Source organism: Rhipicephalus microplus, chromosome 3 (assembly GCF_043290135.1).
Source record: "Rhipicephalus microplus isolate Deutch F79 chromosome 3, USDA_Rmic, whole genome shotgun sequence".
Taxonomy (NCBI): Eukaryota; Metazoa; Arthropoda; class Arachnida; order Ixodida; family Ixodidae; genus Rhipicephalus; species Rhipicephalus microplus.
In genome coordinates this window covers 110092144-110236322 of record NC_134702.1, presented here as the reverse complement: position 1 = coordinate 110236322, position 144179 = coordinate 110092144, and the positions used below count along the sequence as shown (strand labels likewise).

The window sequence follows — 144179 nt, the reverse complement described above, 5'->3', positions numbered from 1 at the left end:
GTTGTCGTTTTGGCTGTGAGTGCCGTAACTGCATCAAACAAAGTGCTGTGCGAGGCCACCTGAATGACTGGACAGGCATGCACACTGCCGCAGGCAGTGTACAGAGATGGCACGTCGATGCGTTCTGCCACGCAACCCTGTGGTCTGGACACTTTTGCTTACGCCTGTACGTTTGAGACACGTTGCAAGCTGTGCTAGGCTGGTGCTGCATTCAATAACGTCTTTATAAACTCGTGAGCTCATCATAGCAGTCTAAGCAGTGCAATTAGCACTTGCAGCTGAATTCTGCATGTTTTGTATTGGTTACAATCATAATTGATAATCTTTGTCGTGTTTTTCAAATCAAATTCATTTATTACTTGCTGGCATGCAAGTGAATTACCGCAACAAAATATAATTGACTGTGAACTCTGGCACCTTTCAGAAAGAAGATGCCGACTCGTAGCCAGATATCACTTGACCAATGTCTGTTCCCTTTTGTGGTAAGGTATGCATTAGTTGTCATGTGCCTACTGATGTTTCTTTTCATTTCTATCAATCTGGGGCCATCATGTGTCGTTGTGAGTGCTTTTTCATGCATGCAGCAGTGATAAGAAAACTGGAAACCAGTAGGATTTGTGTATAAGTTAGTCCATCATACTGTGTGACAATAAAGTACGCAAAGAAACTTTTGAGCACAGCTCATGCATATAAGGGTGAGCACTAGCATTAAGAACTCGGTGAAAATATTGCCAAACTATACTGCACAATGTTTCCTCCATCTCTTTATTATCGTGGATGTGTGCTAGGCTCAAGATAGTGTTGCATGATTAAAAGGCATTCAGCTGCGAAGTGAACATTGCAAGGGCTTTGATTGGCTTTCTCATGACTCTTATTTTTCTAATAAATATTGTCGGCGCAGTATAGAGCTCATAAGCAATTTGAATTGACTGTACCAGGTGGGGAAGCAGCAGGAAAGTAGGTAAATTATTCTCTGCAGTAGTGGCTTCTGTGCTGCTACCTCTGGCTTGGCGTTCTCAACTTTGTTGCACTTCGATTATGTTGTGATTAGATCATTACATATATTGTCTGTGTTGTTTCAACACCTGTGAACCTTCAAGGGATTCAATTTATTACCTCAACTGTTATTGAACATTCTTCTTTCAAGGACTTCGGCACATAGCAACAAGTGTTAAGCTGAGAGGTAGACCTACTTTGGGCACATTTTGAATAGGGCTCAATAGCATCAAGACATTTAAGACATTAGAACATTTTTAAAAATTTTAATGCAAAAAAACATTGGTATACTAAAGTCTTTTGCACTTAATTTGTGTATCAAGTGAAGGTTTTTGCCACTATGCAATGCATAGCAATTAATGTAGTCAGATTATTTCATATTTTCAAAAACCTAAATTCTCATATTTTTATCAATGGTATTCTGAAATTGTCTGCACCCACAAGACATAGATTGAATAAAATCCTTACAGGATATCTGTGTGGTAAAAAAATAAAATATTTCAACCAGATTTTGCTAAAAGTGGATGTGAATATAATTGTTGAGATATAATGGGCCTGCTGTATGGATACTGTGGGACCGTTTCCCAAAATCCATTGAAGACTTGATACAGCCTTGCAACTATGAATTCTGTACCTGAATCTCGCATACATTTGTGTCACAGTGTGTATGAAAGAAACCTAATAAAAATCCACCAAATGACCTAATCTATTTGCTTAGTAAAGCATAACTGAATGAAATTTAGCATGATTAAATGAAAGAGGAACAGCAAATGTTTATAAGCAAAGTGAAAGGGACATTAGTGTCGTGGTGCAAGCTTTTGTATGACGTTTTATTGCCAAGCAGTATAGGGATGGTGATAGCTGCACATAATCCTATGTGTGTCACAATATTGCCTATAAAAGAAGAAACATTTCTGATCAATAAATTATTTGCCTTTTCACTGCAGAGACATTGCTGCTAGTGTGCAACTATTAATCTGGCAATCAGGGTGGGACCTGTGTCACAGAGCCTGCTGGACAATACCCACAAGGATGTGGTGGCTTCATGCGAACATCGCATGTGCCATAACCACAAGGCCAGCTAGTAATCCAAAAGTTCGGCAAGTAGCGTTTTTGTTTCTCCGGCCAAGTCATGCTCCTGTCTGCAGATCAGATGAATTGAACTCTGAAGTTGAGAGCTTTCAATCCTATGTTGAGCGTTTGGAGCTTCAGGGCAAAAGTCATGACTGAATAGAAGAAGTTGTGCCTATTTTGATCAATAATTGGCACTAAAGCATACAAAATTCACAATAATTTGGTTCTGTCATTGCCAGGCAAAAAGCTCTTCATGAAAGTAAGAGAACTAGTTCAAATTCACTGCTGCTCGGTTTGTAGTAGAATTGAAGGACCCAACCGGGAAATGTCACTGTTGTGGTAGTTGTTGATCTGCATGGCAGAATGGCACCTTGAATTCAACTCGCGTTTGAAATCGTCTGCTTTTGACAAGAGATGTACCAGATTACAAACTGCTAAAATAAAAGTCGGAAACCTGGAAAAGCGCTTCAATGCAGTGAATATGAAAAGAAGCATTGCCGAAGGTGCTGTGCCCCCCCCCCCCCCCCTCAAAGGCACTGAAACGAGAAGTTCAAAGTGAATAAGGCCAAGAAACAAAATTTGTATAGCTGTCGCAAAGCCCAAGTGCCAGAAAATCGGTGCGACAAAAGGTACTCATGTAGTTATGCTCATCAACAAAACGTGTGACGAATAAGAATAAATGAAGGCTATTTAAAAAAAACCGCTAGAAGAACATGCGTACACTTCAAACATCTGTGCAGTCGCATCAGCAAAAAAAAAAAAAGATTATGGGGTGACTCTTACTGGGAAGTGCCACAATTCTTAATTTAGAGTAGACACGTGGCCACAGCAGCCATTATATGTGGAAGTATGCTTCAAAATAGTGAATCATTGGGCTAGCAAGTTTACATTTGGCCTAGAGGAGCAAAGGCTTTGGAATCAATGGATGACTAATTAGAAGACACTGAAATTGCAACCGATTTTATTTTGAAAGTCTCTCGGCGCAAAAACAAATGCGCAGGCACAGTCACACCTGATTTTCACTGAATCAACAACAAATTTCTGGTTAAAAAAATGTGTTAACAATGAACTATACCATGAAGGGGGCATGCTTAATCAGTTTTTCGATTTAACTGCGTTAAAGAAAGTTTATTTCCTTCATTGTCAGATTCACCGATGATGCACTAATGCATGCATCTTCAGCAATTTCAATCATTCATGCCTGTAATATTTCGTGTTCATATCTACCCTTGGACCTGCCCTTGACATTTGCCTTCTTGAAAAGTGTACTGCAATGCGCAGGAAGGTGTGCCCCATTGTTCAGGGCATTTACCGTAGTTGCGTGCTCTCCGAGTCTATCGTTAGGGCTTCGGCCTGCTTGGGCGATGTACGCTTTACCACAGCTGAATGGTATCTTATATACCACTTCCCTAGCACAGCTGACAAATGGCTTCTTATGCTTTTTTCGACATACTTTTTTCTCTGTTTTGTCATCTGCAAAAAGTACACGAACGGAAAAGGTTTCAGGGTGCCGTGAATACGAGGTCCATGCCCTGTTTTGAAGCTATTCTCTTAAGGTTGCGTGAAATCATGTAATTGTAGGGAATTACAACAAACTTGTTCAACTTGTTGGACCTCTGTCCTGTTGGCATGCTGGGTGAAGCCTCATTCTGCTTCTGAAGGGAGGTTGCTATGGCAACGAGCAATGTGGAAAGAAAACCCAAAGTTCGAAGGCACAAGATCTGGTGGTGTAAGCTGAAGTTGACCTTAAGAGAGCATGACTTGGTCAGAACTGAGTTGAGGCACGAAGAAGCAATCCCCCTTTTCACCAGTATAGCATGAAAAGAGTGAAATGGGAGGGTAGCTTTTTTTGACCACGGCTTATACTCCCAAGAAATGTGATCATCACATGTTTTTTGAATCGCATCTTTGTTGGAAAGGTCCATTGTGAAGGTTAATGATGGTGAATCCTGCCTAAAGCAGTACTCAACCAACAACAATATGATCCAGTGTTTGTTTTAGCATTGTTTTTCAATTGTGACGATCATATTTGCTGGGAGTATTAGTCACGCTCATAAAAAGCTATCCTCTCATATGACTCTTCCCATACTATACTGGTGAAAAAAGGGATCGCTTCTTCATGCCTCAACACAGCTCTGACCAAGTCTTGCTATCATTAGAACAGGCTTAGCTTTTAATGCCAAATTTTGCACCATCTAACTTCGAGTTTTGCTTCCACAGTGCTCGTTGCCATAGTATCCTCCCTTCTCAAGCAGATTGGGACTTCACTGAGCGTGCCAACATGACAAAGGTACAACAAGTTTGTTGTACTACCTTAAATTCACATGATTTAACGCAACCTTAATAGAATGTTCAAACAACAACGTAGACCTCGTCTTCTCAGCACCTTTAAAGCTTTTTCATTTATGCACTCTTGCAGGTGACAGAACAGAGAAAGAAGTCTGTTAAAAGAAACATAAGAAGACGTTTGTCCCCTGTGCTACGAAAGTGGTATGTAAGATACTACTCAGTTGTGGCAAAGCTTACATCGGCCAAACAGGCCAATTCCCCAACGATAGACTCAGGAGGGCACGTAACTACGATGAACGCTTGAAAAAATGGGGTGGACCTTCCTGTGCATTGCAGTACATGTGGCTGCAATCCACTTTTCGAGGAGGTGAATGTCAAGGGCAGGGCTAAGGGCATGCAGGTATGAGTGCAAAGTCTTACAGGTGGGAAAGATTGAAATTGCCGCAGATGCATTCATTAGTGCATCATCGGTGCATCTGACAATGAAGGAAAGAAACTACCTTGAATGCAGTTAAGTCTTAAAACAGATTAAGCATGCCCCATTCATGGTGTCGTAGATTATTAGCACGTTTTTTTTTACCCAGATATTTGTTGTTGGTTCAGTGAAAATCAGGTGTGACTGTGCCTGCACATTTGTTTTCGCGCTGAGATACTTTTGAAGATAAACTCGGTGGCAAGTTGAGCGTTTTCTAAGTAGTTTTTCTTTCCTTCCAAGTCTTCACTCTTCTCGGCCAATTATACCTGGAAGTGTGGGCAAAACAAAGCTGAACTCGGGTTGTTGTAAGGACCTATGCAGGAGAAAGAGTGGATGTGTTAGAGCGAAGCAGTCTGAATGAGGGATACAAAGAGCAACCTGCTGTTTTGTTCATTGATGTCAAAGAAAGTGAACAGGGGTTACTTTTGCTGCCTTAAAAAGGTTTATTGAAGTGAAGGGTTGCTTTGCAGTACATCAAGAACAGAGTAGATAAACTGCATGCAGAGCTTTCAAACACTTTTTTTGAACTGCTTAGTGCTGTCAGAAACTTCAAAACACAAAAGCTTGTGCCACGACAGCATTGTGATCGGTGTGGTTCACATGGATCTATAGTGTCGAATAGCCCTGCAGGGAATCAAGATGAATAGCTGCGTACGAGTTCACGTTTACATTTTCTTTTTCTTTACTGCTGTACTACCTAAAGATGTCCCCAATTTATCGTCAAATGGAAAAATGCCCTCCTCCTGAAGTGCCGAGCTACACGTTTTTGCAGCAGGAATAAGGAACCAAAGCTGCGTCTCCAAAAACTGTAGTGCACGGCTGCAGCAGTTATTAGGATGAGCAGATAAGTGTGCTTTTTTGTGAAAAATATTTTTTTATTATCTATGCATTGTTCTCTAAGTTTTTTATTGATGCTATGCCCACTTGATGTCTTGCCACAGGACAGCAGTATGGTGTTTACTACACATTTGCTGCATGGAACATAGGAGGCACCTTGCTTGATTTGCCATCCATGCCTGTTACCACCGCTTGTGTGAAACCACACCTAAGTAAGCCTGTTTATTGTAGAAAAACGTCAAGGGGGATATCGTGCCTTCTAGCAACTTTCGAGAGCTAATGTGCCACCTGATAAGCTCGAGGCACTGCACATGACCTGAATGGTTTGCAATACATGTCACCTTCTTACTGTTTTTTTCTTTTCGAATCAAGATTTCAGGGACATATGCATGAAGCGTCATATTGTTGCCTGCAGCCAAAATGTTGTGTACTACCTAAATGCCAAAACTTTGCATCTTATGCTCACATGAACTTTGAAAGCAGATTTTGTACATGACACCATTCCTCTTTTCACACATTTCCAATGGACTGACTGAAATGACACAGACATAGGCTTCCAGCTTTGCTGATGTTGTTTAGTGCTGACTTATCACTACAGGGCAAAACGAAGGGGGACACACACAGGCACGGCACTTGTGTGTGGGCTGAGTTCAAGGTGTCCTCCTTCCTCTTCTCCCATTTTACTTTATTAAGTGTGCACTGAATATCAACAAGGCCAGAAGTCAACCTATGCCAAATGCTTGTGTGATTTAAGCCGGCATATTGCAACAGAGAAATTGTGTCATTATGTATGAAATCTGCTTTCAAAAGTTTGTGTCAGTGTAAAATGCAGTATAGCTTTAACAGTCAGGTACTACATCATGTTTTGGCTGCAAGCTACCCTATGCTGCTCCTAACGGCGGTTACCGAAGCCGGGATTTCAAAAAAAAAAAATCAAAAAGGTGATGTGTGACTGAACTGTCGGGCCAGCTGTGGCACCTTACTTTCATGCTGTCGCACGTCAACCCAAGAGAGTGGTTAGCACCCACGATATCTCTATGGCTTATTCTGTATAAAACAAGCTTGCTAAGCAGCGCTGCTGTTTATGCAGTAGTGGGGGGAAGTAGCAGACATTAGTCAAGCATAGAGTCTACTATATCTCGCGCAACACCTTTGATACACACCATACCTCATACTAGTAGCAAGATCGGCATCGGGCAAACTGGGCATTGAATAATTGAGCAACTTAAGGAATATGCACAATGCGTAAATGATATTGGAGAAGGAGGACATCTCATTGCTCACCTGCACCATACTGCTGCAGCTACGCCTCATGATTTTATGAGACACTGATTTTTGGCAGAAGCAAGTGTAAATATGTTGCTTGCATTTAAGGTCGCCACATCAAGAAAATGGGAAACCTTTGTAATATTGATATCTCTATATTTTTATTGTAAACCTCTTACTTTTCAATTTGTGCATTCACTTCATTGTTAACTAACTATCTGTGTGTTGGTATGCAATATATTTTGCTGCATATGCAATGTTATGTAGCAATGTCATTTATAAGCCACCGATTGTTCATTCACATTAGGCAAGAACCATTGAAAAATCTGAATAATTGAGAGTCCAAAAGAAAGGACTCGCCAGAAAAAAAGCACCTTTATTGGCCCAGTGGCCAGAAAAAATGGTGTACATCTGCACCCAAGAACAATTAGAGGCGACTAAGTCTGCCTGTATTTTAGCTAGTGTTTGGCCATAAACTGTAGGTCATAGCACTGTTCAGGCACGTGCTAAATCTGCATCGCATCGCTGTGGGCGGCATTTCAGGGGAGTCATCATGAGCCACTGTTCACCCATCGTTGGCCGACTCAAACTCCTAAGCAGCATCAGATTGAAGTCTCCCGACTTTCTCAGTGTCGTCTGTGTATTGTAAATGCGGAATTCTCTTGTTAGTGCCAATGACACAAATGGAATTGATAGCGTTGGAGCCATTTTATCAGGCCTTGCAACAAACAAGAGAGCGCGATACAAAACACGCTTGGCCACAGAAATAATTGACAAGCAAACTGTCAAATTCCAAAAGGAACTAAGTCGCGTAAAGCTAGTTCACGCTGCAGCACTCGTGTTTCTTTGTTCGCTGCCTACGTGTGGCCAATTTGAGCGATAACCAAGCCGATTCTGAGTACAGCTTGGCTTCGCTTGCAGTTTGGTTGCAGTAATTCAATGAATACTCGGCCAAAAACAGCCATTACGTGCAGCCAAAACACGCATGGCCTTCGAAATCGACAATTGTAATTTCTGCACTGATTTTTATTCTGACACCATCTCCAGCCATAGCCAATGCAACCTTTTAGTGCTGGCAACCTAGTCAAACTATTGTAAAAACAACGCGGGCAGCTGGTCATGGCATTTGATGCCGCACTCGATCAGGCAGCCGGAGTCCGGAAAATCTGAACGGCGCACCGTGAGGCATCTCAATTCTCGGTCCCGAGTTTGCAATGCTTCAATGGGATAAGCAGTGGTGCCACAGAGATGTCCAAATGAATGGGCTTGTTCGAATTTTCAGTGTCTGAGAAAATGGCGTGCGACTGTACATGTTGCAAGAAGAACAAAGTTAATAGGGCCAGTGCTAGTCTCTTTTATTCTTTGGGGGGTCTGCCTGGCTTGCACTCAAGACTTCTCCATAAACAAAATGTGCTTTGTGACAGACAATTATAAATATATATATAGACAGAGTGTGTATGTGTGTATAAAAAGTATAAGAAACATTTTTTTATTTCTGGGATGGTTACATTACAGGCACACTTGCAATGCGCACCCACTGTGGTGGCAAATGTTACCTCCCTGATGTGCCAAATGCCAGTTATCTCAGTGTTTTGTGAGGCTAGATCAAGTTTTAGTTGACTCGCTTTGAGGGACTGTGCTGGTGCATAAGGCAGCAACCGATTAAACAGCAACATGACTGAGCATCAACATTTGAGTTCGCCTTTTAATACATGACCACCTGACCTAAAAGAAGTTTCAATGGTTCCTCGATTCTCTTACTGCACTTAGCACCAGCAGACTCCTTCCTGTACCCCAAAGTGAAATCTACCTGCAATGCACACAACCATGCTTCTTCAGAGAAACTTCTGCGCATGCTCTTTTAGGAATCTTTACAGCGAAGATTTGTTTGCAACTTTTTTACAAAAATTTGTAGCTTTGCTTGTGGTAATACCGACATTGAAACATAACTGTTCTAATGCATTGTATAATAAATACTAGTGCATTACTTACGATATTGTGTCGATTGAAAATGCCCACCTAAGTATCCTAAGAGACAAGCACCACACAGCGTGAAATCGCCTAGGACTGCATGCGCTGAAGCATCGGTCGGGAGACCTGCGGGTGGTGAAGAATGAATAAACAGTGAGGCCCTTGATCATATCCCCCGAGATAGAAAGTGGACAACTACTACCGTAAGCAGCCAAAACTACTGTGGGAGCAGCCCAGCAACAGAGTGAGAGGGGTGAGGTGGTATTCCTCACCGGGTGCCACTGGGGTATGGTGCGCACCCCACCAATGTTCTGTGTTGTCGGCAATACTCCCCTTAGTCATAGAACATCATGCGCTACCTGTTTGCATCAAATCAGAGATGTCGATTGGTGCTAATAACTCGGATGAGCACTCACCCTTACTTTAAAACCAAATTAAAATATTTTATAAGCAGTGCTCTTTAATAATAATTGGTCATAAAAGCCTCTGCATGCTGGGCTGTCGGACAACACAAGCATTTTGAGTTTCCAAATTTGGTGTCAAGGGTCGTTTAAAAACCTTTCGTAGTTAATCTACACGGATGAATTTTAAGAATGAAAAAGCTATTGCAAAACTGTGACAGTGCTCAATACTTCAAAAACTTTGGAATGACTAAGCAGCGTCTTGAATAAACCTGTTTTTGGAATACCTTTTCATATACAAAAGGCTTGTCAAAGTAAGTTCGAATTTTCAGGGAAAGAATACACAGACACACAGAAGTACACGCTGCAAGAAATATATGGCTACACGACCCATGTATTTGCTGGGAGTGTTAACACTGCTAGTAGCCATGATGGCATTATGGAACACTTTTCCTGCCTGCTGGAATGGTAAAGCATGTAATAATTTACGAGTTCGAAGCTGACTAATTATCTGCATACTACCTGAGGGCATCCAGTCTGACAGAATGAGACCGTCCCTATGAATGAATAGAATAAGGGGAACATTAAGGGCTTGTGCACCTGCATTAGGTACGTTAGCTAGAAACTAATGAATGAGTTAGTGAAGCATCGGACATATTCTAAGTTGGCCGGTTTTGTCTCTACCAAACGAAATCTATCTTTTCCTGCACCTTTCTCACAATTACACTATAATTACTTGAAATAACACCCCCTATAATTTTTGGTTTTCTTGTTATTATTAACATTTTGTTATTGTTAGAAAACGAGCTCTTAACATTCCCTATTTTTTCATTCATTCCATACAATGAAGAGATTTAATGATGATGAGCACTTTGCATGAAACAAAGGTCTAGCATGTTTCTTCTCACAGGCACTCAGGTTTCCCCTGCCAAATTAAGGCATAAATATTAGAAGGGCTTGAGGAAACAGTGAGTCCATTCACCTGTGTCTACCCTACTTTCAAATTCTGCGGCGTTATGGTAAGGCAATACTTCCAACTTCTTTCTTGTTGGGTGCTTTGGCAACAAGCTTGGATATTTTTGTGACAAACTTGTTTTTGTTTTCGAAACTAGCCTTTTACCTAACCCAATATCACTACAGTCATTTGAATTAGTGTCCATAGTCAGTAATGAAACAATTAAGAAAATTCTTTCAGTACAATCCCCCTTTCGAATGCCGGTTCTTTTAGAACTCTGCTGTGCCCCATTCTATGCAATTTCGGCTTACCAAGCACTTGACATGTTCTTCATGCAAAACAGATATAATTGTCCTTGACATCACCAAAATAAGACATGGTTGTGAAACATTACTTGTCAACTTTGATTGGACAGACCATGCGTGGTTAAAGAATATTTTTCTATTTGTTCAACAGCATCGACAATGAATGTTATAATATTGCTCAGTTTTGTTTATTGTTGTGCCTGTGCTAGTCCATTTCTATCTGATATCAGTCCTGTCTGGTTGCGCTACTCGCGGTGGCTTTTATGTCCAAACACGAAGTACCGTATAGTGCGGAATATAGGTCGAGATTTTTTCCAAAAAATTTCGCTAAAAAGTCACCCCTCGACCTATATACCGGCCCTTGGCATAAACAAAGTGATCGTCTGGCAACAGGGAGTGTCGCATGTTTTTTGGGCATCAGCATCGACATCGCCTCCATGGGCCGACGCCTCTGCCGACGCCATTTTTCTTTTCTTGTTCATTTCGTGTTCGTAGAGAGTGGCGACTTTTACTCTGCGACCAGCTATGAATACCGGGACGCGGCGCCAGTTCACCGCCGCGTTTAAAAGAAAAGTTATAGAATTCGCGGAAGTGAATGGCAACATGGCGGCACAGCGGCAGTTTGGAGTGTCCGAGAAAAGCGTCAGATACTGGCGCAACCAAAAATCCAAACTGTCAGTGTGTAACGCGAGGAAGACGTCGTTTCGCGGTCGCCGAGCTGTGCACCCGGAACTCGAGGACAAAGTGGCGGATTTCGTCCGCGAGTACCGTGCCAAATCCCTTCCCGTGAATGCGGAGCTCATTCGCTCAAAAGCCGTCGAGCTCGCCCGTGAAGCCGGCCTGTCAAAGAAAGACTTCAAGGGATCCATTTATTGGGTCCGTCGCTTTATGCGACGCAAAGGATTTGCGCTTCGACGGCGCACGTCGATATGCCAGAAGCTGCCGGAGATGTACGAGGACAAATTGATAGAGTTTCAACTCTATGTGAACAACCTCCGGCGGCAGCATGGCTACATGCTAGGCCAGATCGGCAACGCCGACGAAACGCCGGTGTGGTTTGACATGCCGTCGTCCACGACTGTTTGTGAACGCGGGGCAAAAGAGGTGAGGCTTTTGTCGACCGGTAGCGAGCATTCGCGCTTCACCGTTATGCTTTGCTGCACGGCCGACGGCAGAAAGTTGCCCCCCTTCATAATCTTCAAGCGGAAGACGATGCCGAAGGAGGCCTTCCCGCGGGATGTCGTCGTCCGCGTCAACGAGAAGGGGTATATGGACGAGGCCCTAATGCGCGAATGGATCCGCACAGTGTGGAACCGGCGGCCCGGAGCCCTCCTGCAGCGCCGGAACATGCTCGTGTTGGATGCATTTCGCGGGCATTTGACAGCATCGGTGAAGGAGAGCCTTCGCGACGGAAGGACGGATCTTGTCGTCATTCCGGGAGGAATGACATCAACACTTCAACCGTTGGACGTCGTCCTCAATAAACCTTTTAAAGACCGTGTGCGTGCGCTGTACACCGAATGGATGGCTGGCGACAACCCGCGGACCCCGACAGGCCGGCTGCGCAGGCCACCTCTCGCGACAGTTTGTGGTTGGGTCTCCGAGGCATGGAGGTCTCTGCCTGAAGAGATGGTGGTGCGCGCATTCAAGAAGTGCTGCATCAGCAACGCTCTCGACGGCACCGAGGACGACATGCTGTGGGAGGCGGCTAGTGACAAGCAGTCGTCGTCGTCGGAGAGCTCCGACAGCTCGGAGGACTGTGAGGACTGACTAAAGTGAAGCAGTGAACGATTCCGCGTTTTTCTTTTTTTTTTTTGCTGGTCAAGGTAAGGGGGTCGACCTATATTCCGCCTCGACCTATATTCCGCATTATACGGTATCCCAATCATGAACTCTTTTTTAAAGTGTTGCTTTCTTTCTATATCGCAGGAACGAGCGCTGTTTCGGCCTTACCTGATGAAGAAAAAACATATTGTCCCTGCACTACTCTATGTTGGACAGCTTGTTTTTCAAGCACAATCGCCATTTTCTGGGATAGCCTACCTTGTTGTGCCTCATGTAGAATACATTTGAAAAATCACACAGAGCATTATTCACAGAGCATGCATTATTCAACTTTTATATAAACAGCTGTATTTTGAAGCTCTTGACATGAATTAAAAAAAATTAGTGGTGATTATTTTGCTCTGCTGCTCTTTTTTTTAATCTGAAAAGTGCTTCTCTCTTGGTACTATCTTGATAAGTTTGATTGCAGTTTTCATTGACATTACCTTTGCCTAAGGAGTGGTGGAATAGTATTTAAACCACCACATATGTGTTGTATAAATGCTGACCCAATGTGTTTTCCTATAGAGTCATGGTTACTGAATACTCTACTGGTTTTGTGACTAGGCACAGATAGGTCATTGACCTGTACATACATGTTTAGTATATTGTGCCTTGCAAACCAGTGCAAGAAAGCTCAATGCAATATTTTGGTAAATGTAACAGGTTGGTTGGTGTTACATTCAGTGCAGTATTGGTTTTTCACCAGCCTTGACCTCTGTAATTGACACCATAAATAATACACTATAGTCATTAGTAATTGTACACAATGTTTTGCCTGACTTAATTGTCAATTGAATTACTGTTGTGTCTAACAAAAAAATAAGCCCTTCGGAAATGCTCTCCTTTTTTTGTTAAGTTGCATTCAATTAGCACGTTATAACTGGGTCATGACATGCCAAGCCTACCAGCGTTTTTCAGACCATCACAAATGTGGTCAAAAAATTCCGCATTTCTCAAAGAGCTTGTCCAGATTTCTTATTCTGGTTGCCAAAAGTTTTCGTGCCTACTGTAAGTCTTTAGTTCTGTGCGGACTGAGCTAGAGGGCACCAAAAAACACTATTTTCATAAAATGTTTTGTAATTCTCTCGATGAAATCGTATTGGTGGCAAGGTAATAAAGCAATGTAACTGTAAAAATAATGACTAATTTATGTATATCAAATCTTCGAAGGCTTCTCACACCAGCAAAACTGAAGAAGTTGCCAAATTCTGTTTTTTTTTTCTGGAAACATGGCAAGCTCAAAGAGCACAAATAGATTATGTGCAGCTGGCCTGTTTAACATGCTAAAAGTTTAAAATAATTTTAGGTGCTGAAGGTATGACAAATCGTCTGAGAAAAAAAAATTGCGATTTTCTCTTTTTTTAGGGGGAAAAGCTTTGTGTTAAGCGTCAAAAGTCGCCTTGGTACTTGGGCAAAAAATATGTGTATATCTCACTTGAAAGTGTCATGTATTAGCTGAACATAGATGCAGTTATTAGAGAGTATTATTTTTTAAACTAAGATATATTTTTTTATTTTAATGTTTCTTTTACAGTTTTTTGCCTACGTAACTCTGCAGCATGACGCACAAGCCCACTGATATAAATGTAGACGGCAGTCTTGGTGCCATATATAAAGCAACCGTAAAGGAAATAGAGTTATCTGTGTTCTACTGCCAACACAGGTGCACTACAAGGAATGTGGCTAGAGTGTGGTGACAGGTAGCATAGCTAAAGAAATATTTTTTGGGTGGGGTTGTGTGAAGGGAAAAAGTGATGTCAGCCACACTTTATGTACAATCGTGTGTGCATTTGTATCTGTACAGGTATATATGCTTATAAATAACTGAAACTGAAAAATATCTTAACATAAGGGGGGAGTCGAGCAGCTCTCTATCCTTTCCTAGTGATGACTCCGAGACGAGCTATCAAGCCGTTGAAAAGTATACAATATGCAATAACACTTCCCACAACACAAGTGAGAGAAGACAGTAGGCGATTTCTCTGAGTTGTTAATATAAAGCTCTTCATTTGTGTGTAGTCATATCACAGGGTTTGGGTCTCAAGGAGCAAGGTAGTCTCCTTAAAGCTGGAAAAAAAATGAATTTGTATTAAGACTCCATCATCAGTGTATTTCGTGAATGGTCCTTGCATACTGAATATGAATAAACGTTTTTATTAAGTGTGTAAAACACACCTTCTGCATTTGCAGAAGTTCATAGGAAAGTAGCATTTGTGACTGTAAATCTCTAACGCTGTATGGTTCATCTGAAGTCACCACATTCACTGTTATGCATTTCTGTTGGCAATATAATGTTTGCATTCTGCATCCTAGGCCAGGCGGCTTGAGTTGAGGATTGCCTTTGCGAATGCATCATGCTGCGTCAGTTGCAAAGGTAAAAAGCTGTAAGGAATACTTGATTTCAGAAAAATATTTCTGAAGGTAAGAAATAATACTGTCTAGTAACTGCATCTGTGTTTAGCTCATATATAACACTTTTAAATGAGCTATCGTGCATATTTTTGCCCAAAACCAAGGTAAGTTTTTCTGCTGTATACAGAGTTTTCCAAGAAAAAAAGTGAAATTTGCATTTTTTTCAGATAATCTGCTACACCTTGAGCATCTAAATACTTTAAATTTGTAGCATGTAAAACAGCCTGATTGCACATATTCTATGCGAGCCCTTCGAGCTAGCTAGGATCCTGGAAAAAATATGCTTCAATATATTCATGCATTTTGCTCGTGTGAAAAACCCTAAAGAATTGATATATATAAATAAGTCATTATTTTTGTAGTTGCATCAATTCATTGCCTTGCCATAAATACAACTTTATTGAGGACATTCCAAAAGCACTTTAAAAAAAATTGTTTTTTAACGCCCTCTAGCTCAGTTGGTGAAAAACTACTGACTCTTATAAATATGCAGGAAAGTTTTCGGCAATGGAAATAAATGAGCAGGACAAGTTTTGAACTTCAAGAAACACTTGGAAATTGTTTCAGCTATATTCGTGGCGGTCGGAAAAATGTTGGATAATCTGAAATGGCATGCCCCAACTACACGACACTATGCTAGTTGACGATAGTGACGATTAATTAGTGTGTAATGTAAGTTCTGGTGTTGTAATGCTGCATTTTTATATTTGTTGTGTGTCTGTCCTGGTTTGCCCCAGAGTCATTTTAAATGCAATGTGCTGGAAAAGCTGATGCTAAGACAATTTTGATTGTATTCATTAGAAATCATTAGCAGAACATACATCAGAAAATTAGACAGAAAAGCCGTCACCTTGTTCTGTCCAGTTTTCCAATGTTGTATGTTTTTTAGTACTTTTATTGCATTACCCAGTTCTGTGGAACATGCGTTTCTTCACATGTTCATGGATGCCTTCTTTGAGCTTTATCGATATGGTTGCCAATAGTCTGAAGCAACAAATTTATTATAATACACTCTTCAACCTCTCTTGTACTGTTGTGACTTGAAGCTGATTTGGGATAGTCTGGTGAAAATGGCTTTGATGTAACTTGAAAGCCGATCCAATAGTGCCTTCAAGTTTTTTATATGCGAAGCATTTCTTAGCGAACTTTGATGACTTTGAGCATATCTATCTATCTATCTATCTATCTATCTATCTATCTATCTATCTATCTATCTATCTATCTATCTATCTATCTATCTATCTATCTATCTATCTATCTATCTATCTATCTATCTATCTATCTGTCTGTCTGTCTGTCTGTCTGTCTGTCTGTCTGTCTGTCTGTCTGTCTGTCTATCTATCTATCTATCTATCTATCTATCTATCTATCTATCTATCTATCTATCTATCTATCTATCTGTCTCTCTGTCTATCTGTCTGTCTACCTGTCTGTCTGTCTGTCTGTCTGTCTGTCTGTCTGTCTGTCTGTCTGTCTGTCTGTCTGTCTGTCTGTCTGTCTGTCTGTCTGTCTGTCTGTCTACCTGTCTAGTTGCCTACTACTTTAGCTCTCCTGGCCGTTTCAACAGTGGTATCCATACCAAACTTGGTATGGCATAACGTGACTGTATGAAGAACATATTTGAGTAGTCATAACATGAAAATCGTGACATGAATGTCATGATTTACATTTCATGGTCCTGCAGCTCTTGCAGTGGTTTCGTTCACATGGCATGTTGCAAAACTGGTATGGTATGACATGATTGGTTGGCGAACACAAGCGACAGACCCTAACATAAAAATGATGACATGCGTACCATGTAACAACATGACTACATGCCACACTCGTGATGCGCTCGCGGCCGTTTCGCTAGCGTCACATATGCCAAATTTGGTATTACAGTACGTCAATGAATGACGAAGGTATGTGACTGGTGCAAACATGATAATCACGAGATGCGTGTCATGTAGCTACATGACTACATGCCACGCTCATTATGCACTGACGGCCGTTTCGCTATCTTTACTTATACGAAATTTGGGATTACGGGACGTGAAGGGATGACCAAGGTATGATACTGGTGCGAGCATGATAAACATGAAATACGTGCCATGTAACATGACTAAACGCTACGCTCATGATGCGCTCGCAGCTGTTTCTTTAGCTTCACATGTACAAAACTTGGTATTACGTGATGCGAACGGACGGTATAGGTAAGTGACACATCCAAACATAATAATCACGACATGCGGGTCATGTAACAACATGACTACATGCCACACTCATGATGCGCTCGCGGACGTTTCGCTAGCTTCACATATGCCAAAGTTGGTAGCACGTGACGCCAATGGATGGCGAAGCTATGTGACTGGTGCAAAAATAATAATCATGACATGCGTTTCATGTGAGAACATGACTACATGTCACAGTTAAGCCGCCAATATATTTTGACATGACGTGGCGCGCGCGCTCGCCGGCGTTCATTTGTCGCGTCACGCTGCCGTTGCCACACCAGGCGCCGGTCCTGCCATATACTCGCATGCGCGTGCCGCGTTGCGTTCCTTTGACGCATGCGCGTTTCAGTGCGTTCGGCATCCTTCCGTCATGAAAAGAGGGAGACGGAGTATTGTCTGGGTAACGCATCGGCATAGAGTAATGTTACTCTGTGGCATCGGCACGAAATGCAGCATGTCACATTTCGCGCTAGTTGCCGTCGGGCCGCGCCGACGGACGCTGGTCGCGCCTGGCGTCAGACTATAGACCTTTTCAAAAACGCCTCCCTGGGCGCCGCCATTGTCCTTTTTGGGTTGCACAAATCGGCGTGACCCCTCAAAAATGCACTGACAAGGCTGCGCCCTTAGCCTCGGTACTCCCACGTGCAGCCTATCATGGCGGTGTTTTTTTTTTCTTTCCTGTGAAAAGGTGTATAGAGTGCTCGCGTTTTGCTAACGTAGCGTCGCTGTGCCCTGCGTGCTCGCGCGTCGACGCTACATCGAAGTATATTGGGCCCTTCATGATGCGCTCAGGGCCGTTTTGTTAGCTCCACATATACCAAAGTCGGTGTTACGTGACGTCAATGGATGACGAAATATATGACTGGTGCAAGCATGATAATCCTGACACGCGTGTCATGTAAAAACATGACAAGATACCACGCTCATAGCGTGCTCACGGCCGTCTCGCTAGCTCCACATATGCTAGATTTAGTATCTCGTGACGTGAATAGTTGACGAAGGTAAACGACACATTCAAACATGATAGTCATGGCACGGAAGTCATGTACGGCAATATTTACTTCCACGCCGTAACTTTGTGCTGGTTTTAAAGTTACATATCAACATTTCTCATCCATGTTTCGCATATCATTGATTCCCGCGTTACGTGATATCTGTAACTTTTTTTTTATTTTCCTTAAGAAGAATATAGGCGCATCCACTTAATGCATATGAAGATTGCCCATTCGTTCTATATGTTAGATGTGTGCTACGAAAAAAAATGTCGAGAAATCTGTAAGGAATTTTTAGTCACTGGTATAGCATTTAATTCAAATAAGTGCCGTAAGTTCATCTCTTGTCACATTATAATTAAGTTCGACATATATGTTATTTGGCATAGTCATCTACAGCACTAGAGCTGCAGAAATGCACTTTTTACTAAATTAGGTAGTCTTCTAGGTAGTCTTCTAACCATCGCCCGTGATCCCGCTCATCTGTTCTGCGTCTATTTCTTGCTATACTCGGGTGAAAAACAAAACTTCAGAAGATTCGCATGTTCTTCGCCAGTCGTATTGTTTAAATCCTACAATATATCTGTTTAACACACCCGCAGGCCGCGGAATCAAATCTCGGCTGCGGCGACTGCATTTCATGTGAAGCGAAAATGCTGTAGGCCCATGGGCTGAGATTTGGGTGCACATTAAAGAACCCCGGGTGGCCGAAACTTTCGGAGCCCTCCACTACGGCGTCTCCCATATTCATACGGTGGTTTTGGGACGTAACCCCACATAATAATCAATAAAATCATCCTTCCGTTACACTAAAGTAATGCATCTGCATGCTGACGATCCGCTTTATCCCTTGTCGAACCGCTGTTTTGAAGGACATGCTTACTGTTCCACCATCGGCTATCTTTGCAGCCACTGCCCCGCCACGGTGGTCTAGTGGCTAAGGTACTCGGCTGCTGACCCGCAGGTCGCGGGATCAAATCCCGGCTGTGGCGGCTGCATTTTCGATAGAGGCGGAAATGTTGTAGGCTCGTGTACTCAGATTTGGGTGCACGTTAAAGAACCCCAGGTGGTCGAAATTTCCGGAGCCCTCCACGACGGCGTCTCTCATAATCATATGGTGGTTTTGGGACGTTAAACCCCACAAATCAATTATCTTTGCAGCCAAAAAAAGCTACAGCGCGTTGTGAATGACGACGAGAGAAGCGACCAGAAGTGAGCCAGCTAGGGAGTGTCATGCCACTGCTATTGCCGTCATTTGTTACGCAGGATTTGATGAAATGAAGGTAATGGTTGCGCCTAGACCTGCAAGTGGGTCACCCTGGAGACGGCAGACAACGGACACAGTGCCAGCAACGGTCGTGGACTTACGTGGGCCAACATCACGCGGCAACGACGGGCTCAGTGGCGTCTGGGTCGAGACACTCTTCAGAGAGTTGATATTTGTCTTGAAGCTGCACGGCTTTCGTTTCTACGCTTCAGGATCCCAAGAACGCGTACGTTCTTTCGATGTTCCATAACCGGACAGTGTATTTAACCGTTTTCTGGACGTGCTAAAGCGCCGCCATATTGGACTGATAACGTTGCAGTTTTGTATCCGTATCAAACAAACAAACAGTGCTAGGGTGAACTCGCACGCACTAGAAGGCTGGGGTCGGTGATCATGGTAATACAACATTGAACATTTCATGATCATTTCATATTGCCGAATAGAAAATGGCGAAGCAACCACTTATGAACTCAAGATTACGGCACCCATGAATTTAGATTGAAATGTTGTTGTAGGCTTACGCCGCAGGAGCGAAGGAAAGAGACGTAGGGTAAGCGAGCTTTCGCCTCACGTGGCACTGCCAAGCGCTGTCTTTCTTTATTTTTTTTTTCATTTGCGGGCGCGCGCTCGCCGCATTGCGCGTCGCCCAAACGAGGGCGCTGCAGGGCCTTCCCGTGTAGACTGGAAGTCGAAATGTTACATGCTTTTGTCAGTCCAAAGCGAGGCCAGGCGTAGATGAAAGGCTTTCTATGGAGGTTTCCAGATACGCCAACTTAAGTCAGTCCAAGCTGATCAACCGTCTCTGCGCGGCCGTTCCGAAGAAGAGTGGCGGGTTTTTGAGTGCGGTTAAGGTCGCAGAATGGTCCGTTGTAGACTGGTGTTAAAGGAGGTTTCAACACGTCGTGGCGCACAAGGACGTGTCTTTCTGTGGCGTGATCCGGATGGACAAATATTGTTTTGTTGTCGGAAGGTCGGGGTGGAGTGGGCCGGAGATTTCGCACGCAGTCCAGGAGGCGACGTAGAAATTCTGGCGGTTGTGCTGGTAGGTACGTTGATATGAATAGATCTCCGGAGAGTCTCAGAGAACTTCCATACACCAGCTCTGCGGCTGAACACTGTAGGGCCGCTCGGATGACAGCCCGTAAACCAAGAAGCACCATTGGCAACGCATCAACCCAGGTGGTCTTATTCAGGCGTATGGTCAGGGTGGTCTTTAGTTTCCGGAGAAGACATTCCACCATGTCGTTGGCGCACGGATGATACGCAGTGGTATGGCAATGACTGGCTCCGAGGATGCGATTTAGGCAAGTAAACAGCGTGGACTCAAATTGACGCCCACAATCTGTTGTCATGGTGCCAGGACATCCAAAACTCTCTTGTGCCTCACGTGATGATGACGATGATGATGTCTTTAAATATGGCTCATATCTACTGAGGAAGATCGGCCGAGAATTGATTAGGTGTAAATGTAGATCCTAAACTTGTGGCTCACACCCACCATGGGGGATTGGCCAAGAATCAGGTAGCTAAACAAAAATGGATATATATAATTAAATACTGGCCAAAGGAATATTAACAGAAATATTTAATAATGTAAATTATTCCTGACAAAAAATTTGGATGAATTAGTTCCTACTGAAAGAGCAGTAAATGATTGATATCAATGAAACTTTTTTAATAGTTTACATTGTTTAACTGAGAACCTTGTGAGATTGAGGTTATTGAGTAAATATCTTCGACTGTATAATGAACTCTTGCACGGTCTCGCAAACTTTCTCGTTGCTGTGCCCAAGGGCATGTGCTCGTAAAGATAGTAAATTTGACGTCGTCAAAGCTAATCCAAGGATTCGTAACGGAATTTCTAGTGATACCTTTCTTAATGATGAAATCTTTCTACAAGAGATCAAAGAGTGTTCCACAGTTTCCTATTCTCCGCAAAAAGATCAGAGCGGGGAGAGAGTCAAGCCTGTTCTAAACAAAAAAAAAATTAATGCAGAAATACGACAGCGTAATCGAGTGAATAAGACTTCCAGGTGTCGGTTATGGCATGAGAATGTTTTCCAGGGTGTAATTAAATGGTAGGAATCTGGAGAATTTTTTTAAAGATGGTGTAGAGAATTCTTGCATAATCATTTGTCTCCGAAAACTAAACGCTACTATAAAGGCTGTTGTAGGGGTAATATTGCTGGCTGGTCGGTCTAACGCTGCTTTCACTAGTGCATCAGCTGTTTCAATTAGAATTATGTTTCTATGCCCCAGCAACTATACTAATCGCACCTGAGTCAAGTGGTTCGGTACTAAGGAGTTCAACTCACTTAATGCTTTGGAATCACCGGATGCCGTGAGCGCACTGCAGACCGACAAGTAGTCCGTTATTATTGCGGTGGCAGTTTTGGAAGGGCCAGTACTACAGCTAAAAATTCAGCAATAAAGATAGGTGTGAAATCTGGAATTCAGAGGGAAAAGGACCACTCTAACACAGGGCAGAATATACCGATGCCACTCTTTTCATCTTTCTGGGCAGCGTCCATCGCAATGATAATCTGTACTTGCATTCCTAACAGGTAGTCCTGTAAAGTAGCTCTTAACACATTATTCGGCAGGTGTTTAACACTATCAGAAAAAATGTCATTAAAGTATATTTGGATAGAACTTGTCGAGCTACAAATTGGAAGAACCTCCCGAATTTGGGTGAACAGTGGGTCGAGAAGAGACTGCACATACTTAACTTGAGGTGCGTGAAATCTAGGCCAATGACAATAAAAAAATAAACCAGGTTGCGCAATAAAAACGGTTTTTTACGCCTTAAAGGAGATTAAAATACCCTAAATACGTTTTCACAGCCACTATTCTGAATCTGGTGAGGAGTGAGAGAATCCTAATTTCCATATACAAAACGTTATTCGCTACAAATTCAGGTAGCCCTAAGCACATGCGCAGTGGTATAACTGTCAGTTCAAGCGCCCGAATAAACACAAAGGATTTCTGTTTATTCGTGCGCTTGAACTGACAGTTATACCATGCATATCCAACTAGCCCAACTTTCCATTCTGCCACATGCGCAGTGCCTGCTTCTCCATGGAAGAACACGAGGACGCAACTTATAAGCAGGTACGCCGAAGTATAAGACACATCCAAATTCTAGAACTGGCCTTACATACATGCGGTATATTGATAATAACGTGGCTCTGCGCATTCCTGATCTCATGTTACTTATACTTCGTAATAAGCCGACTGCCCGAACACCCTTTGCCGCAATATATTCTGTGTGGTTTCGCCATACCGGAGAGCTATTGAATATTACTCCTGGATATTTAATGTTTTAAACTTCTGGAATTGTATCAGTTTTGCATGAGAGAGATATGTGTACTGGGTCTTTTATAGGAAATACTAATAATGCGCACTTGTTCACGTTTAGAGAAAAATGAATAACGTCGAGCCGGTGTTATATTTCAGATAAGTACATTTGGAGTTTTTGATAGAGAGCGTGAATGTCTTGAGCTGACAAAAAGAAAAAAAACGCGATATCATCAGCATATAGACATACGTTAACTTGCCACTGCTAAGCACCGTCTTTATTATTATTTTTTTTTTTCGTTTGCAGACACGTGCTCGTCGCTTTGCGTGCCGCTCAAACGAGGGCGCTACATTGTCATCATCTTCATCTTCATTAAACCCGCAAAAAACAGGCTTTCCCTCACAATAAATTTCCTTTCCTCATGGAGCTTAATTTTTCACATTTGCATTTGGGAAAGTAGGCAGTGTTATTAAAGGGGTGCCATCCGGAGAGTAGAGACTAACTTTAAGTAGGACTGACCATTGTGCGAGCTGTCATCAATACTTAATCAGCCTTCTTCGAAATGATATGGTGCATGAGCTCTTTCTCAGGCGGGAAGCTCGCGAAACATCAATTCATCTCGGAGGCTTTGCTCCCGGAGATATCAGCTGTCCAGGCCACTACCGAAACGGCGGAATGCTGCACAGAAAAATGAAATAGGCTTATATGACACAAGTCGATAAGTCCAGCGCTCGTGTTCGCATTCTCCCTGCGATTTCGTCTAATTTCATAGCACCGCTGCGTAACAACGAGCAGAAACTACTGCTTGCCATCACGTGTTCTCTCCCATGATCCTACTTCGTTGCGTCCGTCAGTCAGTCATTCGTGGTCGCCATTTCCTTCACTGCGCTTGACGGTACCTTCGTTAACGTGAGGGCTTCCGCGAAGCCGGAGAACCTCATTCTCCGTCAAGGGGGCAATAATCAACAGCGTATAACGTTGGGAAAAGAAAGACTGACGTCGTCATCACGTGCAGCATACAAAAAAAAACACACACACACACACTGAGTGCGGTATTGAAGCATAAAGCTGAAACTATAGGTCATAGGCAAACTATATAGACGCTTTCGGTGCCCGACAAGTACGCGCATTTGTGTATGGATATATTGAGTTTCTCTTTTCATCTATACCGTATTTGATCGAGCACATTCCTCACCTGCACCTAACTGCACCCTCAACTGTACAATCCACTTAAAATAAACACAATACTAAAAAAATCCACACAGTCTTCCTTGCAGCTTTTATTTTTGATAGCCATCAAGCAGTCATGCCCTTGTAACGCACATAAATTTGGAAGGAAACTGAATTCGTTAAATGTTTTGTACCGCATTAAACATTCATTGAACTAATTTCATTTGTTTAGTTCGATATGTGCGGATTTTACTAATATAACAACCGAAATCAAGCATAAGCTTTCTTTAGGGTCTCCATTTCGCTGCGTACAGTTTTGCATTCTAACTTGAAGTACGCTTAACAACATGCTCAGCGTAGTGTAATCACAGCTGACATTTTGCTACATAAAAAAAAACTGTTCAAATGGGCTGCCTTCATGGTAAAGGGCATGAATATGTTTATTTGTTTGTATTTTTATTCAGTTGAGCGTCGGTGGTGGCACGAAACGTCGAAGGCTGCAGCTGGCCGCATCCTTCGCGTGTCCGGCAGTGTGCGCGGCGTACACGGTCCACTGCGGGGCCTCCTTGGCACTTGCCCTAAAGGGCAACCAGGATGCCCTATTGACGCTTCTTCCAGACGTGTCCGACGTCTGCCGGGTGCTGGTGTCCTTGATGACGGCTGTCCACGGTGCCCTCAACGGCGCCAAGGTGTTCTCCCTGTTGCGCCACTCGGCAGCGGCCATGTCCAAGCGCCAGTATTCGTCCGTCGTCCCCTACATCAAGGCTTCCAGCTGGTCATCCGTGCGCCGCTCCGTGCTCACTTCGAGCGCGTTTGCTTTGCTCAGTTGGCTTGTGTTCGTGGGCCTCCGCATCTCGACGCTCCGCCACCGACGCCTCCGGGTCTATTGCCAGTCGTACTTGTACGGCTTTGGCCTCTCCGGTGGTGACGGGTGTGGCATGTTTTTGGGCCTTTTATTTAAGTTAAAATATTTTTGACTATTCTCTGAATGCTGCTGGGCATCTATAGCCGCTGTGTCTGTTACCAAGACGACCGACTACTTAAGCATGAGAGCTGTAGGGCGATACCTTGTCTGTTTTTTTTTTAAGGAACACTGAAAGCAAATAACAAGGTATGTCAAAGTCAAAGGCCCGTCCACGAGTATGTCTAAAATGCCAATATTTTGCTTCGCAGGGCTTTGAACATAACTTGCGTTAACAGGGAAACAATCTCGCGATATAGCTTGCTGCCGTTGTAGGCCCTCAGTACAGATTAATCTCTAGCACAGCAACTACCCATGTTACAAAAGAACATTTTCGCACATAACAATATGCTATAAATTATAGTTTGTGAATTTCAGTTTGATTTATGAAAAAAAAATATCTTTACGTTCTGCTCAAAACCGGAGTTCTACAAGCAATGTTCTGTATGATGCGGCATGTTTAAATGTTATCTTTTTGCCGTGATGTGCTCCGCTGTGGTTGCAGCGCGAACAGTCGGGCAGTAAAGGGCAACCATTGTGAATGTTACACACGCGCACCTTCTTGGGGGCGGGTGGCTTGAATTACGGTAACGATATGCGGACCGCTTAAATGCGATTAATATTCAAACTATGGATTTAACTTGGCACTGGGCAAGCACTGCAATGGTTCTGGTCTGCTATTTCAACACTACACATGTCGGATAAGTATTTGCCTTTAGTGTCACAAGACATTCTTAGATGAGTGTGTTGATTGGTACTGATGAATAAAAAGAAGGAATGTTGGAGGAAGGTCTTGCTTTTTTTAGGCGAAACTACATGTGAACACAACAGACCATTGAGCTCATGAAAGAAAAAAGATCAATTTTCACAGTCTTTCTGGAACGCGACAAGAAATAATTATACCAGTTGGAGTGAAAGTGATCGAAACAAGCACTCGCCATTAGTAGAAGCTGAACTCTTCCACTGTGACACATGAGGAATGCGTAGTTGAGGGCTCAGGAAACGTCGTTCTTCGCGCGTCTTTTGTTCGCTGCACTGAATGCATGTGGCGGAACATTTCACTTATTCTCCTGCTCTTTCGTTCTCTTCTCCAGAGGAGCTGTAGCGTACGTACTGCCAGCGCTGGATGCTCTGCTGTACGGCGTTATTCTCGCATTGCCTCGTTGGGGCATCGCCCTGCACGTCTCCTTGTGCCACTTTTTGGGCGCCATGGGCGAGCAACTGTCGGACAGCGTGAGAGAGGCTGCCGAACCGTAGGGCCGACTTCTGGGAGCCGCTGAAGTAGTATAGTTTTCGTATTCATTGTTTTCTTTAAAATTTGCTACCGAAAACCAAAAGTATAAGGTCTGAATGCTCCAGCATGTACATGACTATACTGAAGTCCACTGACCCTTGTACAATCTGTGCTCTGGCGAAGCAAGATAAGCTAAAAAAAAAACAGCGTGAGCACACACCTACCTAAACACAATTGTTAAGGTGAACGGTAAAACATTACATTAGCGATTACACAAGAAAAGCAATAACGTCAGTGTCAAAGTAAAAACTTATTGTATTATTCATCCAGCAGAAAGTTGCACTGATAACACAAACAACTATACGTACAAACTTTCTTTTTTTTTACAACTTTGTGGATGACGATTATTTATGGGATATACAGATAAGTGCGAAACTTTATTTAATGTTCTGACGTGCTTGACGCAGCGCGCACGCTGCCGCTTCTATGTTAGGACAGTGAGATTGTTACAGCTGTCATAAATGTTATCTGTTATGACCTAAAGGTTCAGGAATTTTATGCCTTTGAGAATATGTTTTGAAGATTACACCACTTAGCTTAATAAAGGCATAGTGTGAATACCTGTCAACCTTAGCCCAACGTGCTTCCAAAAAATGAAGGCCGCGTGAGTTGAGAAGTGTACGAAACTGTTTGCTGTTTTATTATACTTAATATTCCTATCAACATCTGGATCGTATCGCAGGTTTGGAGCTTCGCACTCAGGCCACCTTGATTGCTCAAATAGGACGTCTATTTAATGAATACTGTGATATATTTGTGAGTTACACAGGCACATGTGCCGATGAGAACTTCGAGGGCACACAAAAAATTGATCTTAAACGTATAGCCGGAAAAGAGAAAAAAGACCAACAGAAAATGACGGTTTCTCTACTGAAAGGACGTAAGGCTTACGAATAATTATCTTCGCTATTTGTGGAACGTCCACGCAGTGTATACGTTGCATTGCGATAGCTGACAATAACAGATATAAAATGTCTCTGTTTTGTGATAATTAGTTTATAAACTTTTTACTTGAACAATAATGTGTAATGAATTAAGCTCAGCAGATAGAAAAGTCTCTTTGAATAATGTAACGAAAGCAAATATTCTTATTCGAACGCACAGTGACCAGGTCCTTTTGTTGTTCATAGGGCATTACGCAAAAATGAAGGGTGGAGTGCGGCAGCGAGCCTTGTGTACCTGCACCAACGACAATCATTTTTGGCAGTACGACACGGCTGAAGTGTAAAAGTTGAAAAAAAAAAAAGCTGGATTACTTCAGTGTTAGGGATACTCGCTGCTGATTTCATTTGCTATTTGGTTTTCGCGCTCTGATTGTGCAAGTCATGTGAAATGTTCACGATTGTGTGCGACTGTGTTACTGACATTTTCAATGAGACCGCACAACCATTTAGACGGCTCAAATTGCGCTTCGCATTCTATATAAAGAAACATAAATTACTTTCACTTTGAAACAACACGTCAAATTGAACCAACACGCGATGCACAGTCAATATAGCGTTTCACAATTCAGCGAGGACCATGCAGGTCCGGGAGCTCCGGTTCCACCACGCGTCGCTGTGCCGCGCCATCGGTCGCTGTGACGACATTTACAGTTGGCTGCTCTTCTTCTGGTGAGCTCGCAATCGTTTCGAAACATTCGAACGCGATTCACGCGAAGCAGTGGGCATCTTGTCAACCAAGACTCCCTGGCTGCCGTATAATACTCCTCTCTGTACTGTTAATGAGCGTGACCCCCCAAATAATCACGGCCGAAACTCTGACGTCCGCTTTTGTACTTTCGTGCAGTACAGAAAGAAGGCGAAGCTTCTATCCGTTCAAAAAGGTATAGCGCACGTGTCAATGCTGGTTTTGGTCGTATGCTGACCATTTTGTTGACTGCCGCTGGTCCGTATATGCTCACGGTGGATATTCCACAAACACAACACGCCGGACACGCATGCAGATACACTAGAGCAGGGGTAGGGAACACGTTTCGCTTGCGTCTCGCGGCCGACACATGACTATCATTGCATTACATTTTGTTAACTTTTCGCTATATTTATGTTCATGAGCAACACAACCATGACTGGTTCAAAGCATTTTGTTCTTGAACTCCGTGTGGTCACCGTATATACTGAAGCTGTAGCGCACACACACGAGGACAAATCCGATAGAGACACAGGGACAAACACAATTTTTTTAGTGAGCAAGCTGTCCCACAACAGGACGTCGTCTACAATTGAGCTTTGCATTCGCAATGACTTCTACACCTTCTTGAACGCAAGAATCTTTCTCTTTCTCATGCACATTCCTCTATCGCATTTGTCATCGTGTGTGCGCGCGAAAGCTTCAGTGTACAAAAAAACTAACTATATAGCCCGCATTTTCGTTTTACTGCAGGTCACTATGTGTTGACACAACCGTGAAACATAGACTATATATTTCAGAAACGGCGTACACATTTTAGTGAACTTGAAAGTCAGAATCGAGATGTTGTTGCAATAGTGAAGTAAAACGGCTTTCACAAATTACCTGCGTATGAAATATGGGTAATGTTTTTTTTAAAGGCAACGTTTGCTCCAAATCTCCCCACCCCCTTCCCGTTCGTATACCAGTTTCGGTGCCCTGGCCCTTGTGGGACTAAATTGCGTGCATGTTTGCGGCCCACTGAACGAGTGAGTTCGCGACGCATACACAAAAGTATATATAGAAGGAATATGCTTTTTTCAAACGTGCATCGAGCACACACGGCTGTTTCGCTCGAAGTACGGTTGAGATGACTGCAGTATGTGTCGTAGCACATGAGCGAAGCCGCGGATGTGTTTCGTATTTATAGATAATTGCTCAGAACTGTCATTCAACAAATTAGCTTAAGGCACATTCAACTACGTAAACTTTTTTTTTTTGTAAACAGACAAATATTTCTTTACGTAGTACTCAGGCATAGACGATCGCCCTCCTATAGCATTCAGAATGGTCCCCCTTTTTTCTCAACACAGCATATAGTTTTAGCAGCGCTGAGGTCTCACTTTGGATGATCTACCACTGTGTCAAAGTGGACTCTGTAATGCTCTGAAACGTCTCGCCGACTCCTAAACATGACCGTGCCGCAACATCTATGTGGACCGAATGAATACCAGGCTTGCAAATAATGCTTTCCATAGCAATGTGTTCTGTTTACGAACCGGGAACACGCGCATTCTTTTTTCGATCGCTGTCCCATGGTCAGGCTCCAATTACAGCCGCCCGCTTGATCTAAACTGGCATCGTTTTCCGCTTTGTGTCGCAGGTGCGGAGACTTGGTGCTGTGCTTCATTTTCGGCGTTCCCTGGATCATGGCGCGCGCCGACACAGACGAACTAGCCGCGCACGCCGCTGCCATCATCGACGTCACCCTTGCCATCGTCCTTCTCGTGGCCCTGTTCGTAGCGGCCTCTGAACCCGGGCACCTGGCAAAGGAGTCGCTGACGCCGCACGTGCTGCGCCTGTCTTGCTGCGACTACAACGCTGGAAGAGCCTCTGCTACGCGCACGCACGCCGAGGAGGTGGCACTGAACCAGGAGTTGCTGATGCTGTCCACGGCCGTGCGGGGATCACGCGTCGATATGTCGGGCTGGGACTGCTTCGACGTGCACCGCGGTACCACCATCACCGTATTGTCGATGTTGGCTACATACGCGGTGGTAGTCTACCAGATGCTCCACCACATCAACTGAGGGCCTCCAGAGTTTTGAGCTAGAGCCCTTGCATTGGTTCGATATATACTCACAATATATATACGTGCATAACACTCACGATATATATATATATATATATATATATATATATATATATATATATATATATATATATATATATATATATATATATATATATATATATATATATATATATATATATATATATATAATAAGGGAGAGAAGTGTATACCTAAGGGCTCGTATTTCTGTGTTTTAACACAATATTAAAGAGATATTACAGACAGTAATGCCAAGGAATATATATATATATATATATATATATATATATATATATATATATATATATATATATATATATATATATGAATAAAAAGAAGACACACGTCGAAAAACGGAAAGGTTTCTTTACGTTTCGGCTGTGGGACCGGCCTTCGTCAGAATAACAGATGTAACAGTGGTGCAACAGTATATAAGCGCATACGTTTCGCTTGCAATAATCACGTGAGTACAAACATCATAAAAACAAGTACAACAATCAGACATGAAATCTATATGGGGGCCCCCGTATCACATCCTACTTATATGCAATCAAATAACAAGTCACGACCCATGCACAAGGATTACAGCTGGTACAAGCAATAACATCTGCAGTGGTCACTGGTGCAAGAAGCTGAGTTTCCCCGTACTCTCATTTAAACCGCCTGCGATTGTATTGAACTTAAAGATGAGAAATGACCCCGCCACGGTGGTCTAGTGGCTAAGGTACTCGGCTGATGACCCGCAGGTCGCGGGATCAAATCCCGGCTGTGGCGGCTTCATTTCCGATGGAGGCGGAAATGTTGTAGGCCCGTGTGCTCAGATTTGGGTGCACGTTAAAGAACCCCAGGGGGTCAAAATTTCCGGAGCCCTCCACTACGGCGTCTCTCATAATCAAACGGTGGTTTTGGGACGTTAAACCCCACAAATAAATCAAAGATGAGAAATGATTCGCGCACTTCCCTGTCATGATGCGTTCGGAAGCCAGACTCCAGAATCGTTGCTCTAATGTTGTCAAATGAGTGGCCCATTGCGTTAGCATGCTTTGATATTGGAAGGTGAAGAAGTGAAGAGATATGAGCCTTGTGATTGTTAAACCGATATCGGAAGGGTGTTTCGGTTTCGCCTAAGTACTGCATTCCACAGATCAAGCATTCCAGGAGGTAAAATACATTACGCGTGTCGCAGTTATAGTCACCATTTATTTTCACGCTGAAGTTAGATGCGGTGCTGTTTGCGATAAGTGAAGTGGTCATTATGCTGGCAGACTTTGCAACGAGGTTTGTTGCAATGACGGCAGCCAGTAGGTTTACCGCGTACGCTTTTTGACGACGTGAGTAGGTCACGCAGATTTTGCGCTCTTCTGTACGTCACACGCGGTAGTTCTGGGAAAATGGATTTAAGTCGCTCGCTTTGTAGAAGTATGTTATGGTGCTTTCTTAAAATGGCATTTACGTGTTGCGCAGGCGCGGAAAATGTTAGAACAAGGTTAGTGCAGGAGAAGACCGGCTGTTTATTCTTGGTGCTTAAAAGCGTTTTGCGGTCCTGGTTACTTGCCCTTTTTATGGCGTCATCTATATTCTTGGAAGGGTAGTTCTGTTTTGATAAAGCATTCCGAAGTTGCGCACAATTGGAATTAAAATCAGTTTCTTGGGAGCATATTCTTTTAAAACGAAGGGCCTGGCTATAGGGTATGCTGGTTTTAGAGTGCTTGACATGGTTGCTAATAAAATGAAGGTACTGTTGAGTATCAGTTGGCTGTCTGTAAACTTTAGTGGCAAGCTTGCCGTCACACAATGTCACTGTTACGTCAAGAAAGTTGATAGTTTGTCCTGAGTAGGTATGAGAGAATGAAATGGACCGATGAGCATTGTTGAAATCGTGAACGAACAATAAGAGATGAGGTTCACCGTGCTGCCAAATTATGAATATATCGTCAATGTACCTTTTGTAGTACAATGGTTTAGGTGAACGGCTTGTCAGAAATTCTTTTTCGAGTATGCTCATAAAAATATTGGCATAATTAGGGCCTACGGGTGTGCCCATTGTGGTGCCATTAACTTTTGAAGGTAATGAGTGCCGTCAAATTCAAAGTTGTTAGATTCCAAGACGAATTTTAAAAGGGTCATCAAAGTCGAGCTGTCAATTATTTTGTCACAGACAGACTCGTATGAGTGAAGTACTGCTTGTATTCCATCCGCGTGAGGAATGTTCGTATATAGGGACGCTACGTCAAGGGTAACCAGGAGTGAATCAGGGGGGACAGAGAGGTCAACGATGTCGGACAAGAAGTGGTTTGTGTCTTTGATGTACGATGGAAAAGAAGGCGGAATTCGGTTAATTACTGTATCTACAAATTGGGAGACCAGTTCCGTAACTGTACCAATGCCGGAAATGATAAGTCGACCCGGGTTTCCTGACTTATGTATTTTTGGCAGGAGGTAAAAGCGACCCGTGACTGGACTTAGTGGAACGAGGGTATGCAGAGCCGAATTGGGAATTTCTTGCTTTTCAATGAAGTTAGTTAGCGTGCGTATAAGGATAGATTTGAGCTGCTCAGTGGGGTCTTCGTCTAGCCGCCTGTAAAAAGTGCTGTTGGAAAGCTGTCTGGAAGCTTCGCTGTCATAATCGTGTTTGTTTAATAGTACCACAGCTCCCCCTTTATCAGCTCGTTTAATTATGATATCACCTCGACCTTTCAGTTGCTGCATTGCTGCGGTTTCGTTGATGGAAAGGTTTCTCTTAAACGGAACCTGTTTGCGGTAAATATGTAGCACATCGCGTGGAACGGCTGAGATATAGAGGTCTAGGCACTGATCTCGTTGAATAGGTGGGGTCCGGTGTTTGTAAGATGGCGAAATAGAGGTAGGGGTATTAGCAGGGCTTTTTCAAGGAAGTATTCTCTCAGTCTTAAATTTTTGGCAAAAGTGTTCAAATCCTTCATCAGCTTGAATTCACTAAAACCTCCTGTCACTGGGCAAAAATTGAGTCCTCGTGACAATAGGGGAATTTCATCAGCGGAAAGTTCATAGGAAGACAGGTTGACTACGTTACGTGATGATAGGGGGTCACCTAGAGGTCTGGAGTTAATTGATTTTGAAGAACTTCCAGCGGTATGCTTTATCGGGGGAGTATGAGGCGTAATAACTTTGTCCCTGACAAGCTTCTTTCTTTTAGCTGCATATACTTCATCTGATTTTTTTCTCTGTTATGCTGCCAGCAGCGCGCATTCATGGATGGCGAGTTTATGATGGGAAAGCAATTGGCTTTCTTGGTTACGAATGGCTTTGAGCGATGTTTCGTAATGGCGAATGACAATGCGCACCAAGTCAAAAGAAGCTCTCGAGAGCACCTCGATCCACGCGACAACCTCAGAACCAGACATGCTAGTTGTGGTGGGTTTAATGACAATGCGGAGGCCTCTAGGTACAATGCTAGCTTCTAAATAAGTTTTTGACGTAGAGATATGCGATTCGCACCGAATCCGCTTTTCTATCACTTTGCGAATTTTTAAGAATGTTCTAGATACAGAGTAGTTGGAAGAATTTTTACCAGGACGTGTAGATGGTAGTCACTGGGCCTTGCTTTTTAGAGGTTCATCGGTGCGATGAGTTCGCAGTAAGTAGCGGGAGGCTTGAGCAGTAGGGGCACCAGAAGTCGAAACACTGACAGTTTTGGACGTAGTAGGCATTGGCTGTTGTAGACATGGCGGGTTCGAAAGGGAATTGTCAGTCGTCGACTGTACTACTGCAGGGATCGTGTCGTTGGGCTGGCTAGAGGGTAGCCGGTTGTCCGATACTCGAGGCAAGTGATTGTTGCACGTCACGGGTGGTTTCGACAACCCTAGAATAAGCTGAACGTGGTCGTCCGAGGTTGACTTCGTAGTAGATTGCGAAGGTGAACGATGGACGCTCGGTAGTTGGCAAGCCGACGAACCGTTCTCCGAGAGGCAATTAGTTCGACAGGATTCAAGGACTGGTCCACTGGGTACAGATTCATCCTTTTTGCCTTCACTTGTCCACTCATGCGCGGAGGCACCGCGCGTCTAGCGACCACTAGTTGTAGGTAAGCTCGATGAGTATTTGTTTGCCTGAATAGAGCTGGAAGGGCTCCCGGAACCCAATAGATGATTTACAGAAGGACAGTTCAATGTGGGTCAGCTGGTCAGGTCAAGTGTCGAAGAGAGGTGGCCGGGAGCGGCGTCATTTGTTGTCACAGAGTTTTCCTTAGCTGGAGCGCGGAAATCAGTCGGTGCACAAGTACGCCAAGACGAGGCAGAGTCGCCGAACCTCGTCACGAAAAGTTGACGCAGGTGACTTGCTAGAATTGCCGTTCCCTCGAAACTGAGGTGTAAGCCATATCAGCCGCCAAGGCGCGTGTGGGGGGAAGCTCGTAGAAGCCGTGGTCGAGGAAATAAACGAGCCAAGAATGACGGCAGTAGTCTTGTAGGGGCCTGTTGAACTGGTCAGCCTCTTGGTTGAACCTTTCAACGAAAGACGGATTGTTGCAGAAACGACGTCTGTTAGTAGATCTCGGCAACACAAAGCTCACATATATCCTCCTGATTTCGGGATGTACTTTTGGGATGGCTTCTAACAATTTGCGAAGGCTCTGGAAGGCAGCGTGAGCCCGACTAAAGGCTTTTTCACATGCCTTGATTGCAGCGAAAAAAAATCGTTCCGTTCGCTCCAATCGCTCTGTTCGCAACTTCCACTAATGACGGTTTCGTTTCACATGGACCGCGAACGGTCCACGATTTTCGCTCTGCGACTGGGGTGGTGAGCATCGTTTCTTGCCACCGTTCATTGTGGAAGACAATAGAATTTTTCAAATATATTGATACGCAACCGCCGGCACAGCCTGTCTGGAAGAAAGAGAAAGACGACGTTGGTGGCTGGTTGTTGATGAACTGTCGCCATCTTGTTCGCCGAGCACAGTGCATCGTATTTAATTTATTAAATACGTTACCCGTAGCATTATTGGTGGAGGTGGACGACTCCCGTACCTCGATGGAGACGCGCAGCGGTCGCAACACCGGGGACTCTTCGGCTACTTCAACTGCCAGTGCCTCATCCCCACCGGTCTCTCGATCCGAGTCAACAACCTACGTCACCCTGCCACCCCTGCGGGATCCTGGAACTTTCTCCGCTGATGGCACCATCGACGTTGACTCCTGGCTGCACCGGTACGAGCGAGTCAGTGCTACCCACCGCTGGGATCCGACGCTCATGCTGGCCAATGTTGTGTTCTACCTCGACGGCACGCCGCGGACATGGTTCGAAACCAACGAAGCCGAAATCACAAGTTGGGATCTTTTCAAATCGAAGATCCGTGATCTTTTCGGCGATTCATCTGGTCGTCAGCTCGCTGCCAAGAAGACTCTCGCCACTCGCGCCCAGACGTCTACTGAATCGTACGTGTCATACATTCTTGACGTCTTGGCGCTTTGTAGCAAGGTCGATCAGCGCGTGTCAGAAGAAGAAAAAGTTAACCATGTCCTCAAAGGGATTGCTGACGATGCCTTCAACCTGCTGGTTTTTAATAACGTCACGACCATCGACACGATCCTGACAGAATGCCGCCGTCTAGAACAGGCTAAAGCCCGCCGCGTCACCCACGGCATCACGCGCCTGCCGAACACAGCGGCTACTTCCTCGTGTGATGATTCCGTCCGCCCAGTTCCCCGATGTGACAACCTCACCCGCGTCATTCGTCGTGAGGTCGAGGCAGCCCAACCAGTAGCTACTCCATTTCCAACGCCTGATCCTTCACCGACCACTATCTCACTGATACAAGCCGTCGTTCGTCAAGAATTATCGAACGTCGGCCTACACCCCATTCAACCAGTCTACTCTGCCGAGCCTTTTTATCGTCGTCCATCCGCTCCTCGATATGGTTCCAACTACTCTCGACAGCGCAATTTGTCCGAATGGCGTACACTGGACGACAAGCCCATATGCTTCAACTGCCGACGTGTTGGTCATATTGCTCGCCACTGCCACAATCACTGGGCTCCGCCGGCACGCTATGGGCCTCCTACCCAAGCCCCTTCTGACCACCAGTCGTCCTCAACATTTGATTTTGGTTCCCCTATGCCGACCACATCCTCTGATCCGGCCGCACCTCTGACGAGACCTCGCTACGCCCGCTCGCCATCCCCTGCTCGCCGTCAATCTCGTTCGCCCCCACAACGCCGTCCTGCCTCTCCGACCTATTCGTAGCGACCCCGACCGGAAAACTATGCAGTGCAGCTTCTGGAGGTGAAGCTGCATTGACGACGACCTCTGCAAGAAATCCTCGTGTGACATTACCGACCACCCGGAATCTGTTGAACGTTACTTTAGACAATGTACCTGTGCGCGCGTTGATCGATACTGGCGCGCATGTGTCCATAATGAGTGCTGCTCTTCGTCGCCGCCTAAAGAAAGTTGTCACACGCGCCTTCAACCGAGCCGTTCGAGTCGCCGACGGGGGAACTGCCGCGATATACGGCATGTGCTCCGCCCGTGTGACTATCGCTGATAGAAGTACTGCTGTTCTTTTCACCGTTATAGAAAACTGTCCTCATGAAGTAATTCTAGGCATGGATTTTCTCACCGCTCACTCGGCTCTTATAGATTGTTCAGCCGGCTGTCTTGACCTTGAAATGCCTCTACTTTCTGATCTGACCAACCCACCCCAAAGTCGCCTTTGCTGCATTGATTTCGCATGCCTTCCGCCTAACTGTGTCACACATATCGACCTCTTCTCTACACCACCTGTACCTGACGGTGAATACATGGTGGCACCAATTCATGCCGTGATGCTTACGCATAGCGTCGCAGTTCCGCACACCATTTAAACAATCGTTGAAAACCGCACATGCCTTCCTATTGTCAATTTAGCCCTCACAGCCCAAATTCTTCCACAAGGTATCTCCCTGGCCGAAATTACTGCTCTACAAGACCATACAGTTGAACCCTTCAGAGTGGATGATTGCTGCACCTCAGACAATGAACCAACTCTATCACGTTCATCGGGCGTCGACGTTGACCACATGGTACCATCAGACCTCGCTCCTGATCAAGCGGAAGCCCTCCGTCACGTCCTGGAGTCCTACAGTGACATTTTCGACTTCGCCAGCACGGCTTTAAGCCGAACGAGTGTGGTTACTCATCGCATCAATACTGGTGACGCGAGTCCCATTCACCGACGTCCATACCGTGTTTCCGCGTCCGAGCGCACCGTCATACAACGGGAAGTCGAAAAGATGCTTGCAAAAGACATAATCGAACCCTCTTGTAGCCCCTGGGCTTCTCCTGTCGTCCTGATCAGAAAGAAGGATGGAACATGGCGCTTTTGTGTAGATTATAGGCATCTCAACAAAATTACGAAGAAAGATGTTTATCCGTTGCCTAGAATCGACGATGCCTTAGACTGCCTTTACGGTGCTACGTATTTTTCCACTATCGACCTTCGATCTGGCTATTGGCAGATCGCTGTGGATGAGATGGACCGTGAGAAGACCGCATTCGTCACTCCTGACGGACTTTATCACTTCAAAGTTATGCCCTTTGGTCTCTGTAATGCGCCGGCCACATTTGAAAGAATTATGGACTCGTTGCTCCAAGGGTTTAAATGGTCAACCTGCTTATGTTATTTAGACGACGTTATCGTTTTCTCGCCCACATTCGACTCCCATCTCAAGCGTTTATCGGCGATTCTTGAAGTTTTTCGCCGAGACGGACTTCAACTGAACTCGTCGAAATGCCACTTTGCTCGTCGTCAAATAACCGTACTTGGCCACATCGTCGATGCCGCAGGAGTCCGCCCGGATCCCGAGAAAATTCGTGCCGTCACGGACTTTCCTGTTCCGAAGTCAACAAAGGACGTTCGCAGTTTTGTGGGCTTGTGCTCCTACTTTCGCCGGTTTGTTAAGGACTTCGCCATCATTGCACGCCCACTCACAAACCTCCTGAAAAAGGACACCCGGTTTTTCTGGGGCGCTGATCAAGCCTCATCTTTTTCACAGCTCACGACGCTCCTTACAACACCGCCGATTTTATCCCATTTCGATCCATCAGCTCCAACCGAGGTTCGCACTGACGCTAGTGGGCATGGCATCGCAGCAATGCTAATGCAACATCAACACGGACATGACCGTGTTATAGCATATGCGAGCCGCCTGCTATCTACAGCCGAGCGCAACTATTCAATCACGGAACGTGAGTGTCTCGCTCTCGTGTGGGCAGTCGCCAAGTTTCGCCCATACTTATACGGGCGTCCATTCCGGGTAGTTACCGACCATCACGCGCTCTGCTGGCTGGCCTCACTCAAGGATCCCACCGGACGCCTCGCTCGTTGGTCCCTACGGTTACAAGAATACACGTTCACCGTAACGTACAAAACAGGGCGGTCACACCAAGATGCTGATTGCTTATCACGCTACCCTGTGGAAGAGGCTGCCCATACTGACACCTTTCCAGACCTTCTGTCTGTGATGCAGCTACTCAACCTTGGCCACGAACAACGCCTGGATGCTTCCCTGCGAACCATCATTGGCAAGCTTGAGTCAAGGCCTCGCGACGCATCTCTACAAATGTTCCTGGTAAAAGACGGCATCCTGTATCGCCGTAACCTCGATCCATATGGCCATGACTTGCTCCCCGTCATACCAGCACATCTTCGTGCGACTGTTCTCAACCAACTTCATGACGCTCCTTTGGCGGGCCACTTGGGCGTCTCTCGCACATACGACCGTGTACGTCGTCGTTTCTTTTGGCCTGGTATTGCCCGCTCTGTTCGACGCTACGTCGCCGCTTGTGAACCCTGCCAGCGCCGCAAAAAGCCATCTTCGCTACCAGCTGGATTCCTTCAGCCGATCGACATTCCCATCGAACCTTTTTTTCGAGTTGGCCTCGACCTGCTTGGCCCATTCCCGATCTCCAGCTCAGGCAACAAAAGGATCGCTGTCGCCACTGACTATGCGACATGGTACGCTATCACACGAGCACTTCCGACGAGTTGCGCAACCGATGTGGCGGACTTTCTGGTATAGGATATTATTTTAGTACACGGAGCTCCACGCCAACTTCTCACTGACCGGGGCCGCACCTACCTATCAGCTGTCGTTGAAGAAATCCTGCGCTCTTGCTCCGCCAAGCACAAGTTTGCCACTTCGTACCATCCACAAACGAACGGTCTTACGGAGCGCCTCAACCGCACCATAACCGACATGCTTTCTAAATACGTAGCGGCCGACCACCAGGACTGGGACGTTCATTTGCCATTTGTGACGTTCGCATATAATTCGTCACGTCACGACACTGCCGGCTATTCACCATTCTATCTTCTATACGGCCGAGAACCCGCCCTACCATTTGACACCTTGCTGCCCTCGGTCACGGAGTATGCCGGCGAAGCCATCGCGCGAGCCGACCACGCACGCCAACTCGCCCGCAGCCGCCTGCAGGCTTCACAGGAGCACCAAAGACAGCTCTACGATTCCCGTCATCGAAACGTGCACTTTTCACCGGGTTCCCTTGTCCTCCTCTGGTTCCCCACTCGGCGTGTAGGGCTCTCTGAAAAACTGCTGTCACGCTACACTGGACCATACCGCGTCGTTCGCCAGGTGACTGACGTTACATACGAGATCGTTCCAGCCGATTCAACGTCATCATCGTCACCTTCAAGTGACATCGTGCACATAGCCCGACTCAAGCCCTATCACCCTCCTTCTACCGCATCCGAGTTGCTCAAGCACCGAGACGGTGCTTCTACCACCGGGGGGTTATGATACGCAACCGCGGGCACAGCCTGTCTGGAAGAAAGAGAAAGACGACGTTGGTGGCTGGTTGTTGATGAACTGTCGCCATCTTGTTCGCCGAGCACAGTGCATCGTATTTAATTTATTAAATACGTTACCCGTAACAATATGTATAATGTTACAATTTGTGTGTCATGATATTTTTACGGAAAAGAAGAGACGCCGTATCAATATTGCATGTAGCAATATCATTAGGTTTCCATAAACGGTAACGTAGAGCACTTCTATTCCGCCATTTAGGAACACTTTCCAATCTAACTACGCCAAAACAAACACGTCGACGCAATTTCGGCAGCTTGGCCGGCCCGACTTCATTTCAACGGGTCCCGAAGAAAAATCGCTCTCGCCGCTGCGATCAGAGCGAAAACTTCCAACATGTTGGTAGCTCGCCGCAGACCGCTGCAGCGGGAGCGAACTGCCCTTTTTTCGCTGCGAGCGAATTTGCAGACTGAAAATCGCTACTTTTTGTGTCATGTGAAATGGCCTTAAGAGATGCATTCGCATTCAAAACATGCGACTGAGAACATACAAGTTGGCGCTTGTTCTACTAAGACTACGAAGCACGGGGTAGAGGAGCAGCCTGCACGGCGACACGAATGGTGCTACTCTAGTTATTACTAGGGAGTTTAGCGCAAATCGCTACCTAGCGTGTGCATCTCTCGATAATGTCAGCACGCAGAAGTGGTGCGCACTTCTGCACGGTTCGCGTGAAGAATTCTTCTCGAATAGAAAATGCGATTGAAGTGTCGCTGAACAAAAAAACTTTCAACGCGTGCGCCACGGCCACACACTCGCGGTCACCCACCGAGAAGTATAGGTCACTCACCGAAAATTATATATATTATGAAGTCTTGTTAGTCTTGGTTGCGTCAGCGTTTATTTGAGGAAAAACTTCGCAAAAAGAATGGGCAGAGCCAGTACACAGACGATGACGATGATGATGACACAGAGTGGCAATGAGGACAAAAAGACACGCGGATGATTGTGACTGTGATCATGCAGAGATGAGAACGATCTAAGTAACAAACGCCCACACTAATTCCCCCCACTTGGAAGTGGACACCTTGGCCACCGTAAGTCAAAGTGACGGGGAACGTCGTGGGAAAGGTTTCATGCGACAAACGTGGACAATGTGCTGCGGTATCGGTGGTCTGTTGGGGCGACAAGTGGTGTCACACGATAATTGGCCGGCGAAGTCTGTTCTAAAACAATGTATGGCCCGATGAAGCGTAGTTGGAATTTGTCACAGAGATCAGGAGTGTGAATAGGTGTCAAAAGCAGCACCTCGTCACCAGGTTGGAAAGACACAACGCGATGGAATGCGTCATAGATGATCTTCCGCTCGGGCTGTCTCGCTTTAGTATTGATGTGAGCCTGATGGCGTGACTGGGCCAGGCGGAAAATGTATTCTTCGCTAGAAGACTGACATGAATTCCCAAAGCTGTTAAAGAAGGATACGTTGAGAAAGGTAGTCGGGGTGCGTCCATACACGAGGTAAAACGGCGAGTAGTAAATTGTTCGCTGAACAGCGGTGTTGTAAGCGAAAGTCAGGAATGGTAAAAGAATATCCCAGTTTTTGTGGTCGGGTTGGACGTAAACGGCTATCATGTCAACAAAGGTTTGGTTAAATCTTTCTGTTAGACCATGTGTCTGAGGGCGGTAGCTTGAAGCTGGCTTGTGAGTAGTTCCAGAAGCGCGCAGTACTTTATTTACAATGTGTGACAGGAACGCTTTGCCGCAGTCACTAAGCAGTGCACGAGGAGCCCCATGACGCAGGATTATGACGTGAAGAATAAAGTCTGCAACTTCCACAGCTGACCCTGTAATAACAGAGGAAGTCTCATAGTAGCGTGTCAGGTGGTCCATGGCGGTCACTATCTATCGTTTGCCAGCAGATGTGACGGGGAGAGGCCCGTAAAGGTCGACACCTACAACCTTGAATGGCACCGAAGGGCACGCAAATGGCTGTAGAGGTCCAGCAGGTGCAGACCTTGGGAGTTTACGACGATGGCATGGGTAGCAGGAACCGAAGTACCGTGCTACGCTAGAAAAAAGGCAAGGCCAGTAATAACGACATCGAAAGCGGTCAAGAGTTTTTTTAACCAAGATGACCAGCAGTCAAGTCATCGTGGAAGGCTTCGAGAACCTCAAGTCGAAGAGAGCGTGGCAGTACAGGAACCCAGCGCTGACTGTCAGGGTGGTAGACGTGGCGGTAGAGAACCCCATTGTCCAGCTTGAAGTGGAGGAGTCGACGGCAAAGTCGCGCGCTTGGTGGGTGAGAAACTCCTGAAAGGTGGTCCATCATGCGTCTGCAGTATGAATCGGACCGCTGGCGGGGGGGGGGAGTAAATGTTGGCTCGTCGTCCGGATAGGGTTGCCTTATTGATGCCAGCGTATGAACTTTGGTAGATGTGGTGGTTGAGTTCTCACCAATGCTGATATGGGTAGTTGGAAGCGGGCAACGAGATAAAGCGTCGGCGTATTGATGTTTTCTACCTGACTTGTAAGTTATGTCAAAGTTGTACTCCTGCAAGCGTAGTATACACCGGCCCAAGTGACCGGACAAGTTCTTCAGTGTAGAAAGCCAGCATAAGACATGGTGGTCCGTAACAATTGTGAAGTGACGGCCATCGAAATAAGAACGGAACTTCTGCACTGATCAAGCCACAGCCAAACACTCTTGCTCAGTTATCGTGTAGTTCTTTTCGGCAGGGGTGAGTACGCGACTGGCATATGCAACAACTTTCTCTAGGAAAGACTTGTCGCATTGTAGAAGAACGGCTCGTACACCAAGACTGCTAGCGTATGAAGGATAGTCAGTGCGGCCTCAAGTGGCAGAGCAGAGGTTCAGACGTCAAGGTCCACTTCAACAGGTCGAATGCCGTTTGACATTCTTGAGGCCACAGAAAGGAGATGTTGGAAGCAAGTAGCTGGTGTAATAGAGCAGCAATAGAAGCGAAGTTCTGGATAAACCGGCGAAAATAGGAGGCGAGGCCAAGGAAACAGCGAAGCTCCTTTGGTTTTTCGGGACGCGGAAAGTGAAGGACTGCATAAATCTTAATTATCAGGGTCGGGCTGGATGCCATCTTTGCTTACGACGTGTCCTAAGACCTTGATGGATTTGCTAGCGAAAGAGCGTTTCTTAGTGTTTATTTGGAGTCCGGCTTCAGTGAGGCACGTCAGAACTTGATCCAATCGTTCTAGGTGCTCAGAAAACGTTGACGACAAGACAATAATGTCGTCCAGGTAGCAAAGGCAACCTTTTCGTTTCAGGTCGCGCAGCACGGTATCTATCATGCGCTCAAAAGTCGTGGGTGTGTTACAGAGCCAGAAAGGCATGAAGTTGAATTCATATAGCCCGTCGCGGGTAGCGAACGCCGCTTTGACCTTATCGTCTTCATGCATGGGAATCTTAGTACGCAGAACGCAAGTCGATGCTTGAAAAGAATTCTGCGCCTTGTAGGGAATCAAGGGCGTCGTCAATGCGTGGCATAGGGTACATGTCCTTGCGTGTGAGCTTATTGAACGCCTGGTAGTCCACGCAAAAACGCACAGAGCCATCCTTTTTATGGACCAAAACAATAAGAGACGACCAAGGGCTAGATGAGGGACGGATGACTTCCCGTTTAAGCATGTCAGCAACGTTTTCTCCCATAATTTTTCCTTCAGCTAGAGACACGTGGTAGGGTCGGTGGTGTACAATAGATGTCCCAGCTGTTTGAATTCGATGTGCTGTAGTGTTTGTGCGGCCCAGCTTAGACGAGCAAATCTCGAAAGAATTAGCATGTTTCTGTAACAATTCGAGCAGCTACTGCCTGTGTGAATTTGTCAAGTTGCTGCTGATAGTGGTGGTAAAGGTGGAGGAAGAAACATGCTCACCGAGGAAAGGGTCTTTGGATGCGATGGCCTGAAGTGGCATGACAAATACAGGCTCGAAGTCGGCAACACGGGCCACAGTAGTGCCCTGTGCCAGTAAGATCTCCGGTGTAAAGTTTACAGTGGTGACAAGTGCAGAGCCATTGCAAAAACGAACGACGCCGGACGGAAGATCTATGCCTTTACGAACGCAAAGTGGTGACGGTGAGGCCAATACATCACTGTGATAGATGTTGAACGTAATGCTGACAATTTGCTCTTGTAGTGGTGGCAATTCGATGTCTTTCGCAGCGACCAGACGAAGTGGCTTCTGATTGTCGTCGTCAAGCATGTAGTCGGTGTCAGTGAGGTGAATGACGCGTTGTCCACAACAAATCGCCGCAGAAGCAGATGATAGAAAATCCCACCCTAAAATTAGTTGGTGAGAGCAGCGGGACAGGACGGCAAACTGGACATGATGGCGAATGCCGTCGATGAAAAGACGCACAGTACAAAACGCGGAAGGGCGAATGACGTTCCCCTGAGCAGCAACTAACGTGGCGCCATCGTAAAGCGTGATTACATTCTTTAAATGTTCACACAAATCAGCACGTAATACAGACAATGTCGCACCTGTGTCAACCAAAGCATTCACTCGCACTCCTTCCACTCCAATGTTACACGGGCCTGATTCAGTTCTAATTCCGAATGCAGTTTTTCCTCCACAAACTGCCTCATTTAGTTTTCCGAATGAATATCTGAGGAGAATGAGGCGGGCCGAAGTGGAGAAGTGGAACGGCGGAAGGGCGAAGGTGAGCGGCGTCTCGTGTTTCGGTTGTTCCGCGGTGCAGTGGTGGGTGGTAGTGGTTCATGTGGAAAAGGAAGAAGGCACCTAATTCGGTGCAGTCGAAGCTGGAGGAGATGGAGACCGGTGCGGGGGAGACGAATAACGCCAATCTTGATAAGACGCCCCAGTGTGCAAATCCCGTTCGCGCAAGTCGTTCCGACGCTAATCTTGCTGGCTCTTTCGGAAGAAACGAGATATGTGGCCACGATAGCCACAGTAGTAGCAGACAGGGCGGGACGAGTGCCACGGTGGGGAGTAGAAGGCGTTCGGGGCACCGGGAGATAGCGCGGTCAGGTGGGCCGAAGGGTCAGAGGGCACGGAATGATAGTTCACCAGAGGAGCGCAGCACGGAGGAAGGAAAGGTGAGGAGAGGGCATGCCCAGCCGGCGCAGGGCGTAAAAATGTGGCGGATATTGTGTCACGCGCGGCCATATTCACTAGGCACAATGGCGGCGTTTTGTTATTTTTGATGTAGTGTGGTGCGGTACCGTTCAGGCGGTCAAGCGGCGGTGTGCGCGTTTTCATGGGCCTCGCACCTAACCGTGGCGTACTGCAGGTGTTCGACAGCATCCATTCTTTGTGCCGCATTGTTAGCTACGCGATTTTCGTCCAGTGGTGGTTGTAACCAGGTGCCTGAACTAGAAACCACGGAACGAGCGCGCGTATACGGACTCCGAATTTGCAGCGTCCGTCAAAATTATGCTGAAAAGCCATCATAGAAAATAACGACTGTGCTCAAGAATTCGTTCAATGAATGCCTTGCAGGTTAGTGACAGTTATGCGGTGTTGCTTTTTATGACAACGGACGATGCATTTGCGGTCCGCAGGCCCTTATTAAGACTGTAATCTAATCTTGCTTTTCATGTTCCTGTACAGTTAGCGGTTGGCGGTTGGCGCTGAGCTCTGTTCCAAATAAGGAAGACAGAAACAAGTGCCTTCTCTTTATTTTCCTCTAATGACTAGCCACTTATCCCGGAGACATGTTCCCTCGCATTTGGCTGGCCTTCCCTGCCGTCCTTGGCAGCTGTGTCGACGCGTGAAGCTTCCCGCAGACCTTTTCACACGCATTCCTTCGGCTAACTTTCCCACCTTTCGCCCTAACGTGATCCTGGTCTCCGTTCTCCGTAGCTACTAGTGCGCGTGAATCACACTAGAGACGTGTTCCCACGCACTTTCGGGTAGTCTTCGCTGCTTTCGTCCTAATGAAATCATGGTCTTTGGGATATCCGTAGGAACCAGTGCGCGTCGGACAAAAGAGGGGCGAAAACAAAGAGGCCGGCGCAAACTCAATGTGCTGCCACGCACACAAGCTCCACCGACGCCCACTTTACTGGCATAATTACGGACCTCCGGGTTTATTGCAGCGAAGCATTTTTTTTCTTTTTTTATTGTTGTGTCTAGCCCACAGCCTGACCGAAAATTTCATAAAACCTAAATAGAAGCGCAAAAGGAAAAAAGGTGATCTGAAAGAAGCTGTACAAATTTCGGTGCCTGGTTTGTCGCGCGGAAACGTCCGATATATAATCTTTATTTTCACAAAGAACACATCAAATAAAAAAAAGCTTAACAGCAACTTGCCATGTTTATCGTTAATGCCGGCAGTGCAAGAGTACAACAGCCATACGCAGAGATTTTGTCAACCATACCACGGCAAGACAGCGTGTTGAAATCCGTTCCGTTAGTTTCGGATAGCACCGACGCACGCGACGCGCAGGCCACGTGCTTTTTGAGACAGAGAGGGAGTCGCGCCTTCTGCTTCGCATTCACATGTAAACAAGAGGGGAGAATTTGCCGAGTCAATATGGCCGACTTCCGGCTTCATCGCAGCTTCACAACGAGTGACGTAAGGGCCTCTCCTTACCTTTCCTTCCTCCGTAAGCGGCAGCAACTGAAGCGTAGGATGGCAGCGGCAATGTCGTGTGTGCGTCGCTGGCACGGCAGCAACTTAAGGGTACGTGGTTATAGAGCGAGAAGCAGGTAGCTGTACGGGCGCAGAGTCGGTCAGGGATTTAAGTTGCTCCCTGATTATGTCACGCAAGGGCAGTCCCGAAGACTGTGTGAAGCCCATAGGTGTGAAGCCCATAGGTGTGAGGTATGAAGCCCGTAGACCACAATTATTCGCGTATAATTCGTGGATGAGGTCACGCAGATGGCCATGAGACGTGGAGTGGTGGTCGCTAATGTCCGGTTAGAGACGAACGGAGTCCAGTGCATCAAGGCGCTGGCATGTCGTCACGACATCAGTGATGGTAGCTGGGTTTTGCACAGTGAGGGCATTGAAGGCAACAGGCCCAATGCCTTTCAATATATGGCGCCCTTTGTCTGATTCCGGCATGGATTGATTGACACGCCGGCACAGTGCGAGGACATCCTCGATGTGTGAAGTGTACGATTCGCCGGGATGTTGTCGGCGAGTATCGAGTGTCCTCTTCGCGACGGTGGATCGAATGTCCGGTGTCCCAATAACGTGTGGCAGCTGCTGCTGGAAGGTAGCCCAGTCGGGCAAGTCAACGACGTGGTTAAAATATCATGTACACGCGACTCCGCTCAGATAAAAAGGGACGTAACGCAGTTTGGCGGCGTCGTCCCACCTATTAGCGGCACTTACGCGGTCGTAGTCCTCGATCCAGTCTTCTACGTCCTCTCCACGAAGACCAGCGAAGAGCGGGGGTTCCCGCTGATGTCCATGTATGTAAGTAGGAGGGGCAGCTTGCGGAAGCGCGTTGTTGATGACATCAGCGCCAGCAGGCTCGGTCTGGGACATGCTGCCTGACAGTGCGCGCAAGCGGCGACCTGAACGAACCTCCAGGGGGTAAAGCGGGCTGCAGGAGGTCAGAGGACCGAAAATCTACCTCCACCACGTATGAAGTCTTGCTAGTCTTGGTTGCGTCAGCGTTTATTTGAGGAGAAATCTCGCAAAACGAACGGGTCGAGCCAGTACACAGACGATGATGATGACACAGAGTGGCAATGAGAACAAAAAGACAAGCGGATGATGGTGATTGTGATTATGCAGCAATGAGAACGATGTAAGTAACAAACACCCACAATATATATATATTGTAGGGCACTATGCGAACGAAGACGAAGCAGCATGAAACGGCAAGCCACAGCGTTGGTGCACGCGCGACCTGAGCTTGCGTTTGTTTTGTATTTTCGGCCTGTTGGCGTTTCTCGCTCTTCTGGCATTCCTCGGCCTTCCAGTAGGTCTGTACGTAAATAAACTGCGTGACATCTGGTGGAGGTGCCGGGCACTCCCGTACAAACCTGGAACTTCGCTCCCGTAAGCTTCCCCCTCTACGTGACACGAACATGGCCACCGAGACGCCTCTCCAGGTGGGACCTTCGACCGTCCATGTCACTTGCGGTGCCGTGTATCCTCAACGAGACCCTCCTATCTTCACGGGCTCCACTGAGTCGGACGTCGAAGATATGTTGGCGAGGTACGACAAAGTCGGCGCAAGTAACAAATGGGACGACCCAAGTAAGCTGGGCTACGTCACATTCTACCTTGCGGACACCGCGCAACTGTGGTTTAATAACCACGCAGCTGACATTACTACGTGGTCTGCATTCAAGACGGCTATTACGGACTTCTTTGGACGACCTGCGGCACGCAAGCTTCAAGCCGAGCACCGTTTACGTCACCGTGCGCAGCAACCAGGCGATACCTACACGGGCTACATTGAAGATGTGTTGCATCTATGCAACCGCATCAACTCTACCATGCCTGAGGAAGAAAAAATCAGGCACATATTGAAAGGCATTGACGACGGCGCCTTTCAGATGTTGCTCGCGAGAAATCCCTCACCATTGCTGTCCTCGTTTCCCTCTGTCAAAGCTTCGATGAATTGCGTAGGCAGCGCGCAATTCCTCGTCAAGCCCTCACGACGCCAGACACGCTCGCAAGCTTGCACCTAGCTGCCCATCCTACCGACCAGCAGCCGCTGCTTTCGACAATCAAGGACTTCGTCCGCGAAGAGGTAGCGCGACAGCTGTCGCTGCTGCCACTGACACATGAGCCCTCGCAAGCTTTGGCACCAGACCTCCAACACGTCATTCGGACCCAAGTCGCTGAAGCCCTTCCGCCGGTGCATCAGCAACCACTAGTCACAACGCCTCTCACGTACGCCGCCGTCGCTGCTCGGCCTACGCAACAGCGTATGCCGTATGCTCAACCTGCCACGCCACCATATCTCGTGCCTACGACCCCAATTGCGGCGCCGTATCCCTACGCGAGATCTTCAGCTCCATTTTACCGTCGCTCAGATGCTTGGAGGACGCCGGATAATAGGCCCATCTGTTTCGCCTGTGGTATCGCTGGACACGTCGCCCGCCACTGTCGCCGAGTTCTCCCTCCAGTCGACACCGTGGACAGGCCAATGGCATCGTCGTCTAGGACACCACTGCTGACGGTCCTCGACCCTACGCAAACCATCGGTCACCATCGCCACGACGACGCTCCCTGTCACCTATGCGTCGCCGACCTCCTACGGAAGAGGGAACTGATCGCTGCAGCTCCGGAGGCAACAGCTACATACAATTCGAACTGCTTAAGGCCTCCATCTTTCTCGCCGCAAAACGTTATTGACGTCAATGTTGAGGGGACCGCCACACAAGCGCTTATCGACACAGGGGCCACCGTTTCCATAATCTGTGAGACCTTATGCCGCAAGTTGAAAAAGGTGACGACGCCTCTTTCGGGCCTGATGCTCCACACGGCCAACTCGCAGTGCATAGAACTTACAGCTGTGTGCACTGCACGTGTCATTATCCAAGGTGAACTTTATGCCATTGAATTTTTTGTGCTGGCATCCTGCTCCCACGAAGTCATTCTTGGATGGGACTTTCTTTCGCGTCGTCGGGCCATCATAGATTGCTCACGTGCAGAAGTTGCCCTTACACTGCTGTCAACCTCTTGTTTGGTGGATTCTCTTTCTGAAGCTTACAAACTCGTCGTTGTTGAAGACACGGAAATAGCACCGAGAACATCCGCCCTTGTAGCCCTGACGTGTACGGCCGCTCCTGCCGGAACTGTTTTGTTCACTCCGTCTGACGTATTTACCCGCCGCCCTAGCCTACACCTGCCCTTTGCCGTACTCACCGTGGAATCCGGTGCTACCGCCATGCTCGTAGCGAACTCGCTATCGTCGCCAGTTACCTTACTTCGCGGAGAATGTTTGGGTAACATACAAGACGTTGACCTCTTGCGCCCTCTAGAGTTCGCCGAACACGCACCTCACCTCCAGGTCAATGCTATGACGCCACCTGTGGCCACACTGCCCGCGCCAGACTCATTCCAGCCCTCTGTTGCCGCTGAGCTATCGCCGACACAAAGAAGCGAACACTTGTCCCTTCTTCGAGAGTTCCGTTCTGCCTTCGATTGCGCTCAACCATTTTTGGGTCGCACAGCGAACATCACGCACCACATCGACACCGGTACTCATGCTCCCTTACGCCAACGACCATATCGAGTTTCAGCGGAAGAGCGCCGTATTATCAACGAACAAGTAGACAACATGCTCAAGCGTGGTGTCATCCAGCCATCGCAGAGCCCTTGGTCGTCCCCTGTTGTACTTGTGCGCAAAAAGGATGGATCTATCTGATTCTGTGTCGACTACCGCCGGCTCAATAAGATAACTCGGAAGGATGTGTACCCGTTGCCACGCATCGACGACGCTCTCGATTGCTTGCAAGGGGCAGAATATTTCTCCTCTTTAGATTTACGCTCAGGATATTTGCAATTTCCAATGGCTGATCCTGACTGATCGAAGACTGCATTTGTAACACCTGATGGGCTGTATGAGTTTAACGTCATGCCGTTTGGACACTGCAACGCCCCAGCTACCTTCGAGCGGATGATGGACACCATCTTTCGCGGATACAAGTGGAACACGTGCCTTTGCTACCTAGACGATATCGTCGTTTTTTATCGCGACTTTTCCACTCACCTTGTTCGTCTTCGTGCTATTCTCACGTGTTTCACCTCTGCTGGCCTTCAACTTAACATCAAGAAGTGCCATTTTGCCGCACGTCAGCTTACTATATTGGGTCACGTCGTCTGCAAAGAAGGTGTTCTCCCGGATCCGGCGAAACTCCGCGCCGTGGCCGACTATCCGAAGCCCAATTCAATCAAGACGCTTCGAAGTTTTATCGGCCTGTGCTCATACTTTCGTCGATTTGTGCGCAACTTCTCTTCCATCATCGCGCCTCTTACCAACCTGTTGACAACTTCCAAAGGCATTTCTGCTTGGTCAAAAGAGTGTGACGAATCCTTTACCGCGCTTCGGCGGTTGTTATTATCACCTCCAATACTACGTCATTTTGACCCTGATGAGCCTACGGAGGTCCACACCTACGCCAGCGGTGTTGGTCTTGGTGCTGTATTGGCTCAACGAAAACCAGGGTACCAAGAATACGTGGTCGTTTACGCGAGTCGAACCCTCAAGAAAGCCGAGTGTAATCATTCCGTCACGGATAAAGAGTGCCTCGCAATTGTCAGGGCTTTGACGAAGTTCCGCCCATACCTTTATGGCCGCCCTTTCGAAGTCGTCACGGACCACCACGCTCTATGCTGGCTATCATCGCTCAAAGACCCGTCGGGGCGCCTTGGTCGTTGGGCTCTTCGCCTACAGGAATACGACATTTGTGTTGTATACCGATCCGGCCGCAAGCACTCCGACGCTGATGCGCTATCGCGCTCGCCGCTACCGGCTGACCCAACCCCCTCGTCACCTTCTTCAGCTGTCATAACACCAATCGACTTCACAGACATGGCATCGGAACAACGCAAAGATGTGTGGATTTCCCAACTCCTCGCCTTTCTGACTGATCCGTTAGCTAATTTAGTGTCAAGAACTATCCGCCGTCAAGCCACACATTTTGCTATTCGAGACGACCTACTCTATCGGCGGAATTACACGTCTGAAGGTCGGACGTGGCTGTTAGTGATACCCAACCACATGCGCTCGGAAATCTGTACTGCTTTCCACAACGACCCGCAAAGCGCTCACGCTGGCGCTCTCAAAACGTACAACCGTCTACGTCAGCGGTACTACTGGCACGGCATGTACACATTTGTCCACAAGTACGTACGTGCTTGTACTGCATGCCAGCGACGTAAAGTCCCACCTCAACGCCCTGCCGGTACACTTCAGCCTCTGCCTTGTCCAGCGCGTCCGTTGACCGCGTCGGTATCGACTTATACGGACCACTTCCCACGCCGTCTTCTGGAAATAGGTGGATAATTGTTGGCGTGGACCACGTCACGCGTTACGCAGAGAGAGCAGCACTACCCGTAGCAACCGCGAAGGAAGTTGCGTTTTTCACCTTGCGCAACTTTGTTCTTCGCCCTGGTGCTCCCCGCGAACTTTTAAGAGACCGGGGGCGTGTTTTCTTGTCTGACGCCATTCAAGCGTTGCTCGCTCAGTGCAACATGGTTCATCGCCTGACGACAGCATATCACCCGCCGACGAATGGCCTCACAGAACGATTTAATCGCACTCTCGGTGATATGTTGACGATGTACAGAGCTTCAGACCAGACTAATTGGGACACTGTCATTCCATTCGTCACGTATGCGTATAACACCGCGACGCACGCGACAACAGGGTTCTCCCCTTTCTTTCTGTTGTACGGACGCGAACCATCGTGCACGCTGGACACTATCCTCCCATACACGCCCGACTCCTCTGAGTACACTGCAATTTCTGATGTTGCCAGGTACGCAGAAGATTGCAGACGATTGGCCCGTTCTCTGACAACCGAGGACCAAGGCCACCAGAAGCTACGGCTTGACACCGACCGACATCTCACTACTTTCACGACTGGTGCTCTCGTTTGGCTCTGGGTTCCACCGAGTACCCCTGGCCTTTCGTCGATATTACTGGCACGATACCACGGGCCCTACCGCATTCTCGCCCGTACGTCACCCGTCAATTCTGAGATTGAGCCATTGACACAGTCTCATGACTTACGCCGTCGTGGCCGAGAAATTGTGCATGTGAGTCGCCTGATGCCGTATTACGACCCCGCTATAGTGACTACGCCTCAAGTCGCCAGGTTGGCTACGCTATTCACCGGGGGCCAATGTAGGGAACTATGCGAACGACGACGAAGCAGCATGAAACGGCAAGCCACAGCGTTGGTGCACGCGCGACCCGAGCTTGCGTTTGTTTTGTATTTTCGGCCTGTTGGCGTTCCTCGGCCTTCCAGTAGGTCTGTACGTAAATAAACTGCGTGACAGTATATATATATATATATATATATATATATATATATATATATATATATATATATATATATATATATATATATATATATATATATTAGAACTTCCTAAAATGCCGGCTGACCAGCCTCTGCCACAATACGCGGCCCCCGTCCTTCTACGACGAATTGTTTACGGGACCCCGAGTAGTTAAAGGCTTAGGGCTTCCTGAAAAGCTCTTTTTTTGCCCCACACCGAACCGCCAGTGCCAGGAGGGGCCGTCTGATCGGGAGGAATGCGCTAGTGAACGGAAACATACACAGACCGCTGACATCAGAAAGGTGAAGGGGAGAGGGGGGAGAGAGATGGGGGGGGAGTGGAGGGAAAAGTGTAAGGGGGGCACCCGAGGGGCGTTCACCGTATATTATTTTTGTCTTTTTTCTTTTTTTTCTTTCCTTTTCTTTTCTTTTTTTTCTTTCCTTTTTTTCCCTCTTACCTTGCCCTCTGATTCGAGATTGTATAAAGCTGAGCACCGACAAACTGTATCTTTATTCCTGATGAAGGCCAGACTCTAGGCCGAAACGTCGAAATAAACCATGTTGTGACCGCTCACGGAGGATCTACTAGACTATATATATATATATATATATATATATATATATATATATATATATATATATATATATATATATATATATATATATATATATATATATATATATATATATATATATATATATATATATATATATATATATATATATATATATATATATATATATATATATATATATATATATATATATATATATATATATATATATATGAGATCTAACAGTCAGTAATGCCAAGGAATGTACAGGGGAAGTTATTAGAACCAATGGAATGTAAATAAGAAAAAAGAAAAGTGGATGAAAAAATAACCAGCCGTGAGCAGGAATCGAACCTACGACCTTCGAATAACGCATTCGATGCTCTAACCACTGAGCTACCACAGCTTTTTTTCTTTCTTTATTGCCTTCTTGACTACAGGTCAAGCTAATATGACATTCACTATTACACGTGTTTCATGCGTGACAACGCGTCAAACAAAGATATTACATCTTCATTACAGTCGGTAGTCTTATATACATCTCGCACTTTTATAACAGCTTCCACGAAACACTCACTAACGGATAGAACTCTCACATCACAGTGTCTATACGATAGCATACTACGCCAAACCGAATGAAGACCAAGTACAAATATAACATCCAAATTTTGCACAGAACTATCACAAGGCAAAAAACGAATTCCATATGAAGTAAGAGGTAAATCTTTTTTTAAAGTTCTGTGTAAAATGTCCCAAAAGAAAATAGCGTTCTTACAATCAATAAACACATGTTCAATATTCTCAGGTTTGTTACACAGGAGACAGCTGCTTCCCCATGGTACATACATCCCTCTCTCTTCAAGCCACGTTTTTACTGGCAAGGTCCCCGTATGAAGTTTAAAAAAGAAGGTTTTCACATTGGGTGGTATACACATGTTTTTCACTCGCTTTAGTACGTCATGACCATATGATTTGTCATACCTTGAACGGTACAGGGGCACAGGAAAAACATTCTGTATTAGGTCTTTCATAAGGCGCTTTCTTTTCACAATAGTTAGGTAATCTATCAAAAACTTCGCCCTTAAGAAACGATATGAGAACACAACTTCGCGCAAGAACGGTGACAAGGTGTGTCGTTCTTGCCTGTCTGAAGATACAAAGAAGTCAGGCATGTGGTGTAACAGCGTTGTTTGAAATAAAGAACGTAAAAAAGAGTCTCTCTGGTCTCTAATGAGCAGGAAACGTGATATTACTTGGTTAAGAAACAGATGGCAAAGAGACAGCCCTCCTTGCTTAACTCGCCGAAACAAGTTCGTTCTAGATGTTCTCTCCCCTGTAGAGCTCCAGATGAACGTGGCGAATATCCTGTGGACTTTGTGAATGGTTTTACGCTTACAACTAAGTACTTGCAAAAGGTACATAATTTTAGCAGCCAGAAAAACGTTGCATACAGCTGACCGAGAGAAAATTGATAAGCCACGACCGCCCCCTCCTTCGGCTGTCGCGCGCAGTTCTTCAGCCTTTTCAAGCCAAAATGCTTCACTGTCTTGATACCTGTCCAATGGTACCCCAAGGTAACGACTAGGCGTCGTGAGCCACTGAATATTTCCAAAAGAACTGGGCGTAAGGTCCCAATTACCATGCCATAAACCAATGCTTATTTCTTTGTTCATTAAACTTCCACTCGTGTCACAAAACCTTTGAGTGATTTTTAATAACGAAGTGACACTCTCTCTATCAACTGCAAAAAAGGCAATATCGTCGGCGTATGCCAAAACACGCACTTCACATGACTGCAACCTGAAACCATTAATCCCTGCATGGTGAATCACTTTCTGACACAATGGTTCCAAAAATAGAGCGAAGAGCAAAGGACTTAAAGGACACCCCTGGCGCACGGAGGAAAGTACTTGTATGCGCTGTGAGAGTTTCCTATTTACAATTAAATTTGTGGTTGAATTTTTATATGCCAATTTAATACCTTTACATATGATCGCACCAAGACCAACGTACTCAGCTAGCATGAAGAGTATATTGTGTGGAACCATGTCGAAAGCCTTGGCTAGATCAATTTGCAACATAGCTACTTTTAGTAGCGCAGCGTCACAATACTCCAAAATGCTCCTGGCAACATGAATATTCGTGAATATGCTCCTACGCTTGATGCCGCAAGTCTGATGTGAACCGACCAACTTGTATATAACTCCTTGCAACCTCCCAGCCAGAACTTTCATAAACACCTTATAATCTACGTTTGTTAGCGTGATTGGCCTGTATCCTGTCACTTTGCGTAAAACATGTTGCTCTTTCCCTTTAGGAATCAGCACGGTGTGCGCTCGATTAAACGATGGAGGCTAAGCTCCGCGATCTAAAGACTGAAAAAACCTCATGCAATGCGGCGGCCATATCCTCCTTGAACGCCTTGTAAAAGGCGGCATTAATGCCATCTGGACCAGGTGATTTGCCCATGCCGAGATCATCGATAGCCTTCTCAATTTCCCCTATACTAATAGACATTTCCAATAAATGTGTGTCCTCAGCGTTAAGTGTCGGCATTTCTATCAAGAACTCATCTGCAAAACCCGGCTCTTTTGGTTCGCGATAAGCAAACAAGTCCTGATAATAGTTTTCAAAAGCTTTCATAATATCTTTATTTTCTTTCAATATTTTACCATTCCATTCTATCTCTAGTATGTCGTGAGCTCGAGCATATGCCTTTTCATCTGACAAGGCTCGCTTTGTCGGGGCTTCACCTACGAGGTATCTCTCAGCTCTTGCTCGTATAATTGCGCCTTTATATTTATCTTCTTCAAGACATTCAATTTTGTTTTTGACAACCTGCAGTTGATGTGTGAATAAGCCCGGGTTTTCTGCTTCAATATTCACCAAATCATTTAGCTCTGCCCGTAGCTCACGTTCCTGTTTTCGAGCTTGGTACTGCATGTAGCAACCACACTCTATTGCATTCATTTTTATCTTTTGCTTAAATAATTCCCATCTTTCCGTGGCACTCCTTTCTGCGTTTTTAAAAAATTTCTCGATTTCCATCTTTGTCTTATCTACAAACCCTTCGTGCGTAATTATCTTAGTATTCAGTTTCCATGTTTCCCATACAACCTCCTTTTTGCACTTTCTACCCATCTCAAACAAAACTAAGCAATGATCACTGAAGGAAACAGCATAAACGTCATAGTTCTGACACAAAGGTACTATCTCAGAACAAACATATGCTCGATCTAGTCGTGCGTGACTCGAACCTTGAAAATGTGTGAAGTGCTGGCGACTGCCACCCATCGCAAACAGAGCTGCGTCATGTAAAAAGTACTTATTAAGGCTGTCTCTAAGCAACCCAACGCTTTCATCACCTAATTTAGCAGTATACGTGCAATCTTCTTGGGTCAAAACACAATTGAAGTCACCCAACAGAACCACACATTTCTGACATTCAAAGTACGCTTGCATTTCCCGAAAAAACAAACATCTGTCTCTCGAATTTGTAGGTGCGTATACACAGATAACTCTAAATTTAGTGATCCCGTAGCAAAAGTCACACAAAACAAAACGCCCATGTAGGCAACTTTTGACCTCTTCCACTACAATACCAAGAGAGTTCTTGACAAAAATAATACATCCGGCTGATGCTCCCACTGCATAGCTCACACACGCATTGTACCGCAATGAAAATTCTGCTACCAAGCTATCAGTCGCGTCCTCAGTACTAACTTTAGTCTCCTGGACCGCGAGCAAGTCAAGGTCTTTTTCTTGCATCAAGCGTTTCAACTGGTACTGTTTGCGACGCGTTCCTAGACCGCGTACATTCAGCGTACCAATGCGTAAAGGCGCAGTCATGCTAGCCATGTTGATGACAAAGATGAAAACTACGATGCTGCGCTTACCGTGTCTCGTATACCATGCAGTGGGAAAACCGGGGTCTTACGCGTCTAGATCGTGTCCCCGAACCGGCGACGATGACGCCGACCGGGTTTCGAGGGCATATTTTTTACTCTTAGCGCCCGTGACGCGATGCCACAGACGCTCCGGGCGTTTCAGGTTGCGTTCCGTGCTCTCCACTCGGTAACTCTTGCCGCGTCCCGTGGTCGCTTCCGGAGACTTTGTGCCAGCTTCTGGCGTAGCGATCTCGCCACTGGTACCCATATCTTCCTCCATCGATTCTTGAATGTCCTGCTGGCCGCCTGTTGCGGCCAACTCCTCGGATTCTTTCGTTGAGTCTTTGCCATCTTGCGTTGTCGCGTCGGCTGTCTCTTCTCCAGTTGCCTGAACTGCGGCGTCGGGTCCCACGACGTTGCTGCCAGGGGCCACCTTCTCAGCCTCTTCGGCGTCCATTAGATTATCTTGGGCGTCGTCTGTTGGCAGCACGGTCTTCGTAACTCTGGCATAACTCCTGACGCAATCTTGACTTTCATGACCAAACGCTCGGCATACACCACAGCGGGGAGTCCGGCAGTCTCGTCGTATATGTCCTTGCATGTGACACCTTAGGCAAAGCGGTGCCCGACCCGGGGCCACAAGAAGGACGGTGCCCCCTCCAATCTTAAAAAGGTGCGGCAAGTCTTCTAGCACCACGCCTTCCTTCAGTTTCAGTCGCACCACCCTCGTCGTTGATATCGCGTGTTCAAAGCCAGCGACGGTCCAGTTGTCGTTGGAAACCTCCAGAACTTCACCAAACTCACCCAACGCTTGTCGAACGCTCTCATTCGAGACCGCAAAGTCAACCCAGTGGATTTTCACGGTTACATCATGTTGGATAGGGTCGATGATAGCACAGAAGCCACCCTTGACTCGGAGTCCACCTGTTTTGAGTAATGCTTCTTTGTCATCCTTGCTTCGCATCTTCGCCAGCCAGATGTGATTCATCTGGAAGGCTCCAATGCCAATGATCGCCTTGATGAGTCCCACTTCTTCCAACGGGGCCCGAAAGTCTTCCAACCGGTATGGTCTTTTTTCCAAATCCCCGTGCAGAAACACACACTCTTCCATACTGTCACCCGACGGCAATGTAGGCAACCGAAACCGGTAATCCGATGGTGCAGAAGGGAACCTAACACCGCGGCCAGCAGCGGCCGCCGAAGCACCTCGCACGGAGTGAGCCATCACACGTCCGTCTCCCACCGAAGCCGAACGCACAGTGACTGAGCTACCACATCGGCCTTCCCTCCATCCACTTTTTTGGGTTTATATGTGAATTTAGAAGTAGGAGTGACAGTCAGCACCATCTATAAGCCAAACGACGAGTGTGAAAACACTCGAGTATAAAGTTGGGCATGTTGGTAAGACATAGTTGGTCGACGTAGCGCGTTTTAGAAACATAGGACAAGGGAAGGGACAGAAGGGAGCGCTTACTTCCAACAAAATCTTTATTTCGAGGAGCGTACATGTATATGCTCACGAAATTTGAAGACAACAGATAAACAGATGAAAAAACCCTCAATTGCCATGCGCTAAAAACTTATGATCTCAAAAACGAAAATTCTTTTCACAAAGACCGAGAGAAGGAGTGCTGACGCAGTTCAGCCCTAATATACTAATCTTTTCTGCTTCAATAATCTCCCTTGTCACTTTATTTGTATTTTTTCCTATAATTTTCGTACCATGAAAAAGTGGTTTGCAGCCACACGTGCAAAAAATGTAGTGCCAAAAAACCATCTCGACCATTTCTTACGTTGCGAGCGTGTTCGCGGAGCCAGTCATTAATGCACCTGCCAGTTTGTCCTATGTAGTATTTACCGCATGAAAGAGGTATCTGATAGATTACAAATTGTGCGCATGTGACAAACTGTGTTAAGTGCTTTTTAGAGCATCCCGGTTTTGCATGTGAAACAACTTTCATACACAAGTACGAGAGCTTTCTCGGGGCAGAAAACACCACATTTACATTGGCCCGCTCCCCAACCTTTTTCAAGTTGTGGGAGATTCCATGCAGATAAGGCACTACGGCAAGCTTCTGACGTCTTACTGGCTCATCATGAGGGAGAGCTTGCTGCAGTACTGAAGCTTCTTGACCAGAATACCCGCGACGGAAACGTGTACGTGAGAGGGGTAGCCAGCGACCAGAAGTCGTTCTGCTTGTTCCTTGAAACTAGCTGCCATCAGATGTGGACAAGACCTCTGTAAGGCGTTACTAAAGCACATATTTACAATGCCTCGTTTTACGAGCTTAGTATGGGCAGAGTGGTACGGAAGCAAGGGTTTGTTACTCCTCGGCCTGTACATCCAACAAATGTCGTCTAGGTGAAAAATGAGAGCGATATCTAAAGATCTAAGAGTGTTATTAACAGGCAACTCATGGGTTAAAACAAGGGGACTAAACCGCTCCTTGATGAAGTTGAAGATATCTAGGGCACAAAAAGTGGGGTCACAGTCAAGAAGAATGAGGAAGTCGTCAACAAATCTAAAGATGCGCATGATTCGGTTGTCACTAAGGTCACCGGAAACGGTTCTGTCGAGCTGGGCTAAAAACAAATCACTTAAGATTGGAGCAATACATGATCCAATACAAATGCCCTCCTTTTGAAGGTGGGGCTTCCCGTTCCATTGAATAAAAGTAGATTTCAAATAAAAGGATAAAAGTTCTAAAAAGCTACTAGACGATATACCAGCTCTATTCTGAAATGTTATGCTACCAAGCTTGTCAATGCACTCTTCTACACAACTAAGAATCGATTTGTGAGGCAACGATTAATACAGATCTTTTACATCAATGGAAAAACCACACATGTGCTGATTCGAACGGGGTCGGACGAAATCAAGAACTTGATGGGAATTTTTCACGAGAAATGGGTCATCTACTGTTAATAGACCAAGCTTACTTTGTAAAAACAACGCAACAGTTTTTTGCCACGTGCCATTTTCTGAAACGATAACATGAAATGGTTTTTCAGGCTTATGTGTTTTCGCACAGAAGATTACCTCAAGACAATCTTTTTTGCTATTTGCTATGTCACTAACAAGTTTACTGAGGTCGAGCTTTTCAAACATCTTTTTTGCCTGAGACTCTACTTTAGAAAGAACAACATTGTCGTAACTTTTGAAAACAGATGAAACAACTTCATTTGCTTTAGAACTGAAAAGCTTGTAAGAAACAACAGCAAACCCTCCTTCCTTGTCGGCTGGAAGTACGGCGAGGGCGTTGTTCCCAAGGTAGGCCTCCACTTTTCTCAGCGGCAATTCGGAAGAGTGTTGCTTCGAATGAAGGAGCACATCAACACCTGCTGACACACACCGGTCATGTTCCGAGTCAATTGCCTTCCCAGAAATTTGGCGGACCAAGCAGAGCCTTTCAGGTGCGGAAAGCCTTGGCTCTACCGCAAACTTCGGTCCTAGTGACAGGGTTTTCGACACTTCCGGGGGCAGCTGTAACGGCTCCAGCCTGTGAACGCTACTCTTGCCTTTATCATCCCGTCTTGGTGCCGATCTAGCCTGACTTCGCAGACGAGCCAGATCACAGACCCAAATAGCCTCTGTAGTTTGATGAATGGCGCGCTGAAGTTCATGAATGGCGCGCTGAAGTTCATGGCGCGCTGTCTTCTTCGCTTGGCATCATCGCTGCTATTCAGAATTTGAAGCGAAAACCACTGCCATAGCAGTCACACTTGCCTTCTGAACTCAGTCCTCAGAATCTTGCACACTCTTATGCCATGTCCGACGGAAGGGGTGAACCCACCAAAGAGTATCCGGACTTCTTCAGAAAAAATGTTCTTCCGCAAATTTTCTTCGGAAATTTTCTTCCGGTTGCGGAAGAAAATTTGCGATGGAGGCGGAAATGTTGTAGGCCCGTGTGCTCAGACTTGGGAGCACGTTAAAGAACCCCCGGTGGTCAAAATTTCCGGAGCCCTCCACTACGGCGTCTCTCATAATCACATGGTGGTTTCGGGACGTTAAACCCCATATCAATCAAATTAAGTGTTCGACAATTCTTGTGATTCAGGCTGTTCTGCCGCGCACTGTTCTCGCTTCGCAAGGATCGATTGTTTATTTCCACGCCATAAACTTTCGACGGAGCACGTGCACATGGCGCCATGGACGCACAACGTGAAGACGTGCTCGGGTAAAAAGTTAGTTATGAAAATCATCAAGTAATCTATAAATCGAAGCATTCTCACATTGCGCGAACATTGCTGCGTGATGGCGCGAATATGTCACTTGCTTTTGCGCGCGGAAAGCGCGCGGCTGAGAGGTAACGTTTTGATTAGTGTGTACTACCACGCAGGATTCACAGCAACACCTTGCCCTAGTTTTTATAGATGTGTCAAGTAGCCGAAGGGGAACGATACTTTGGCATTGGTTAAGTTTCGTTGACGTTTCACAAGGGTATTTAGCTCTTTTGCAGCAATAACCTTACTCTTCCCAAAAGCCATGGTTTGTGTGGCCTACTGCTTTCAACAGAATCATTACTGTACAAAGTACAACTATTTATAAGACATACACTTCTATAAGTGTAACGTCACCCGCATATATTTTTCTCTCACTAATCCTCGCATTCAATACACGCGCTCCTCTTCGCGGGTTGTATTAACTGATGCACGTGAGGCGCGAACGTTGCAACAATACCTGGTCGCGTCGTTTGCTCGACTATTGTTCACAATTGCCGCATCTTATTTTCAGTGACTCTGTTGCTCTCTGGCATCAACCATTCTGTTTACCAGTAGCTCAGCACATCACGACTGCTATAACAGGAGAGACGTCCCAATAAGCAACACAAAAGGAGAACCGCAGGACGAAATCATCCTCGCTACCCTGAGCTTCAGACAGCTGGAAAAGGCCTGTTTACATGACCTGAATGAGCGAGGCTTATTTCTGTGTCGTTTATTTAAACTAGAATGCATGGCGTAGCCTATTTAGCGAGTTCTCGATGCGTGGCAGCGGGCACACGTCCTTTTTAGCAACGTTGTTCAGCTTTTGGTAATCGACGCAAAAGCGTAGCGTTTTATTTTTATTTTTGACTAAGACGACTGCAGATGGCCAAGCACTGTTGGAAGGCTCGATGTTGCTGTCGTCAAGCATTTCTCGCACTTGCCTACCGATCGCTTCGCGTTTTGTTGACATGCGCTAAGGCTGCTGATGTATGGGGTAGACGTCGTCGTACGTGATGATCCCGTGCCGAGCGATGCAAGTCTGACGAAGCTTAGAAAAACTGATGAAGCATGAGTGGAATTCAAGCAAAAGCTTCCTCAGAGCTGTCTGGTTATTCGATGACAGGTCAAAACATATCGATATTGCCCAGTGGCGTATCGGCGGTCTCCGCCACTTCAGATGTAGAGCAGTTCCGACCGTTTGCTGTTTCATCTTCAAATGCTAATGAAGTACCGCTGATATTCGTAACAAGCAACTGAGATCGGCCATAGCGAAGCTGTATGGTGTACTCCGAGGTGCACTAACACGTTGGGTAAATAGGTGGTCCACGTTACTTTCTGTGACCGCTTCACCATTTCGAAATCATCAGAACGTGACGTCAACTATAACACTGCCCCACGGAGAAAGCGTTACACTGTCAGCAGAAACGCAAAGAACGTCGGGACTCCGTTGATGGTTGTGCTGTTCCGTTGCTCTTTCAGCTGAGCAGGTGATTCGACGCTCTTGGAGGTCAATAACAGCCCCAGAATCCTGGAGAAAGCCGACACCGAGAATAACATGACGGAAACATTCACATAGCACAACGTAACTTGCTACGAAATTTGATTCGCCCATCTGAACTCTACTCGTGGAGGTTCTATTTGGAGCGACGACGTGGCCACCATCCGTTCGATTGATTGATTGATTGATTTATTGGTTTGTTGGTTGGTTGGTATGTAAGGTTTAACGCCCCGAAATCACCATATGAATATGAGAGACGCCGTAGCAGAGGGCTGCGGAAATTTCGACCATCTGGGTTTCTTTAACTAGCGCTCAAATCTGACCAGACGGGCCTATGGCATTTACGCCTCCACCGAAGATTCAGTCACCGCAGCCAGGACTAAATCCTGTGACTTTCAGGTAAGCGGTCAATTACCTTAGCCGCAATACCATGGCGGCAGGGCAAAAGCTTAAAGATGATATCGGGAGAACAGCATATCATAATACTTTGAGGGAAGCTTTTTTCGCTTTGATGTTTAAGTCTTTAATGTTTAATGTTTAATGATGCGCCTTACGACGCGTCATTATAAAGAAAACGTGAACGATAAATCTCGTGTACTTGCACCCTGTATAGTAAAAATTATGCAGATCCCAGGTACCTTAAGAATCGATGTACTAAGCATGCGAAGAGAATATGACCATGTTGTAAGATTTATTGAGCGACAGCTCATGAAATGACGCTAAATATATGTGTAAATGTCTCACCCACAGACATATGCTGAAGAATTGCAGATGTATATATCCGTTTGCACTTGCGCAACTATGCCAACAGGAAAATGAGTATTCGCAACACCATAAGCGATCAGCTGATATGAAGCGCTGGTGCTCGTGAAGATGGTAGTCCTGGACGCTGATACGTAAATCAACTTCAGCGCATGACACTCAACTTCAATTAATGTTAACCCGATGACTGCATCAAGATAGTACATATGTAAGCTTGATAAAATTATATAGCCAGCACTGCAGCCACAACTGAATTTTACGAACATTATTGCCTATTTGTAAAGCAGTTCCGAGAAATCGATTCCTATATAGAACCCTGACTTTAATTCTTTGCATTCGTCGAGTCAAAGCTGCCTATGTCAGGTTTTTCTTAACGCTCACACGCTATTATTACGCCGGTGTGTTCTCGTTGTTCGTGGGCATATGCCAAGTTTCAATCACCTGTGGCACGTACCTGCACACCACTGGCGCATACCCGACTGCGGGTATGTGACACTGTTTGGCGAGACGTGGTTAACGACGTCTGCGACGCGATTGTGGCATAATTCATGTGTTGACGAGCGCGTGAAATTTGTCATACCATCTCATTCTCTGATACTAGTTTTAGTTCACGCGAAGCCAAGGATTGATCGATTGATAATTTATTGATGTGTGGGGTTTAACGTACCATAACCACCATATGACTATGAGAGACACCGTAGTGGAAGGCTCCGGAAAATGCGACCACCTGAAGTTTTTTAACTTGCACCCAAATCTGACTACACGGGCCTACAACTTTTTCGCCTACATCGGGTATGCAGGCGCCACAGCCGGGATTTGATCCCGTGAAGAGCAGGTCAGCAGCCGAGTACCTTAGCCACTAGACCACCGTGGTGGGGCGCCAAGTCACGGGAGTGATCACGAGAGCACCCAGAGTTAAGCGGCTAGATATACAGACAGACAAACAAATATGCGCATAGACGCCAAAATTGCATACGGTAGCAACGAAATTCTCTGCACCTAATTGAGCTTGGTGGCTGAAAGCGCACAGTTTCATAGTAGTACTCTGGAAAGCAATCAGGAATTACGTAACGAGTCGGTGGTTGACAGATGCTATCCCTTTACACATTTTTCGACCACCCACTAGCTGCTACCAACCACTCGTTACAGCATAGATGTTCAGGGAATTCCCGTGAACGTCACATAACCCATTCCTTGCTACGTCAAAAAAAATATATTCAAGGAAGGTTTCAATGAGGGTGAAGGGAAACGTTGAGGAAAGGGTGCAATCAAAAAGACAAGAAAGGTGAGGAGGCTTTTGCCTTGATGTCTCTTGGATACAAGAAAGTTATCCGAAAAATTTTGTTTAGGTCACTCGGGCTAACTCCCCGCGTGTCAAAGAGAAAGCCACAAGTGCTCTTAGATGGATGCCATAAAAGAAGATGCGAGGAGGCATATTCTGCTCATAGTTACATTGACAGCGAACACATTCTGTACAAAGTGTTATACTTTTCTTCGCACTTGAACCTAAAGCAGATTACATGCCAACATACGCATGCATTCACGAATTGTCAGAAATGCTTCAAATTAAACATTTCTATGAAAACGCTTTCCGCTTTAGAACCAGAACGCAAAAGTGATATCACAAAACCACTTAAGCGATATCACCTGTTCAAATAATAATCACTTGATGAGCTCGGATGCCCACATTGCTTAGTTCATGGCACGGCAAAAGTGAGTGTGTCACGCAACTTAGTACTGTGCAAAGGCTTGTGACGTTAAAGTCTCGTCAAATGAGTGCAGCGTGAAAAACCAAATGAGTTTAGCAACTCCTGTTTCACTAGGAAAGTATTCACACATCCGAACCAGAATACATGAAATAAAGTGCTATATTGTGCTGACTTCTCCGTGAAAAAAATAATAGCAAAGAAAAAAACACAGTGAAGACACAATCACAAGTCAATAACATCACACATGTTCGCACGTTCAATAACGTTGCGTCTCTTTCAAAACAGACCTAAATTGCCGACTGTATGGGCATACGAGTATATATAGCTAGGCGTATAGCCTCCAGGAGTCGACGAGGAAATCATTCGCAGTTTACACCGAACTCCTCCATGACGGCGTGCTATCGCGGTCCTCCCAGCAGTCGTTCTCCTCGAGCCTCCAAAAGGGACAAGACGCTGGACCCGGACAGCGGAAGGCTTTGCGAAAGTTGGTGCATTGCTGTACTACCTGGTTCACCCACTCGCTGCATGTCATCAAAAAGAAAAAAAGACAGGGCGTAAAAGGCTAAAAATGAAAAGAAAAAACTCTGAGCACAATTATTCACAAAAGTCAACTTTGCTAGACCTTAATAATTACAAATAGATTTGCACAGTGTGCATTGCTGATGACTCAATGTTGCGTCCGTCGACGTGGCTGCACAACATTGAGGTCAGCACCACGCATCATCCTTCTTGACGACTACCCTTGATAACCAACAGCAACCTCTTGTGACTTCGCAGAACACTGCCGCCAAAGAAACATTATTTTCGAATTGACTCGGGGAACTCTATGCGAACAATCACTAAAGGTGTGGACACACTGAACCGGGTTACGCCGCAGTCGCCATTTTCATGCCCACGTCCTGTGTCTGCAAGAGAAGCCTTGAGGGCATGCATGCCAGAGAGCCATGAGACGTGGTGAGACTACGAATTGCGGGCACGCCGTAAAGATGTTACACGTGACCTCATCCTACGCTTTACCAAAACCAGTCCATGAGGTGCTCCACCGCAGGATTGGAGGCGTATAGCAGCTTCACATGCCTCCCGTTGTCCTTGATGTCGGTTGGCGGCGCTGAATGTGCGCCCCTTCTACAGACTGGCAAAGGGTCAAGTACAGACTGGCAAAGGGTCAAGTACAGACTGGCAAAGGGTCAAGCAGGTGTGCAAGGAACATTTATGGCTAAAAGGGAAAGTGGCAGGTCAAATGACACTCCTTGGTTTCGTGTACTTGTGGACAGGAGCAAAGGCCAGAGAGGAAAACCAGGCAATGGTAGAGTGTATATCAAAGGACATTCAGGAGTTAGGAAGAGAGTGCGAGATAATTATACTAGGAGACATGAATGCGCACATAGAAGATATAGATGGGTATACCGACCCGACAGGCAAAATGATCATGGATATGTGTGAAAGGCTTGATTTGATCATTTGCAACAGTACCGAGAAGTGTGAAGGGCAAATAACATGGGAGGTAGGAAGGCTTCAGTCGACGATAGATTATGCACTGATGTCACATAGGAAGTATGATAAGCTCAGGGGAATGCACATAGATGAAGGTGGCTCCAGAAGTCTGGGTAGCGATCACAAACGTATCAAGCTAAGTTTTGGAAGAGCAGTGAAAGTGGGAAGGAGACAAGATGAGCAACTACCGGAAAATTTTTATCCAGAAAGGCAAATTGAAATAGCCACTAAACAAATTGAGAAAGTAATCACGGAGGATAATAAGACAGTGTGGACATACACGAATCTAATTAGACTCTTTGAGCTGGAGCTTGCTAAGACGCGTGGCAAGTCACCCCGAAAAAGAAGACACAAACCCAAAAGTTGGTGGGATGAGGAAGTTAAGAGAGCCATAGCAAAACGTCAGGAAGCCTCTAGGGAACACAGACATGCTAAGCAGTGGGGTGAACCGACAGATGATGTTGAAAGAAAATGGGCAACCTTTCTAAGCTGTAGAAGGGATGCATCCCTTCTGATCGATGAAAAGATTAGAAGGAAGGGAGCTCAGTGGCTGGCAGAAGTACATAAAAAAGATAGAAAGGCAGCTGCGAAATTTTGGAACCATCTAAACTCCCTAAGAAAGGAGACGAGCCTAGAGCAGAGTTTTATAACTACAGCCCAAGGTGATAGGCTAGAAGGGGACGAAGCTATTGAATATATAAGAACAAGGGTCACAGAAAAATTTCAACAAAGATGTACTTTATGCACCACAATAGACAGGGACGAATCAAGTGGTGCAATGGCTCCATTTTCACAACAAGAGTGAGAAAGGGCTGAGAAAAAGGTTCCTAGTAGTACATCAACAGGTCCAGATGGCATTCTAATTAGGCTGATAAAGACATTAGGTCCGAAGTCTAAGCAGGCTTTGAGAGAGGCAGTGAATACAATAATAATCGATGGTGAAGTTCCCGATGGATAGAAACTTAGCAGGATGAGCATGATCTATAAAGGAAAGGGGGACAAAGCTGACATAAACAACTACCGTCCTATAACAATGACATCAGTGGTGTACAGGCTGGCGATGCAGATTATAAAGGAAAGACTGCAGTCGTAGATAGAGGATGAGGGGGTGCTGGGGGAACTGCAGAATGGGTTTCGGAAACACAGGAGGTTGGAAGACAATCTGTTCTCACTGACGCAGTGCATCGAAATAGCAGAAAAGGAACACAGGCCCCTGTGGCTAGCATTTTTGGATATCAAGGGAGCGTACGATAGCGTGGTTCAAGATGATTTGTGGGGAATACTGGACACACTAGGCGTGGAACATGTAGTCACTAACCTTTAAAGGGTATCTATAAAGGTAACAAGGTAGTTATAAAGTGGAAAAAACAGGTATCCAAGCCTGCAGAGGTAAAACGGGGGCTTAGGCAGCGGTGCCCCCTGTCACCCTTATTATTCATGATGTACCTACAAGGATTAGAGGCAAAATTAGAGGGAAGTGGACTGGGCTTCATCCTCTCTTTAGTCAAACAAGGAAAAGTTATTGATCAGGCCCTACCAGCATTAATGTACGCAGATGATATAGTGCTAATGGCCAACAACAAGGAAGATTTGCAGAGATTGATGGACATCAGCGGTAATGAGGGAGATAGGTTAGATTTTAGATTCAGTAAGGAAAAATCAGCAGTCATGATTTTCAATGACCACGAAGGTAGTGAGCTTAGAATACAGGAGGTCACGCTAGAGATAACAGATAAATACAAATATCTGGGCGTATGGATAAGCAATGGGACCGAGTATCTGATGGAACACGAAATATACGTGACGACTAAAGGTAACAGGAATGCAGCAGTCATGAAAAATAGGGCACTGTGGAATTACAATAGGTATGATGTTGTGAGAGGAATATGGAAATGGGTAATGGTTCCTGGGCTGACGTTCGGCAATGCGGTCTTGTGCATGAGATCAGAAGTTCAAGCAAGATTAGAAATTAAGCAACGTGGAATAGGTAGGCTTGCTTTAGCAGCTCACGGGAATACACCAAATCAGGGAGTACAAGGTGATATGGGATGGACATCATTTCAGGGCAGGGAAGCTAGCAGCAAGATAAAATTTGAGAAGCGATTGAGAGAAATGGGGGAAGAGCGTTGGGCTAGGAAGGTTTTCAGCTGCTTGTACATGAAGAATGTCGATACAAAATGGAGGAAGCGAACCTGGAAGTTGACTGGTAAATACTTAGAAAACAGCAAGTGGCCAAACCAAAAAGAACTATCGGTTAAGAAGAAAGTGAAAGAAACAGAGACTGACATGTGGAGAATGGGCATGATTAAGAAGTCCGCACTAGAGATCTATCGAACTTTTAAGCAGGAGATTGCCAAGGAAAGGATCTATGATAATACTCGGGGTAGTTCTCTACTGTTTGAGGCCAGGACGGGAGTACTGCGAACCAAGACATATCGGGCCAAATACGAAGGGGTAGACACAGTATGCAGTGCGTGTGGAGAGGAAGAAGAAACTGCCGAACACTTGATAATGTTCTGTAAAGGGCTTCACCCTATAGTTCAGGATGATGGCGCAGAGTTTTTCAAAGCACTGGGATTTAGGGACAGCGAGGGCAAAATAGACTTTAAGCGGGTAGACTAACTAGGAGGAGGTTATCTGATTGGTGGCTAAAGTCAAGGCACGAGTGAAAATTAAACCTTTCACTGCGAAGTACGAATCCTCAACTTCATTATTTAAAGAAAAAAAAGATAAATGTAATGATTAGTTCACTAAGTATCACGGCTAGGTGGCGTTAGCTGCCACCCGATCTAAAGGGTACAGCCACATCCATCCATCCATCCATCCTTCTTTGCCAACTTGGAAGCTTGTTTGGCAGCCCGGTTAGCTAACAACACGCTTAGCTTCGCGAATGCGAGCCACAGCTAGTGAGTATTCTGCACTATTCCGCTTTGAGTAAATGATTTTTTCGTGCTACCCCGCCGCTACTCGCAGGGGCAATCTGGTGAGTAATTTTAAGATTCGTTAGTCGGTGCCACTGCTGTAGGGTCAATCAACAAGTGACATCGACAGCAGTGAAATCGACCAGTGATTTTAATAAAAATTCACTGAATCCATTCTGCGAGTAGCCACAGAATAACACAAAAAGAATTAACGCGTACCATGAAACTAGGCGTTTTCAATAGGTTAATGAATAATGCGAAGAAATAGGTTCACGATTTTTCACCACGGTGTCATTTGTGTGCTTCTTTTGCTCACGTATGCGTACGGGACCAGGCAAGTTTATCGTTACTCTACGCAAGATGTAAGAAAAATAAGTTAAGTGTGGACACTCCACTCGACGACGCGCCCAGATAATGTTTCCGCCTTTCTCCTCTCGACCCCCATGTCGCAGCGCCCCCCACGCAACCGGGACCGGTGCATGTACTACTGAGTACAAGCCCGGTGTGTAGCGTCCGTAAAGGTGCGTTTCACTATAGCGACACGACACTGACATGACCCCGACGAAGACACAATGCAGACGCAGACCACCGGCCGACGAGTCACCCACCGACGAAGTGGCCAAACCCCATGGTCACACTAGGCCGACCATGACGCCTCAAAAGACAGCAGGTCGTCGTAGTGTAACATGATGACAGACCGTAAACCCCAGGAAAACGTATACACAGACCTCTCGTCGGCGTGTCTCCAAGAGATCTGCTGCTGAGCGAAAATTTGCCTCATGTCTATGCTTTAAACTACCTCAAGCCGGCAATCTTGGGGGAGTTAACAATGCCCTCTCCGAGGCTTCTTCAGCCTCTGAATGGGCATCTTGAGCACCCAGCAAAAGTCTTATCTTCGCTTTCCTTTTGTGTCAAACCACCCCCGTCCCTCGTCGCCGTGGATTATGGGGGGGGGGGGGGGGGCGACTGAACTGCGTAGCCAGGAGACAATGGCGGAGCAGAGAGCACGGCTGAAAATGAGCTGCAGGTGTGTAAGTTTAGTCGCTGTCACTGCATGTGCCTCCAATGTGACTACGAAATTGGCCAACAAAAGATGGTGAGCACGGCAAGGCGCAGCCGGAGTCTTCGAGAGACCATCGGCGGACTGTTTGTGTTCTTTAAGTCTGTCTACATAGGAAGACGACAAGACAAAAGACACTCAAAAAACAGTCGGCAAACCAAAATCGGTGTTGTCTCCCTGGTATAAATGCACCTTAACATCGTTGCGCATGTGAGAACCGAACGTTGGAGGTATAATGCTTCCTTCTTTTTTTTTTGTTACACCATGCAGCCAATAGATGGCGTTTTTCTGTCACGAGAAACTAGTAGCGAGCGTGCACTGTTAAATACTACAATGAAGTGAAAAAAAATGCACGTATACCTCGTCGTAATTCAAGTCCCTTATAAGCCCCTGTGTAGCAGCTCCCCCCACAAAACTGTGGCTGAGACGTATACCAAAGGCGAACAATACCTGCATCGCCACTGGGCTACCGAAGTACACCAAAGTCAAAGACATGTACGGAACAGGTCTACTTCTTCCATTAGGTGATACGTAGAGCCTTCACTAAAAGCTCAAAATGAGCGCTTCAACCTAGGCCGCGCTGCAAGAGACAGAAACGAGCTAGGTCTGAGTAACCAAGACCTGCCTCAGATTCTACCCACCATTACAATTCCACCATTGCAAAATATTACTGTGACAAACCATGGGCCACTTTCAAAACTAATGAACCAAGCCGTGGACAATCAGCGAAGAGCTTAGTACACCCATCGGCCTATTCAGTACCATAAAAGTAAACCTGACGTGGAAGAAATCATCTACACGGATGCCTCATGCACTCTTGAAGGCTCCAACACGGGAACAATTGTGAACCTGGGAATAGGAAAAGCATCCTCATTTTTTATTACGAAATCTTGCTTGCTGCACAAAACATCTGAAGGGTACGCTATTTCGGAAGCTATGGCCCATTACAATCAAACAGGATCATCGCCAAGAGCTATTCAAATCTTCACCTCGCGGCAAGTGCTTTGAACACTCCAATTTAAAAGAAACCTGCCAGCGTACGCCAGGCACACCCTGCACTATTCCGCGCAACTGCAAGAACAATCAGTCGGGGAACGAGTTCATTGGATTATTGGACACACCAATATACCGGTGCACGAGCTGGTTCATCAACGAGCCTTGCAGCATCATAGCAAGGAACGACTCGGGGATGACAGCTCGAAGCAGTACGCAACGATTACACTGCATCAGACCCATGAAGGCAACTACCGAGCGAAATTTCACCGCCGGCGACAACTAAGCGCTAAATTAGAAGAACCTACAAAACACCATGCCCCACCACCAAGAGATCTATCTGCCTCTACGAGGTCACACTCAGAAGATTACAAAGGTTCACAACAATCCCGGTCCTTCGCAAGCTAGCAACGACGGAGCATATCCTCTGGGAATGCCCCGCTCACGAATCACGCCGAGCAGCTTATATGAAAAAAGCCCAACGCACCCTGCCTCACCTACAGCAAGACATCGAGGAAACTACGAACTGGATACAAGACCCACTCTTCAGAGCCAGACTGAACTTGTGGTGCGCTGCCTTGTACACGACCACTGTTCCCTGCCCAGCAATAGGAAGCTGACCAGTTTGAAGTCACCCATGCCTGTTTTTGCTATTTTTTCTCACGGTTCTGAAGGCAACAAGCGATAACGCATTGTAAGTAGTCCAATAATAAAGTTTTCAATCAATCTATCAATGTGGGTGGAGAGTGTCCACACCCCCACTTTTTTTTACACCGTGCTCTACGGCAACTTTTGACAAATACTATTATTCCGTCGACAAGGATTTGTTTGAGCCCGTCGACAGAAGGGCAATGCTAGAATGAGCCATTATAGCGCCGCGATTCGCAAGAGTCACCGCACGCACCCAAGTCTCGTTCGAAAAGCCCCTCCCCCTCTCCTTTTAATACTGACCTCTGGTCATATAACGCGAGGGAGTGACCCGTCAGCTGCATAATTAATACGCGCCCTCTACATCCACATTCTGGAGGTCGTACGAAACCTTTTCTGGACGATTCTTCATAGAGGCTGGTGCGGGTGACTTCGTCGTAAGTTGCAGTTGCATATTTGTCCGCCATGAGAATCACACATGTCGCATTTTCTGGCACACAAGACACCGGCTATACCCAGCCTTGTATGGTCACCCTGTGTATAGTGTCATGTGGGAAACTGCTATTATAAAAAAAAAGCTGAATTCTTTTCTCAGCGCACGGCTTAGAGTGTTCCTAATATCTCAGAGAAAAACAGTAAAGTACAGTATACCAAATAATTGCTGCGTGCTGCGTACTCCAACTCGTGTGTCTCCTAATTTGCGGAATCGTACAAACCACGCTCCTTCAAGACAGGATTTTAAAAAGTTTTATTTAGGTGTATGTTGGGAACTCACCGCTCGCTCATGGCTGTAGCAGTAGGCGGCACGTGCAGCGCTGTTGAGGTACATCTGTTCTGCAATGGCGACAATGGGGACATTCATTTCAATGAGGACAGTTTTGCTGTATGAGAAAATGCTAATGAACACGTATGGACGCCCCTTGCTTTGTCACTATATTGTTGCACTGGCAGTACAATTCCTTTCATTTATGAGAAACAATTGCGCAAGCAATATGAAAGTATCCTTTACACTTATTATTGCCACTTTTATTTCGGGCTCGATATCACTCTTATTGTAACCAACATCTTGAAGTTCTTGAGCAAATACATTAAACAGCCTTGTATTTTGAACCTTCCAAAATACGACAGACAGGGACTCTTACTAGGGCCCCAAAAACGCAAGCAATGCTACGTAAGCTTCTTGGTATCCAATCATGTATTCGTTTTCTCAGCCTGATTAAAATATCGGACAAAAAAAAAACACGAAAGTATGCGAACACAGTGAACTTTCAACAATCTTTCATTATACAAAACTGGATTGTACTGATGCGCTTTGCTTTACGAGTAATATTTCCAATAGCACGAGAACATACGATCGGATAATGGTGGTCCCGTAAGATGTCGTTGGCTCATATGACCAAGAAATGGGATTTGTGCACGGCCCATTATTACCACGGTATAACTATTTTCCCGGTGACTGCACAGCACACTCACATAGGTTGTGGATTGACACGCTAAATGAAGTGCGTACATATATTATGCCGTCACATAATGAAGCACTGGTGAATGTTAACATGGGGCAGGTGTTTTTTTTTTGTACACTTTTATTCGCGCTAAGAACAATTGGCTTGGAACCAACTCCGTGAGATTTATTGCCTTTCCCGTCCTTTGCTCTTACGGCCTGGTATGCCAAAATCGTCAGCAACTTAATTTTTGTAAAAGAAAATAAATCGGAGGACGCTTAGGTTTCTCCTCAAAGAATGAAACACGATTGTTTAGCTCGGCCTTCAAGTGTCACCCACCGCGGTGTATAATGGTTGTGGTGCTTAAATGTTGACCTACACGTCCCGTGATCGAACGCCAGCCACGGCGCCCAGATTTTCTTTGTAGGCAAAAATGTTTGAGGTCTGTGTACACAGACTTAGATACACGTTAAAAATCTGCAAGTGGTCGGAATTTCCGAGCCCTCCAGTATCTTACAATAACATCGTGGTTTTGAGATGCTAAATCTTAACAGTTATGTTATACTTCAAGCCTCCTTCAGTCGGCACGGTTCGGTTTTCCGTAACCATATGAAAACTGCTGCCAGAAAAAAGTGTCTGTGTTCATAATGCTACCCGTTTATCTTGGATTCTTTATCGACATTTACCCCCGTATTCACAAACGCTCGTCGACTCGACTTCCACCCTTCACTTGACGGAGTTGAGCAGTGCGCCACTGCTCGGCTGAAAATGACGCTGCGCTACTCAAAAATAGCAGCAGGTTATTCCTGATATGCAGCGACTTGCCGTTTTTAGAGATGACGCTTCCATCGACTTGTCCAAGTGAAGGTGAAGCGTCGATAGAAGAAACGTTCTAGAATATAGGGTTAGGATTTTGGGGCCTTCAAAATGCAACCGCCGAGGCCAGGGTAGGACGCGTGCCTTCAACAGCCCAACAGCGTGACCAAAGCGGCGGCTGCTTGTGCGCTTATCAGTAGTGTGCCTGGTGTAGTTTATTTCCCTAAATCCTGAATACATATATGTAGATATCGAGCACTGTTTTAGTCTTTAAACGGCTCGAATTTACTCACAACCCGAACAGAATATTTCAGCGGAACTGTTTCATAAACCAATGCACTAAAGCGATCCGGTTCACGAACAGTATACGGTATATTTGTATTCTGCAAGTAAATTAACCATAGCGAAACGGTGATCTTTGAACCATAACTCAATATTTTTTCATCGCTTCGACAGTTCAAGCGCAAGATGAAGTTACACGGGAATTAATAATTTTTTTCATTTTACCACACTATAGGATCAAAACTCATTGAAGCATACCCCATGTCTGCCACACGGAGCGCAGGTGTGGGCTGAAACTTTCTAATGTACTAAGAAATAAGTACTCGCCGCAACAAATCCGAGGAAGAAGAGCTGCGACTGCGTGTACAGAGTCTTGGAAGCGGCAATCTTCTGCAGCCACTCAGCGTACTGGCCCAAGAAGATGCGAAATGCCTGCAAACAAGCGGTGCGTTAGACTCCGCTCTCAGTACAGAACTTTGGTAAACGAATGCAGTATGTAGACTACCTTTTCTGGAACCATGTTTAAAGCTGTAGTGACTCACAGGGCCTGACCAAAAGTCAGTAGCTGGCTTCCCCAGGTCAGATCGGTAATTCACTCCTCCCACGATCATGTGCGGTCAGCATCAAAAGTCAGACCGCGAGACACAGGAAAATCTGAACCTTGCCGCTGCTGTCGCAGACAGCCTTGCATATAGATTTCCACCCTGTTCTAAAACAGGCTAAACAGTGGTACTACTGAGACACACATTGCTGGGAATTTCAAAGTTATTTGAAACTGAGTATTTTCAAAGTTTTCGACGCCGACAGCACGCTTTGCTTTGTATGCCTAGTGCCTATCGAGACTGGGCATTCTGGGCAAAGGCATCTTTATATGCGATAAGGTTGAATTTTCGTTGAGCCAGGGGTTCGCTCAAAGGAACTATGCTTTCAGTGGGAGTAACGTGCAATAATTTCTGTCAGAAATATAGTTACTTTGTGCGTAATATACGTGACGATGCTTCATCATAGGCTGTAGAGTTACTCTAGAGGTACGGATATACGCACGTGTTTTAGATGACAACAAAATGTTTTGAGAAATGTGGCGCATCGTAGGTGGTTGTACATCACCATCGTCATATTTTGAGTGATTGATAAGTGCGGTTTAACGTCCCAAAACGACCATATATGATTATGAGAGACGCCGTAGTGTAGGGCTCTGGAAACTTCGACCACCTGAGGTTCTTTTACGTGCACCTAAATCTGAGCACACGGGCCTACAGCATTTTGGCCTTTATAGAAAATTCAGCCGCCGCAACCGGGTTTCAATTCCGTGACCTGCGGGTCAGCAGCCCATACCTTAGCCACTAGACCGACGCGGCGCGCCACCGTCATATTTCCCAGCACCACTGTTAAGCTACATTTCGTATCTTCATATTTTTCGAAGCACTTCTTCTGACCAAACGAACTAGTACGTAAAAATCACATGTTGACCACCAAAACAAGCTGTAAAGATTCGCAGATGTTTACAGTAAAGGTCATATGCAAAGATGCTACAGAGCATGACTTCTCTATCACGCATACGTTTTTTTTTTTTGAGGCATAAGAGTATTGCGCGAAACTGTATGAACACGCATTCGATGATACGACTTTAAATGAAGGTATGTTTTATATCTATTGTTCTAGAATATAAGAGCCATTTACACGCAGCTTTCGGGCACCAGATCACTACAATGACACACATCACATAATAAGCGGCCGAAGCGACATTAGATGGGCTCTAAAACACCTGTTTAGAATGTTCAGAAAACGTGTCTAATCAGTAGCCGCAGCTCCCGAGAACACGCTGATTAAACATTATTACGGAGCTGGTGGCCTAAAATTGCCAATTCATTATCAAAGTAGGCTAGAAATTTTTCCAATTGTCTCAAAAAATGATGCCATAAATCCAAATCTCTGCGCCTAAACAGAAGCCCGCGGCCATTGGCTGATTTGAGCATCAGAATGAAGTGTTCTATTTTTAGTTTCGTGATTAGGACTTCGCCACGTCCACTTACGGTTACCCGTATTATCAAGATACGTATAATTTCACGTTCTGCGACCTCTGCTAAAAACGCCCCTCTAGCACGTGTCAAGCCGATGCCATAATTCATCATTGCATGGTCTCCGGTCGGTGTCTTGCCTACTTTGGCATTAAAGTTCGCTACCAGAACGTGTAGTATACTGTGCCTTTACTTTATTATTAACTGACTCTACGTCTTTATTGAGGCATTCAACCAAATGATAATCATGACTCGAAGTATGCGCGTACGTCCGCACCGTTTTCTACTTCGACATTTTGTTAAAAAAGTTATACTTGCAAGTAACCACCTTCTCAGTGATGCTGTAGTACTCCTCTATGTTGCCAGCGATATTATTCTTATGTTTAAGAAATCCCACCCCGAATTCTTCTCTGTCAACGAACCCACGATAGAATAGGACGCGTCCGTTCTTCAGCACGGTATAAGCCACTCGATTATTGCTTGGAAATGCGTGGCAGAACCTCTTTAAGCGGAGTACTACTCTGTTAAAGCAGTGTGCCGCTTGTGTCAACGCATGATAGAACCGGCTCATTGTAACGAAATAAGCCCATGGAAGGATAAATGATTGGTACTTTTCTATTTCGTGTCCTAGATATGTTAAACTTGAATTTTCTTTCTAATGAATTTATTCTCAACGTCTTCCAACGCAGCAGGCCAGCGCTTAAGAAATACTGACTAACCTTGTGCGCAACGTGAAGTGCAGCACCACTCCACAGAAGGTCGGTCATCTCGTCTTCTGTAGGGGTGTACTGAAATGACAACGAGGGCTTCTAGCGATACCAGTGCCTCGCACACTTTCACCGATAGCTATGCAATAGCCTAAACGCCTTATCAAAAGTGCACTACAGCATGCGGCAATTTTCAAATGCACGTACAAGCTTGGCAATGACCACCCATAAATTTGCCTCCCCGTCAAGGTCGAACACATTCCCTCTGTGCATCAAAAAGGTTCTCTGAAAGGGAAGAGATCGTATGATGCTTCAACAAGCTCCAGTAAGTGCATACGTGGTGTGATAACTGTTCCAAACATCCACAGGATAGGGCGAACAATAGTGTCAAATAATTCAACGCTTCTTCCTTTGCCTTTCAATACTATATTATATCAGTGGTTGCTTTATCTCTAAATCACACCAAAAATCTAAATTTGGCAAGTGTTAGGACAAATCGGCTATTTCTGTATATTGCTTATATTTATGTTTATAGTTAAGTGAACTAGATAGATAGATAGATAGATAGATAGATAGATAGATAGATAGATAGATAGATAGATAAATAGATAGATAGATAGATAGATAGATAGATAGAGATTGATTGATTGATTGATTGATTGATCGTGGAGACTTGTGAGGAGAGCATCCCAATCCCTTTCTGTGATTGGAGACCCGTCGTCTGTGCGCAACTCGGGGCATCGCCACGGCATATGTTGTAATTTACATCGCGAGATTCTGCATCGGGTGCACCCGGCCTTGGTTCGCTCATGAATCTCGCATAAGCTGCCGGTGAGGGATATGCTCCAGTTTGTTGGAGACGGAAGGATAGTGCTTGCGGTTATTTGCGTCGAGGGTGCCTTTTCACGAGCAAAGTCAGCCTTTTCACGAGCACCTCAAACGCTAAACGGCGTCTGCGTCTACATGAAACGCTGACGGTGCACGCCCGTCACTTTCCACAGCGTTACGAGACGCGCGCCAAAACGGACTACTTCGCGTAGTGCTACATGTGCAGAAGCTCCGCCTCCGTAGCTTTCCCTTCAGTGCCAAGAAAAGTTGTCACCCAGTATAAAACACGTGGCTTTTAAGTCGGCTGCCAGCTTCCCAGCCACGCCAATCCGACTAATGTTGACCGATTTGACGCTCAATCCTCTCGATCGAGAGCAGACGACTGTCAAACGGAGGGATCGAAATAGCGGCGACACATCTCATCTGTGCCGCAAGCGGAGGAGAGTGGATCGAGTGTGGACGGCACGTTTCGATGACACCACACGTCACGTGATGTGCCGTCCGCTGCTAAAATTCCTCCTCCGTTCCCTCGTGTGAATCCACCTTTACAGACTGAGCCCACATGGAAGGCTTGGGCCGCGGTTCAGAATCGGTGTAAATTGTAGGGCGGGTTGGGTTCGCCGTTTCTAAAGCGATTGCTACTTGTTCTGCGTGGTCAGGGTCCGAGTTTAGTAGCTAAAGTGCTGTGAGCAGTTCTCCTCGTAGCAAAGTTACAGCTGCTACATAATGCTTATAGTTGGAGTATTTTGCGGCGTCTACAAAGGCGACAGTGTGGGGCACAGCGGCTGTGGTTTTCAGTAGCACGGCGCTGCGTGCTCTACAACGACTCTGGTTGTCGTCCTGGTGCTTGTTACGTGTGAGTGGAGGTATTCGAATGCGGTCCCTAATCGAGTGGGACAGGCTGTATTTTCGTTGGGTAGAAAAAGAGCACGTGAGGTTCGGGTGAGCTAAATATTGTCTGCCTGCCTATGTGGAAGATAGTCTGGCTAGTTGAGCTACATCTTGAGCTTGGACAATTTTCCTTAATGTGTTGTGAACGCCCAAGGCCATGAGCTTTTTTAGTTTTGGAATAGAGGACAGTCCTGGGGATTGTCTGATGCATTTACTACACTGCTGTTCTCAATCTATGTTTGTTCTTTCAATTCGTCTGTTTTCTCTTTATCTATATACTGCTTAGTAACAGCTATAAGATGAACCACTGAGGCCGCTGCAGCATTTATTTCGATTGGGGCTGGAATTTACGAATATTCTTCTCACACTTATGCATTGCGAGAACTCGTAATATGACTGCAATGCAAACCAGAGCAAGACCGTGCAGTGTTCAGATTAACTGGGTGCTTACAAATGAGTTTTCTTTAAGAAGAAACTCCATGCATCGCTTGTTTGCTTCGTAGTTCGTTGCTGTGAATAAGGACCACCATGAGTAGTTCTTGAAGCCGTCCTCGTGAAAGTATTGCCCTGAAAGTATTGCACAAATACGCGGATCAAGAGTTAAAGATCAGTCCCTATGCCTTTTCATACGAGTGTAGCAAAATCAAAATAAATTTTCATATAAAAGAACAATGCCATGGAATATTTTTTTTTCGTTTCGATTGATGTAAAGTTATATACGTGAATCACACAATGATGCATACGAAAGTTTAGGTAACACAAGTGTCACTAGTTACCGCAGATAAGCGTAGGATACAACTATTTAAAGCACTAGAAAAAGCGTCGTTATGGGAGTGGTGTTCGAGCAGTGTGTCTGCGTGTTTTTTTTTTTTTTTTACGCATAACTCAGCTAAAAGCATGTATTAGGTGTGAAACTAAATTTCCGTTCTTCTGATGATAACTATGCGCATCTACCCTTTATTTGTCTAGCATAAGTTTGTAAGTCTCTGCATATTCTGGTCATGCTAAGACAATTTTTACTTGTCGTGAGAACTGTTTGAATATCCGATGCATCTGAGCTTCAGTTCTCTATTAACACCATATGGCGAACCGTTAAATGTATTTTTACTACGATAGATCATTCGTGATTTTCCTCAATTTGAGTTCAAGTTCCCAGGAAGCTCAGACGATCCTTACCGGATCCCAAGAATGCCTGTAGCATTTCCTTGGCAAGCACAAATCCAGAATTTGAGAAATGAACACTCCTGTCAAGAAGATACACGATAAAATCAGTAGTATACAAATCAAGTGCACACTGAACTGGCATGTTTGTGTAGACGAATTAATAAATAGCTACGCCGAAAGCCCGACATCAGTCTGCTTGTCTAGCGCTGGTAAATGCTGTAATTTGTGATTCTGTGACTGAAGCAACTTTCCGCGTTTTCATTTCATCCAACAAGAAAGCGGTAATACAAGCGTACGGTGTGTCCATATCTTTAAGCGTAATAAAATGGCCCTTACTTTCACATGAAACTCGCAAAACATTGAAATGAGACTTTTTTTTTTCTTATCTAGCTGCTATAAAATTTGTTCAGTAAGGGATTGTACCACGGCACAATCGGTGTATTTCAATTAATCACCTGCAATCCGCAGACTTCAAGAGACTGCTTTGTATAAAGTTCAAGAAAATGGCAGTTTTTCTGACACACCGTTGCGATAGATAAACCAATAAACGTGAAAGACCTGTCACTTCGCATCAGCACATCATATTGAAAGGGCTAGAACTAAACAGAATTCGACTGCAAGCAGCTTACTGTTGCGACGCAACCTTGTATGCAGTTGGAAATAAAAAAAAAACAGCAAGAACACATAGAACAAATATTCATAACTTCTCTTCCCCACCTCCAGAAAATTAACGCGTGCTAGTTGTTCTGCTTTGCCTCAAGGTAACCTAATCACACGTCTACTACATTTATAGCTATCATCATCAGTCTTACTATGCCCACTGGAGGGCAAAGGCCTTTCCCATAATCCGTCAATTAGCCCGGTCTTGTGTTTTCGGCTACCACGTTATACCTGATTGATTGATATGTGGGGTTTAACGTCCCAAAACCACTATATGATTATGAGAGACGCCGTAGTGGAGGGCTCCGGAAATTTAGACCACCTGGGGTTCTTTAACGTGCACCCAAATCTGAGTACACGGGCCTACAACATTTCCGCCTCCATCGGAAATGCAGCCGCCACAGCCGGGATTCGAACCCGCGCCCTGCGGGTCAGCAGCCGAGTACCTTAGCCACTAGACCGCCGCGGCGGGGCGCCACGTTATACCTGCGAACTTTTTAATCTCATCGGCCCACCTGAATATATGTCTCCAATTCATGCGTTTGCCTTATCTGCGATCCCCTTCAGTTATCCATAGTGACCAGCAGTTGTCCTGCCAATGCGGTACGTGTACAGCCCATGTTCATTTCTTCTTTTAGATTTCAGCTATACGATATCCTTAACCTCGGTTTCTTCCCTGGCCAACTCTGCTCTGTTCTTGTCTCTTGAGGCTACACCTATCGTTTTCCTTTCCATAGCTTGCTGCGTCATCCTTAATTTTAGCTGGATTTATCCGAGTACTCTTTGTAAGCCTCCAGCTTTCTGCTCCGTAGGTAAGTACCGGCAAGATGAAGCTGTCATGTATCTTCCTCTTGAGGGTTAGTGGTAGCTTACCATTCATAATTTGAAAATGCTTGTCGAATGTGATCAACCCTATCTTTATTCTAGTTATTTCACTCTCACGGATCGGCTCCGCGGCTACTATCTGTCCCAAGTAGACATATTCCTTACAACTTCCAGCGTCTCTCCACCTATCGCAGAGCGCTGTTTTCTGCCGAGACTGTAGCACTCTGCAGTACTTAAGTTTTATGCATATTATTTTCAGAACTACACTTCTGCTTTCCGTGTTCAGTTAAGTAATAATGAGCTGTAATTTGTCCACTGAGTCACTCATCAATTTAATGTCATCAGCAAATCGCAGGTTACTAAGATACTCTCCATTAATTCTTATCCCTGACTCTTCCAGACCTAGGGCCCCGGAAATCTCCTGTACACACGCCGTGAATAGCATTTGGGAAGATTTTCTCCCTGTCCACACCCTTCTTTATTGGGATTCTGCCGCTTTCTTTATAGAGAACAATGTCTTCAATTCAATTATGTGTGATTTCATTTAGGCTGAAGTGAAATATTTACCTATGAGATAGCAACAAGGAAAGATTCTCCTGGCGGTGGGAAATTTCACTGTCATTTACTGCGACATTAGCGTAGCGATGACTAAATGTTAGAGAATTTGAAAGGTGACTCTTGATCAGATTTTCTCAGTCTCAGATAGTTCTCATTTGTCAACTATAGTGGCATCTGTAACCCTTGAAGAGTTCATTACAATCAAGTTCGCTCGCCTGCACACACACGTTACAACGTACTTACATAATCCCTTTACTCTTATCCTTATTTTTCATGCCAAAAAATTAATGAAATGGTATGAAACCATATAAAAACAAACTTACGGAATAGCGTCAGTGAACAATGGGATTACGAGCATTCCGTATGGAACAACTGGAACAAGAAATAAGTTATTTCAATTCAGCATGAATGACGCGAAACAGTAATCATTTTATACTTTCGAGTGAAAATGTAGCCCCCAAAATATAGTATCACATGTGCGAGCTTTCAGTGTCAATGTGACTGCACACGGCGAACAGATACGCACTTATGTGCTAAAAGAGTAGTACTGCATAACAGATGTCTACTCTAAGTTGTACTTACGAATATACGTGTAACTGTTGTTACGAATACAAGCCAAGTGAAGTAAACATTGCCATGTATTTTGAATTACTAGATGCCTATCTTCGCTGCAAAACTGGAAGAGTGTTTCAAATCAGCGGATTATGCGGCTCTATTTTAGGCTCCTGGAACGTTGTTTATCAGATCCTGCACCAATTTCGCGGGCACAAAGCTATTGTGAACTTGTTCAAAAAATACACATTGCTGACAGACAGAGCCCAGAGGTGTGGCCGTTGTGTTCTTCTTATCGCCATCACAGTCGTCTCCGTTATCTTTGCTTTATGACAATGATAGTAACGGAGCAATTGACGATTGAGCTAGTGCCTTTGTTAAGAAATGATTTGGGAGCCTGAATTCAACAGACCTCACCCGTAATTAGACGAACCTGTCACAGTGCCCTTAAGCTTCCATTGTTTCGCTTATATTTACGTTTGCACACGTTTCTGCTGGTGAAGCAGTGATCGTATCGTGCGAGATGGTTCTTAGTAGTACAAACACGTAGCCGCGTTTGCAGCTGCTGGTACATTTATGGTATGCAACCTGGATCAACATTGCTTCTTAAGACAGTGGTTCTAAGTTGGCTGTCCGGTGACCCCACAGTGTCCATGATGGCATTTTCGGTGGTCCGCAATACACATCCTTAAACAGTAAAACGTTTTTCTTACGAGGCACACACTGTTCCATGAAGTATCTCCTAGTGATTCCTTGATACATTTCACCGCCGAACATTAGTACATTGCTCCGAGATTGACTTATGCCTTCCCTTTTCCGTGGGGTGGCTTTAAAGCATTTGATGCAGTTTTGTATGACATAGGGATGCAAATACAACACTTCTAGGTTTGCATATTTTACGAGCAAGCATAGCTATAAACAGGCTGGATCTGGCTCTAAACCGCGCTGCTTAATAATTAGCTGTTGAGGTCGATCTGACGTGCTACTTCAGTATGGCCATACATGACTAGCGAGGAATAAAAGCAACCAGTTTCCACGCTGCATGTCTGGTAAATTTACCGGCCACCACTTTTTTACTGAAGGAAGTAGACCTCGACATCTCCGTGACTTACAGCCACTGCTTCAAACCCTTCAATGAAATATTGGTAGCGGAAAGGAAGAATGCATTACTGAATAATACGGAATAAGAGTACATGTGTCATGTGGTCCTATTTTCGAGTTTTGTGTGGTGGTCGCTTGTAGCAATAAATTTAAAGTTTTCAACGAAATACGAATCCTGCCGACAACTTCACCTTCCTTAGTATCTTTGACTTCTATAGTCAGCGGGATTGGATAACAGAACGCTGGCACCTTAGCAAAAGTAATATTAAGTGGAGGCATTTAACGTCCGAAAACCAAGATATGATCATGAGAGACAAGAAAATTCCGACCAGCTGAGTTTATTTATTCTGCACCGAAATCTAGGTACGTGGGCCTCAAGAATTCTTTCCTCAATCGAAAACGCAGCCGTTGCGACCGGGTTTCAATGACACGACCTGCAGCTCAGTAGAGCATCAAAACCATTAGACCGCCGAAGCTGGTTGTGCAGATAGTTATGCGACAAAAAGTATAGATATCAAGCGGGATCAAATGTATTTATTGCTATGCGTGCGTAACTTCAGGCCAAAGCCCCTTAAACAAGAAATCCGCGCTGCTGAAATGAAATACAAATAGAAAGAGTCGGTAGGGCTGTTTTTTAGGACACAAGCATGCCTCATTGGCTTAGGTGGATGATGGAAAAACTGTCTTTTTGGGGTGAAGGTATTTGATTACGTTTCGAACAGCCTTAGAAGCTTAAAAGTAAAACTACACCGCAAACGGGTTCTCAAAATACTTCTGCCTCTTTGTGCAATCGCAATTCTTAACTCACATGCACGAAGTACAGCTAAGCGAGAACAGAACCACAATGCAAAAGCACAGCCTAAAACGAAAGATATGTATCGCACATGTAAGACTATTAACGAACTTACACGACTTCTTGTTGTGCTGCGGACGACGAAACAAGAACTAGACTGAGACGGCTGTGCAGGTTGTGCGCACCACCTTCCCCGTAATGTCTGTCTCGTCCTCGTCTCCGCAGCGCAACAAGAAATCGTGAACCACCACCAACTAGCCCACTTCATCACTCTGCTAGATGCACGTGCAAAGTCAACTGCAAGACGCCACTTACATAGTGTGTTCTTAACGGGATCGTAGACGGGTGCCACCCCGATGTGGTTGACGACCCTGTACAATGCATCATAAGCAGCTGATCAATCACTTTAGGTGGTGCATATATCAGTTCGGTGAGTGTTGTACTACAGTCGGCTACAGCCAAGGAGCTTAAGCTCCATTCATAAACCACGTCGAACATGCCATTCCACTGCGGAAAGTCTCATACCTGCTTGTTTCTGTTTAACGCGGTAGTGCTCTTGGTCCTAATGATAATAGTTTGTATACTGAACGAAAATATTTTTGACAAAAGTGATACTTTTTTCGAGCACCGACCTCGGGATACCCACCCAAAGTTTTCAGAATGAGTAAGTGTTCTGTCTAAAACCAGGGAAACGAACGTGCGCTGCTTTGACGATGGTAAGCGCGTAGAATTGCTTTTACGATTGGCAGACTTGCCTCGTTGCGCAAGGCTTCCCAAGTATGAGCTTCGGTTTCAACAATACATTCGTTTAGGTGTGTCGCTTCGCATCAATAATGGCTGGGGTTTCACGTCTTAAAACCACGATATGATTATTAGAGACATCTTACTGGAGGGCTCCGGAAATTTCGACAATCTGTTGTTCTGTTCTTTACCGTGCACGTGCACTGGCATTCACAAGACACGGGCCTCTACCATTTCGCCTTTACCGCATTGCGACCGCCACGGCCGGCATCGAACCAGCGACCATCCGGTCAGCAGCCGAGCCTCTTAATTCCTGCTCCACCGTGGTGGATCGTACATACATTCTTAGGCATTAACCGACAACAGAGGAACGGTGCATCTCGCTTGCGCAGACACCTCAGCTGGGCCTTCATGATCCGCAGATTCATCGTGCGTTCTACACAAACATGGCCGGAACTGTGCAAGACGAACATGATTCGCGACTACTTCAGCAAGTCGCTCTCACCTGGACGCTACCGGTTCGTCACCATGCATCGTGGCTCGCAGCACCTGTGCTTTCCTACGGGCGATCGTGAGCAGGTTTTCGTACAAGTCTGTCTCCCAAAGGCTCTGACCCTGGGTATAGAGCGCCGCCATTACCACTAAATTAGACCAACAAAGTTGCCTCTTGGGCAAGTCACAACATGCCATTCACAATGGTAATGAGCGCTAACACTAGACAACAGAAGAAAAAGAAGACTAAGACGCAGAACATTCTTGCAGTATTGACAACTGATGTTTTGAAAATACCCGACGTGGCGATCAAGATTATCTCACACAACTTTCTTTATTGCGCACAATTTTACCCTGCACCTGAAATAGTGCATGATATCTGAAATTTTATGTCACAAAACCATGATATGATTATGAGAGACAGCGTCCGGAAATTTCGATCATATGGTATTATTTAGCATGCAATGACATCACACAGTCCGCGGTCCTCTACCACTTAGCCTCCATTAAAATTCGACCGTCCCGGCCGGGATCGAACCAGCAACCTCCTGTTCAGCAGCCAGGCGTCCTAACCACTGTTCCACCGAGGCGGACACCTCTCAAAGTGGGGCAGACTGACTATTTCACGTAATGACGTCATCACTTGACGTCACGTATTCACGCTACAATGACGTCATGAAGAAACGTCTATATATCACGATTTTCGAAGCACAATTAAACTTTTCCGCGATGAATCTTGAAGCGCAGACATAATAGAAGCATTCTTCCAAGTGTAACTGTGTAGAAACGCGACTGCCTTCAACTTTTCAATGCAAATATGTCCTCTTGTTGCAGTCATTCAAAAGTTAATTATTAAAATTTAGTTAATTATGCCACTAAAAGCCACCATGATTGTCTCCCTCTGTGTCCCGCTGGATACATCAGTTATGTACAAAGGTTGCTTTCGTGATATTCCCAGTGCTCAATTTTGACAAAACCATAAAGCTTAACATTGAGCATCCGGTATTTAGCGTTTTCCTTACCCTATAGTTTGAGATAGATGCACGAAAAAATAAACAAATAAATAAGTAAATGCTCGGTATTGCGAGGTGTCATTACCACATGTAATATTGCGTGGCAGAAGCGTAGAATCGCGCCATGTGTAGAACATGTCAAGTGCGTGACGAATGGGTCACAGCGTAAACTAAAGCACCCTCACCCCGCCATTACGCTGTGCTCGGACGTATTTATATATCATCATAAAAGGAACCAACGAAGTGAGGAACTGTCTAGGTGCGCGTGTTGTCTTACGAGGGTGTATTACGTACGTACTGCGCCAATTTGCTAAAGGAAGAATTATGGTGCAGTGGCCACTTCCCAGGTGTGCTACCATTGGGAATCCTAGAACTGTTACGGTCAATGTAACTGGCGCAGACGTTGCACTCCTTGCGCTGCTGTTGAGGTGTAAGCCGAGACGCGAAACTAAGCCAGGAATTCAGGAGCTATCGCATTCTACTCAGAGGTGATGGCTAAGCATCCTCCTAATTTCTCACCTTGTATGTTGCCAGAATCAATCAAATGTCCTGTTTGAAAGTTTTCGGACTTCTTGCAGTACTTAGCTCTTCACTTACCGAGGCAAATCGCTCTGCAGCTGGATGTGTTCCGTCACCAAAGGAGACATTCATGCTCTGAACCTGCGAAAAAAAAAATGATCGACATGGAAGGCGTAATGTATATAGTGACTTAGGTACTCGGCTGCCGACCCGCAAGTCGCGTGACCGAATACCGTCTGCGGCCACTGCCTTTTCGATGGAGACGAAAATGCTGTACGCCCGCGTGCTCAGATTTGGGGGCGCAGTAAAGAACCCCAACTGGCCAAAATTTCCAGATCCCTACACTACGGCGTCTCTCATAATCATATAGCGGTTTTAGGACGTTAAACCCCGCATGTAAATCAAGACATAAAGTAATTTCAGGACACAAAGTTCTGCAGTACTCTTCGCGTGACTTCCGAAAGGCCGGTTTCATAGTATGTAAAACTCTGGGTGTTGAGTTTAGGCAGGACGCAGATTTTTCAGAGGCATGCTGAAGCCTGTAGCGCAAGAAAAAAAAAGCAGGAACATAGGAAGGTGTGACACAGACAGGCACTAACATGCCAAAACCTTTATTTCGAGACGAAAAAATCACATATATAGGTAACGTCGTTTGGAACTATCATCACTATAGACAGTTTAAAAACTGCCGTATCTATAACGTATATAGGCTAACTTTTTAGAAGAGAGGGCAATCTAAGGCTTCAGAATTCAGTGTTCTGTCTGCCTATCAATAAATCAAGCTTCAAATATTTGCAGTTTTAACCGTGCTTTGCTGGTACGCACAATTGAACAATCATGAAAAATGGACATGCACGTACTTGCAGAGGTCGCCAGCAGAGTACCAGCACAGTACCAGCCGAAGTCAATCAAGGCGCGAAATACTCTAGGCTGACTTGATTGATAGGCTGGCAGATAACTGCATTTGCAAGCCGTCGATTGCGCTCTCCTGTACGGAGTGAGCCTACCTTCAATGCCGGGCTACGAAACCGGTCTTTGCAAGCGCATCTTCATGACAGGGCAAGTTAGGAATATATTGTTGGGTAGTGTTCAGGACACTCCTGAGTTCTAGAAATATTTGCGCATTAATTTATGCCTGACCATAGGCCCTAAGATAGTGATTCGTGCTACAGTCTGAACTCCACCAGTGTCGTAGCCAGGGGGTGACACACAAGGCACTTGCTCCCCCCCCCCCCCGGTTCTCCTTTAAAACTTTTCTGCCATGGTTTGTACAAAGCATAAAATATTGAAGGCACCTGCATGCCCAGCGCTTCTTTCAGATGAAGGACCCACCTCTCTTCCCACCTCTCTTCCCCCAAAACAAGTTTTGCCTGCGTCACTGAACTCCACTCCTTCTCTTTCACCTCAGGACACGTACAACAAGAGCAAAGTCCATGCACAACTGTTTGATGTCGCGCCTCTCATAATTAGTACAGCGTTACTAAACTCATTTCTTTTTTGTGTTACGACAGCATAGTTTTGAAACTTATTACTTCCAGTGCGCAGCAGTGCTATTTATTGCGATAGTAAATATACGAACACTCTCTGCTGGACACGTCAACATAGAAGACCGTCGTTATTCATTGTATATGTATAAATATCTATAAATGAATATCCAAGAAAGTAAAATAATACTGATTCTTGGCCTAGTTGGTACTTGCTTAATGGCATGTTGGGCAGCAAATAACACGCACACACACACACAAAGTGAACACTCAACGACAATCACAAGCTGCTTGTGCTTGTCATTCAGTTTTCCTTTACTTTGTGTGCGTGTTATTTGCGGCCAAAGCAAGTCATTGAGAAAGTAAAATAAACCAGAAAAAACTCCGGCACGTGGCATCAAGCGTCCGACCTCTTGATTGTGGGTGCGTGGTGTTAGCCACTGAGCCACGATGGAGCAACTCCTTTAACACTGAAACAGCAAGCTATTTATATTTACCACTTACCACTGGCGATGCCCATACCGGGATATTTATCCTGTTTTCATCATTACCAGCGAGATGGCGCAATGAGTGCGCGCCGCCAGATCGTCCCGACGCAGCGACGCGCGCTCACTGCGCCATATCGCTGGTAATGCTGAAAACAGGACAATTTTCCCGACATTGACATCACCAGCGGTAAACGGTAAATATAAATAGCTTGCGACGCGCGCTCCTGCGTTCATCTCCCACGCATACCCCTTGAAGGGAGGGGGGGGGGTGCAGGGGTAGACGCTCACGCGTGCGCCCGCTCATCTTGCGGTGGGGAGAATCGTAGGCCTTGTGCTTTCACCGGAACGATTCTGTTGTAGTTACCAAACCCCAAAGGTCACTGCACTCGCTGCACATTCTCTGTATGCGAAAAGGGCCCGCTTTTCAGACACAGCGAAGTAACATCTGTGACGCTTATTACTGAGACCCATCTGTACCTGTGAGTACGTTTCGTGTGTCATTTTCGCGTGAGCAATGAGGGGCACATTTCGATATGCTTGCCATTCTTCGCGTTACAATTCAATCTATAGCTATCGCATTATTGCTTCACCTTTGCGGCAAAACGACGATATTTATAGCGCGAGAACAAAACGACGACACAGAGACAAGAAGGACACGAAGGACACTCCTTCGTGTCCTTCTTGTCTGTGTCGTCGTTTTGTTCTCGCGCTATAACTATCGTCATGCCATACCACCTAGCCCAAGCTGCCACACTTCTAAGTTGCGGCGAAGCTGTGATTTTGTTAAGGGGCGAAGCTCCTTAGGCCATAGGTCGTTCCCTCCTCTGTAGTTGTAGTAGTAATATCAAACCAGCTCTAGCCTAGGAGTTGGTTAATAGATGGCGTTTTGTGTACATGTCTTTGGGTATAATATAACTAGATCGCGTTAGTGGTTTCCACAGCGTATTCACGAAGTGAATGATGATGAGCAGGGTGAAGCGTCCGATTGACCATTCGTGTTTCCATCCGTCAATGCTGCCATCCGCTCGTGCTTACGTCCGTCCATGCGTCCGTGCTCCTGCCCGTCCGCCTGCACGTCCGGGCATCCGTCCGTCCGTGCCTCTGCCCGCCCGTCCAAATGTACGGACGTTTCTCCCCCCTTATCATCATTCACTCTGTGGATATACTGTGATTTTTTCACATTTTTTTGAAGTTGCCATTGAAAAAATTGCTTTAGAAAAAGTGGTTAACGATTTCGGGTACTTGGTACTCTACTATGGGAGAGCATAAAGCCATCCCGTGCTCCTCACGCTTGATGAGGCTGCGTCGACAAAAATTACACCGTTCCGGTATGTGTTTGAAGCAAATGTTCGACAATTTTAAATACGAGTTACTCTACTATGGGAGAACACTAATCTGTCAGTATGGCGACAAACGAATTGAAAGGTGTGTTTAAAAGAAGGGAGTAATGATTGAGAGCACTACGTAGTAATATCTCAAAGTGCACATTTTGGTGATACGCGATGAAACCTTGCACCAGCGAGCCTACACAATGGGGCCTCCAAAGCTGCACGGGTCGCAAGCGCGTTTGAACGCACCGATTTGCAATAATTGATGCCCGACCTATTGTGGGCTTGTCAGAAATCAGCCATTTCTCAAATGGCAGTTTAATCTTCCGTCGCGATAACTTCAGACAACTAGGAATTGTGCGTTGCCTCATTTCAGAGTTGACAGGCCAAACTATGAACGCAAGACAGTCGTTTTTCCGTGAAAATCAGTGTTGCTCAAATAAGCATATGCATGAAAGTCAGAGTGCCGGCGGATAAAATAAACCGGTAAGTGTGAGCATTGTACAATGAGAAATAATGAAAGAGGCGAAGAATGAAAAAAGATAGAAGGAAAGAAAGATTAATTGCATCATGCACGCTGACACGAAGCTTCGCATCTCCAATATTCCAGATAGACTAAGGGCTCTTGATTATTTTTACTTCCGGGAGTGTCTTCCTGTAGATCAAATGACCGTGACCGGAAACCTGAGCGTAGAGTCGTCAGTCCTTCTTCATCCCATCTATTTTAGCTACATGCGTCCACAACGCACCTTGCGGATGGCATGCGACTGAGTCGCGTTGTCAACCCAGGGAGAACCCTGCAATATGGCTGTCAAGGCAACCTTGAGGGACGAGACCGTGAGGTGCAAAAGTATCTGCAAAGAGAAGGACGAAGTGCTCAGGCTAAAGTGCAGTCACAAAGCGTGCATCGTAAACATAACAACGCCACGTAGCATACACAAAAATCAATAATCGAAAACTTTTCGATAGATTCGTGTTTACGACAGAAAAGAAGCTTAATGGAACAAAGAGTTACGCCAGTCTTTGTGCCATTATTGCGTGCATTACCGAAACGACAATCCAGCACAAACCTTGCTGTGTAGGCTATTCACGTCCGAGACTGGATGGCATTAGGAAAGCGATGAAGGAGCGTTGCAAAATTTCTTATGAATACAAAAGTTGTGGCTGACTGTAATGGTGACAAACAAGTCAGCTTGACCATGGCGCAAAATATATTTCGTGAAAAATAGGATAGACAAGACAAGAAACAGGTTTAAGAAATGACGCATCTCTGTCGTTTGTAACGTCATTTTCACAAAACGCTTTCTTGCGCCTCGTGAAGCTTGACAGAGCAATACAAGCACCATCTCGCCGAAAATGAACTCACGATGACATGATACCTAATAACTTGTATTCAAAAGTACATTGCCTTTATCCTATTACAACACATGCGCGACCGCGTCTGAGGTAGACGGGTATAATGTGCACCAAAATGCTATTGTTATAGTTCAGAGAATGTCTATTATCTCGTCCGCCGCGATGGAGAGTGGTTAAGATGTTCGGCTCCCGTTACTAACACACTAGACTGGCAGAGACGAATGGTTCATTCGTACTGAACAGGTACACAGCAAAATTTTAGTAATGCTGCATATTGCAACCTTTGCAATACATTCCTGTGTGCTAAAGCAGGCAGCACACACTGAAGAAGTAGTTAGTTATTCTTCAACAAAGGTAGTAACATTTACTGTTGTTTACCGTCTCTTTTCTTGCATTTTCTAGCTTTTTTCTTAGTTTTTTTGTAGCATAGCTTGAATAGAAGAATGCTACCTAAAACTGCAGAAGTCAGCAGAGGAAGAAAAAGAAAACGTCATCAATATTAACAATTCTCTCTTTTAATAGACGAGGTGATGTTCATTTGTAATCCCTAATATTGCGAGGTAGTGGTGCGTGGCAATATAATAATCTTCAAGTCTTATAAACAACTTGATGTTGTAACGAGTTAACCATACTGTTGGCGGCATCCGCTCCAGAAGGCGGATGCACACAAGCCTGCAGAAATGGGGTGAATGCGTGCGCACACCAGAGTGAAGTCCTGATCCAGAGGGGGCTACCTTTTATTGCAACAGCAATTATATGGACACCCTTGGTTAGATATTGCAGCCGGCGTCGGTGTCAGCACCACCATCACTCACCCCACATGCATACATATCTATATAAATGAAAATGCAAGGAAGAAAATAAACACAAAAAGACTACAGCGCACTGAATTGAACGTGGAACCTTCGCGTCGTGAATGCAAGGCGTCAACTACTTAGCCACCCTCCTTCGACGTTCAAACGGCGAGCTATTTATATCTACCGCTTACCGCTGTTGGCGGGCATCTCGAAGGGGGATGGGGGGGGGGGGACAATCGTGTTCTCAGCATTATCAGAAAGATGGCACAATGAGCGCGCGTCGCTACATCGTGCGGCGGCGCGTGCTCTAATCTCCCACGCGTACTTTCTCCCCACTTAGAGGAGGGGAGAGACACTCCCTCACGCGCCCTTATCTCGCGGTGGGGAGCAGGGGAGGATCGTACGTTTTGGCTGACCTCGGGCATTACTTGAAACAATTCTGTGGTAGTTACCGGGCGCACGAAGGTCACGGCGATCATTCCATCCTCCGTTTGCGAAAAGCACGCGCCTTTCAGGCACCACGACGTATTAACTGAGACGCTTATTCAAGTGCATCTGTACCCGTGAACAGATTTTGTGCATCATTTCTGCATGAGAAACGCGGGGCGCGTTTGGATCTGCTTAACATTCTGCGCGTGACCTTGTAATTTGTCGCTATCGCGTTCATTGCTTTGCCTTTGCGGCAAAGCTGTGACTTTTTTTTTTTTAGTAGCGGAAGTTCTAGGCTGTCACGTATTGGTCGCTTCGGTGTGGCCTCTCCAGACTTCTTCGAGGGACCCTAAAGAGAAAGACAATTTTTTTTGTTTAGTAGAGTACATTTCTGCAGTCTCGAAAATACTCCTGTTATTGTGAGACTACGCTTGATGAGTGAGCAAACGCGCAAAAAGAAAATGTGGGTGGAGACACTACCTTAAAAGCCCCGCATCAAACGCAATGATGTCACGAATTTCGATGGCGTCTACTAGGCGCTACGTTGTTTTTTATCGGTGAATGTTGAGTATGTTGTCATCTGTTGGGGACACAGACCTAAGGTAGGATGCTTCGGAAAATTTCGTCCAGACAATTTCGAGAAAGTACGAAGAATAGATATTGAAATTCACGACGTCACGTTTGGAGATTTCGGCACGAAATTAAAAACCATAAAACTTGAACTCTATTTTCTTCTCTAATAATGAACTTACAGACGACATCAGAGTCTTCATAGGGCCGTTTACAAATCGAAGCAATGTCATTGTTTGCCTTCAGCGTCCTTATGAGTTGTATTCGACAAGAGCAATGCATGTAATAGTTCGAATGTAATGAGCGAAGCATGAATGATGCATAGATTCAACATAGAATGCCACTGCAACCACGTACCCGTTCGTTCTTGGGTAGCAGAGACACCGCAAACCTGTAGAGACGGCTACTTGACGCCGGAAGCAGCTGGTAAACCTCCATGGCACATTGCACTTCCAGGGAGTCCGTGGCGAGCTTAAACGGACGCACCGCATCGCGGAACCGGCGTCTATGGTCGCGCAGATTTGCCGAACAGGACCAGGCGATGTACTCGACCATGCGCCAACCGAGGTAGTTGACCAGAACCACGGACCTGCATTTGTGTAAAGCAAGGAGTGACCAAACAGCGACTGTGTTTTCACTGCAGCTTCGTAATGTATCATCATCTTCATCATCATCATCATCATCATCATCATCATCATCATCATCATCAGCCTGACTACGTCCACTGCAGGACAAAGGCCTCTCCCATGTTCCGCCAGTTAGCCCGGTCCTGTGCTTGCTGCTGCCAATTTATACCCGCAAACTTCTTAATCTCGTCTGCCCACCTAACCTTCTGTCTCCCTCTAACCCGCTTCCCTTCTCTGGGAATCCAGTTAGTTACCCTTAATGACCAGCGGTTATCCTGCCTACGCGCTACATGCCCGGCCCATGTCCATTTCCTCTTCTTTATTTCAACTATGATATCCTTAACCCCTGTTTGTCCCCTAATCCACTCTGCTCTCTTCTTGTCCCTTAAGGTTACACCTACCATTTTTCTTTCCATTGCTCGCTGCGTCGTCCTCAATTTAAGCTGAACCCTTTTTGTAAGTCTCCAGGTTTCTGCTCCGTAGCTATGTACCGGCAAGATACAGCTGTTATATACCTTCCTCTTGAGGGATAGTGGCAATCTACCTGTCATAATTTGAGAGTGCTTGCCGAATGTACTCCACCCCATTCTTATTCTTCTAGTTACTTCAATCTCGTGGTTAGGCTCTGCGGTTATTACCTGCCCTAAGTAGACATAGTCTTTTACAACTTCAAGTGCACTATTACCTATCTCGAAGTGCTGCTCCTTTCCGAGGTTGTTGTACATTACTTTTGTTTTCTGCAGATTAATTTTAAGACCCACCTTTCTGCTCTCCTTGTCTAACTCCGTAATCATGAGTTGCAATTCGTCCCCTGAGTTACTCAGCAATGCAATGTCATCGGCGAAGCGCAGGTTACTAAGGTATTCTCCATTAACTCTTATCCCTAACTGTTCCCATTCTAGGCTTCTGAAAACCTCCTGTAAGCACGCGGTAAATAGCATTGGGGAGATTGTGTCCCCCTGCCTTACACCCTTCTTGATTGGTATTTTGTTGCTTTCTTTTTGAAGCACTATGGTAGCAGTTGATCCCCTGTAGATTTCTTCCAGAATGTTTATATATACTTCATCTACGCCCTGATTCTGCAGTGTCTGCATGACGGCTGATATTTCTACTGAATCAAACGCCTTCTCGTAATCTATGAAGGCTATGTATAGTGGTTGGTTATACTCTGAGCATTTCTCTATTACCTGATTGATAGTATGAATGTGGTCAATTGTTGAGTGGCCTGTTGGAAATTCTGCTTGTTTCTTTGGTTGATTGAATTCTAATGTTTTCTTTACTCCGTTAGCAATTACCTTTGCAAATAGCTTGTATACTACAGAGAGCAAGCTGATCGGCCTGTAATTCTTCAAGTCCTTGTCATCTCCTTTCTTATGTATTAAGATGATGTTAGCGTTCTTCCAAGACTCTGGTACCCTTCCCGTCAGGAGACACCTCGCAAACAGGGTGGCTAGTTTTTCTAACACAATCTGTCCTCCATCTTTCAGCAGATCTGATGTTACCTGATCCTCACCAGCAGCTTTGCCTCTTTGCATGCTCTCCAAAGCTTTTCTGACTTCTTCTATCATTACTGGTGGGGTGCCATCTGGGTTACTGCTAGTTCTTATAGTATTAAGGTCGTGGTTGTCTCGGCTACTGTACATATCTCTGTAAAACTCCTCCGCTATTTTAACTACCCTATCCATATTGGTAGTTATTTTGCCTTCTTTGTCCCTTAGTGCATACATCCGATTTTTGCCTATCCCAAGTTTCCTCTTCACTGCTTTGACGCTTCCTCCGTTTTTCAGAGCGTGTTCAATTCTCTCCAAGTTGAACCTTCTTTCATTGCATACTTTACGCCTATTAATCAACTTTGAAAGCTCTGCCAGTTCTATTTTGTCTGTTGTACTTGATACTTTCATGCTTTGACGCTTCTCAATTAGGTTCTTCGTTTCCTGGGAAAGCTTGACAGTGTCCTGTCTAACTACCCTGCCTCCAACTTCCACTGCAACACTCCGTAATGATACTCGTTAGATTATCATTCATTGTATCTACGCTAAGGTTGGTTTCCTCACTAAGAGCCGAGTACCTGTTCTCCAGCGACACTCTGAATTCCTGTACTTTCCCTCTCAGTGATAGCTCATTGATTGGCTTCTTGCGTATTAGTTTCTGTCGTTCCTTCTTCAAGTCTAGGCGAATTCGAGACCGTACCATTCTATGGTCACTGCATCGTACCTTGCCAACCACTTCCACATCCTGCACGATTCCTGGGTGCGCAGTCATCATAAAGTCTATACCTAATATATGCATACCTATAAAACCCTACGACCCTTTATAGATGCCCCGCCGTGGTGGTCTAGTGGTTAAGGTTCTCGGCTGCTGACTCGCAGGTCGCGGGTTCGAATCCCGGCAGCGGCGGCTGCATTTCCGTTGGAGGCGGAAATGTTGTTGGCCCGTGTGCTCAGATTTGGGTGCACGTTAAAGAACCCCAGGTGGTCGAAATTTCCGGAGCCCTCCACTACGGCGTCTCTCAGAATCATATGGTGGTTTTGGGACGTTAAACCCCACAAATCAATCAATCAATCATCAACCCTTTATAGACACTAGAGCATCCGCCAGCGGTTCAATACCAGACGGCTTTTACATCAAGCACGCACGCCGATAAAGGTGTAGTGACATTTGGCACAAGTTTTTCCTGGAACTGCCGCTGAAAAAGAAGCAATGTGAGGAATTCAAGTGGTCTCCATTCTGAAAAACAAAACTAAATAAAACTACAAGCAGTGTAGTGGTATCACAGAATGAAGCACTTGCCTTCCTACTTCATCCCATCTGGTATACTTTCCAGCTGGCCTCAGCAGGTGGCTATTGTAGTCGTGTAATATCTTGCTGTCACTTGAAGATATTCACGATTCTGCTGATAATATTGCACACTGTTGCTAAGCGCGTCATTAGACAAGTGCAGGGCATTCTGAGAAACTAGGTTGCTGTAGAGACTGCTATGGCCGTTGGCCTTGCTTCGCAAAAAAAAAGGGGGCTGGCATGCGCATGTGCAGTGGCAATGGAAAGCAATGTGAACAGATCGGCGTACACATTCTCTACTGCATCACATTTCTATTCAAGCGGTTTTACCATAAATGGTAATAAAAAGCCGGTCCAGTCATGTAATGCTGCAATTTTTTTATTGGCACCATTATCAGAGCACGATAAAAACAGGGCGTCGAGCTCTCAGCGTTTCGTCCACGCGGTGCAGCAAAAAACCCTAAGACCTTTTTTGCTAAGAGGCATAAACCAGCTTGAAATCCCAAACTAGTAAAATGACCGGCTACTACCTTCCATAAACTAATGCGCATGCAAAAAAATTCTTATAAGTTCATGCGCACAAGCAGGAATAAGCTCATAGTGCATGGAGTTCTATTAGACGACCCTCCTAATGCATGTTCATACCTTTTCCACAATAGGTCGTTGACGAATGCCAGGTAGTAACGGCTGAAGAGCACGACGGGGACCAGTTGCAAAGTTGAGTGCTCTAGGTTGTCAAACACATCACGGAGTATGCCACTCCACAGCGCCTGCGCGAAGTGGATGTTAGCCTCTATCATGTTCAAGATGTCAGTGTGAGTTCCCGTGACATAACCATCTACACTAAAGCAATGCACACGCTGGTTTTAAGGAACATTCTTAAGCAGCGAAGGCATTCACGGTGTGAACCCTGTAGGACGCACCGTGGTCAGTAGTGGCGGCGCAAGAAGCATACAATGGACAATTTTAAAATAGTGTTCATAGCTTCAGTGGTCGTTGGGACAAAAATACGCTATTTTTGTCATGAAACGCGGGTACCGAAAAGAATAGCGCATGTTCTGTGACAGAAAATGCTAATGTATAAATGTTGGCGTACCCTATTTTAAAACTTTCTAATAGACTGACTGGCAGCATCCGCAGCTACCGGGCGAAGACGCAAATATGCATTCACAGTATACGCCTTACCGCAGGATAGTGTGTGGGTGTGACAGGCTAGCTCAGAATTCGCAGTTCTTGGAAACTGACTACAGGGAATTTCGATGTTGCCTAAAGGTGTAAGAACGCGTGCGTATCACCTAGATACGCTTCGAACTGGCATTAGCACATGGTGTAACGTGTCGCTTCAGGCCGAGTCCCGTGAAAGGATGCACGCATTGTTCAAGAGGATTACGGTTTATTGCTTGCAAAGTTCTGAGCGAACTGAATACACCCTACCAGATCGTGGCTCTCCTGTAAGTGATGCAGCCGCACCTCGACGCGATCGGCGTAAGTCGAGCGGCGAGGTATGTGGGCACTCAGAGCCTGCTCGAACACGTAGAGATCCGTGGCGAGCTTTGAGAGCGCGTCACCGCTGGCGACGCCCGGCAGCACGTCGTACAAGATGGCCAGTGCGTACCTCTCGTACGCCCAACGATGCTTATGGACGTCCTGGACGGTCTCGGTGGCAAGAGTCAACTGCCACGACGTCGGGCCAAGTAATAGCTCCGGCGCTTCCAGCTGCGTTATCGAAGCGAAGGCCTCAAATGTATCACGAAACGCAAAAGAAGGAAGTAGAAATTTAAAGATCCATTTTTTCTTTTGTTAGCTGTCATCATTGAGAAAAACTAACAGATAACATAGCTGAGGGAATTATAGGGGATGCTATTAGTAGTAAGTGTAATGTAGATCTTGCAAGAAAGTAATGTGGACGAAAAGATAACTTGCCGTGAACAGGGACCAAACCTGCGAAGGAAAAAACAGCGCATATTCAAGGGGCGAAGCAAATTAAAAACTCCGGGACCTCACATTCTTCTTTCGCTCCGTCCCATATACATGCGTAGTTTCTTTTGTTTCCCTAAATTAACCAGCTCGCCACTTACACCTACTTCAGAAAGAAAAGCGACCACCAGCATAAGCGTCAATACATGTGATGCAATATCATCATCATCCGCCGTCATCCCCCCCATTACGTCACAGTGATATCACATGACGTGCCGTCAAATATTGTCGTCAGTTGACATAGTTGGCTGATCCCGCAGGCATGTGAACTGCAGAAAGCTAACGATGCCTCCGATCACAGTGGTAGTACAAAACAGGGCCAGATACAAAACGCTTTCGGGGCGTGGGAGGATTACTGCAATCGACTGAGAAGGAAACAAAAGATGGCTTCTTCCTTGGACCAGGGTGTTTGGAGTCATCTTAGTCGAATGCATAAGGTGAGCTATGGCCAGATGTAACTTATCTGAAGCTTTAGTGATGGCAGTGTGCTGACGTTGTGCTGAGATACTTGAGTGACTGCAGTCAGTTAATTGTACCAGTGAGAACCCAGATGTGAGAAGCAAGCCCATATTTTTGAGTTGCGACGAAATTTTAACGAGGCTTAGGGTGGCTGCTTTGTCCTTAGCTCTATACTTAGCTGTTCAAGGCGCAAACCTGCAGCATTCTACAAGGTACCCCTGCGCCGCAGCGATATCTAGCGAAAGTTCAGAAATATGCCGAAGCATACTATCTCTAAGCGACCACATGCTTGTTGCAAAATATTGCATGGATTAGTATCTGCGCCCTGCCGCGGTGCTCTAGTGGCTAAAGTACTCGCCTGCTAACACCCTGGGGGCGGAATCGATTCCCGGCCGCGGCGGCTGCATTTTCGGTGGAAGCGAGATTGCTGTAGGCCCGTGTGCTCAGATTTGGGTGGCGGTTAAAGAAGCCCAGGTTGTCAAAACATATGGAGCCCTTCACTACCGCGTTCTTCATAGTCATATGGTGGTTTTCGGACGTTAAACCACACATATCAAATATTCAAGTAACAATTTGTTTCTGTTGTGCTTCATTGCCTAATTAGCCTTGTTAACTCCCTCTTAAGCAAAGTAGCTGGGTCTAACATTCTAATGAGAAATTTTCAGACTAGTTGGAAAACATCCAGTTAGGCTGGTTGCTAACTTTCTGCCTGTTTAGTAGTATTCCGTTTCCTGCTAGTGCCTGAGAAATTTAAAAAATTGGCCCCGTATCTGCATGTTATTCTTCAAATGTCGTGGAAAGACGATAGTCTTGCGTGTGGAGAGAGTGAACAAAACATTTATTTAATGTTCTGCGCAAGAAAATCGTTCAAGAAAATCGTTCAATGGAGGCGCTGCGTTAGAGTGCCTCGAGCGTGCAGCGGAGCGCATCAAGTCACGTCACACGTGAGACATGAGCGCCATCTGGCAGTTTTTTTGGAAAACGAAGCGCGTGGCTCTGAGATGGGTGTGCATGCCCGTCTCAGAGGTGATAAGGTGTAGAACGCAAGGCGACGGGTAGGTGCGACTACCATATCTTCTTAGCAAAGCGTTGGAAACGCTCGCCTTTTCGTGCAAGCGTTACAAGGTCAGTGCAGCGTGATAAGCGCTATGGTCCCTAAAATTACTTATGTGTGCGTTTTCTATCAAAAGACGCACATGCAGAATATAGACGTGTTATGGTGCGCCGGAAATGCGCAATATTTGCTTTTTAATTGATAATTGCACACGTGTGAACGCTAAACCTTGGGCAACATTGGTGGGCGCTGCGGATGGGGTCGGCCGTTTCAAGTACCTTGTGCTGTTAATACTGGGCAAACAGACAAATGTACAGATACAGAACAAAATTTGTGCACCGAAGGTCCCCAAGAAAGACTATCATCTTTGAAAATGCCACGTGGCATGCCCACTTGCGCACCTTCATTGCATTGACGCCTCAACTTTTTGAGTGCAAGCGAGCCCAGCCAATTTGGCGGGGCATTTGAAGCACAAGCACTCAAAAGCATTTGAAGCGCAAGCGATAACCAATGCGCCTGTCTATCGCTGTAATGAATCGCCACAAAACAAGCATATCGTTTCTAATCGGAACGTTTGGGCCGGTTCACGCCAGCGGCAAGCATGCCTCGCCGTTTGACGTTCTCAGGCAGCCGTGTGTGACTGTTACCTTCAGGCACGTCTGCTATTCGTCGTCGTTCGAAAAGTGAGTCCAAGACCCATTTTTGCGAAGTTTGCCGCAGAGTGACGTAGCCAATCATCGATGGAGAAGCGACATGGCTGAGCCACGTCGTCTAGTTTCACCTCTCCGCATCGTCTGCGTCTGCCGCGGGACACCTCGAGCTGCTTGCTACTTCCTCCGCGGCTTTCACGCTATGTAGTAAGTGCTGTTCCCAGACTACGTTCCAGCAGTGAATAGAGCATTTTAGCGTGCCCGGTACTTAAAAAGGCGCACAGCAATTCAAAACGAATTTTTCTAAAGCAGGCGTTTGGACAACTGCCGACCGCTATCCAGCATTAACAACTAACAAACGCTTAATGTATGCCCTCCAAAATTTGGAAAGGCTTGTTTAAGCCTAACATCCCCGCCACAGTGGTCTACTGGCTAAGGTACTCGGCTGCTAACCCGCAGGTCGCGGGGTCAAATCCCCGCTGCGGCGGCTGCATTTTCGATGGAGGCGGAAATGTTGTAGGCCCGTGTGCTCAGATTTGGGTGCACGTTAAACAACACCAGGTGGTCGAAATTTACGGAGCCCTCCAACTACGGCGTCTCTCATAATCATATGGTGGTTTTGGGACGTTAAACCCCACATATCAATTAAGCCTACAATATCAATTATTTAAGTTAGGCTTTCGAAAACGGCGCCAAATCGATTTGACTACTACTAAGCTAAAGGACATGAGTCTAAAGCGAATGGAAGCATTAGTTCAGAGCTTACGAGCTACAGACCACACGGCGGCCACTCAATTGATTCGAGGCGGTCGACACCTGCATTCGAAAGAGAAGCTATGTTTGTCGGAGGCTCAAATGCCTCGCCGGCGAAGCTTGCCGTGCACTTTGAACAGCTTTCCTGCTAACGGCGCTGGTCTACGGCACCGCGCCGTCAGGCGATGCTTGCCGCTGGTGTTAACAGCCCCTTAGGGAGCACCGCAATCACGGCGTGTATAGCCGCGCAAGCGGGTGTGTCACGTCACTGGCGTGGTATTTTTCCATTGATTCATTTGATTTGATGGGTGGGATTTAACGTCCCAAACCGCCATATGATTATGAAACATGCCGTGGTGTAGGGCTCCGGAAATTTCGACCTTCTGGGCTTCTCTAACGTTCACCTTAATCTAAGCACACGGGCCTACAACCTTTCCGCCTCCATTGGAAATGCAGCCGCCACATTCAGGATTAGATCCCGCGACCAGTCAGCAGCCTAGTACCTTAGCCACTAGACCACCGAGGTGGGGTCACGTGGTATGTTTTTTGTTTCGTACTTTGCTGGAATCTGTAGTAAAGGAAAAGAAGTCATACTCAATAGAGGGGAAAGTTAAAAAGTGTATAATGCGACGGCCTGCTAAGTGATCCACAAAACAGTTTTTTTTTGGAATTTCTAGCCCAACTTGCTTGCTCCAAACGCTAATTCAACATGTATAATTTTTCCCACGCATTTAGTCGCTTCGCATAGAGCACTTGAACATATTTTTACACTCTACTTAGAGATAACTGAGGCACCTATCATGCATGCAATTGTTATTGCTGTCAAAGAATCCTGATATGGCTTTCCTGACTGAAACACGACCGTCTGATTCAATCTATGACAGCGTAGTCTTTCCACGGGGTTTCAAAGCATACAGAAATGATTGAAGATCAAAGTAAGGTGGTGTCTGTATTCAGTTGAAAAGAAAGATAGCATCAAGTAAAATGCCAGATGTCTCTAATGCAGAATGTATCTTTTGCAAGGTCAGTCACGGGGCTCCAGATATGTGTTAGTTGCTATATACCGATATGCTGGTTCTTCAGTCGATATAATTGATCAGCTAAGTAGATATGCGGCAGATCATCTAAAACAGGGTGACCAAAATAATCCTTGCAGGTGACTTCATTCTGCCAAATGTTGACTGGTCAACAATGACACACACTAGCCCCCGTGATGCTTCCACAGATACCATGAGAGACATTGCTTTCAGTTTTATCTATCCCACGTAGTTGAAAGTTGTACGATGGTTTAGGGCCGCTCTAAATCAATTCTAGATCTTGTCTTTGTTTCTGGAAATATAACACAAAGTTGTGCTTGGGATGTTGTCCCCGATATTTATGATCATCGTGCTGTAGTGCTAACGCTATCAAATGTTTGTCAGTGAAGAATTCAAGACGACTACTTTTTATAACTTTTTAAAGCTGATGACGAGTCAATACTTTATATGCTTTTTTTATATTTGGTGACTTCGCCAACAGTACTATTAGTGGTAATGATCTTCGGGTTAAATTTAAGGACATTGTGAGCAAAAGCATTGAGTTGAGTGTTTTTTACCAACTATATGTAAAAAACCTAGAACCTAGAACCCATAGATATCTAGAAATACAACAAGATTGAGAAGGCAGTTAAAATGATTAAACAAGAAAAGAACGACTCGTTCTGCCAATTTCAGTTTTGAAGAAAAAGTTGCTGAATTGGCATCTCAAATTACAGTGAAAGTTATTTCAGATAAACAGACACGGTGTGCTGAGTCAATACCTAACTTCATTACTACATCACCAGAGAAGTTCTGGAGAGATATTTCTCCTAAGTCAAACGACAGTGAAATATTTGATGATCAAGGTAGAGAGACTAGTGATCCAGAGTTAATCGCGAACCTTTTTAATTAACATTTCAGATTTGTTTACACCGAAGACAATGGTACCTTACCAACGTTTAATGTCTCCTTGCCTTCCATGTCTGATGTTATTTCAGAAAGTGGCATCTTAAACATGCTACTGAAGCTAGATACAAAACAAAATCCCATGGGCCTAATTGTGGTCCCAATGCCTTTTTTAAAGCGGTACACAGAATGGGTATCAAAATATCTATATGTACTGTTCAGTAATTTATGTGATGGTAAATTATGTGATACACAAAAAAGAAAACAAGGACCAAGTTGGGAACTATAGACCAATTTTATTAAGTTCAACCTGCTGTAACCTATTGGAACATATAATACACAATCATACCGTAGAGCTTCTCAACAAACACAAATTTCTTACTAGATATAAGCCCGGTTTCATAAAGCTTTTTCAACTTGCACTCAGCTCGTTGAAATTGTACACGGTTTTTCGAAAGCGATGAACCACGGCAAACCAGTAGATGCAGTTTTTATGGACTTCGCCAAAGCCTTCGATAAGGTAGCACACAATAAATTACTCTTTAAGTTAGACAAAAAATACTTAATACCAGAGTGCTATTAAGGTGGCTTTTTTATTTAGCTAAACGTCGGCAATTCATTTCTTTTCGCAAATGTCGCTCAAAATGTGTAACGATTGATTCTGGCGTTCCCCAAGGCCCAGTTCTGGGGCATCTACTGTTTTTATTTATTAACGATATTGTGGAACACATTCCTGTCGAAATAAAAGTTTACGTGGAATGTGAAGTAAACTTTACGTGGAGGACTGTGTTTTGTACTAAGAGGCTGACAGCACATCCGACCAGCTTCTGTTCAATCAAGCTTTTCAAAAAGCAGCCTCATAGTGCGAGGAATAGCAAATGTTCATTAACTATGACAAAACTGTCTTTATGAGAATCACTCGTAAGAAAAATTTCCAACTTTTCAGGTGCAATGCAAACAATATTTTTTTTAGCTGAAGTCACTAGATATAAGTACTTGGGGCTTTACATCTCTCATGATCTCTGTTGGAATAAACACATATTAAACACAACAAACGCAACTTACAAACTTTTTTTCTGCATCGTGCACTCAAGTTCTCCACACCTTCTTTCCGTCTTTCAGCTTCCAAATCAATTGTCCTGCCAATATTTGATTACGCTTCTATAATATGCGATGATTTTACAAAGACTAACATTACCAAATTAAAAAGAGTGCAGAAAAGCAGCGCGTTTGTTTATAATAATTTTTCAATGACATCTGTTACAGACCTTTTAAATAGAGCCTGACATACGCCGTTCTCGTTAAGGTACGCAATGGAAGACTAAAAATTTTTATATCAATTAAATTGGGGCCATTTCCAGTAAATATAGACCATACTTTTTCCATTTTTTTCAGGCTACTCTACTACGCAGAGACGTGACCTAACTGTCACCTCATTTTTCATACGACATAATTGTTTTAAGTATTCATTCTTTCCACGCACCATAGTCGAGTGAAATAAATAAATCGCGAAGTACTTTCAGCACCCTCTTTTCCGTTGCCCTCAGCACAGTTGGAGAGTATGTTTCCAAAATAAATAGCACGAAATTCTATCGTATACGTGCTCGCACACTTGAAGTCTTGTAATCATTTGTTGTATCTTTTATTTTTCTGTTTACTTTTGTATCTGCGCTACAGATAGTGCACGTTATTTTTTTCGTTCGTGTACTTGGCATTGTTTTTGTAAACACTAAGTTTGTGTACCACCCTGCTAAAATCATCAAATGGTGATTGCGGTATCTGTAAATAAGCAAAAAATATGAGCCAGCGTCCACTCTATGAAGTTGCGCCAAGTCATCCTGCTTTCGTAATTAAGGCACTCTGCCATTCATGAAGTGAATTTATGGCATTTGTTGGTTAGGACAATTCGAAGCATAGACAGAATTGAAGTAGCGAAAAGTGCGCAGGAACTTAAACGAACTAGATGGTATATCAACATGAAAGAGGATAGAAAATATTACACCATCTCCCACTAAACGGAACCATGTGTGGATGCAAAGCAGCGGGGAGACGGTTTGCTTGGGCGTAATATGGTGTTCTCTATTGAGAGTTTCTGCTCGTGCTAACCCTTACTGTCGCACCCGTGCTCATCGCGCCATTCCACGGCAGAAAATTAGCCGTGCGCGGTCTTTGACACCGCGGAATGCAGCTGTCGCAGCACCTGTCGCGCGCGCCGTTTCGTAGAGTAGGGGATTCCTAGACGATAGAAAAGGGTGAGCGCAGGAGAAGAAAGGAAAGGGGACGCGCATAAGCAGTGGGGGGTGAACGCCATAGGAAGAAAGGAGTGAGGGACGGACACAGCCTCCACCGTAAGCTGCTTCATATTTTAAAAAAATATATTCCCGCCTCTCCGTTACGCTTTCCTTCATAGATACTACTTTGCGGTTTGTGAAATTAGTTAATGGCTCTTCGAAAGGATCCAATATCAAGCTGGCAGGACCTCGCGTGGTGATTGGTTGTTTCCAATCATATGAAATGCACCGTAGAGCGTATGAAAACATCATATACTAAATAAACAGTCACTCTTCATGTCTACATAGAAGCACCGACTAGTATGAAAAGTTTCTGCTTCTAGATGCTTTACTTTCTTCCCTCGCAATTATGATTGATGTTCTTTTATTGTAAACACGTATGGTTCGACTATAGCAGCAGTTTTCTATAACTGTGACAGCACTCAGGGAGAGTCGACAACAAAGATAAGCCCTAGGGTGCTTATAATCCAGTTGCTGTCCGCAATCTCTACGTTGAAGTCGCCGAGCGGTGTAAATGGTTTGTGCTTGTAGCTCTTCTGTATTTCACTGCCTCAGTTATGATTATGTTTGGGAATTGTAAACCCAAATGTTTTGATTATAGCAACGGTTTCCTATACACTATGATAGCGGACTGTGAGAGTTGACGACAAACGTAGATTCTAAAGTATTGCTTGCCCAAAACTTATGGCAGCTCCACTGCTGCGCCACGTAAGGAAGCGCATCGCACGGGCACACCACGATTCCCGTTCGCAGGGCTCCCATCTGTTCGTTACCAAAGTGTCGATGACACCAATGTCTGAAATAGCATGCAGGATTCCCGCGGCACGAGTCGAATCTTGTTAGGTAGAATTGCAAGGGCTCCGTGAGACATGTGCGTGCTGCTTTTTGCTGTAAATTATCTATTTCCTACTTGTGGGACGGCACTTGAAAGACGCGTTATCTGGAGCGAGTTCGGCCAGGTTGTTTCCTGCATGAGATGTAGTGACGCACTGCGTGCGAAGCGTGGCCACAGGTTTCCACTCGGCCACAGCTTTCCGAAATGGTTTTAACAATCCTTAGTTGGTTATTGCGATTATTTCATGGTTATTTTCGTCAAGTGTAAGATTTTAAACATTGTTCGTTTGTTTTCATTCATTTTATTGCGATTACTTCTTGGTTACTTTTGTCAAGCATAATATTTAGGCTTTGTTTGTTCATTTTTATCTATTTTTCAGCAAACGAGTAAAAAGCTGGGCCATTTGGTATGCACTTCGAAGAGCTCCACGCACTTCCAAGAATTCCACGGACCGCGTTTTTTTTTTTTCGCAGACTGATCATGGTTTTCACGGAAGTCACAAGTTCGAGTCTTACGTCAAGACGTGCCTTTTAATTTTTTTAACACGGGGTTATTCTGGAGTGTGCGCATGGGGCATTACTGCCACGTGTGGATGAATGATGGCTTCATATGTCTATACCTTACCATACCCCCTTGCCCCGGTTGAGCGTCATGTATATGTCTACACTGAGCGCACATATATCTTGTTGCAGCGTCACTATAGAGAGTCGCACAGTTTGTTCATAGAGTGACATTATGGCATTTGTGGTTTCATATTGACTAGTTCCCAGTGGCTGGCGGCTCATCACTGAAGATATGCGCGCAACAGAGAGGCTGAGTGTGCCATTAAACACCTGGCCTTTTCATCTGACTCTGACCAGGAGTCTGCTCAGTCAGAAACATCTAAGCACACACAGTTGGCACAAGCCATTTCTATCCCAGCTTCCTGTCCTAGGGGACAAAGGAAAGGCGACGTCCTCATTAATTTTCCGCCAACCAAGAATCGCTGCACATCGTGCGGTGTCACCATTCCCTCGCGCATTGTCCTGGAAGATCGCAAAAAAAAATTCAGCTGTACTGGATATGTTCGAGCTGTCCAAAAGCTCTTTACAAAACTTCCCATTCTGAGTCGGCGCATTTTACCAAGTGTCGTGAAGGACAGAACACGTCAGACGACGTACTGACCGGTGCGGGCGGCCGCCGAAATCCCGCTCCTCGTCACAGCAAGGATCGAAGGAGGGCCTCCGGGGTATCAATGTCCACTGAGCGTGCTATCTCAACGCTGCGTCCCCGTGAGATCAGCAGATGGACAGAAAATGAGGTGAGACGCGTGGCTGCAGTCAGGTACAGGCTGGGAGACCACGCCTCCAACTATCAAACCAGTTTTCATGTTCCGGGTCGCACTTGCCAGGAGATGGCTGCGCTTGTGTCAACGACACGATTCAGGAATATTGAGGTAGCTTGCAGGCGGGAGCTCGCAGGCAACGGCGGCGAACGACGTAGTGGTCATGTTTTCGGAGTCTCTTCTTTTGCAAGAACTAGGAGAAGAAAGGTGGTCAGTCAGCTAGACGCTGATTGCACAACCAGGAGGAGAGATCTCCTAGTTGTTGCCGAGTTCTCTACCCGAGTTCTTTTTCGTCCTCCTCCCCATTCTCCGATCAAGCGGCACAGTGTCGGCTCTTTTAGACGAGCCGGATTTCTGTGTGGGCCGCACTAAAGCAGCCCATGGCACGCAGGCTCCCCATGCCGTATCATCCTGTGGACCTCTAGTGGGTGAAACTAAAGTCGGCATACCACAGGCCCACATGGACGCCTGCATTGCCCAGGATCCCTCGAGGCCCATTTAGACCCTGTTGCGACCTGGGGTAGCAACCGGGGGGTCATGAGGCAAGAGACCACTTGTCCCCCTGTACTGAGAGGGATAATATGCAAAGTGGCTCGCAGACCATGCAATTCAACCACGCCCGCCTAACCAGAACCCCCCCCCCGGTCGGGGGGGGGGGGCGGGCGTGGTGCTAACGTGGTTGATGGGCAAAGAAGGGACGGAGGCAACAACAAGGTAGCTGCCTCATGCGTGCTTGGCCACTTATCCTCGGTTGGATGCACGGCTGACTCCACCTGCCCAAATGCTCGCGAGGCTGGCCTCGGTGTCTCCAGCATGCCTTCCCCCGACGCTCTTGACCCGCCTACATTTTTTTAGATCTTCCGTCGTGCCATTGACGTGTGGCGACGCCTCTCCCGCTCCTCCAACAGGGGGTGCTATATCGGATGGTAGGAGATTGAGGTCGTCTGCCGTGCCTCCATACAGCTCCTATATGTCATGAACCGAACAACATATGTGGATATTCGCGCAAGCGGAGGCCGGAGTCCCTGCTGGCACGCACCTCATGAACTCGGCCTTGGCCGCAGTGTAAACCACACGCTTACTGGACGCCATAAACAGTCTCCCGAGGCAGGCCCGTTGCATTGTCCTATAACAGAAAAATCTGCGAAACTAACGCCGCCAGCTCCTGAATCTTCAACCGAACAATCAGTGCCTTCAGATTTTGAGAGTGAGGACGCCTCTAGCTCCATGCTCGAGTCGTCGTAGTGTGATGTTTTGGCATCTTTCAGCCTAAACGACAGTGGTTTAGCCGCAAATTTAACAAAGGTTTCTTTAAAAATGACAGACTCTCTGTCATTTATAATCAATTAATCACTTTGGGATTCTGGCCAACGAACTGAGAGACAAAAACGCCCTGAGGAACGTTTTGTTGACAGGCAACCCAGCGAACGCACGATAGCTTTTAGGCACCGCAGATAATAGAACACCCACGCCTCTATCAGCTACAGGGTTGGGCATCCTCGTCGAAGAGTTGGTGGCACGCAAGAATACCACAGCAGCGATTTCTCTAAAGGGCATTCATGAGTTTTTTGACTACATGTTGAGTGATGAGTCGCCCACGGTTGACAATGTCAGCATTATACTGGTGTCACAGAACGAGCGCTCAAAAAGGGCGCGCCGCCAAATTCTCGCGACGAACCGCCGGAGTGACGCCGCGAGGTCAACGAAAAAGAAAGAAAAAGAAAACAAACATCTAAAGGCTCCCCGGGCGCGCGAGCCTCTCCTCTCCGAAGCGTGGCTTCGCCGATGAACCTCCTCACCCCACAACGGCGGCCGAGCAAGCACTGGAAATTTCTAGAAGGAAAGGGGTGTGTTATGCCGGGTTGAGTCATCTGTCGGGGACGGCCCTCGTACCGTCTCGCGCCTCTCCCCAGCCTTCGCTGCGTATCGCGCCGACGAAATGACGAGAACTTTCTGGAATGTCACGCGGAAGGTATTTAACCGAGCAGCGGAGATGAGAGATCAGGAGAAGACGGAAGTTAGCGCCAGAGCGCGTAGGGTATACCGCCGTGTAGTCGGCGAAGGTTTTGTCCGTAGAGACAAAGCAGGATAAGACGGAAGTTAGCGCCAGAGCGCGTAGGGATTCCGCCGTGTAGTCGGCGAAGGTTTTGTCCGCAGAGACAAAGCAGGAGAAGAAGAGGATTTCCACCTGTAGGGTGAAGGCTCGAGCTACAGGCAAGAGCGTGTGTCTACCGCTATCGAGAGAAGACGCGTGGACACAGCAGCGTGTGTGAAGCCGACGTGTTTCCGGCGAAGAAGTTTGAAGCTTGGAGAGTGACCAATTGAAGACGCGAGGTTTCCTGGAAGAGAAACTTCGGGGCAGCGGAACGGCAACAACGCTGGACTTTGAGTGAGTGATTCTCGGAAGAGTATCATTCAGACTTTTGTTCCAAGGACTTTGGACTGAATAGGTTTTCTATCTCTTTAGTCTTTAAGTGTCTTGGTTGTTCAATGCATGCGACTGCATTGTAGTGTGTACTGTTGTCTGTGTCCGTTGTTCGAGTGTGGCTAATTGTACTGTGTAGTACGTTGTTTGATGGGTGACATATTGTACTCGGCTATTGTGGAGTGAGCATATTTGTGTATTGTTTTCTGATCTGCCATTATTGAGATTATAATTTGGTTGGTTTATCAACTCTCGGCTCTGACTTGTTCTTTGGGCCACAGCCGGCGTCCGCTGGCGCGCCGAAAAGGACCACTTCTAAATTGTCTACGCTTTCGTGGTGTGGTTCGGGGGGCCGATACTTCGGCCCTTGGAATTAGCCCTGTGATCGCCTCCCTAATTAACGGGATGTGTGACAATTAATCTGGCGTCCGCGACACAGGACCTTTTGGTGCACAGTGTGTCCAAAGTAGTGAGAAAGAGCCTCGAGTTGTTGATAGTGCTATCGGAACGATTTTGTGTGTTGTTCAGTGTTCTCGTTAACGAGTGCAGGGGAGTGTTCTGATAGACTGATTTAGGCAGATACTTTTGACACGCGGCAAGATTTTATTTGCGAGACACCATGGATCTCGAAAAGTTAGTTGCTCTTGGTGAGAAGATGGGTCTTTCTGGCGCCGAACTACGGAAATGGGTAAGCCAGAAGGAGAAAGAGGCGGTGGAGAGAGAGAGGTTGGCAGCTGAGAGAGCCAAGGAAGGAAAAGCAGCTGAGTTGGAACGAGAGAGGTTGGTAGCTGAGAGGGCCAAGGAAGAAAAAGCAGCTGAGTTGGAGAGAGAAAGGCTGGCCGCTGAAAGGGCGAAGGAAGAAAGAGAGCAACAATTGAAGCTGGAGGTGGAGAGAGAAAGGCTGGCAGCTGAAAGGGGGAAAGAAGAAAGAGAGCAGCAATTGAAGTTGGAGCTGGTGAGATAAAAGTTGGCAGCCGAAAGGGCGAGAGATGAAAGAGAGGTAAAGGAGCGACAGCTGAAGGAAGAAAGAGAGCAACAATTGAAGTTGGAGATGGAGAAAGAAAGACTGGCAGCTGAGAGGGCGAAAGAAGAAAGAGAAGCGGAGATGGCTGAAAGGGAACGGCAGCGGCAGCACGAAATGGAACTCGAGCGCCTCCGTTTGCAACAGCGAAGTGAAACTCCCGTCCAAGCTAGAAATGAAAGCAGCGAACGGAAAGATCATGGTTTCCGCTTGAACCCAAGCAAGCTGCTTGTAGCGTTTGATGAAAGGAAGGACGACCTTGACGCGTACCTTCACCGGTTTGAGATGATTGCGAGGAGCCAGAATTGGCCGGAACATCAATGGGCAACTGCTTTGAGTACTTGCTTGAGTGGTGAAGCGCTCAGTGTGTACGGTAGGCTGACGCCGATCGATGCAGCCAACTATGCAAAGGTGAAAACTGCTTTGTTGAAGCGATTTAGATTTACTGTGGAAGGATTCCGGGACAGATTTCGGACAGGAAAGCCAGCTGATGGGGAGACGGCTACGCAGTATGCCGCCCGACTTTGCCATTATTTCGACAGATGGATTGAACTTTCAGGGACAGCACAGGAGTACGACGAGCTTAGAGAGCTCCTCATTAGAGAGCAATTTCTTACTAGTTGCCAACCAAGCCTGTCGCTGTACTTGAAAGAGAGGAAGGCTGAGTCACTTGAAGGAATGCTTGAATTGGATGATCAATTCTTGGAAGCGCAAGGTGGCACAAATTTGGCCAAGGTGAAGAAGGAGTGTCTCGAAGATTCGAAAAATTTGGCACCCGAACAAAAGAAGCGTGCACCGGAGAGTGTTCCGCGATGTTTTCTGTGTAACCGAGTGGGTCATCGCGCGAGCAACTGTCGTACTAACTTTACGAGCCCTACGGTAGTAAAATGTTTCAAGTGTGGTCAGACTGGGCACAAAGCAGACGCTTGTCGGAACGGAGTGAGTCAAACTCACCAGGTATCCTGTGTGCAAGCGGCACCGAAATCTGATAATAATGCCATCACCGATGGATTCGTAGAGTTGAAAAATGGGGAGAAAATTCCTATTGTGGGTGCTGTAATGTCAAAACAGCCAACCGGTGTTACGATGGGAATGCCAACGCTGCCTGGAAAGGTTGCGGGCAAGAAGATTACGGTACTAAGAGACACCGGTAGCTCCACGGTTATCGTGCGGAGAAATTTGGTACGGGAAAGTGAGTTAACAGGCAAAACGAAACCAGTTTGCCTAATTGACCGTACGGTTCGGATGCTTCCCGAAGCAGAGATTGAGGCTGAAACTCCGTACTACAGCGGGAAGGTTACTGCTCTGTGTATGACGACCCCCCTTTACGACCTTGTCATCGGAAACATCGACAGGGCGCGGGGACCGAATGATCCGGAGTGTTTGGGAGAAGACCCTAAGATAGAGCCTTCGCCAACCCAGCGACCGCGAGATACAGTGGAGGAGCATCCCGTGACGGACCTCACTAGAGCCCAAGGTGAAGCCGTGGCGCAAGAGACAGCGAATGAGAAGATGATCGAGTTGAATGAGTTCACGGGGTGCGCAGCTGGACGTACGTCGGCACGACCCCAACCGACCGAGAGTGTAAAAATGACGGAGTCGGCCAGCCAGGCCCAATGCGGTGACATGAACAAGCTGGTAAATAAACCGACAGGACCCGTTGAACGTTATGACCCGTTAACAGTGTCGGAAGTGACAACGATAGCTGAGACGCCGCCTCAGATATCGTCGTTGGAAAGGGCTCGCCGAAAAAGAACGTGGAAACACAAGAAGAGATCGAGCGAGCACCGCAAGAAAGGGCGCAAGCGCCGCTCAAAATACACAAGATAAGTGCTGAGGTCGAATCAGAATGTGTTTGGCAGTGCTGAGTGACATATGTTGTGTTAATGTTCTTGTTATTCTGTGTCACAAGTGTATGTCGAGCGAGTCAACGTGTTCTGTGCGATGATGTGATGTATAGTGTTGTAAAGACAGAACTTTGTACGTTTGTATTGTTTGGAATGTGTGATGAAGCGTTGTACTCATGTACCTGCGGTTATATTTCATGTGTGTGAGATTGAATTGTAATGTCAATTGTATTGAGTGGTATATTGTGAATGTGACGTGTCAAGAACAACGGACTATGTTGCAGTCTTTGAGTGTATGGGGACTGTTCGCGCTCGTTTGTGTGGTTCTGAATATTATGAGATAATATTCTTAAAGTGGGGGGCAGTGTCACAGAACGAGCGCTCAAAAAGGGCGCGCCGCCAAATTCTCGCGATGAACCGCCGGAGTGACGCCGCGAGGTCAACGAAAAAGAAAGAAAAAGAAAACAAACATCTAAAGGCTCCCCGGGCGCGCGAGCCTCTCCTCTCGGAAGCGTGGCTTCGCCGACGAACCTCCTCATCCCACAACGGCGGCCGAGCAAGCACTGGAAATTTCTAGAAGGAAAGGGGTGTGTTGTGCCGGGTTCAGTCATCTGTCGGGGACGGCCCTCGTACCGTCTCGCGCCTCTCCCCAGCCTTCGCTGCGTATCGCGCCGACGAAATGATGAGAACTTTCTGGAATGTCACGCGGAAGGTATTTAACCGAGCAGCGGAGATGAGAGATCAGGAGAAGACGGAAGTTAGCGCCAGAGCGCGTAGGGTAACCGTCGTGTAGTCGGCGAAGGTTTTGTCCGTAGAGACAAGACAGGAGAAGACAGAAGTTAGCGCCAGAGCGCGTAGGGATTTCGCCGTGTAGTCGGCGAAGGTTTTGTCCGCTAAGACAAAGCAGGAGAAGAAGAAGAGGATTTCCACCTGTGGGTGAAGGCTCGAGCTACAGGCAAGAGCGTGTGTCTACCGCTATCGAGCGAAGACGCGTGGCAACAGCTGCGTGTGTGAAGCCGACGTGTTTCCGGCGAAGAAGTTTGAAGCTTGGAGAGTGACCAATTGAAGACGTGAGGTTTCCTGGAAGAGAAACTTCGGGGCAGCGGAACGGAAACAACGCTGGACTTTGAGTGAGTGATTCTCGGAAGAGTATCATTCAGACTTTTGTTCCAAGGACTTTGGACTGAATAGGTTTTCTATCTCTTTAGTCTTTAAGTGTCTTGGTTGTTCAATGCATGCGACTGCATTGTAGTGTGTACTGTTGTCTGTGTCCGTTGTTCGAGTGTGGTTAATTGTACTGTGTAGTACGTTGTTTGATGGGTGACATATTGTACTCAGATATTGTGGAGTGAGCTTATTTGTGTATTGTTTTCTGATCTGCCATTATTGAGAATATAATTTTGTTGGTTTATCAATTCTCGGCTCTGACTTGTTCTTTGGGCCACAGCCGGCGTCCGCTGGCGCGCCAAAAAGGACCACTTCTAAATTGTCCACGCTTTCGTGGTGCGGTTGAGGGGGCCGATACTTCGGCCCTTGGAATTAGCCCGGCGATCGACTCCCTTATTAACGGGATGTGTGACAACTGGACTCACTGCCACACTAATGTACGCCCTTCACCTCGGTAGAAGTGAAGCAGGCGCTCAAGCAAATACCATTGGGCTCAGCCCCGGGACCAGGCGGTCTCACGGTGAGGAACCATTGCCGTCTTCGGGCTAAAATTCTGACTCATCACAAACAATTTGCTTAGGTGTTATCATCTTCCCGATGAACTGAGAATTTCTCGTACAGTTTCCATTCCTAAATGTCTTGATGCCTCATCACCATCGAATATTCGCCCAATTACAGTTTCTTCTATGCTCGTGCAGCTTTCTTCAAGACTTTTTTGGCACGATTTTGTTCTCATCTCATTTTTAAACCCTTCTGCTTATTGAAACACGCCAAGCGGCATAACCTTGCTGCTTCGCTGGATCATAACTAAGCGTTTGACAGTGTGATTCATGCTGAACTGCTCACCTCTTCTAAGGGGGGTGGGGCACATGACGACTGCATTCAATCAATATCTGACTTGCATCACTGTAAATCAACGGTTTAAAGCTACCGTGGTCAGTCCAACGGAGTTCGGTTCTATGTGCTGCACGGCATCAAACAAGGCGACCACATGTCTCTTTTTTCGTGTAACCTGGACCCTGATCCACCGATCCGCACCCTGAACACGCCGAACTTTGGCAACCAGATACAAGGAAAGACTGTGTCGGCCCTGCCTTATGCAATTACCTTATACTGGTCGCGTCCACTCAAGAACTGTCACAGAACTTGGAGGTAGCCCAGCGTGACTTCAGCAAAATCGGATTGGAAACAAATCCCCGCAAAACCGAGTACTTTAGCTGGTGGTCCGAGGCCCACCGGCGAAAGTGGTTGGATTACGATATCCCCCCGCATCGGCTGGGGGACACCGTCATCCAACCTAAGAGCCACAGCGAAGCCAATCGGTATTGCCTTCCATAAACCTTCCATAAACAAACCTCCGAAGGCTTCAACTGATTTAATTCAACAACAAATAAACGTGATTGATTTGGCCTAATTGAAATAATTCCAAGAACTTCGCTGCGTCTCCACCGTATTGGTCCCAAAATAGCTTTGCGCTGCATCCTCTTCTCTGACAGTTCTTCCCGTAACCTCTGCCTTGAATAAAAGTGTCTGGCAAAATGTCAAGAGGTTACTTTATCTACCATTTTCCTTTCCTAAATTTCATTGTACATGACCCTCATCGAGCAGGTGGCCTAGGCGTCTTGGAGCTCTCTCGCGTTTCGGCAGAGGTTCAGGTCAAGTGCTACGCATGAGTCTAGCACCTGGGTTTACCCATCGTGTACACTGTTCTGCAGAGCAACCTGGATGGCTTTCAACGGGACGTCGATAAGAAGATGCGAGTCTCGTCGGATATCGTCTAGGTGTATTCTCTGAACAAAGCTCTGAAGGAGGCCTGTTTAACATAAGTGGAGGACGTTAAACAAAAGTACACCAATAAAAGCCTTTTCGCTTTCAAAGATGATCCAGTGCGGAACGGGTGGCTGTGGCCTGATGCAAGGTTCTTGAGTAACGGTGATCACATCAAGGCCTTGTGGCTGCGCACCAACCTCTTCCCGACCAAGACTCTCTCCAATTGGCATAGTAAGGACGATTCAGCCCGGCTTTGAAGACGTTGTCACAAGTACTAGAAATAACTTATCACATCCTACAGACATGTGAGGCCATCCACGAGCCAGGTTGTTCACGGCATAGCTTCATTTGCAAAGCCATCACAAAGGAAAAAAATTCACTTCACCCTGGTGCTGGTGTTCCAACCAACCACCTTTTTGCGACCGGCGATAGTAGTAGGCTTCGCCCTGATATTGTTGTGGTCGAGAAAACATTCATTTTCGATGTGGCAGTCACTTGGGATGCCAGGAAGGAAACTCTCGAGGCTATGTATACGCATAAATAAAAAGTACAGTGTCCTAGTCTCCGTGCTTCGCCAGTGCGAACCACATTGCGATGTCTTGGTTTTAGGCCTGGCTTTTGGGGCTCGACGTCTCATATACCCAAGCCCAAAAATGGCGGCAAAAATATTGGCCATAAACAGAGGGATCTAGCCTGGTTAGGCGCCAGAACACTGGTCAGAAGTTTGATCTACCTGAACTGTTTTTTTAAGTCAATTGACAGTGGTATCTTGCTGTCCTTTTCTTGCCCGCATCACCTCGCCATATTCCGTCAGCCTACTTCCCATCGTCATCGCACCTTCCCTTACATGTTCATCATTGCTTAGTATAGCACTTAAGTGTAGAAATTAGTCCATTAGTTACAACAGCATAGATTTTTTTAATATATATGTACTTCTTCTCTCTTACTTTTTGTTATTTGCAGTACAACACTGCGCCAAAATTTCTTCCAGGTCTATATAAGGCCTCAACCAGAGATGGAGTAAACAATGAGCATTGACGTTAAATTATGAAGTAGATGAAAATAACCTAGTCACTAAATATGTGTTCCTGATGTAATAGTTTAATTCGTTTGCATGCATCATTTCGCTGTCTACGTTCTTTATTTTGTTTCTTCAATTCTTTTATTATTAGACCAAGAACGCGGCATGAATAGCAGCTGGACGGAATTGCCGAACACCACGAACAACCTCTTCGGACGTCTATCATAAGACCTGCCCAACCGAAGAGATCTCGGGACACCCGGCCTCCTCCTCTTCGCGTCATCGTCCGCCGCGATCCCTTGTTCCTTCAACCGGCTGCGTAACCCCATGCAGAATATCTATCAACTGCTGTAACAAGAGGAAAGATAAGCTTGTACCTAGCAGACAAGGCAAAAAAAAAAAACAGACGGACACAAAGAAAATACGCTTGCTCTTGTCATTTCTCCCTGTTGTTTTCATCGTGTTTGTGGCATTGTTTACTACCGGTTTTGAGCATTACTAGCATTCTTCAGGTCTGTCTTGAGCGCTTTACTGTGAGCATGATCACGCTACATAACATGCATAGACAACGACATGCCGAATCTTCAAGGCGCTCCATGCTTAAAGAACAGGCTAGACTGAAAGCAGCCCTCGCTGCTGCACACGTACTGAAACGAAGGAGTGAGGCGGAGAATTATGGTCTGGCGCCCAACAACGCAAAGTTCACGCTGTTCTACACTGCTTCTCTCTACTTCTAATTCAAACACTCTGAATAGAACAAGTAACATCCCACACAATTTTCTGGCTTTATTATCTACGGTCCTAATACAGCTGTAAGGCAGAGGGCATGGGAAACCGTGAGAGCGAGAACGTGGAGAGCTATGAAGTGGCATGGAAATGTCCGTAACTTACAGACACGCTCAGTGCTTCAGAGTTCATGACTGACTCCCCTACGGACAGAGTCACGACGTAGGGTGCGGCGAAGTTTCGCAGAAGCGCCGTGAGGACGAGGGCCACGTCAGTTGACTGGTTCTCCAGCACGGGCCAACTGGACAGGCCGACAGAAACCAAGAGCCGTCGCACGTCATTATGCACAGAAAGACGCTGACCTGCAAAGGGCAAACACTGTGTTAACAGCGCCTTCACGTCGGGCCATTAATTGTAAAAACATTTTCGCGAAGTGCGTCAGCTGCCCATGTTAGCCATCTGCTTACCTTCACACTCTGCATTATGACATTACATTACCTTGAAGATCAAGCGGCATATGTTTATGACAGACCCACACCTTTCCAATATCGCGGACTGGCTAAATACCAGAATGAATGCAAGACACAATTTTTTTTACTCCGTGGAAGAAAATCCGAGAGGAAGATAATTTGCAAAGAGAAAAGTTGATTGCGATTTCATTTGACGTACCTCTGGCAAGGCAGGAGCGAAACAGGAACGCGGAAGCGTTGCTGGCCGGATTCTTGAGTGCTTCTGGCGAACGCAGAACCTCAGCGAGTCCCATAAGCCGTTTGGTCAGCACGTACGACACGCTCCACGTATGATGCCGGGATCTAATCTCGACGTCCTAATCAGAAAAGGAGAAAGCGTTTTTGAAGACGGTAGTCTTTTTTGGAATATTTGTATGCGGAAATTTTGGTCCATCTGTCTGTGTGTAACACGATTCAGCCTCCCGGCCAAAGTTCAAGCATTTGCTGAACGGCCATCCATGTTGAACTGGTGGCTGCGTTCATATTCGCCTACAGTGTCGATCAAAAAGCATACAAGAGGCGCAACATGAATAGGTAAGTATCAGATAGGGTTTTTCTTTACTAAAAATGTTATAGATACGTATTTCTGAAGGCCCTAGTGTTTCTTCGGCTGAGATACAATTGCGACGTTATGTACAAAGAAGTCCTCTGCTGACAATATGGTGCTGGCACCTGACATTTGTCCTGGGTTCTGCACAAGCCCATCTTTGTCGATGTCACTGCCAGATGACGTTCATACCTCAAGCAGCGCTGTATCTTATGCGCGTAAGACTAGTGCTCATGTACTACGGCTAGTAGAAGACTAGCGGCTTTCGATGACACCTGCAGCGAAGCGCGCAGATACGCGGCAGTTTTTTCGTTCGAACGGCCTCTCTCTAGGCACACAACTTAAATATTGTGTGACATCCCGCCCAGAACAATAAAAGGCAGCAGCCCATCATTCTTTGCAGTATCACGCACTCTAATCAGCTTCCGGTTTATAGTGGTGCAATTCAACGCCAAAAAAAAAAAAAGCAGACACGCTAAGGCATCAATCGCAAAACATTTCTCTACTAAATATAGACAGCTCTCTATAAATGGACCCTGGAAGAACGAGCAAAATTTTTTCCGTTTTACTGGAGCTCCTTAATACGAAACAGGGGCCCATAATTCAAACTTATAATGCTAAAAACACGTGTTCCATTAGGGCAGCAATTCCATTTCAGCCTTCCGGACCAGCTGGTGCAATCGACACCACCACGCGTTATTTTCCCTAGTGCCTCGAAAATGACTGCAAAACTGTTCAGTCTCGGGAAATACTTCTACAATGATCCCCACTGCGAGCTAAACCGAAAAAGTTGACACCGAAATTGTGGCATGTTAGCGGTGCTCAGAAGGGAGCCACGAAGAGGCAGCTTGATCGAAGTCATGGGTAGCACCTAGGCGGGTACGATGAGGTGTTCAAGTGCCATTTTCGGGAATAAGTACCGAAGCTGTTTCAATGCATATCACACTGCCAAATGAGACGATGGTTCAATGGTTAAGATTTCGTGTGCTCTGGTGAGTAGGAGGAGTAGAGAAGTCACTTCCTCCATTTCACAAACACTCAGCCCTGATGACCTAATTTGACGCCGTGCCTGTGAATCTGTAAATACTTGCATCATCGGCTCAATTTTCCCCTTGCAGTATTCTGAGATTCTAACTATTAATAAGAACACGCCGTAAATATTTATCCGACCAAAAAAAAAATCTGGTTATGAGACTTGCCTTTACTGACAACAATCATATCTGGGATTTGCCGTGCAGAAACCACCATATAAATACGAAGCAGACCGTCATGAAAAGCCCCAGAAATTCATTCACCTGGTGCTCTCGCACGTAAACTGACTTCGTATAGCGCGCGCTGCTCCAGCATTTTGCCTCCATTGAGAGAGATAAATAGAGAGAAAAGGCAGGGAGGTTAACCTAGTTTGGCTCGGTTGGCCAGCCTACACTCGGGGTGGGGGAAAAGAAGAATAATTGAAATACCACCGCCGCCACCAGGTTCGAACCCTCAACTTTCGGGTTTCATGTGCCCAAATTTACTACTTCTTGGTGATGACGCCAACTGAATCAAGTGGTTATGGACGAGGATCATGGAGCTTGTAAGACGCAGACTAAGTGTAGTCTTCTGTTACTTTGTTGTTTTCTTACCTCTGTGCTGTCTTAGACTGCGCGAGATGACTACGACACGAGTAAACAAAGACATAGAACATCGCCAGCGCAGTGTGATTTCTTACTCGTGTCCTAATCAGTTTGCGTAGTTTAAGAACGTCTACCTGCTATGAACCAACTGTCCCGCCAAAATGTCTCTGTGATTTACAACTACTCTTTGGTTAAACAAGGTGTGGGCTCGAGCTACTTGGTTCTTCAAGATCTACTACTTCTTGCGCACAGTTTCTTAGACAACGCACGTTGTCTAAGAAGTTGCAAGAACAGCTCTGTGAGTTGTCTAAGAAACGGTGTGCAAGAAGTAGTTGAACTGTATATGAGCCCTGCATGTGACTATAGTCCATACTAACCGGGCACGTTATATTCACGGTCGAACACAAGGGCGTGTAGATGTCCTCGCAGAGATTGGTGGATTCGTTGCGCACACTTTTCACACGGGCACCTGCGTCATGCGAAAAGTCAGTGATTTTATTTGTGAGATTATAATATGCATAGATCCACTTGTTTTTTCGGAATCTTTGTGAAACAAACAAAACAAACTGAAGTATGTGGTGCACCTTACCACCCCAATTAATGGAGTTACTTTTAGTGCATATTTCTGTAGCCTAGACATTATTTCTAACAGTTGAACTGCACTTGAACGAACTTCAAGAGACCACGGAAAAAGTTTGTTAAAATGAGAGTTGGTTAACATTTAATAGCCGCGTTACAACTCATCAGAAGCTAAAGAAAACAGAAGTTTTTGAAACCGAATTTCAACACTTATACTTCTCATGCTGCTTAAATCAGTGTGTATTTATTTCTGTTTATTTCACATACATGTTCTGAAGATAGTACTACTTTGTTGAACTTATGCACCGAGTACTGCTGCCGTGTATTAAGCTGCTGAGTGAGAAATCTCATAATTCTTCTCGGGCACAACATCACTTGAAAGAACATGACTTCACTTTTTCAATATAGAACAGCGCTTCTTTAGCAGAAAATCTTCGTGCTTCGTTTGTAGAGATTACTACGTCTTCTTTCTCTTCTGTTTCTTCCTGTGGTGGAACGCTCGCTCGATCGACTCTCTTCGGCAGACAGAGTGGGGCATTCATCGACGCGATAATCGTAGTTGTCTATTATTATCAAAATTATCGATTATCTAAATGTAGTTGTCTGATGTCTGCACCCAGACTTTCAGACAACTACAAATTGACATAGCGTGAAACGCATTACATATAGTCACAAAATATATTCGTAGTACTAAAATCAATGGCACTAGAGACGAGAATTTAAAAAAAAAAATTGTTGCTTTGCTTGACCATCATTCGTTTGAGTCGTACCTTAGTGTTTTTGTTTTTTGTAACACAGTAGAAATTAAGTAAAGTATGACAGTTTGAAGCGGCAGTGACACGAAGCTCAAAGGAAAGTTGTGGCACCCACAATTACTCAAAAGTCTCTGCCTAGTTACCCATAATACGCATCTACCTAAAAACAAAACATGATAATCAGAATGAATTAAGAAACTTGATTAATGTATGGCAGAAAAAGTAGCTAGTTTAAACTGCTACAGAACAACTGAGTCAGGCTATCTATTCAACAGCAAAACAATGCCGTTGTTCTATTCGTTTCCTCTATAAAGACTCTGAATCAATGCACCGCCATGGTTCCGTAGGGGCCGATGAGAAACCTACGATCTCCCATATTCAGCATAAATGCCGTTTATGATCGTCTATTGATTACCTGCATCTACCGTACAGCTACAACTTCACCCCTTAATATTTGCAGTTGGTGATGGCGAAGGACCAGAGGATAGACCGGACCAGTGTAGAAATATTAGGATGAAACTCTCAAGCTAAGTTCTGCGTCTCTTTGGATGATAGGAATTTTTCGTAATAGGTTTTGACCATCGCACATCTGTTGTCTTCATAAATAAACGTTACGGCTGAAAGCTGCAGCTGTAACGGTTAGCTATGTTGTAGTTTAATTGACTGTGCCCCTCCTAAAAATACCTTGAGGTACTCGCTAAATTAAGCATCCCGATAAGCAATTAAAGAAAAGACCTTCAAAGAAAATTGGGAGGTCGCGTCAATACTACGCTACCTAATTCTTCTTTTTTTCAATCCAGAAAATCAAATTCGACGAATTCCAGATATTCATTATTGAACTAGAAAGCCCCGCTGTTTGTGATAACTAGATGGACTTCGGGAACTGGAGTAGATTTGAATGAAACAACTTCGTGGCAGAATGTCACACAACGCTGCAAGTCATTTAACATGCGAATGCTAAGAAAGAAAGCTTTATCTTTTAGTTAAGCTTCGACACTGAAGGTGAAAAAGAAAACATGCCAGTGAAAATTTTGAAAAAAAAAAGCACGCCAAAGAGCGAGATGAATGGCACTGCTTCGATGCAAAAAACATGTGCTCAATTTCGCATGAAAAATCTGAAGTCATCCTTTCATCAAAAAGCACGTCTTCATTAAAGATATATTCACACATTATAGGCTGGAATATTTGAGCTGTAGAAAGGCCCATAATTTCGACGTGTTTCAATGAGTCGCTCTAGAAGCACACCTGTGGGTTCACCGCTTTTGCTATTCTATACTACAGGTGATCATGCAAATCTTTACTCTCTGCTCATCGTTCCATTCATTCACTCCTCTTCCACCTCATTTTCTTTTCGCAGACCCTTGCTATATCTTACGAAAGATGACCATACAATGCCTTGCACTCTGCCCTTCTGACCTTCTCTTCCATTTACCATCTTCTTGCTTCCCACGCCGGAGAAATCGAGGCAGCGAGAGAGAGAGAGAGATCGATGGGCGCAAGCTGCGTAGTTTCGTTTAACACAGCGCAGCATAACAGAAAGCTAAACTTGAACAGCTCCACCATAAGAAATGAGGTAAGTTGTGTGCAAGCAACAAACAGATGATCAATCTCAATTCATTAGTTTTTCTGTCGCCTGAAAATCTACACGTGCAGTGTTTGAGCTTGAGTTAAATGTGCAACAGTTACGAACGGTGGGAACTTTCAAATCAGTTTTGCGGAGCGAGTCGATGGTTCACTCACGTCGCATTGTTCCACACACTAGTCGTACAAAAAAAGATGTTGGATAAAGAAATATTGGAGTAATGTTGAAACCAACTCACAATCGAGGAATGTGTGCGGGTTAAGGTTGTGTAGCATGTACGAAAATACTCACTGAAGACGCAGCAGAACTTCGTTCGGCAGTCGTCGTACTCTTCAGTCAGCCTCAGCCAACGTCGTACTGAAAAGTAACAGCAGTATAATGCTGTATTTAGGTAACTATTGTACATTTCCTTTGGTGAAGCAACCTGGTTGTTATCACTCTATGGCGGAAGCGTACGTAAGGTTGAACGAGTAATCGCTTTTCATCACTAATGAACTGGGATGTTCGATTCTGACTATTTACACATAAAACAATGCTCATAAGGTTGACTGTTACGCGTGCATTCTGCTGCCTAACTTGCCGGACTCCAATTTCAGCCCCAGAAGCTTTTGCGGGTTTCAGATGGGCAATTAGAGCTTCTTCCACAAAAACTGCACGTTATTTCTCGCTCCATCTACTTAGAAAAAACATGCCGATACTTATACTGAGAGTTCAAACACCCTGCTATAGCAAAGTTCAGGCTGCACCGAGTTAGTAGGCACAGCGCACCCATCATCAGGTAAAGTCATGCATCAAGCAAGATAACTTCTAGCGCTACACGCAATCCAGCACAGGGTGAATCGGTGCTGAATGAGTGAGCTGCAATTCGTGTATATTCGAAAAAAAGAACGCACATTTCTGCTTAATACTTTTGGCAGGATTGGCGACATGTATATCTTCAATAACAAAAATGATCGAAGTCCACGGAGAGGACGCCTACACAGTAAGTTCAAAGTAATCTATAGTGAGACATGGAAGGGCTCAAAAAGGATGTTGAGGAGGAAAGACGTCGAAAGCGGAATTAAGCAAATTTGTATTTAGGACGGGACCTCCAGCCTTCAGATTTTGCGAGTGGAAACCAAAATGCTCTGTCCATGTATAAAGCACCTACATTTTTAATGATGTGTGCTCTAAGTAATAGAGTTAATCTCAATGCAATGTCTGTGTCCAATAGTCAAACTTCTATCGGCCTCAAAGCAATCGAAGAAATCACTTGTGGCGATATGTCTTCGGATAATGTTAAAGCAAAACGCACAGCGTTGTTTCTTCGGAAATTTATAAATAGGAAGAATTATTGAATTCCATTCTCTTGCTGTACTAGCCACTTCGGGAAATTCACTAAGGGAGGACAAGGTGACTCGGCTTCTTTCCAGCTGCTACAAAGAGAAAAAAAAATTCACCGCTCTCATTGAAAGTAATACAACGTGGCACTTGTAAGTAAAAGCGTATGCAGTCATGCACAGCCAACATACCTTCGCATATAGTTTATGTACGAGGTTCGGGGTGCCCTATATCCAATAATATCCAAACTCTTCCTTGTTTTTCATTTCTATTTTGCTCACTAGCCAACAAGTGCTCATCAACCGGGTCGAGAGTGACAATAGAGAGATGGTTAAGCACCGCCTTAGCTATACAGTGCGCAAGATTGTTTGGCTTCTTTATTAGGCATCGCTAGCGCTAGTTAGGTCACCCCGAACAGAAGGGGCTTTATGCAGTCGTGTGATGATTAGCCTCATTGTATTACTCGTTATGAAATACCATTCGGACCTACTCGGTTCTTGGCATCGACTACAGCACCTTTATTTGTGGAGCAACCAAGCTGGATTGATGAAACTCACGATGACTGAAGGCGATGGAATAGTAGAGGCTGAGGAGCGACACCAGGAAGAGTAGGCTAGTGAGGAGGAACAAGGCGCTCAACAGAGGCGCCTCCATTGTTCCGCCACGCTCGTTTTGCAGATGGGCAGCAGAGCTAATGGATTCGACACGCTCACTGCACAAAGAAAAGGCTGCTACATTGTCCTTCTGCATCATGCTTCATTGACTTGATCTTATACTTGATAGAGAGTCCGCTACTTAAGCATCGTGAAGGCAGGGCATGGCAGCTTAGTCTGTCGTGAGCCAATACGAAGTCCTTACTTAAATTTCTGATTGGCATTGTCGCAATCTGATGTAGGCCACATCAGCAACTGCACCCGCACAGATTACTTGTACCGTATGGCCTAGCGTGACCAAAGTAATAAAACTCGCTCCCTGACTTTACTTCTTAGCTTCTTTCACACTTTTAATATGGTTTCAAATTGCAGTGATCTGCACTTTAAATTATTTCTTAACTGTACGACATTATTCTCGATTTCCTCTTCAATGGATTCATGAGACTCATAGAGTCAACCTGGAGTAGGGCAGAAAGAATGGTATGATAACTCATTCTCAGCCTAAAGGGCCAATATCGAGCAATATTAGCTCGTTTCTACTGAAACACATGACTAACATCAGGTATAAAGTCTTATTTATGCTTTCTATAACGTTTTCTGTAGTCAAACACCACCCAGCATTTAATTTTTATCGCAATAAATTCTGACCACTCTCCACGCAATATTTATGTCGCTTTTTAGAGTGACGTTCAACGTCCAACGTTATAGAAGCAATCTGTTTTATTCTACTATAGTATTAATCTTTCCACCAAAGCCTGACAATGTGACCATGGTAGTCGTATCATATAGCTTAAAGTAATAGAGATGAATGAAATTATAACTTGTTAAGAAAAATGCCTGATAGACTGACACAGAATGGACTTTCTTTTCAATTTTCCGCATAGCTCACCACTTTCCTTACGCAAAAAGACTTCTTTGTTTTAAGAGCCGTGGAAAGCATGCAAACGGGTTCACCATTAGGAAGGTACACAATATTTTGTTTTTCCTTTCAAGAGCCGAGTGTGTTTTTTTTAAATATCTGACCCCATTATGCAGCCGTCGTGACCAGTACAATAGCCTGCAAAGCACCTGGACTTGCGTATACACATCTTCCACGCAAGAGACTTAATGTGGATGGGCTGAAGTCATGGTTTTGTACTTACGCGTCGTTGTGTCTGCTTGCGAACCTTGCGAACGAGAAGTAGTGCATGCCGTGAATGTGCCTCCGGTGGTCCGTGCCTGTACGCGCACAGCGATAGTTGGGAGATAAAATATGCGGGTGTAGAAAAAGATAAAAAAGAAAAAAAAAACTACTGCCGGTAGTGCCAGATGCATGGTATATCATGAAGGTACACACGCCATCATAAAATTTAACCTTACATATGATATTGCTCTTACACTGTTTTGGTACAACAGACGCATAATAGGCTAGTCTAGGAAGTGAACGGTAGAAAGGAGAATGGCATATACAAAGTCGGAGCATAAGCTCGTTTCCAGCTTGGGCGCCCCCTCTTTTGCACTTAAAAATATACTTCGTAGCTGGTCGCCTTTGTCCCTGTTTCCGTAGACTTAGCACAAGTGCTCGCTGAGTTATTTAGCTATAGCTGCCCAAAGACAAACAGTGAGCGCAGTGGCAGTGCAAGAGTCACGGAGATAGTGTCAGTTTAACCTCATTTTTTTTATTTCACGGGTTCAAAGGGAAACCAACGGCATTATTGCTTCACTTTTCCTTGCGAAAATTTTGCGACGTGCTACTTAATCCGCGGCAACAACTGTCATTCCTTTTTGTGCCGCGCCTATAATCTTCGCGAAAATGGCAGCAGAACAATACTGCACGTGTTTGTATACGCTGGGTTTCTTCGACGAAAAAACGAAAGTACGACGGCTGTCTAAATTAAGCTGGGGATTGAACAGGCCATGGTATCTAAACCACCGCCGACGTGTGCAACAGAAAACTGGAATGTGCCAAGCAGCTCTTGCATAGCATCGCTATGCTTAGTATACCTTAGCAAACAGGTCAGAAAAGTAAGAGGAAGGAGTGATGTGTGTGTGGACGAAGGGGAAAAAGAACGGGAAAGGAAAACAAAGGCATATCTTTGTATAGTATAGTTTAGCTAACAGTGGTGTACAGTCATGCATGGTATAGTACAACAATGGGGAGGGAAGTAGAATTCAGAAGAACGGAAAAGAGGAGAGAATAAAACTTTGCATTACTTTACAATAGTTTAGCCAGGAGCACTGCACATCAATGAAGAGTGTAGTAAAAGATGGTACAACAGAAAAGCGAAAGTGAGCAAGGGGGAAAAAAGGAGTGGAGAAGGGAAATTCCGGCATAGCCTCGTATTGTAAAGTTTCACAAGAGCGTGAAAAGAAGAATAAGCGGTGAGGAGGACTCATGAAAGTTAGTCGGAGATAAGTGAAAAAGAAAATAGGAGGCCAGAGTGCGAACCATATCATAGTGATGTGCAGTCTAGCACAGCGAGGAGTCTGTCTAGGAGTACAAAAAGGTAGAGGGATGGTAATACAGAAAAGGATAAAGAAAAAAACTTGAAAAAAAAAAGATGACAGAACTCGATCGGCATTCACCAAGTCATGTTTTGCCGGTGAGCTCCGCTATGTACTGGGATTTCGCAGGCATGGCACTGACTTCGATTTTTTTTGGTTAATGTACACAAAATATCCACGTGTGAAGACTAAAAGTGGTCAGATTTTTATGTATTAAACGATGTGGCGGACTTAGTGCGAACTTAGTGTGATATAGACAACATAGAAAATGTAGTCGCTGACTGGGCAATGCGGGCAGCAAAAGTACCGAGGCTATATTACGATGAGGTTCATCGCATGCTGCTTTCTCTCGGAGAAACTTCGCAAGTTTATCAAAAACAACTCTACAGAAATGAAAAAAAGTCACAGCTTTGCCGAAAAGGCAAAGCAATGAATGTGATAGCAACGAATTGGAAGGTTACGCGTAGAATGGCAGGCAGATCGAAACGTGCCCTGCATTTCTCATGCACAAATGATGCCCGAAACGTACTCGCATGTACAGATGCACGCGAGTAATCATCTCGCTTGTTACTTCACTGCGCCTGAAAGGCGTGCTCTTTTCGCAAACGGAGACTGCGCAACAATTGCAGTGACCTTTGTGCAACCGGTAACTACAACAGAATTGTTCCGGTGAAAGCCCAAGGCCAGCCAAGACATACGATTGTCCCCACCATGACATAAGTGCGCGCGTTAGAGTCCACGCTGCTCCTTTTCCGCGGGGCAAAGTACGCGTGGGAGATGAGAGCACGCACCACTGCGTCGTGAAGATGGCGACGCGGGCTCATTGCGCCACCTTGCTGGTAATGCTGAAAACATGACAGTCCTCCCCCCCCCCCCCCCGGAGACGCCCGTCACCAGCAGTGAGTGGTAGAAATAAATAGATTGCCGTTTGAACATTGAATGAGGTACTCCTTCGTAGCTCAGTGGTGAATGCCCCCTCTTTCACAATTCAAAGGTCCCACGTTCGATTCTGTGCGCTGGAGTCTTTTCCTGCATTGTTTTTTTCTTCCGTTTCGATATATATAGATACGTATACATATACGGTGAGTGACGGCGACGCCGACGCCGGTGGCAAAGTTCAGCCGAGAGTGTCCATATATTTCCTATCTCAATGAAAAAAAATCAAACCGGTACAGAGGCTGTCACGTCATGTGCTGCTTTCTACTTAGGCGCTATTGTTAAAGAATCGGCGACCAAACACGGGAACTAGAGAGTATTCAAGACTCCAAATGCTTGAACACAAGCCCTTACGTTTCTGTCTTGTGTCCCCGTTTTCACGTTCATTCTTCAAGCGGGCATAGAACACGTTAGCCATGATCTATTATTCTACGCTATATTCGATTCGGCAATCATTATATCAGGCTGTGGACACTGAATACTCACGAATGAATGTGAGGCGACGAGCCCACTGTCTGACGAGATGTAGGCTACAACTGATCATCACTCATGTGTATGCGGAACACCAGCGTCTTTATGAACAATGATGGAAGCTCTTCAGTGCTTACTGTATGTGTTCACAACTTGCTGTGCTATTCATAAAGCGCAATTCACTTTACAGAAAGATTAATGGAGGCTTTAACAGATGAACGTCGAATCATAGAAGAACCAGCTCTCATTATAAAAAAGACACGTGGATCGACGAGCATAACAAGGCTATAGCCTTTATTTCCATCTTCTTTACTGTGCTCGCTATATTTGGATCTTAGTTTAGCCAATGCAGTAACAAGCCCATACACTAATGGCATCCAGTTTTCTTTTTGTTACGCAGGTGATGGTGGTGGCTGGTGTCCAATTTACGGCTGCGTAAGAATAGCGGGAGTGCCTGACGCCTGCTCGAGATGATCGCTCCCTTCCCTCACCTACACAGCAACGACTGGTGGGCTAGCGCGGATCGACCGCACTAACGTTGGCGCAGTCCGAGTAGCGAGATGGCTTCTACTACAACGTCCGATATTGGCACTAGCTCAACACCGCTTACAACCAATCCGGCTGTTCCTACTAGCTCTGACCACATGAGAAATTCTTGCACACCGGATCTGACGTTTTGGCAAGTCCATTTGTTGGGATATTGCCACATTACTTCCTCAAGTTTCGTTATCGCCCTGTTACACTGTCACTGACTCTCAGCACAAACCGCGCCTGCAGTGTTCGCGAAGCTTCAGGACTGTAGTAGATCATTTGTTAAGATTATGCCCACTTCGCGAACATTACAGATTGTTCTGGAACCTACGTGGCCGCGAGCGATAACGCTAGAATTTTCGACGGCACATGTATAAATGTCGATGCGCTTCACCGCATGTCAGTTGAACGACCACCGACGCTCTGTTCACCGCTATCATTGCTGTGTGTATCACTTTATCATGACTTTTGGTTCACCGGCCCCAGGTTCGGCCGAATGAACTGTTTCATCTTCGGCCTACAGTGTGCTCCCTTCGTGAACGACAAGACCCTGTGACAATAATATGTGCGTTCTAATACTCCCCTTAGACGGCTAAATAGACAGTTAAGTGGACGGCGGCCCACTCAAGTCCGATTCCAATTTTTACGTAGCTGGCAAAATAGACCGCTTTGAGAAGACCGCATCGTAGACAAATACAATACATGCTATTCTGATGCCTAAACAAGATGGCGGCTGCTCCGGAAGCTCCAATATTGCTCTAATTGGCAGCACTCAAACAGACGCTTCTCCAGACGCCCAATGTGTGCATTGTTCAGTTTTTAGGGGCGAAGCTCCTTATGGCGTGGCTTGTGCGTCCCTCGTAGTACGTAACCACCAGTGGTACATACCCGAAATAGCGGTCCTTACGATTTTGACCTCCAAGGTGATTCCGGTGAGAGATTTCTTCTGTGCGTTGTTGAACAATAAAAGATAGTGCTCAATGCATATGTTAATGCTAAGGGGGAATGAGAGACAGAAGCATTCGGCCTTTAGGTAACGAGCACGCTGTGATCCCCATTAGCAGCTATTGGCATGTAGATTGAGCACGATCTGACAAGAAAGGGTTGCTACGTTATACTCGCTGGGTGTAACCGCCTTGGTTTTAGAAAGGTTTAGTGAGCGTTGGGCCGCATAGCCATGAATACAGTGAACTAGTATATACCATGAACTCAAGGTGGCTAAAGGTGGGAAGTAAACCCGAAGCGCAAGCCGTAAGAAAGTGTGCATGTGCCACCTCCCGTTTAGTCCTTGAAATGTCCGCTGGATGGTGGTGCTTCTATATGGAGAATATATGATGAAAAGATGCACGATGGTGATACTTGGAGTGCTGAATAGATGAACGAACGGACACACAGACAGATGCATGGATGGACGCATGAACGAACGCAGGCGCGGATGCATGGACGCACGCACGGACGGGTGGATGGACGCATGGACGGTTACAGACGTACGCAGGAACGGACGGAAGCAAGAACGAATGGACGGACGAATGCTTCGCCCCACTCCCCATCATTCACTCCGTGGATATGCTACCATTTTTTTTTTAGAATTTAACACGGAATAGGCGGAAAGAATATCAGTTAACTTTGTTTATTTAGGCTTCGTTTTCCCGACGCGAGGTGGCGTCTCGTCGAGTAGAAGCCGTCTAAATGTGTCATTTCTCTGACAACATGGGTGCGATGCTGTCTTCTAAGCTGTCAACGTAGACGGTCTAGAATGTCGTCTAAGAATTCCAACACAGTCGTTGGCTCCAGTGACGGCCAATGTGCAAGGATTTTAAATGCGAATAATTTCTTAGCTAACTTCGGTGACTTTGAGCGCATCTATCTATCTATCTATCTATCTATCTATCTATCTATCTATCTATCTATCTATCTGTCTATCTATCTATCTATCTATCTGTCTATCTGTCTGTCTGTCTGTCTGTCTGTCTGTCTGTCTGTCTGTCTGTCTGTCTGTCTGTCTGTCTGTCTGTCTGTCTGTCTGTCTGTCTGTCTGTCTGTCTATCTATCTATCTATCTATCTATCTATCTATCTATCTATCTATCTATCTATCTATCTATCTATCTATCTATCTATCTATCTATCTATCTATCTATCTATCTATCTATCTATCTATGTAGCCGCCTAGGACTATGAGCTCTCCTGGCTGTTTGGATAATGGTATCAATACCAAACTTGGTATGGCATAACATGACTGTATGAAGAACATACAGATCTAGTCATAACAAGAAAATCATGACATATATGTCATGGATGTAATTATTTACAGTTCATGGTCTTGCTGCTCTTGCGGTGGTCTCGTTCGCATGACATGCCCCACCGTGGTGGTCTAGTGGCTAAGGTACTCGGCTGCTGACCCGCAGGTCGCGGGTTCAAATCCCGGCTGCGGCGGCTGCATTTCCGATGGAGGCGGAAATGTGGTAGGCCCGTGTGCTCAGATTTGGGTGCACGTTAAAGAACCCCAGGTGGTCAAAATTTCCGGAGCCCTCCACTGCGGCGTCTCTCATAATCATATGGTGGTTTTGGGACGTTAAACCCCACAAATCTATCTATCGTTCGCATGACATGTCGCAAAACTGGTATGGTATGACAGGATTGCATGGCGAACACAAGCGACCGACCCTACCGTGGAAATCATAACATGCATGTCATGTAAGTCATGAGTCATGACTACACGCCACGCTCATGATGCGCTCGCAGCCGTCTCGCTAGCTTCACATATAACAAATTCGGCGTTACGTGATGCGAATTGATGACGAAGGTTTGTGACTGGTGCAAACATGATAATCATGAGATTCGTGTCATGTGACATTATGACTACAAGTCACACTCATGATCCGCTCGCAGCTGTTTCGCTAGCTTTACAGACACCAAATTTGGTATAAAGGGACTTGAATGGACGACAAAGGGATGTGACTGGTGCAAGCATGATAATCATGTGATACGTGTCATGTAAGAACATGACTACATGCTACGCTAATGATGCACTCGCGGCCGTCTCGCAAGCCTCACATGTACCATATTGAGTATTACGTGACGTGAACGAATGACATATGTAAATGGCATGTCCAAACATGATAATGACATGCGTGTCATGTAACAACCCGATTGCATGCCGCACTCATGATGCGCTCGGGTCCTATAGACTCTTATATGCGTAAAGAACCCCAGGTGGTCAAAATTTCCGGAGTCCTCCACTACGGCGTCTCTCATAATCCAATGGTGGTTTTGGGACGTTAAACCCCACATATTATCATATCATCAATGGTGGTTTTGGGACGTTAAACCACACAAATCAATCAATCAATCAATCAATCAACTCTTATATGCGAAATTTCGCATTACGTCACGTGAATGGATAACGAAGGTATGTGACTTGTGCAAACATAATTATGAGATGCGTGTCATGTAAGAGCATGACTACATGCCACACTCAAGGCGCCAATACACTTAGACGTGACCCAGTGCGCTTGTGCTCCAGCGTTCGTTTCGTAGCGTCATGCCATCGATGCCACGCCAGGCGCCAATCTGCCTTGTATATACTCGAAGGAACGCGACGCACTGCGTTGCTTTGACGCATGCGCGTTTGAGCATGCCCGGCGTCCCTTCGTCACGAAGCTAGGCAGACGCGGTGTATTCTTGGTAACGTGGATGGTGCGAAATGCGCAGCCGACAGGCGCTGGTAACGCCTGGCTTCAGACTATAGATTGTGTGCGTTTAGCTAGCGTAGCGTCACTGCGCCCAGCATGTATTCGTCAACATTATGTCGCAGTATATTGGTCCCTTCGTGATGCTCTTTCCACCATTTTGCTAGCTTCTCATATATTTTAAGTTTGTTTTTACGGGACGTGAATGAACGACGAAGGTATGTGACTGGTGCAAACATGATAATCTTGAAATGAGTGTCATGTAACAACTCGACCACATGCCACGCTCATGATGCGCTCGCGGTCGTTTCTCTAGCTTCACACATACCAAATTGGTATTGCATGACGTCAATAGACGGCGAACTTGAATGACACGTCTGAACATGATAATCACGATATGCGTGTCACGTAAAACATGACTACATGCTACGCTAATAGCACGCTCGTGGCCATTTCGCTAGCTCCCCATATACCAAATTTGGTATCAGGTGGCGTGAATAGATGATGAAGGTAAATGACACGTCCGAACATAATTATCATAAGAAAGTTTTGTACGGCATAATTTACCTCCGCCTCGTAAAGTTTTTCTGATTTCAAACTGACATATAGGCCTTCCTCATTCGTACTTCGCATATCATCGATTCCCACTGTACGTGAGATCTGCCAATTTTTTTCATCTTTTTCCATCTTCTAACGAATCGATTCCTTGTTTGTAGCTCGGAACAACACAAGATGTCAAGATCAGGCCACTAGTATTTACATAGGACGAGCCGAAGTAATGCAATGCCATCTGGCGCGCAAGCAGCACAAGACTAATACACGCCATATTTTATGCATACGAAAGGAGAAAGATGAAGGCGTCCGAGGGAGAAGAGTGCAATAACGGAAGCACCCGCACAAAAGCAGCAGTTTGCGGCATGGATGACGAATCGCTGAGCTGAGGCTAGAACTTCGCTAAATAGCACGTAAATCTGGCAATCTTGTGTCTCATGTTGATCTGGCAGTGCTTAAGTCGGAACTATTAGAGACATGGTCATGGACGTACCTTGTGGTTTGTCATCTCCGCCACGCACACGGAAACCACGACGACGTGCTCGCTTTTTCGGTAGCTGCTTCGAGTCCACGGCCAGTGGAGGCGCGTCCGGCTCCACGTTCTCAGCGCCGCCCACAACGTTGCCCCAGTGATCATACGCAGACCCCATCGGAGTCACTTGATCAGTCGTCATTCTGAGTTGGAGTCGTCCCTTTTGGTAGAAAGGACTGCGAAGTGGGTTTGCTGAAGTTGGTACAGCAGGACAATAAACGGGCCTACGCCGCAACCTGAGCTTTCTTCTTCTTCTCTGTCTTCGAAATGTGGGGTGGCGCGCGCTCATCCATTGCGGACTGAGTGGGCACGTTTTTTTTTCTCTCTTGTGCCGATTACCGCTAAATACCTCAGTTTCCGAAGGCTTGCCTTTTTGTGCGCATTTGCACAGCATCGTGATCACGAAATTCCTTCTGCATGATACTCGGGTGGAACAGATTATCTCCGTCCGACAATAACTCGTTCAATTCGACCCAGTAACATAAAAGCACCCACGATCCAGTTCCTGGCTATCATTGACAGCAAGCGTAGAGAGATGATAATGATGTTCTTCTTCGTATACCTAGCACAGCCCACACCAAGAATCGACCATAAATCGGACGGTGTCTTTTTCAAGGCTTGACGAAGGAATAGGAAAGAAAAAATAGCTTGTTGTCAGAAGGGAGTTTTACAATACTTCAACGTTTTCTACTAAGCTGCTAATTAAAGGATTTACTGATGATTACTGCATTCTCTTATGCGAATTCCGAGCGCCGCTGTTGAGGTGTGTTGCTCTTGAGATACATTTTTATAATCGTGAAGTCGGCGCTGCCGCATTGTGTCACTATGCAACAGCGCGTCCCGTAGAACGTCTAAGTTAAGGCCCACTGCTTAAACTTCAAATTTGAGGATATTGTTGCAACATTAGTTTTTCATCACGCAGTTATTTGTCTCTCATGCATATCACAGCTACACTTACCACGCTGGTTGGCTGCTTATCTTGGAGAAGTGAACATTCGTGGCGGCCTGGGGGGAGAACAGTGGCATCGCCTTCGAAAATGTGCGGTGTTTATTGTGACGTGCAGTGTGCGCTTAGAGGCATCATATACAGTACGGTCGACCGTGAAACAAAGCACGCGAGCTCGTGGCTGACGTGCTACGTGGCGTTAACTGTTGGTGAGATTTGTAAATGTGGTGCATGCGCATAGAAGATAAACTGCTCGCGCTTAGCTTTGTCTGCTGCCTCGTCACCTGAGCACATGAAATCACTGGAAAGCGTTTCCATACTTTCGCGGTGCAATTTGTCTAGCAATTACTACGCTCGATGCTCGTCGGATTTCCGGCAAGCACAAAAAAACAAGGTATGGTTTTGTCCGTGGTTTTGTTTACTGCTGCAGTTTCTCGCGAGCTGTCACCGTTAGTTCCGTTATATTTTTGCATGTACTTCTCGCTGCAACTGGCAATTTTTGATAACAGATATGCTACTGAAGTCTGATGCAGCGAACAATCTAAGTTCGCGTTTGAGACAAATAAATACAGGCTTCGTAAAGCAGCGGGAGGCATAGTTGGTGTCAAATAATATACAATACCAAAACGAAAAGCACGATGGGTCATGGCAGGCTATCGCACGCTGAGTGCATGAGTAGATGAGTACCTATTTATATTGCTTGGGGCTGCGAAGCACAAGCACCACCCCATGGCCTTTCTTGTGTCTGTTTTTACGCTCTTGTAGAGGCAGAAAACACACAATTAGCCTGCAGGGTTAAAAAAGAATACAACAAAGTACGTGTGTCGTCGGGTACGCGATGCTCGCATGGTCACTGTGTAAGATGCATACGCTTTAGGCGGGTACACTTCTCCTTTGCATGCAAGACGCGTTCTGCGGCAAGCCTGCGTTTTCTGCATGTCACAATTCTGGCTCGCTAAAGCGGGGCATGCGTTTTCACCTTTAGTTGCTGGCATGAACATAGCCGCGTTCGCAGGCTAGATAAATAAATGCCGTGTTCATTGCTTCGAAAATTGATCATTTAAAAAGAAAAATTATTTCCTTCTGAGATTATTTTTTTCTGAGATAAAGAGATTTCACTGTTTTTAGCATTCATTCGTACGGCCTAGCTACCACCATATGAATATTGCACGCCAGACAACTAATCTTCACGCTGCAAAAATTTTACACCTATAAGGGTGTATTTCGTAAAATACTTTCAGAGTGTATAGAAACACCCTATTACTACCTACTTTTATGAGTGTTTATGAACACCCCTAAAATATGAGTTTAGGTAAAGCTACACCTATGCAAGTGGGTTGCAACACATAAAAACACCCTTGAAACAATGGCACTTACATGTATAAGCATACTTATTCAAATTTATTTTATTATTTATTTATTTATTTTGAATACCTCAAAGGCCCCAGCTGGGGTATTACATGAGAGATGGGTATTAATTACAGAATAAAAAAGTGATTCGAGGGCAACCTTGAATTGATGCGGGTCGGAGTGGTGCACGGTAGTAGCAGGGAGACGGTTCCAGTCCCGTGCGGTAGTAAGAAAAAAGGAGTGAAGATGTGCAGTGCTTTGGGCTTGAATGGTTTGTGCGGCGTGATGAGCGATGGACTGGCAGGATGGCTGGATTTTCGATTGGGGCATTATAAAATTCGTGAAAAAGGCATAGTAGAGATATGTGACGTCGTAATTCTAGATTAGAAAGGTGAGCAGGAGTTTAAAGTTTGGAAACACTGGAATTGTAGTTACATTCAGAGTGCACTCTAAGAACTTTTACACCCTAAAAGATGTAAAACGGAAGTACGCATTAAAATCACTCATATGAACACCCTTTTACGCCCCATTTTTAAAATTTGAGGTGTTCATAATTAAAACACCCTCAAAACACCCTATTTACACCCTTATATTTGGGATGTAATGAACAAGGCTACAAATAATTGATTGATATGTGGGGTTTAACGACCCAAAATCACCATACGATTATGAGAGACGCTGTAGTGGAGGGCGCCGGAAATTTCTACCACCTGGGGTTCTTTAACGTTCACCCAAATCTGAGCACACGTGCCTACAAGGCTACAAATGCACGACATTTTCGGGCCATTTTGCTTATACTGTAAGTAGACGTTAACCATTTTGAAACAAGCAAGGCTCCCACTACTAGCTGCTTGCGAGTCTACACTCTAAAAAAAGAGCGAGTAAAAAGGGTGTCTTTTTGTCCCACAACAATAATCGTCATCTATATTGCGTTCATTCCTTGCGCTATCGCCCCGTGCCTGGTACATTCCGGTCACGATCGACATGCCCATTATGAGAGTTACATTGCATTCTCGATAGGGAAGTGGCCAGCGCCGAGTTTTCAAGAAAGGAAGCGCTCGCAAGTCTGATGACGATAAATGTTGTGGGACAAAAAGACACCCTTTTTACTGGATATTTTTTTAGAGTGTAGTAATAAATCGAAGCAGAAAGTAATGCGAGCGAAACGCAGTTTTCGTCGATAAAGCACGCAAACTACTATAAGATCGAAGATACAAAAGAGCGACGCCTGTTCAATAGAGTAAGGGCCAATTCTCCTGTACCTGCTTCTTTCACCTGTGTCATTTGCATGATTAGTCAACACTCACAAAGTGCACTGATTTGCCTGAACAAGGTAATGTGGCACACATTGGTGTAGCCATGCATAGAACACTCCATCCGTCCCCCATAAGATCGAAGCTTTTAAAGCTGGAGGTAAAACGTCCACCACCTGCAAAAAAACAAATCGCACAGTCAGCAGGCCATCACCAACCACCACGTCAGCAGGCCATCAGGTCCCTTAAAAACGAACATTGACGTCATGTATTTTTAGCAGGCACGTTTTAGTTAATTACTGTAGTGAATGTTCCTCTCCATGTGTCCTTAAAAGTGCGTCATGGAAATTAGGAAGAGGAAACCGACCAGAAAGAAAAATGCAGAATAAGGACATTTCGGTGACCTTGACGCAGCCTTGCTCAGAATGACGGGGCGCCTTGTAGACTAAATGGCGAACAAAGCTCTCCTCAGGGGAGCCGAAACGCGTTCTCTAGTTATCTCTCTCTCTCCGTTTTTTTTTTTTGTGAATCGCTTTCTTTTTTTTATGTAACTTCCCCAGCAGACGTGCTGCAATCAAAGCCTTGCCTTTGTAGCTAGTGAGCAAACAACATTGATGAAATCATTTTCAGCCGCGGTCTTGTTCCAAGGACTGCAAGCTATATGCAAATGAATTGTCGCAACGTGAAGACAGAAGTAGTAAGTAACAGGTTGGGAAAGTAGCAGCAGGTCAGTATTCTTATTTACTGCGCGTCAGAGCGTTCCTCTTTTTTCTTGTTATTGCTTGCTGCATAAAAGCGTACAGATGCGCGTATGCGCTGTCGTCTTCGTCTTCCTAGCAGTACGCACGTGGCAATATGTTCTCATCGAATAGTGTGACGGCCAATTCATGCAATGTTGCTATGTCTTTACCGAAATGAAAGTGCTGATAAAATATCGGCTGTGTGACCCTGATTGTGCAGTTCCTAAAGACCCATAGAGCTAAGCAAAAAGCATCAGCTTAGCTTTTTTACCAAAATTCACTAGATTAGGTCGGTGAATGGAATGGAATGAAAAAACTTTATTTCGGTCCTGCAGGACGCGCTTAGCGCGTAGCGGGCGTCTCCCACGTAGGGACCGACAGGGAGTACCTGGCGGCCGCTTCGTGGGCCTGCTGGACGGCCCATCGCTGGTCGGCGAGAAGTGAGCTCCTGAGGAACCTCTCCCACTTGCTTGAGGTAGACTCGGGAGGAGTTGTTCTACACTCCCAGAGCATGTGTTCGAGTGTCGCTGTGTGTCCACATGATGGGCATGTGTCGCTGGGGTATGCATCGGGATAATAAACGTGAAGCGTGGCAAGGTTTGGGTACGTGTGTGTCTGTAATAGGCGTAGGGTTAATGCCTGCGGTCGGTTAAGTTTCGGATGTGGGGGTGGAAAAAGGTGCGCTAAATATTGCTGCTGAATATTACAAATGCGCGTTCTGACTAGTAGCTCGTGCTGGAAGCACTGCACCGCCACAATGTTCACTGCGATAGAGATGCACTGTAGAAGAACGAGTATAACGCAACAAATCACTGCCGCAAAAAAAAAAAAAAGCAGCGCCCGCGTTATCAGCAGAGGGCTGGAGCCAGCGTCAAACCGCATCTAGCCGGTCTGAGAGCGCCACAAGGCGCCATCAAGTCTCGTCGCTTAGACAACCTTGGCTGCCCGCCTTCCTCCGTGGCTGCCCGGTATTGCTGCGCGCCGGGCGCACAGCGCGGGAAAGGGGTCGGCATCGTCTTACATGTCACTGCGTGCGCTGGCGAAAAACCCTCCCGTGTGTGTGTGTGTGTGGTGCGCGTGGCTTCTCGATCGGTAGAGTTTATTAGTCGGTGTTTAGTTTGAAATGTGCCTGCGCTCTGTGCTCGACCTGTGTGTTCTGTCAGTGCTGATTATTGCGAAGGTGCACCATCCCGAAGACTGGACCTGTGGATTCATATTGTGGAGCACTCGAAGTGAAGTAGTGAGTACCGCTCTAACGTTGTTCCGTTCAGCCCTCTGTTAACTGCGTGAGCACGAGAATAACGCCTTCAAACAATTTTGTTTTCAACTAGTTGATGACAAATCAGCATTTGTTTACTTAGCGAGAATATTTGTCCGAACTGTTTCGCGGGGATGATGGCGAAGTGTGAATGTGGGCAAGTTTTCTTTTGTTTGTTTGTTTAGATTGTTTGGAGTACAAAGCAGAGTGAGCGTGCGCCACTAAGGCTCAACGAAGAAATTGAACAGATTTTTGCGGTGCCCTTTGTTGGCAGCCGTTTTTAACGGGGCCCGCTCGTTATGCACATTAATTTTAGTTTACTAATTAATACACGTGTGGGGACGGCGCCTGCTGGCTCTAAGCATCAACCGTATTTTAGACGCTTATGCTTGGGCATGTTGGTAGTTCATTTACTCTCTTTTTTTTTCTTATTGCACAAAAAGACCGAGAACGGAAAACAAGGGCGTGTCCATGTCGTTCTTTTCGGTTCTTTTTCGTTTTTTTCGGTAACACTACCGTGTTAACTCGGGTTGATGCATCGGGTGACAACACAGCATATTGCTTCGCGTTAGGTGCGCCTCGCGAAGTTTGCCTACTTGCTAATAGATTCAATTTCGTTAAATTTGTCTTCCCTAGTATTTTCGTTGACCCGCAACGTAGCGTGACACTGCCGACAGCCGTGCCTGTGTAGTGGATCGAGCACTGAAACTGGACTTTTGTTTGAACAGACCTTTCGTCTGTGTGTGTGGTCGAATTGCTTACTTGAATAGCGCAAATGCTTGTTTGAACATAACTGCTAACGTTCGAGCACATTTTATTCAGATTTTTTCCATCATGTGTAACTTTCAAAATATTCTTGTTATTCAGAGTTTTATTGCCATCGGCTTGCTTTGGCGTTTAACTTCGCTAAGTACTTCAGATGTTAAAGGTATTTTCGCTATGTGAAGCGTAGTATTAGTTGCTTGTTGCACAAAAACACTTTAATGTTATACATGCTGCATGGTATCTAAGGCATGTGTTGCAGCCAAAATGTAAGACTTGGCAGCATATTTATCTGGGAACACAACACGCACAGCCACTCAACAGCCTACGCTGCATCGGGAAGGAGTTATGCTTTCTCAGCCTGACAGCATGATTGAAACAAATGGCCCTAATTTAGCAGTATGCAATGGTCATTGAGTAAAGGTAACAGGGTCACTTTATTCGAAATTTCCCAGCCAATTTTGCGGCTATGGCTAATGTGTTTGAAAAAACAATTGTGCTGATTTAATGCACTGAAAACAGTGAACTGCTTGAATATTTCGGTGAAAAAAGTTTTTGGTCACGTGGTTGCTTTTCAAACTTTCCAGAATGTTGTGTAAGTGTTGTTTGTAAAAAAATATTTTACAAGTACCGCTCCTTTTTCATACCAAGTTTGGTACATGTTAAGCAACGGGCTTATGTAAGGTGTTTGAAACTCAGCAATATTAATACAAATTTTCGGCCACATACGTCTGCAAGAATTTAGCCAAAGTGTGTTATGTTTGCATTTTCTCATTGCGATTCTGCACTTTGTATGAATATCTGAGCTGTGACTACTTACTTTACAGAAAAGATGTTTTGATGAAAAATAATTTTAAACATCTTAAGCTGTTAATCTCTACGAGAAAAGATCACTCATTTCACAGAATTGTCATTTTTGTCCGTATTGAGACGCAATTCACACCATGGCGTGGTCCAATTAAATATCACCTTTTACCTAAATTGAAAGCAAATAAACAGTTCTTTGTATGTGACAAGTTTCATCGTTACAATTTCTATTTCAAGGAATAAAATACTTTTTGAATTTTCCTATCAGCGGCAATGGGGAATTTCGAGGCGTCGGCTGCCGTATGACCAAAAGGCAAATGGGAAACTTGGAACTTCAAAAATCATTTAGGGGCAAAGGTCTTGAGACCGTGGGTTGTTCCTCCCTCTGTAGTCGTACAAGTATTATGTAGCCACTTGATGAGTTGCACAATAGATAGCGTTAGTGGTTTTCACAGCATATACACGGACAAAATGATGATTCGCGGGGCGAATCGTCCGTCCGTACATTTGTACTTTCGTCCGTTCGTCTGTGCATCCATCCGTCCGGGCTTCCGTGTGTCGGTCTGTTCGTGAGTCCGTCCGTCTTTCTGTCCGTCCATACTGGCGTCAGACTGTCTGTCCATCCGTTTGTGCGTCCGGATGAACGAACGCTATGCCCCACTCATCATCATTCACTCCGTGGGTATGCTGTGATCATTTTCTCAAAACATAAATTGCTATGACAAAATTTGGCACATGAAGAGAACTGTTTATATACTTTCGAGTTAGGTACAATCTCTATTTTAATTTAACCACCATATGGTGCAAGTTGCATCTCATTATAGGTAAAACAACTATTTTGTGAAATTTGCGATTTTTTTCTCGTAAAGTTTGACAGCTTGAGAGGTCTAAAATATTTTTTCTTCAAATAACCTTATGTGGATCAAGTATTTACTCCTCAGATATTCATTCAAAGTGCAGTATTGATATAGAAAAATGCAGATATAACACATTTCGGCTGAATTATTTGAGGCGTATGTGGTCAAAAAATGCTAATAATATTACTGAGCTTCAAACACAATACGCAAGCCCTTCACTTAACTTGTAGACCAAAGTTGGCACGGAAGAAGAGATACTTATGAAATAATTTTTTTTCCACAAACATCCAGACGAGATTCCGGAAAGTTCAGGAGGCAGCCATGTGACCAAAAATTATTTGTCTGCGAAATATTCTAGCAGTTAGCTTTCTTAATGCAGTAAAATTAGCGCGATTTTTTTAATACATTTAAGGTGGTCGCCAAACTTCTGGGACGTCTGACGTGGAATGACCAAATAGCCAATTCTTCCATTACATAATCGTGTAAATGTGAGGCCAGTTCAAGAACACTAGTATCATTTGCATTTTAATACGTAACTGTACATTACTTAATTTTACAAGTTACTTGCACTGAATACCTTCTCAATGCGCATACCGTCATATAAGTTAAGTGGCATTGTGCTTTTGTGCAATACAGATAAAATATGTATGTGTTGTTGCGCGTCGTACTGTATTCATTTTAATAAACTAATCAAATGAGTACCATGGTAGATCTTCAGAAATACACATGCAGCTGTGTTGA

General features: G+C 45.5%; 2 protein-coding genes and 2 long non-coding RNA genes across 4 annotated transcripts in view; 1 reads left to right on the top strand and 3 right to left on the bottom strand.

Moving 5' to 3' along the window:
- The window catches only part of LOC142803288 (uncharacterized), a 4256-nt gene extending 2165 nt beyond the window's left edge, over positions 1-2091 (top strand). The window contains exons 2-3 of the long non-coding RNA XR_012894040.1: positions 425-482; positions 1944-2091. This is a non-coding gene — a long non-coding RNA (uncharacterized LOC142803288). The remainder of the gene's footprint in view (positions 1-424; positions 483-1943) is intronic.
- Positions 2092-65233: 63142 nt separating this feature from the next.
- Positions 65234-73044, bottom strand: LOC142803287 (uncharacterized). Its single transcript, XR_012894039.1, has 2 exons — positions 72984-73044; positions 65234-65613 (listed from the first exon to the last, which is right to left on the bottom strand). It is a non-coding gene; the product is annotated as an uncharacterized LOC142803287 (long non-coding RNA).
- Positions 73045-74025: 981 nt separating this feature from the next.
- LOC142802901 (uncharacterized) lies at positions 74026-85240 on the bottom strand. Its single transcript, XM_075887986.1, has 7 exons — positions 85161-85240; positions 82723-82771; positions 80369-80436; positions 79644-79759; positions 77486-77554; positions 75076-75180; positions 74026-74094 (listed from the first exon to the last, which is right to left on the bottom strand). Exons 2-7 carry the CDS (start codon positions 82755-82757, stop codon positions 74026-74028), a joined length of 462 nt encoding a protein of 153 aa, XP_075744101.1. The 5' UTR covers positions 82758-82771; positions 85161-85240.
- A 636-nt stretch (positions 85241-85876) lies between these two features.
- LOC142802900 (neprilysin-4-like) lies at positions 85877-135709 on the bottom strand. The gene is made up of 14 exons (XM_075887985.1): positions 135427-135709; positions 127412-127487; positions 126174-126328; positions 124588-124653; positions 121758-121849; positions 119378-119534; positions 118874-119070; positions 98901-99182; positions 98112-98236; positions 94420-94651; positions 91660-91764; positions 87689-87751; positions 86092-86201; positions 85877-86042 (listed from the first exon to the last, which is right to left on the bottom strand). Exons 1-14 carry the CDS (start codon positions 135605-135607, stop codon positions 85877-85879), a joined length of 2007 nt encoding a protein of 668 aa, XP_075744100.1. The 5' UTR covers positions 135608-135709.
- Between the last annotated feature and the right edge of the window lie 8470 nt (positions 135710-144179).

What these genes read in the sequence shown, in the direction of transcription:
- LOC142802900 (XM_075887985.1), bottom strand. Translation starts at nt 135,607, where the DNA reads ATGACGACTGATCAAGTGACTCCGATGGGGTCTGCGTATGATCACTGG. An exon ending in TACAGGAGAGCCACGATCTG is followed by an intron (nt 98,237 to 98,900) that starts GTAGGGTGTATT and finishes CACTTCGCGCAG; the next exon opens with GCGCTGTGGAGTGGCATACT. An exon ending in AACGACCTATTGTGGAAAAG is followed by an intron (nt 94,652 to 98,111) that starts GTATGAACATGC and finishes ACACAAATGCAG; the next exon opens with GTCCGTGGTTCTGGTCAACT.
- LOC142802901 (XM_075887986.1), bottom strand. Translation starts at nt 82,757, where the DNA reads ATGCTCGTAATCCCATTGTTCACTGACGCTATTCC. An exon ending in ACAGGCATTCTTGGGATCCG is followed by an intron (nt 79,760 to 80,368) that starts GTAAGGATCGTC and finishes CAATACTTTCAG; the next exon opens with GGCAATACTTTCACGAGGAC. An exon ending in CACTTCACGTTGCGCACAAG is followed by an intron (nt 75,181 to 77,485) that starts GTTAGTCAGTAT and finishes GCTTGTTTGCAG; the next exon opens with GCATTTCGCATCTTCTTGGG.